Here is a 144,179-nt window from a genome sequence, read left to right as displayed (position 1 = left end):
TGTGACTCCCCATGAAAAGCCTTTTAGTACCCCCCCCCGCCCCGAGCCTGGCTTTTTTACCTGTGAAATGAAAGCAAAGTGGTGCTAAGATTCACAGTGGGATTTGCCAGTTTTTGAAGCAGAAAATCACCAGCCTGACATTTGCTGTTCTGTTTCGCTGGTTCCAATTCCATGACAAAGAAATGAAAGGACTGAAATAATAAAGCTGTGTTCATGGTTCCTCGGCTGTTTTGTTTTCTGATTTTTGCTGGCCTGATGAGGCGGGAGGTGTCTTGAGGGAGAAGAGCCTGTGAGTGGCCAGGGTGGGCAGGAGCAGCGACAGAGGAGGTCAGGGCTCCTGGAAGCCGTGGTTCCTGACTCAGCATAGGTTAGGCTGGTATTCTTTGACGTTAATGAGCTCAGACCGTCAGCCAGAGAAGTCAAAAGGCTACAAGACATGTTATAGCATCCTGGCTTGCAATGTCTGCTTCACTTATAAAATCTTCCAATGACGGTGAATTTTCCATTGAAGTGGTTCTGGGACCATTGCAAACTTGCTTCCTCATGGTTTTTTGCCACGAGGGGCTTGTTCGCACAGCAGACATGGCAGACAGTGCCCTTGACCTAGTTTTACGTGACAGTTTACCTCAACTCTCCTGTTTTCTCCATCTAACCCCAAGAGCAGACTTAGCAGGCCCTGCAGCCATGAATCCAGCCAGGTTGAGTCTGGCTGTGCTGTGCCTGGTGGTCAGGGCCCCTCTGCAGCTGAGCCTTGGTGGGAAGCTTGCTCTGAGCCTTACAAAGTTCAGTATTCAAAAGACCCCGAAGCCAGCAGCATAGGTGGGAGCAGGCTTGTCTAGTAGGTGCTCGTTGGACCTACTTCATATGTGGTTAAATGAGAACAGGATGTTCGTAAGACTCATGAGAGTCCCTTGAACAGCAAGGAGATCAAACCAGTCAATCTAAAGGAGATCAACCCTGAATATTCATTGGAAGGACTGATGCTGAACCTGAAGCTCCAATACTTTGGCCACCTGGTGTAAACTGCTGACTCATGGGAAAAGACCCTGATGCTGGGAAAGACTGAAGGCAGGAGGAGAAGGGGGTGACAGAGGATCAGATGGTTGGATGGCATCATTGACTCAATGGACATGAGTTTGAGCAAACTCTGTGAGATATTGAGGGAGGGGGAGGCCTGGTGTGCTGCAGTCCATGGGGTCACAGAGTTGAACACTACTTAGCAACTGAATAACAACAATGTTCATAAGAAAGTTACTAACAAACTACCCAGAAAAGTCTTAGGCCCAGACATTCACAGGGGAATTCTACCAAGCTTCAAAGACCAGATAGTCCCAGAACACCATGAAGTGTTCAGAAAGTAGAAAAGGAAGCTTCCTAATTCCTCTTACGATGCTATCAGTGCTATGATATCAGGGACTTAAACCAGATAAAGACAATATAAAGGGGAAAACGTGCATACCAGTATCACTCATGACAGTGCAGAAGTCCTAAGTGTCAGCAGTAGCTGGCATCTAGCACAGAAATAATACATCATAATGGGTTTATTTTAAGAATGTAGTTTGTTCATTATTAGGGAATCCATTACTATCGTATATTGCATTAACAACTCTAAGGAAAAAATTCATAGTTTTCTCCATGGATAGGTCTTGTGTAAAATTCAGTATCATGATAGAATTATCTGAAAAAAACTTTCTTTTTAAAACGGTAAAATATACATGGAATAAGCCATTTTAGCACATTTTTAGGTGCACAGTTCAGTGACAGCACATTCACGCTGTTTACAGGCATCTGACATGATGCACCTCAGTCCTGAAGCCAGTCTGTTACTTTATGGAGAGGCTAGACACATTTCCTCCAAGATCAGGAACAAGGCATGAATGCCCACCACCTCGCCTACCATCTGCACATCTCACAAGAGGTATAACAACTGGTAAAGAAAAAGTAAAGCCATCTCTATTTGCAAATGGCATGAGAGTATATCTGGAAAATCCTAGGGGATCCATGATTTAAAGAAAATGCAGTGAGGTAGCTTTACCCCAAGTTAACATTAAAAAGTCAGTAGCCTTCCTAGATAAGAACAATAAATGTGAGACAGTCGAGAAAAATTTCATTTCCAGTTGGAGCAAACTACTCAGGAATAAATTTAGCCAGCAATGTATAAACCTCTACAATGACCATTTTAAAGCAGTCTTGAAAGACGCAGAAGTAGACTTGAACAAATGTAAAGACATCTCTGGATGGAATGACTCAACTTTACAAAGATGTCTCACAACTACAAATTCAAAGCAATTCCAATAAAAATATTAGCTGTTTCATGGAGTCAGGCAAGTTGATCTTGAAATTGATGTGGAAAAACAAAAATAGCCGGAAAACCATGGAAAAACTATGAGGGAGACTGACCCAACCAGTATTAACGCTCACCATCAAGCCTCTATCGAAAAGACTGGGGCAGGCATGTTGCAGAATAGGGAAGAAAATGCAGAATTAGCCCCAAGTATATCTGGAAGCTGTGTGTATGACAAGGGAATGACTCCAATTATGGGGTAAAGGTGAGTCCTTTAGAAAACCTGCTGGGACAATTGGATTGTCCTTTGGAAGAAGATAAGATTATTTCCATACTGCAAGGAGATCAAACCAGCCAGTCCTAAAGGTTATCAACCCTAAATATTCACCAGAAGGATTGATGCTGAAGCTGAAGCTTCAGTACTTTACCACCTGATGCCAAGAGCCATCTCATTGGAAAAGACACTGATGCTGGGAAAGACTGAGGGCATGAGGAGAAGGAGGTGGACAGAGGATAAGATGGTTGGATGGCACCACTGACTCAATGGACATGAATTTGAGCACACTCCGGGAGATAGTAAAGGACAGGAGCCTGACATACTGTAGTCCATGGCGTCGCAAAGAGCCAGGCGTGACTTAGTGACTGGACCACAGCATCACTCTATACACAAGAATAAAATCCAAATAGACTAGGAAGTAAAAAATGAAGCCACACAAGGAATAGAAGTAAAGAGGTAGATTTGTTAACTATGGTGTAGGGAGGGCCTCACTATGACTCAAAATCCAGAGGCAATAAAGGAAAAGTTTTGGTACATTTGACTACATACAAATAAGAAATATTTGCATGACAGAAAATACCATAAACCAGATAAAACCTGAACAGAAAAACTCAGAGAAAATGTTTACAAAATAGACTACAAAGAGTGTCTCTGTCTGTCCCTTTGTAGTACACTTAATGTATCAAGAGCTCTTCAAAAAATTGACAAAAGACTAAAAAACAGAGATGGGGGAAAGACCCAAATAGTTTGCAAAAAGATTAAAAAAGACTCAAACATGAAAAAATATATTCAAACTTACTCATAACTAGAGAAATGCAAATTAAAGCAATAATGAGATACTATTTCTCACTGCCAAAACCCTAAATAATTGCACAGTAGGATGGGGAGGCTCTGGGGAAACGCCCACTTGTAGGTTGCTAGAAGGAATGCAAACCTACCCAATCCTGGAGGGAAATGTGGCAATAACTAGCAAAACCACACATGCACTCATGTCCTTCTCCTCCCACTTCTTGGGATCCACCCTGAGGATACTTGTCAAACAATATGAAAATACATACCCATGAGGTTATTTATTGAGCATGACTTGTCACTGCAAAATGTTGGAACCAGTGCAAATGCCCACACAGGGAGGGTTAAATAAACAGGGTGTATCCACACGGTGCAGCTGTACCCATGAATGAAGACAATTTCTATGAACAAAAGCAGAGTGATTACTAGGAATAGTCATGTGTAAGGACTGCATGCACCAGTGCGTCTGTAGCATGGTCCTTTCATGTAAGAAAGATGGGGATCGAAGAAAAGACACAGGCAACTGCTCACTTGTGCAGAGAAATACAGGATAAATTAGCAACTGCAGAGGGTGTTTGGTTACCTGTGGGGGTGGGTAGGAGTTTGGAGCAAATTTCATCCAAGGGTACTTTGGTTTTGGCCGCACCTTACGGTGGGATCTTAATTCCCCATCCAGGGATAGGTGTATGTCCTTTGTGGTGAAAGTACAGGGTCCTAACCCTGAACCACTTTTTTTTGGGTAAATCTCCCATTCTTAGAACCATAATCAGTTCAGTTACTCAGATGTGTTCAACTCTTTGCCACACTATGGACTGCAGCACGCCAGGCTTCCCTGTCCATCACCAACTCCTGGAGGTTGCCCAAACTCATGTCCATCGAGTCGGTGATGCCACCCAACCATCTCATCCTCTTCTCCTCCTGCCTTCAATCTTTCCCAGCATCAGGGATTTTCCAGTTAGTCAGTTCTTTGCATCAGCTGGCCAAAGTATTGGAGCTTCAGCATCAGTCCTTCCAATGAATATTCAGGACTGATTTCCTTTAGGATTGACTGATATTCTTGCAGGCCGAGGGACTCTCAAGAGTCTTCTCCAACGCCATGGTTCAAAAGTATCAATTCTTCGGTGCTCAACTTTCTTTATGATCCAACTCTCACATCTATACATGACTACTGGAAAAACCAAAGCTTTGACTAGATGGATCTTTGTTGGAACGTCTCTGCTTTTTAATATGCTGTCTAGGTTGGTCATAGCTTTTCTTCCAAGGAGCAAGCATCTTTTAATTTTATGGCTGCAGTCACCATCTGTAGTGATTTTGGAGCTCAAGAAAATAATGTCTCTTGCTGTTTCCATTGTTTCCATGATGGGACCAGATACCATGATCTTAGTTTTTTGAATGTTGAATTTTAAGCCAGTTTTTTCACTCTCCTCTTTCACTAAAGAGTCAATAGACTCTTTAGTTCCTCTTCATTTTCTGCCATAAGGGTGGTGTCATCTGCATATCTGAGGTTATTGATATTTCTACCAGCAATCATGATTCCAGCTTGTGCTTCATCCATTCTGGCATTTCGCATCATATACTCTGCATATAAGTTAAATAAGTAGGATGACAATATACACCCTTGATGTACTCCTTTCCCAATTTGGAACCAGTCCATTGTTCCATGTCCAGTTCTAACTATTGCCCCTTGACCTGCATACAGATTTCTTAGGAGGCAGGTCAGGTGGTCTGGTATTCCCATCTCTTTAAAAATTTTCCACAGTCTGTTGTGATTCCGCACAGTCAAAGGCTTTGGCATAGTCAATGAAGCAGAAGTAGCTGCTTTTCTGGAACTCTTTTGCTTTTTCGATGATCCAACAGATGTTGGCAATTATCTCTGGTTTCTCTGCCTTTTCTAAATCCAGCTTGAATATCTGGACGTTCTCTGTTCACATACTGTTGAAGGCTCACTTGGAGAATTTTGAGCATTATTTTGCTAGTGTGTTAGATGATTTCAATTGTGCGGTAATATGAACATTCTTTGGCATTGCCCTTCTTTGGGATTGGAATGAAAACTGACCTTTTCCAGTCCTGTGGTCACTGCTGAGTTTTCCAAATTAGCTGGCGTATTGAGTGCAGTACTTTCACAGCATCATCTTTTAGGATTTGAAATAGCTCAGCTGGAATTCCATTACCTCCGCTCACTTTGGTTATAGTGATACTTCCTAAGGCCCACTTGACTTCGCACTCCAGAATGTCTGGCTCTAGGTGAGTGATCACACCATCATGGTTATTTGGGTCATGATCTGTTTTGTATAGTTCTTCTGTGTATTCTTGCCACCTCTTCTTAATATCTTCTGCTTCTGTTAGGTCCCTACCGTTTCTGTCCATTATTGTGCCCATCTTTGCCTGAAATGTTCCCTTGGTATCTAATCTCCTTGAAGAGATCTCTAGTCTTTCCCATTCTATTGTTTTCCTCTCTTTCTATTCTTACAAGCCATGCCATGTAGGGCCACCCAAGAACCATGGTAGTACACCCTCAAATAAACAATGAAAAGCAACCATGATATGTGGGGAAATAAAAACAAACAGTAACAAATGAACCTAACTCTTACAATGAGTATTGAACCCCTGTGAAGGAGGTGGGAAGGGAAAGAACCAACAATCAACATCAGTTATTTTGGAGAACAGTGTTTTAACTGGATACTGTTAAGTCTGGCTTCCCTGTAGCTCAGTGGTAAAGAATCTGCCTGCAATGCAGGAGACTCGAGTTTGATCCCTGCGTCCGGAAGATCCCCTGGAGCAGGAAATGGCAACCCACTCCAGAATTCTTGCCTGGAGAATCCCAAGGACAGAGAAGCCTGGAGGGTTATAGTCACAGGGTCCCAAAAGTGTTGGACATGACTTAGTTACTCAATGGCAACAACTGTTAAGTCAAAGACAAAGGAACTGGACAAAATACTGACCTTTAGATAGTAAATTTGTTTCTCGCAGGGACATGGGTTAGTAATACTGAAAATTACTCTGTGTCAATAAAGACCTTGAGACAAAGGAAAATCAAAACACAGACTTACAAATCCAACAGTGATGCTGCAAAAAGTTTTAAGAGGAAAGTTCATAGCAATATAGGCCTTCCTTCAGAAATAAGAAAAATGTCAAATAAGCAACCTAATCTACCACCTAAAAAAAGAAGAACAAACAAAACCAAAAGTCAGCAGAAGGAAAGAAATAATAAAGATCAGAGAGGAAATAATAGAAATAAAAACAATATAAAAATAAAAAATAAAGAGCTGTTTTTTTCTTTAAAACTGACAAACCTCTAGTAAGGTTCACAGAGAAGAAGAGAGAGAGGACCCAAGTAAACAAAACAAGAAATAAGAGAATAGATAGACCCTTGCTCCCGCACCACCAATGACCTTTGTCCTTTTCGGACTCTGACCCAGGTGAAGATGTCACGCTCACCCCGTCGGGAAAAGCATGGGCCTGCCTTATGTCAAGGGGTTGTCTCTTCTGGCCCCAGTCTCTCCTGGCCTCCCACTGAAGGTGGTGTGGAGAGCACATGTGTGGCAACATTGAGAACATTCTGGGAGTAGAGTGACCACAGCTGGGGAGGCCAGTTGGAGACAAGCCTGGAAGATGCCTTGTCCTACATGAAATCCCCAACAGTAAATCCAGTCCAGCCAGCCAATGAGCTGTCATTCTGATTTGCTCTCTGGTCATCATCAACTGAGCATCGAGCCTGCAGATGCCAGTGTTCATGGCAGTGTGATGGGTGCTAGAGCATCCCGAGAGACCAGCATGATGGCCTTAGGGAAGCAGGAAGATCTAGACTGTTTCCAAGGAAACAGGTTCCCAAGAGCCACTGCTCTGTGAGCAGTGAGGGCATTGACACCGTTCACGGGGGCCTCACTTCCTAATACCATCACACCAGGCATTAAGATGTCAACGTGTGGACTCCGGGGAGATTCAGACATTCAGTCCATAACAGGAGGCTTAGATGAGATGACCGGTTGTGATCGTGGGTGTTACATAGCTCTCCTCTGCCACCATGTCATCCGTGCAAGGAGGGCAGTAGGAATGCCATTGGTTAGAGCTGTGATAATTACATGCAGGGGAAACTACATGTATTCATCTGTGTCTTGCTTATGGCAGGGCTTGTCATATTATAAGCCCTTAATAAATATTAGCTCGGACTTTTCTGGTGGTCCAGTAGCTAAGACTCCAAGCTCCCAAAGCAGGACACCCAGGTTCCCTGGTCAGGGAATCAGATACCACATGCCACAGCTAAGAGTTTGCATGCTTAAACTAAAAGATCCTGCCTGCTGCAAGAAAGATCAAAGATCCCATGTACTGCAGCTACCACCCAGCACAGCCAAATATTAAAAAAAGAAGTGACTTCTATCTTTAAAAATATTAGCTCAGATAGAGTAAGGAATGTGTGTTATATGTGTGTGTGTGTGCTCTGTCGTGTCTGCCTCTTTGTGACTCCATGGATTGTAGCCTGCCAGGATCCTCTATCCATGGAATTTTCCAGTCAAGAATACTGGAGTGGGTTGTCATTTCCTTCTCCAGGGCATCTTCTTGACCCAGGGACTGAACTCGTGTCTCCTGCGTTGGCAGGTGGATTCTTTACCACTGCGCCATCTGGGAAGCCTTGTGTTGTATATATTGCTATATTTAAAATTGTAAGCTGGAGAAAACTATATTAAGTCACTGAAAAAGTACTGAGCCCCCACTGTGTGCCAGGCTCTGAGGATACAAAGCGGGTCAGGAATGCAAGCTTATATATCATTGCTGCTATTCCATACCAGCTCTCAGTCTAAATGCATTGAGAGAAAGGAAGCATGGGTCAGAGCAAATCCTGGAGAGGTGCTACAGACTTGTAGCAATGGAACCCCATCTGGACAGACCACCCTCCATCCTCACCTTGACCCTTTCTCTGACCTTCTCTTGCTGCACATCAGAATGGGAACCCAGGTGGGGGATGCCCAGGTAATCAGAGGTAACCTGCAGAGGGGTGGGGATTGTGGTGGTCCAGAGCTCAGATGTCATTTTTCTGAGACTGCAGCAGTCTAGAATGGAGGACGATGCTCACACGAGGGCTGGCTGTCTGGTCTACGTCTGTTGTAAATCTTATCATGTCTGCCTGAGCCCTCGGGACCATCCAGATCCATGTACCGTCTGCCTGTCCCCTCTAATTGCAGAGCCAGCGAGCATCTGTGTCTCTCCTGGACCTCGCCGGGGCTGTGGGCAGTGAGGTTCACCAGCAGGTGTTCACCAGGAGTGCGGTGTGGGATTCAGCCCTTCACACTGGGCTAAATACTCTCGGTTTCTAGTCCAGAACAGCCTGTGCCTGTCAAATCCTGCTCACCAGCTCTTTCTACTCTTAGTTTTTAACCTGAAAGCCAGTCTGTCACAGCACATGGCAAGCTTGACTTCTCACCATCCCGGCCACCCATGTGGTTCACTCTCAAGCCAGGAGACAGCATGCCAGCAGCAGGGGGAGCCCCTTGCCCCCTAGTCTTCTTGCACTCTCCCCTTCCACTCCCCCGATCCACAACCCTGATTTCTAATACGATAGATGGCTTTGCCTTTTTTGAACTTGATGCACATGGAATCCTTTCTCATGTTCTCGATTGTGACTGGCTTTTTCATTTTGCATCACGGCATTCAATTCATCATGTTGTTGGGAGGGGGCCTTGCCTTACCGCTGTGCTGGCTGGAGCGCTGGGCCACTGCATCTGAGTCTCTGTGACTGTCCTTGTGTGTGTCCTGCCTGATACACACCTATGTGTGTCCTTCCCAGTGTGCACGTGTGTCCACTGCAGGCACGGACGATTGAAAGAATGGATGGTTGAATGGATGATTGATTGATGAATGGACAATTGAATGATCAAGTGGATGACTGATTGAATGGGCAAATGGATGACTGAAAGGATGAATGTAGACCTGGGTTTAGAATTTCAGGTTTCAATGTTTTGGGTGTCCCCTTTAGTTCCTAAGTCTTACCTAACCTTGGGCAGGTCTGGCTTGTCCCCTGGCAAGCATAGGGCACACCTCTGCCCGGGATCACAGCAGGCTAGAGCAATCTGTTCTGAGAGGTCACTCTTTTGATTTTGAAAATGGTTTCCCCTCTGAGATTTTCAGCTTTGGGGCAGAGTGAGTCTGAGGACTTTGAGGGCTGTTTCCATGGAGATAGGAGGAAAATGATTTCCTGAGTGCTGACCACCACAGGAGGTGCTCTCATGGGCCATTCTGCTGAATTTTCACAGCAGTTACTATGATCATGCTTTCTGGGTCAGGAGCCTGAGACTCGGGGTTGACAGAGTCTGTGGACTCCAGGGTTACCCAGATGGAGGCACTGGAGCCAGGGGTTACATCAGTTTTTTTGGCTCCAGCGTCCAATCTCTCCCGTGTCAGTGGTTGTCTTCTTGAGACAAGATGCTGTTTCCTTCGTCTTAATGTCCCTGAACTTCATCCATTCCCACATGCAGGAGATGCTCGGAGTTATGAGGGAGGATTCTGGGAAAAGGGCAGAGTAGGAAGCCGCAGAATCCGTCTCCCCACCTGGACCACAGCTGCTGCTGCTGCTGCTAAGTCGCTTCAGTCGTGTCCGACTCTGTGCGACCCCATAGACGGCAGCCCACCAGGCTCCCCCGTCCCTGGGATTCTCCAGGCAAGAACACTGGAGTGGGTTGCCATTTCCTTCTCCAATGCATGAAAGTGAAAAGTGAAAGTGAAGTTGCTCAGTCGTGTCCGACTCTTCGCGACACCATGGACTGCAGCCTACCAGGCTCCTCCATCCATGAGATTTTCCCGGCAAGAGTACTGGATGGGGTGCCACTGCCTTCTCCGTGGACCACAGCACTAGCCCTGAATGATGCGACGGCTTTTGAAATCAAGGCTGTTGAAGACTGACAATTTCAAGGGGGAAGAGCTGGGTGATAAAGAGCGGTTAATTTTGGTAAAATTAAGCTCTTGCACAGTAGCATGTACTGAACCCCTGTCTCTAGCCCAGGGCAGACGGCTGTGCCCATGATCTTGAGCTGCCTGCATAGACCCTGGGAGTTGATATGGGGAGTAGGACCCTGTCCTGCAGATGTGGGGGATTTGTGTTCTGATGGCAGGTTGCGGCTCCAATCACAGAGGTACACTTTCTCCATCACTCCAAGTCCCTCCCCCTCAGGCTGAAGCGACTGCCAGGGGACTTAAAGGACTGGCATCCCCTTTATATCCTCCTTCATTTTTTGCTTTTTCCTTTTCTTAAAGATTAGAGATTAGAACATCCAGAAACAACTGCACATATATGGGGAAAACTAGAAAGTAACTATATATCCAGGGAAATGCTCAGAAATCACCTTAGAAGACTAAGTTTATGCCACAGGTTTAGTACAGAGACAGCCTACAACAATTAAAAAACAAAACAATCAACAGCAAAACCCTGGAAAAGAGGGGAGAATCTGAGGGGAAAGAGCGGGAGAATATGATTTTCAGAGCTAGGACATTAGATTCAAATGTCCAGTTTTCAGCAAAAAATTACAAGGCATTCAAAGAAACAGAGATGTATGGTCCCTTCAAAGGAAACAAAAAATCAATAGAAACTGTCCCTGACAGAAATCAGGGCAGATCTACTAGGCAAAGACTTTAAATCAACTGCCTTAAAGATGGAAAGGGCTAGAGGAGGATGTAGAGAGAGTCAAGAAAATGATGTGAGAACAAAATGGAAATATCAATAAACAGACCTAAATAAAGGCCAATAAAGAAAACCTAAAAAGAAGCCAAAAAGAAATTCTGTAGCTTACAACTGAAATGAAAAGTTTGCTGGATGAATGCAGAGGCAGATTTGAGTGGGCAGAAGAATCAGTGCTATTTTGGATAAGACAGTTGAAGTTACCAAATCTGAGTAACAGAGAAAAAAAGATTGAAGGAAAGTGAGAGAGCCAGAGGGCCCTGTGGGACACAGTGTATAAAGATGTAATTCCGTGAAATTGCCAAGGAGAAGGAGTGGGGGTGGGGCTGTCAGGGAGCAGAGGTCTTGTATGTTACTGAAGTCAAGCTGCTAGAAATTAAAATTAGAGTGCTATAACTTCAGGATGCTCCTTGTAATCCTCATGGTAATTACAAAGAAAAGAGCTACCGGATATATACGCAAAAGGAGATGAGACAGGCATTAAATATTTCTTGATGAGAAATCAATTAAGCACAGAAGACAGTAATGCTGGAAATCAGGGATAAAAAACTGTACAGCATATAGAAAACATAAAAGTGGCAGAAGTCAGTCCCTCCTTACCAGAAATTACTTTAAAAAAGATGTATGAAACTGGAGCCCATTATACAGAGTGAAGTAAGCCAGAAAGATAAAGAACATTACAGCATACTAACACATATATATGGAATTTAGAAAGATGGTAACGACAACCCTATATGCAAAACAGAAAAAGAGACACAGAAGTACAGAACAGACTTTTGAACTCTGTGGGAGAAGGTGAGGGTGGGATGTTTCGAAAGAACAGCATGTATATTATCTATGGTGAAACAGATCACCAGCCAAGGTGGGATGCATGAGACAAGTGCTCGGGCCTGGTGCACTGGGAAGACCCAGAGGAATCGGGTGGAGAGGGAGGTGGGAGGGGGGATCGGGATGGGGAATACATGTAAATCTATGGCTGATTCATATCAATGTATGACAAAACCCACTGAAAAAATAAATAAATAAATAAAGGGAAAAAAATTGTTTTTGGCTGCGCTGGGTCTTTGTTGCTGCTCATGGGCTTTTTCTAGTTGCAGCGAGCAAGGGCTACTCTCTTTGTGGTGTGCGGGCTTCTCATGGCGGCGGCTTCTTTTACTGCAGAACACGGGCTCTAGAGCATGCGGGCTTCAGAAGTTGTGGCTCCGGGCACTAGAGCATAGACTCAGTAGTTGCGGCACATGGGCCTAATTGCCCTGAAGCACATGGAGCAGTCCCAGAACCGGGATCAAACCTGTGTCTCCCACATTGGCAGGTGAACTTTTATGCACTGGACCACCAGGGGAGTTCCATCAATAACTACTTTTAATGTGCATGGATTAAATTCTGCAGTCAAAAGAGAGCATGGCAGAGTAGGTAAAAATAGCTATAGGCTGTCTACAGGAGATGTACTTTAGATTCAAAGATACAAATAGATTGAAAGTAAACTCGTGGAAGAAGATACTCCATACAAACAGTAACCAAAATACAGCAGGCTGTACTAATATATACATATATAAACTTTAAAAAAGACTGCAAGAGGCAAAGAAGGACATTATATATTAGCAAAATGTTCAATACAGCAAGACGCCCTAACAGTTGTAAACATTCGTATACCTAATAACAGACCAGCAAAAGGTATGAAGCAAAAACTGACAGGATTAAAGGGGCAAAATAGACAGTTCTATGGTAATAGACTTCAAACCCCCACTCTCATTAGTGGATAAAACAACTAGATAGAAGATAAGTAAGGAAATAGGGGACTCAAGGCAAAAAACCAGCTAGATGTAACAGACGTATACAGAACACATAACAGAACATACATTCAAGTGCACATGGGGAAGGCGCCAGGACAGTCCATGTGTCAGGCCACAGACTAAGTCTCAATAGGTATGAAAGGATGGATATAATACAACAACACTCACCTCTGACTCCCATGGGATAATGTCAGGAATTAGTAACAGAAGAAAAAACTGGAAAATTCATGAAATTGTGGAAATTAAACAGCTCACTCTTAATCAATGGATCAAAGAAGTAGTCATGAGGGAGATTAGAATATAATTAGAGACAAATGAAAATGAAACCACAACATACTAAAATGTATGGGAGGCAGTGAAAGCCAAGAGGGAAATTAATAGCTATAAAATGCTTACATTAAACAAGAAAGATATCAAGTCAACAACCTTTCTAACTTAAGGAACTAGGAAGAAGAACAAACTAAATCCAAAGCTATCAGAAAGAAGAAAGTAATAAAAAAATTAGAACAGGGATAAACTAAAATAGAGAATAGAAAAACAGAAAATTCATTACACCGAGAGTTAGTTCTTCAAAAAGATCAACAAAAATGGACAAACCTTTAGTTTGATAGACTAAGAAAAGAGGATTCAAATTACTAAAATCAGAAATTAAAGTGTGAACTTGACTACCAATTCTACAGAAATGAAAAAGATTTTAAGAGAATATTGTGAATAGTCGTATGCCAAAAAATTGGCTAACTTAGATGAAGTAGACAATTCCTAGAAACACAAAACCTACCAAGACTACATCACAAAGAAATAGAAAATCTGAGTAGACCTATAACTAGTAAGGAGATTGATAATCAAATTTTTCAATAACCAATAATCAATCAAAAATTTCCCATCAATGGAAAACCCTGGACTTGCTGGCTTAACTCGTAAATTCTACTAAATATTCAAAGAACTAATATCAGTCCTCAAACTTTTCCCAAAAAATCAAAGAGGAGGGACCACTTCCTAACTAATTCTATAAGACCAGCATTATCCTGATGCCAAAGTCAGAAAAAAAGATGTAAGAGAAAACTACAGACCAATATCCCTTTTGAAAATTGATGTAAAAATCCTTCACAAAATACTAGCAGACTGATTCAGCAGTATGTTAAAAGGATTGTACACCATGACCAAGTTGGATTTATTCCTGGAGTGCAAGATGGTTTCATATATGTAAATTGATCAATGTACTACACTACATTAATAGAATGAAGGAACCTCCCCCACCATAATCATCTCAATGTGAAAAAAATTTGATAAAAGTAGATAGCCTTTCATGATAAAACACTAAACAAACTAGAGGGAACCTACCTCAACATAATAAAAGCCATGTATGAAAAACCTATGGTGAAAACCACATTCAACGGTGAGAGAATGAAATCTTTTCCTCTAAGATCAGAAACAGGCAAGGGTGCTTTTGCCACTGTTATTGAACTAGTACTAGAAGTTCTAAACAAAGCAATTAGACAAGAAAAAGGTATTGGAAGTGGAAAGGAAGAAGTAAAATTGTCTCTATTTGCAAATGTATGGTATTACATGCCGAAATCCCTAAGGATTCCACAAAAAACCCCAACCCCCCCAAACAACTGTTGGAATTAATAAATGAATTCAGCAAAGTAGCAGAACAGAAAGTTAGCACACAAAAATCCGTTGCATTTCTATACACTAACAGTTAACAATCTGAAAAGAAAATTACAAAACAATTCCATTCATAACAGCATAAGAATAAAATACTTAGGAATTAACCCAGAAGGTGAGAGCATTATACAGTGAAAACTACAAAACATGTCTGAAAGAAATTAAAGAAGACATAAATAAATGGAAACACAGTCCATGTTCATGGATTAGAATGTTGAATATTGTCAAGATGTCAATATTACCCAAAGTGATAGATGCAATAACTATCAAAATCCCAACAAATCTGGTGCTTCTTGCAGAAATAGAAAAACTCATTGTAAAATTCACATGGAATCTCAGGGAAGCCCAATTAGCTGAAATAATCTCAAAGAACAGAGCCAGAGGACTCACACTCCTTTATTTCAAAGCTACAGAAGTCAAAATATTGTGGTACAGGCATAATGACAGACATATGGATTAATGGAATAGAATAACCCAGGAATAAACACTTGCACATATGGTCAAATGATTCTGATAAGGGTGCCAAGACCATTCAATGAGGGAAGGACAGTTTTTTTAACACGTGGATTCGGATAAACTAGATACCCACATGCAAAAGAATGAAGCTGGATCCTTGCCTAAACCATATACGAAAACTAACTCACCATGAATCAAAGATCTACATTAAAAGACCTAAAACAATAAAACTCTTAGAAGGAAACACAGGGGTAAGATTTCGTGACTTTAGATTTGGCAATGATTTCTTGGATATGATACCAGCAATAAGAGAAAAGACACGGTCAACAAAATAGATAAATTTGACTTCATGAAAATTTTGTGCATAAACAGCCCTTCAAATGAGAGAAATTTGAAGCAGGCTTTGCTGCGGAGGATGGACTATGGGCACACACGGTACCACATGAGGAGATGGTGCCGTGTTGTGTGTGTGGCAAGATGTGAGCTCGGTTTATACCTCGGGCCACATAAAGGTGCACAGCCAGGGCCCCCACCATGTCGGAGAGCTCTGCAACAGAGGCACAGGTGGGGTCTGTCCAATGGCAGCGGCAGCCCCCTTGCCCACAGCTGTGGGCTCCCTCTCGGGGGTGCCTGTGAGCTCTCGGCCACTTCCCTCCCAGCCCTGGTGAGCTCCAGGTTGGTGAGGAGGGGGAGAGGGGAGAATGGTCCCTTGGCACCATCTCCTCTTCACACCAGCTCCTCGTGACTTCCCCCACCAAGCAAGGAGCCTCCAGAAGGAAAGGAGGAAGAAACATTTTCTTAGTGGAATTCGCTAGGTTCTAACAATGCGTTTCTCCTGCCCCTCTCTCCTCCCTATTAGACCTGACCCCCAACATACCTATCCCATACCTGCCCCCTGGACAGTGGGCAGGGGGATCAGAGGACAGCAGTGGCCACTGCCCTCACCCCTCTCCTCCCTGTAACCCCTGCCCTGTCCTTCCAGGAGTTTGAGAGACTCCTCCCTTGATGGTCCTTCTTGCTTACCTCCTTCCAGTGCCCCCCGCTACTATTGGCTGTCCCTCCCTGGAGAGGCAGTGGTTTTTTTTTTTCCCCCAGGGGGAGGGGGAGGGGAAGGAGGGAAATCAGAGATTGTCCCACAGAGGGGATAGGTGGGATCTGAGAAAGGGCAGAAGCAGGGAAGGCCAAGGTTGTGCTGCATCAGGTGGGGTTGTTTGGGGTCAGGCCCTGAAGATCATCCTGCTTGAGCATCTGTCAGGGAAAACAAGTCAAAGGGAGCAAAAGAAGGAGCCACTTGGGCCAGAGGTAGGCCAAGAGGTGGACTCTTAGAGGGTCAGGGTAAGTGAGGGGTGGTTCTGAGGACTAGAGGTGCTTCCTGGGGGTGGGGGAATGCAGCCACAGTGTCTCCCCCTTCTCTCTTCCACCCCCCACCCCAGCTCCAATCCTGGCCTTATCCTCTCTCCTCCTAATAGAAGCTGTGGCCCTGGCCATGGCATCGTGCTCCTGTGTCCCCTGTAAGTTCTCCACCCTTCACCCTCTCCTTTTGCATGGACCCCATTACAGTAAGTTTTAAATAAAAACCTGAAAAAATTCATGCATCAAATAACACTCTCAGAGTAAAAAGGCAATTACAGAATGGAAGAAGATACTTGCAAATCATATCTGGTAAGGGATTAATATAAAACAACGTGATTCAAAAATAGATGAAGGACTCGAGTAGACATTTCTCTAAGGATATGTATGTAATGGCTAACAAGCACATGAAAAGATACTCAACATCGCTGATCATTAAGGAAATGCACATCAAAACTGCAGTAAGATGCCACCTCACACCCATTAGGATGGTCATTATAAACAAAATGAGCAAACAAAACAAGTGTTGGTGAGATGTGGAGAAGTTGAAACTGTGCCTGATTTGGCCAACGAGAGTGCCTTCGACCCACCTCCTATATCTCTTTGGCCGTATTCCATCATTCTTTGTGCTCTCTCTTCCTGATACAAAAAGATTTCAGGCTCATCTTGTTCCTTTTTTCCAAGTCCTAGCATGAGCATTTCTCCAAGGGGTGCTGGTTCCATATACTGGAGAGTGATACTTGGAAACCAAGATCTGGGTGCTGGGTGTGCTCATTGCTATAGAGGCCTCTCAGGACAGAGCAAGGACATAGGTGCCTGAATACACACCATTCTACATGGATGTATTTGTATATAAGTACATGGTGCATATTGGGACTCTGCATCAGGGCCCTACAGGGACCAGACCCCATGGCTGCATCCTCCTTTTGTTGGACTCACAGACCCTTCCTCTCCCCGGCTGGTCCCCTCCTGTGCCCCTCAGTGCCGCCCTTCATGCAGCTCCCCCAACCCCCACACTCTGGGCTCCACCACTGTCTTGCCCAGTCTGATGGCTTTCAGACTTAATTATTAAGTGAGGGAGGGGAAGTTGCTGAGGATCTATCAATTTCATCCATGTATTTTGGCTTTTTATACTTTGAAAACATTTACCCAGCAGCTCACAAAGTTTGTCTTCCCTAAGGAATTGTTCCTTTTACTACCAAACAAGGACCTTCATTATCTCTAGCTAGTAAGTGTCTTTGCTGCAAAGGTACTTGGTATCAACACTGCGGTATCAGCTTTCTTTCTTTCTTGGTCTATTTCCAACTTTTTCCTTAATCCTTTTCTTCATTATATTTTAGGTAAGTCTCTTGTAAATAGCAGATGGCTGTATTTTTTCTGCTCTAAGAAATCTGTCTTATAACTGACAAGCCCACTATATTTATAAGAAGTGTAATTACTGGTACCTCAGCACTAAGGTTGTCCATCTTGTTTGGTGTTTTCTATCTACTGCATCCATTTTCACTGGTGTCTCCTTTCACCCCCCTTTCCTCTAGATTGATTGGCTTTTTACCCATCTCTCCTCTCCCATACATTCACACAATTTCCCTCTTTCCAATATTCTATTTCTCTTCTTTTAGCACCACAGTTTGATAAAATACAGGATATTTGTTACAGAAGGAAAACCTACCTCTTCCTCACAATGAGTCACTCAGTCATGAAGATGAGAAGGACAGGAATGGTCAGGCTCAGCATCGGTCCAGCCTCTCCCACCAGGTGTGCCCCCTCCGCGTGGGCTGGGGGCTGGGGGAGTGTTTCTTCTGCTTACCCTAAAGTCAGTCATGGAAACTGAGCTACAGCAGGTGGGATGGCCTTTTCCAGGGAGCCTGAGGTAGTGGGATGTGAACAAACACACTTGATTGTTTCTCTGGCATAATCTCCTAAGGGGAGAAGGAACAAATGACTCAGGTAGAAAGATCCTGTTAAAATGAAGATGGGGATTTGTCATTAAAGAAAAATGACATTATTTAGTGAGATGAATGCTCAGCAGTGTGTAATAAAAATGAATGTTTCTCCTCAGTGATGGAATCCTGAGTTAGCTGGGCATGTGGCTGCCTAGCCAGAGGACTGCATTTCCCAAAAGTGAGAGGAAATGTTGTGTCCTATCCTCTTTTCTGGCATGCAGTCATGATGGCTGGTGCTCCAGCAGCCATTTTGGCCCACGGGACACTGCACCAAGGATGACAGAGCAGGAAGATCCTTATTTAATAAACATGTAAAAAATTATGTGTCAAGCCTTGCTCTAAATGTTTTACAAATATTAACTCATTTTGTCCTCATAGCAGCCACACAAGGTCTGCTGCTCTTAGGTGCACTTGCCCCAGCCCCAAAGTAACTCAGAAAGCCACAGATAAAAGGAACAGAGCAAGAAAAAGCAATGAACAGTTCATTCCACACTGGCTTTCCATTCATCATACTGCCTTCTCCCATACTACCTCTTTTTTTTCCTTGCTCCAGTCCATCTTCAGATGTGAAATTTAAGTTTATTTTATACTTGGGTTCATCTTAAACTTCTCTTGCCTGATCTCTGCCTCATTCCTCTCTCTGTGGCTTTCCCACCTCGCTCCAGTACTAATTTTAAAGCACACGGAGAGAAAAGCTAAATGACCCTGATGATAATGATGGACTAACAGTTGACATCTCAACAGCAAAGGTTTTTGTGTTAGTCACTCAGTCGTGCCCAACTCTTTGCAACCCCGTGGACAATAGCCTGCCAGGCTCCTCTGTTCACAGAATTCTCCAAGCAAGAATACTGGAATGGGTAGCCATTCCTTTCTCTAGGGATCTTCCTGACCCAGGGATGGAACCTCCGTCTCCTACATTGCAGGCAGATTTTTTTACCATCTGAGCTACCAGGGAAGCCCAAATTATTTCACAAGTTGCAGAAAAAAAAAAAAAAAAAAGACATTTTCAAATGAAAACAAAGGGAGGTAACCATCAAAGGAGCTAGACAGCCAGAGGAAGAATGCTCAGATGCAGAAAGAGAGATGAGAGGAGGGGTGCATATACACAAGTAATGACTGTGAAAAGTAACAATGGTCACAATCTACTTTGGGCTGTTGAAACACCAGAGTAGATTCCAAAACACTGGGCAAAAATAACACACAAATGAAAGGCGACAATCGGAGCGAAAGATCCCGAGGTGTTCACATTTTGCAGGAGGGCAGAGTTAGTAATTTGAGATTTTGTTAATCTGAGTATACAGTTAAAAAAACAATGGCACCACTGAAAAACTAGAGCAAGATTAAGTATGTACCTCTCAAAGAGTGGAGGAAAAAGAAATGGAGCAAAAAAATCTAAATCCAGAGAATAAGGAAAGGCACATACCTGCAAGCAGTCCCTGAGAAGGAGCTGGGTCAGGGTGGGCACCTCGGTGGGCTGTCCTCAGCCAATCTTAGAACCGAAGTGACTGGGGAGGTCGGGCCGAACGGAGGGACGGAGGCTGCAGCTGAGGATGAGCTGGGGTTGGTGTTTCTCTTCATTGCTTCCCGCAGGAACAGACTTTTTCTCCTCAACTAGATTGAGTCTTGAGGGCAGAGACCACGACTCACTGAAAATATACATAGCAATTAACCCCTGGAAAGAATATAGTCACATTTAGTCCATTCAGGGTTGAGCAACTACCACCTCCTCTAGTTTCAAACATCTCACTGCCCAGAAGAGACCCCCGCACCCACCAAGAGTCACTCCCTGTCTCCCAGCCCCAGCCCACCACCAGGCTGCTTCCAGCCTCTACATAAAGAGAAACTTCCATTTTTGACTCCCTACTCTTCATTCTGATGCCAAACATGTGGGTTTTCCCCTATTTCAACCAGTTCTCCAGCTCTGACACCAGCTGTCCCACAATTCAACTCAGGTCTGACAGTTAGCACCCCGTGTTAGCTGAGACCCTGCAGATTAATGGCTCAGCCTCAAGAGATGCGCCCCACTGTGGATGCCAACCCCAAGGATGGGTCCCCAGGTGCCTACACTTTGTCTGACCTGGCTACAAATCGGGGGGTCCTACACCCCCTCCTTGGGTTCGATCATTTCCTAGAACAGCTCACAGAACTCAGGGAAGCACTTTACTTATATCTGCCAGTTTTTCATAAGGGCTACAGATGAACTGCCAGGGGAGGAGGTCCCCAGGGTGAGGTCCAGAGGGGTCCTGAGTGCAGGAGTCTCTTCCCTTGTGGAGGTGAGTTATGTCACCTTCCCGCTGTTTGGTTGGGTTCGACCTGGAAGCTCTCCAACTCCTTCTGTGGGGTTTTTTAGTCTGGCCTCGTCACTGAAGCATGATTGGCTAAACCACTGGCCGTTGGAGATTCACTTGCTCAATTCTGATGACCAGATGGATGCAATTCTGTTCCCTCCATTAAAGCAGGGCAGCTGTGGCCCTGGAGGTTAGCAATTAACTTAGCAGGCTAAGTTGCTTCAGTCATTCCTGACTCTGTGCGACCCTATGGACTGTAGTCCTCTGTCCACGGGATTCTCCAGGCAAGAATACTGGAGTGGGTTGCCATGCCCACTTCCAGGAGATCTTCCCCAGCCAGGGATCGAACTTGTGTCTCTTATATCTCCTGCATTGGCAGGCAGGTTCTTTACCACTAGCGCCACCTGGGAAGCAATAATTGATCCTGACTTTGGACCTGGCTATTTGGTTTCCCAGGCAAAACCCACAATCCCAGCAGAAATCACTGCCCTGTGGCTGGTGCCCTGGGAGCCCATCTTCACTGCCTCCCTCCCCAGCACCTTCCTACCACCCCCTTGAGGCCTCTTTTTCTCCGAGTCAGCGGTTTCCCAAGGACATCACCACAGGTCATGCAAAAGAGAGTGTTTTCTGGCTCTTTCCAGCCTGCACTGGGACTGGATCTCTTCCTCCCAAAGCCCTCTCATGGGTGCTCTGCTGTGTGGTTAGTCCCTTAGTCATGTCCGCCTCTTTGTGACCCCATAGACTCCTCTATCCATGGGATTCTCCAGGCAAGAATAGTGGAGGGGGTTGCCCTGCCCTCCTCCAGGGGATCTTCCCAACCCAGGGATTGAACCCAGGTCTGGTGTGATTAGAAGACTGATTCCCAGTGAACTGTCAATGATGCATCAACTCACCAACTCTTTTTTGTTTCGTTAAAAAGCTTCCAATCCAATACTCTCCTATTCTGCCTTCTTAATATTCTTGCCTCCAACTCTTCCATCAAGTCAGGACCAGGTAAGACTTCCTTTCTGCCTTGAGGTTTTCCATTTTCCCTTCTCCCAGGATCAGAGGCACTTTTGATTTTTTCTTGATTGGAAGTTACCGCTTGCACCCTCCTCCTTCCCATTTTGCATTTTAATGATGGACGCTTCTTTAATGGGAAAAATGTTTCTGGTGCAGGAATGCAAACAATTTTTTTTTTTTTTGCTGTGGGAGACTTGGTGGCAGGAGGACCCTGAATATTCCCTGAGTCAGATGGGAGCTCGCATTCTCACATGGAAGGAGCAGGTTCTGCAGATGGGGCTGCACTGAGGAAAGTACAGAACAAATCACACCAAGCAGAACCAGAGAGCACCTCCTAATCCAGTCCCAGCAGACGAGAAAATGGAAAACCCCAGGGAAGGACCAGTGAGTGGAGCGCAGGTGTGTTTGTGCACGCACGTGAGGCACATGTGTGACTGGGTGGGTGCACATGTGCGTGTGTGTGTGTAGCATCTGGCCCCCACTCAGGGGAGGGAAGTGCACGCAATGGTCGCTCTCACTTCCTAAGACGTTGGTTGCAATGGACAGAAAGCTGCCTGCCCTAGGGGCAGGGGTAGAGGGGCTGCCGAGAAGGCTGTGATGCCTCTGGGTCTGGCCTCTTTCCTCCCGTAAGTGTTTTCCCCAGTGAGGTTCATCCTGCTTTCCTGGCTGCCAAGGGGCCCCATTTAAAAGCACACACAAAAAAAAAAAAAAAAATAAAAGCACACACAGTCTCAAAAGTGCGAAGGACACATTTTCTTGCATTTCTTCAGAATTTGCGCTCTCCCCTGAACTCAGGTTTTTCAGCTTGAATTTCATTTCCTTGTTTTCAGAAGGACGTAAATTGCCCACTTCAAAGAGAGTGATTGCTGTTCAGTGGAGCCAACCTTCCAGCCCTGGGACTCCCCCTGAGTGCGGGCAGGACCCTCTGAGCTGCAGGAAAGCCCCCGGAAGTCTCGGACAGACCCTCCCCTCCTCTGCACCCCACCCCCCCCAACCATCATGATGTTCTCTTCTGCTTGAACTTACTTCTTGCTCTTGGGCAATTGCTAAAAGCCAGTTCTCTGAAGAGCCAATTTGCCAAATGACCAAGTCCCTGAATTTATGGTTTCTTTGAACTATTCCATTTTAGCTGAGCAGTTTTCAATTTGTGTTCATATCAGTATACTCAGACTGTTCTTCTATCTTTGCCCTGGGGATGGAAGGATGTACGAGATGGAGGGCTTTGGAGAAGACCCTGGGGAGTGTTTATAGCCTGTGACCTTGGCCAGGAAGAGTTATGATCAACCAGCTCTTTATTAACATAATTGTCATAAAACAGTTTATACTGAAGAATATATTCAAGACCCTGTTCAGTGATGCATTTTTCATAAATACACTTTTAAAGATAGATTTAGTTTTCCATTTTTTCAGTCTGAAGGTATAAAAGAGGTTGCCAATTGCCTGTGCTGTATCCATTCTCCATTTTATTTCCTTCAACAGAAGGTCTCATTTTGGGGGAGCACTCTTGGGCCCAGTAAACAACCCCATTTCCCTGCCTCCCTGATGGTGGGGAGTACTGGAAAAATCTAAGCAAATGTATTTGGGGGGGACCTCACAATGAAAACTCCTGCAAAGAGGCTCACCTAGGAGACATGCTCTTTGACCTTCAGCTTATTTTCTTTCTGCCTAGAATGCGGTCATAATGGCTGGATCTACTGTCTCCATATTGGGACCATTAGATGACCTTGATGATAAATACTGGGAGACTGAATATATAAATGGACAATGGCCAGATCATAAATAGAAAAGAACTCTGACCACAAACTATAGGAACCAATCCTTTTATCTTACAACCAGCCTGCCATAAGTCAGACAGGTAGTAACTCAGACTGTTATCTCTAGTAACCCATTATAGTCATGTTTCTAGAATGAAGCTGCTCAATTGCTTCTACCTTTGTGACTGCAGGTAGGATTTGTGATGTGGAGCTGGGTGCCAACTGAAGCTTGGGTGTCTCTCCTCCTAGGAAACTGTAAGATGGTGTATTATCCTCCTTGATGATGACTGCATTTCAAAGAGACACCCTTGGGTCCTTGAGGAGTTGTGAGACTGGCAAGAGGCTTATTTCATGTTTGACCCACAACTGCCAATCTCCAGACTTCTTTTTCTTTTAAGAGATATGTTTGCATTTGCCTGCACTGGGTCTTAGTTGTGGCATGCAAGATCTTCACTGAGGCATGTGGGGTTTTAGTTCCCTGATCAGGGATTGAACCTCAGTCCCCTGCATTGAAAGTATAGAGTCTTAGCCATTGGACCACCAGGGAAGTCCCCAGACTTCTTAGCATGACAGAAAATAAGCCTTTATTACCTTTAAACCACTCTTATAACTAGTTTGTAATGCAATATCCAACAAAAGCCCAGTTTTGTACATTTTTTCCAAGTCTAAAAAATCCTCTTATCTTTGAATATTGCCCTTTCCATACCCTCTTAGAAAATGTGTTAGAGCTTCTCATTCTATCTTCCTTGTCTAAAGTTTTCTTTAATAGTTTTCAACCTTTACCTGCCTGTGTTATAGATCTAGCCTCCAGTTCATTAATTCTCTCTTCAACTGTTTCTGGTCTGTTGTATAATCATTGTGTTAATTTTTTATTTCAATGAATCATAGAAATAAATAGATCTAAAATTTTTGTTAGCCTTTAAAAAATTCTGCTTCTTTAAAAAATATTTGGTTTCATGTGTTATGAGTGCTATTCTCTATATGCTATCTAGAAGAAGTCATTTTAAGTATAAGGACAGATTGAAAAAAGAAAGTGTTAGTTGCTCAGTTATGTCTGACTCTTTGCAACCCCATGGACTGTTGCCCACCAGGCTCCTCTGTCCATGGGATTCTCCAGGCAGGAATACTGGAGTGAGTGGCCATTCCCTTCTCCAAGGGATCTTCCCAACCGAGGGATTGAACCTGGGTCTCCTGCATTGCAGGCAGATTTCACCATTTGAGCCACCAGGGAAACCCTAAGGACAGAAAAAGATAAACTGCGTAGATAGAAAAAAAAGCTGGAGTGTTTTTTGTTTGTTTGTTTTTTGACCCTGAGAAAGGTTTATTGCAGGACCAACCAAGGAGAACAGGTAGCTTGTGCTCTGGAAGCCCAGACTCCATGAAGCATTTCAGGGAAGAGTTTTTATGAGCAATTGGAGCAAGGGCTGCAGTGTGTGTGACCTTCCTCTGCCTGCTTGGTGGGGAGGGAGCAGGGTGGTGTTCCATGCACCTCAATCATCAGGCTTCTGGTTCCAACCAATCTGGTGTCTACATACTTGCTTAGTCACTCGGTTGTGCCCAACTCTTTGTTGGGCCTGTTGGACAGGGAGGCCTGGCGTGCTGCGATTCATGGGGTCGCAATGAGTTGGATGTGACTGAGTGACTGAACTGAACTGAACTGATATGATATGATTTTCAGGGAAAAACTAACAGAAAAAAACTTTCAGCATCTGGGGCTAGGCAGAGAGTTCCTAGACCTTATGTCAAAAGCAAGATTGGTGATAGGAAAAATGGATAATTTGGACTTAATCAAAATTAAAAATATTTGGGGACTTCCCTGGTGGTCCAGTGGCTAAGACTATGCTCCCAATGCCGGGGCCTGGGTTCAATCACTGGTTGGGGAACTAGATCCCACATGCCACAACTAAGAGTTTGCATGCTGGAATGATAGATCCCACATGCTGCAACTAAGACCTGTACAGCCAAATAAATAAAAAAAAATGAAAAAATTAAAAATATTTGCTCTGCAAAAGATACTGTTAAGAGGATGAAAAGATTGGCTGCAGATGGGAGAGGATTTGTCAACTGCATATCTGACAGAATCTAGAATATACAGAGAACTTCCAAAACTCAACAATAAAAACAGTAAAGCCACAACAATACCCAAAGAGCTTTGAAAGTGAGCCAAAGACATAACACACATTTTACTAATGAGTGTACACAGAGCACATCTTTTCAGATGTGCTTAGCCATCATGGGCGTGCAGACTAGAGCCGTAATGACCTCTCACCAAAGTGAAATTAAACAGTGACAACACCAGATACTAAAGAAAGTGTGGAGGCCACTTGGCCTTTGCTAGTGGAAAGGTGTAGGTATAACCATTCCGGCAAATGATTTGATCGCTTCTTATAAAAGCAAACATACACTCGGCACATGGTCGAATAAATACACTCCTGGGCATTCATCCTAGAGAGATGAAATAGCATATTCACACACAGTATGTTGGTGAATGTCTGAGGCAGCTTTATTCATAAGAGCCAAAAACTGGAATCAGTCCAGATGCCCTTCAACAGGCGAACGGTTAAACTGTGATGTACTCAGTTTGTGGAGCACGACTCAGCCATAAAAAGGAACAAATTCCTGGGCTTCCCTGGTGGCTCAGTGGTAAAGAATCTGCCTGCTAATGCAGGAGACACGGGTTCGATCCCTGGTCTAATGAGATCCCACATGCCGTGGAGCAACTAAGCCCGTGCACCACATCTATTGAGCCTATGCTCTAGAGCTCGGGAACCACAACTACTGAAGCCCGTGTGTCCTAGAGCCCGTCCTCCACAACAAGAGAAGTCACTGCAATGAGAAGCCCGCACACTGCAACTAGAGAATAGCCCCTGCTCCCTGCCACTAGAGGAAGTCCACACACAGCAAGGAGGACCCAGCACAGACAAAAGTAAATAAACAAAAATCTTTTAAAAAGGAAGAAGTTCCTGACACACACAAGCACCTGGATTAGCCTGCAGGGAATGATGTCCAGTTAACTAAGTCAACCCCCAAAGACCACATGCTGTGTGACTTCATTTATAGAACACTCATGATGCAACTGTAGAGATGGGGAATAGACTAGGGGTTGTCAGGGGGTGGGGTGAGGTGGAAGGAAAGAGGGTGAGGCTATGAAAGGGCAGCAGAAGGCTCCTCATGGGGGTGGAATGCTGTGTGTCTGGACTGTGTTGGTCAACAGGTCAACAACTGGGTGATGATTCGGTACAGATTTCTGTAAGATGTTACCACATCAGGGGGAATCTGGGTAAAGTCTACATGGGAGTGTTCTTTCTTACAGCTGCAGGGGAACTGATGATTGCCTCAAAATAAAAAGTTTAATTTAAAAAATGATCTTTTGGGGACGTCTCACCGCCTAGGGCACAGGTTCAACTCCTGGTCGGGGAACTTAGGTCCCACAAGCTGTGTGATGTGGTAAAAAAAAAAAAAAAATAATAGTAATTTTCTTGGTTGTAACATCAGAGAGAAGTTAATCTCATGGAGCCCACATGGTTCCTGAGCATCCCAGAACTGGGAGAACTCTTGGCGAGGCAGGCCAATTCTGCATCCCTTTGACCTCGCCGGGCACCAGCTGGTCCAGTTGGGTCCTGTCTCTCTGTTCACACTTGGCTGAACCCAGGGAAGAGAAGGCACAAGCGGGGAAGCTGGAAGAAAACTTGAAGAACCTCAGGAACTTGCAGACCTGTTGATTCTCTCCTGGCTGGCGCAGCAGATGTAGCTGTAACTCAGACACACTTTACTCTCTACTGGCTAACACAGCGCTAGACTTGCCTCTCCTTCTAGAGCGTCTCAGATGGTGCTTATATAGGGCCACATCACCGTGCACATGCGCAGTGCTGTAAATGATCTCAGCGGTTACATCACTACAAAACACGGGGCAAGAGAGCCTGGCCACTGCCGTCTTGGCATATTTGCTCTCTCCCTCTAGGCCTTCAGCAATTCAGGCTGGACCAACCTGGGGCATGGACATGTGCGTTCAGCAAGGCTCCCTGCAGAGAAAACCTTTTTTTACTTGTTGGCTGTGAATGATGCTTCTTGAGATTTGGGCATGCTGGGGGCAGCCCGTGGGCTGGGAGGGTGTCCCAAGGGGAGGACAGGCCTCGAGCTGGAAAGTGTCCTGGGGACTTCGGACGTAGCCTGTGTATTGATTGGTCACTGAACCCTTGGCTGTGATGACAAGGGTATCCTGCTCTGGTCAGCACTGACTCTACTGGTGTGGAATTCAAAGGAACCACAGGAGATCCTGGGCTTCCCAGGTGGCTGAGTGGTAAAGAACCTGCCTGCCAATGCAGGAGATATAAGAGACGCAGGTTCTATCCCTGGGTGGGGAAGATCCCTGGAAGAGGGCATGGCAACCCACTCCAATATTCTTGCCTGGAGAATCCCATGGGCAGAAGAGCCTGGTGGGCTACAGTCCATAGGTTTGCGAAGAGTCGGACATGACTGAAGCGACTTAGCACACATACACAGGAGACTCGGCTGGAGGGGCTGGTGGGGGCCAGGCCCACCCCGTGGAGGCCCTAAGAGCTATGGTGCTGTGTCCATAGCCTTCACTGGACCCCAGAAAGACCAGACCCAGGTGCCTCACCGTGAGTGGGGGGCTCCCTTCAGGAAGTGGGGGCTTCCTTCCCCCGGAAGCAGCACTTGGTGGAAGTGACCAACTGCACCGGCAGCAAGGGGTCTTCCCCCATCAGCCTGTGGGCATAGCCAGTGATGGACGATGACTCACAGGCCAGCTGTGGTCAGCAAGGATGATACCCTGATAAAGACAGAAGCTCAGACCTCGTGGGTTTACATCATCTCAACCCTCTCCCCGGGGGCTGCTTGACTCCGTGGCCCCTCGGTTGTCAGCAGGCAGGTTTGGGACATAGGGGCCTGAGCGGAGGCAGAGGAAGGTCCATGTCTGTTGGAACAGCCTGCAGCGGCGAGAGCAGCTTTTGCCGCTGAGAGAGACCTTTATGAACAGGGGGAAACACACTTTTTGGTCTTTCTTCAGTCTTGTGTGTCTTCTGTACACTCCTTCATTTCTGAACAAAAGCAGACATGTTTTTCCTAAAGACAAACGCGTGGAGAATCTGTTCAGCTGGAGCAGCAGATAGCCCATCACCGCAGATCAAGAAAACTCTATGAGTTTTTTCCAGGGGTTTTTGTGCAGTCCTATCAGAAATGAGTGTCTGATCTTCAGGGACATCCATGCATCTCTATTCTCACTTGCCCTTCCAAGCTTTCTTTAAGCCAATTTTAATGCAGTGCTAGTAACACTTTCAGAGGAAAGCTTGACCAGTAGACCCGATGATTCCACTAGCTTAGCTGCATAAACAGCATCTGCCAAGAATCTGCCTCTCAATTGCTCATCATTCACTCTCTCACTCACGTTCATCAAGCATCCTGGCACATCTCACCTGCCCAGGCTGGGTACCATCAAGGAGCAGAGAATTTGCCTCCCTTGCATTTCCTGGTGCCAGTCCTCACCCCTCCCCCACCACTCAGGTGTTTTCTTGAGATACCAGTGACGACAGCTTACTCGTCAGAGATTAGCTTCGGAGAACGAGATTTTTCAAAAAGGTTCCTAATGCATATTGGATTTTTTCTTGCAATTCTAACGAAAGGGCTGACCTGACCTGACCTAGAGTGTCCTGGTGGAATGAGGGGTCTGACCACATGCTCGTGTCAGGCAGGTGCCACATAGGCTCGGAAGGTCATGGGCAAGGTTAGACTTCTAATGTGCCCAAGAGAATGAAAATAAATACAAGGCAGTTATTTAAGAAGCAAACTCAACCCTCATGTTTATTCCCATGAACTCCACACTTACCTCACTCATTTCAAGTTTGCATGATTGATTCTGGGCAGTTAAACATCTAACTATGCCCCAGCAATTCTCAGTAGAATTAAGCCCTTAAAACCTGCTCCATAATCACGCTCTCATTCAGGGAGTCCTGAGGGACCCCCGCTTGTCTGCAGTCCCAGTGGGGAGTTCGGACTCCATGGCCTGCAGGGTCTCCAGGGTGGGGCTCCTGACCCAAGAGTGGGGCCGCTTTTACCTTTATGGGGCTGGGTTTCTCGGACAATGAAGATAAAGAAAACCATTACCATCTACTTAGAGGCTTAGAGATGCTCCTGCTGACAGCTCAGGCTCTGGGTTCCATGTACAGGGGCTGTGGTCTGGTCTTGCCAGCTTCTTACCTACCACCTGCCCAGCCTCTGAGTCTTGGCCAAGTTACCCCATCAACATGATGGGGCATTGTTCATGGCTATCTGCTGATGAAAAAGTGATACACTTTCATTGTAGAAAATGAGGAAAGTGTGCTAGAAAAATATCGCTTGTCATTTCACCCAGAAGTAAGGTATGAAATACCTTTTAACATTTTTCTTCAACAAAATAGAGATTGGAATGTACAAGCTATTTGTATCTGCCTTGCCCAATCTAACACTCTCTAATAAACACTTTCCAGTAAAACTAAATGCCCTGGAGACACACAGTTGTTCAGCTGCAGCATGTCAAAGCCTATAGATGTTTCCCGGTTTACTTGAAGCTTCTCCCTCTCTTAAGATGCTATTATCTGCTTGTCTTACGGCTGCCTGAAAACTCTAAATTTTTGAACTTCCCAGTCACCTGCCCTCCCACCATTTGAAAGGCCAAATATGGCACGTTTTGTGAGCCTTTAGGGGCTCAATGTAAAACCTCATATTCATTTTTAAGAATCCCTTGATTACAGGCTTTTGTTGCAGGATAATGTCTTAAAATCCTCTACACTTTTATTAAGTACCCCTGGTGGCTCAGTGGAATAAACAACCATGTATAAATTCTGGTGAGATAAAATAGTACTAGGCTTCCCTGATGGCTCAGACAATAAAGAAACAGCCTGCAATGCAGGAGACCTGTGTTCAATCCCTGGATCAGGAAGATCTCCTGGAGGAGGCAATAGCAACCCACTCCAAGTACTCTTGCCTGGGAAATCCCATGGACAGAGAGGGGCCTGGCGGGCTAAGGTCCATGGGTCGCAAAGAATCAGACACGAGTGAGCAACTATCACACACACAAAATAGTACCAGGTGTAGCCTGCTCACAGGCGTGGCCAGCTGGGTATAAGGCTTACCTAATTCTCATACTTGGGACAAACAGACCCATCATTACTGGGGGCACAGTGATCGCAGAGCCCATAGTGGGCCTGGGGCAGTCACTCCAAGGACCACGGGGAAGCTTTCAAGAGCTTTATTAGTTGAACCGCATCAATGGGCATTCTAGACGCACAGCCCTGGGATGTGAAGATAACTTCTCAGGTGCTCTCCACAGGATTGGCCCTGTGCCTTCACACCTGAAATCAAGTAACTTGTGGGAGGGTTAGTAAAACTGATGGGGTGGGGGGCTTGGTGGGCGAGGAGGACACAGGTGTCCAGAGGAGCGTGGAGAATAATGCCAGCTGTGTTCTCCACCAGTCATCCCTGCTCTGGTAGACGACAAAAGGCCCTACGTTCTTGGCAGCTCTGTCATGAAGCAAAATCTAGTTTTCCACCCCTTAAACCCAGGCATGGCCAAGTGACTTGCTGTGGCCAAGGGGACAGGCTGACTGTAGGTTTGATCAGACTTGGAAAGTACTTGGGTCCTGGGGTCCACGCTCTCTCGCTGCTGGGACCACATTGCTGCCATATCAACAAACCACACTTTATTAACCTGCAACACCGTGACAGACACGTGTGGCTGCAACTTCAGCTGATCCCAAGCACTGCCAGACGTGTGAGCGAGGCCATGTACACCAGCCAGCTCCAGCTGAGCTGGGGCAGACCAACCATCCTGTCTGGTCAGCCCACGAAGCCCTGAGAAATAGTAATAATAAGTGCTGTTGCTTCTCTCTTTCTTCTTTTATAAACTATTTATTTATGTATTTGGCTGCACCAGGTGCAGCATGCAGGATCTTCCCTGCCGCATGTGAGACCTCAGTTCCCAGATCTGAGCTCCCTGCATTGGGATTGTGGAGTCTTAGCCACTGGACCACCAGGGAAGTCCGAACGTTGTTGTTTCAAGTCATTAAGTTTTAGGGCGTTTGTTACACAGCTAGAGCTAACTGACACACTCTCCATTTGTACCCAGATGGTTGAAGGTGACATTTCAGGTTTGAGTTTGATCTAGCAGAGGGTCATCATTTATTTTCCTGGATTTTTATGTCCCATCCATCCTTTTCATTCTGACCTGTTTCAACCAGGTCTCCTCTTTTGAGTCACGCTTTACTCAGTGCCCAGTCCTCTCAGAGAGACCCCACTGGCCCACCCCTGCCTCTGCCCTGGATCTGCCAGTCTCCTTTCCTTACAGGCACTTGCCTTCTGCCTTCTTTGGATCCTAGCTCTTTTGAGGGAGCCTGATCAAGAGAAGATTCCCCCAAGTAACAGAGCTACCCCCTGCCAGGGGATAAACATCACTGATGGCCTTCTGCAGTGATGCTTTAAGCCATGAGAGATGCAGGCAGGCAGCTCCTGAGCGTATCTGATGCTCAAGGGTACCTGATGCTGAGGGTACCTGGTGCTCAAGGAGAGCTGGGTACCAGACTATGCAGAGAGCTTGGCACAGGCTGTTGAGTTAACTCTTACAACAAGTCAGAGAGGTGGAAATGGACAGATGGGAAAGCTCAGACTGTGAGGGCGTAGGGGGTGGAATTGTGTCTCCCGTCAAAGATCAAAACAGCTTGTACCTGGGAGTGTGACCTGATTTGCAAACATCTTCACAGATGCCGTAAGTGAAGGTGAGGTCAACCTGGGTCGGGATGGGCCCTCATCCAATGGCTGGTGTCCTCAGAAGGAGAAGGAAAGTTGGGCATGGAGACCAGAGGAGAAGGCCATGTGACGGGGGAGACAGATATTAGGGTGTTGCCCCTGAGCCAGGACTAGCGAGGACTGCTGGCAGCTGCCAGGCCTGGGAAGAATTGAGGGAGGGTTCTCCCCTGGAGTCTGCAGAGGGACTGACCACAGTTTGATTTTGGACTTATGGCTGCCTCAACTGTGAGAGGATCAATTCCTGTTTTTTTTTCTTTTCTTTTTTTGGCAGTGCTAGGTGGCATGTTGCATTTTAGTTCCTCGACTAGGGATCAAACTTGCACTCCCTGCATTTGAAGTGTGGGGTCTTAACCACTGGACCTCCAGGGGAGTCCTTCCTGTTGTTTTTAAGTCACCGAACTTGGGGCACTTTGTCACCACAGCTCCAGGACACAAATACAGGAGGTGGGCTGTTAGGCTCCACACAATTAGTGAGAAGAGGAGTCCAGCGGGGTTGAAACCCAATCCTTCCAGGTTCTTTGCAGGAGCAGCTAGCCTCTGTACAGTGGTCCATCCTGATGGTAGAAGCTGGGTCAGCTCAGGAGGGAGGAGCAAGCTGACTCGGAGGAGGCTGGCTGGGTTTCTGGAAACCCCGCCGGGCTTCATTCAGGGCAGATGGGCTTATTGGAGCAGAGCGGACAATCTATAAACATTAACATTTCTGTGCGGTTCCTTGCCAATCGGTAGACCGTGGTCGGCATAGTACATACATCAGCCCAGCAGGCAGCCTTGGCCAGTGCAACCGGCAGGCGTTTCCATGGAGGTGGATGCTGTGAGCCACGCTGCCCACCACTGCCCAGGGTCCATTAGCATCTGTGGGACACACGTCGGCTATTTAAGGGCAGGTGCCTCTGGGCGTCTCAGCAGCAGTGAGGCAGGTTAACATAATTACCTCTTCATCGATCCTACCTCCAAATGCCGACACTTTCTGAGGTGCCAGGGAGTGAGGGCTTCAGATGATAAATTTCATGGGATATAACTCAGCCTATGACAAGGGGACTCACCCCCCCACCCCTGACCAGAACCTGTCTCCTGCCAGAGGCACCCACCTCTGAGCTCCTGAGACTCTGTGGGACCCACTGGCCCTCTGTCTTCCCCGTAGTGGGTTGGAATCCCAGCCTGCCGCTGGGAAAACCTGCCTGAAGACACAGGGGACCCCAAATCCCTAGCACCCTTGCCAGCCCCTTCTCTCCTGAGAGAATGTCCCCTCAAAATCCAGAGCGACGGTTTCACCTGCCCTTTAGACAAATTGCAGTTAAATTCTTTTGATTTGAATTGTTAAAAGCTCCCCTCATGGTAACACTGGAGGAGCAATAGCGTGAAGGTTCACGTCTGGGGCCCTCTCCTGAGTGGGGGTGGGGAACCGGCACCTCCGCTGCCCTGGGGTGAGGACGGATGTGGCAATTCCTGCGGCCACTGACCCACGGGCGGGGCAGCTCGGGGGTGCCCGGCCCCGTAGAGCAGCCGCTCTTCTTGCCAGAGGAAATCTGCGAGCCCACAGTTCCCACTGGTGGCTGTTTATCTTGCTCTAACGGCTGTTTATCCTGGATGAAGTACTGTGTGTGTTCAGCGTTCATTCAGTCCTCGTGCTGAATGGATGTTCCCATGTCATTTAGTTGAAGACATCATTCTGGCTTCAGATACCATGGGTGGAGGAGCTCACGGATGGATGAGCCCACGGATGGAGGAGCCCATGAATGGAGGAGCCCATGAATTGAGGAGCCCACAGGAGATGTCCGTGGTCTGAGAGATGGGGTGGGGGTGTTCAGCCACAGGGACACCATGCAGACAGACACCTCTCCTTTCTTCCTTCTTGGTGGCAAGGTCACAGCTGAACTCACAAGCAGCTGCACGGCCTTTCTGACGGCATGAGCTGGGTTCCCAGGGCAGAGCGCTCTCAGAGCTGAGCCCCAGGATGGTGTTTTCCAGGAGGATTTGCTGGGGATTTATTGGATCCAGTGTTTGATCCATGCTCGGGGAAGTTCTTGGGGAGAGGAACCGGAGAAAATAGCGCGGTGTTGTCCCCTTGTATGAACACAATGTGGTGGAGCTGTGACTGGGGTGTAGGACAGGGCATTTGTCTTGCTGCAACGTCCTGCATGCAGGTCAGGACACTGCTGTGTCCCCCCCATCTGCTCCCCGTGAGGCTTGGCTTTATCCTTCACTTTGACTTTACACTGAGGTCAGATGGAGGTCACCTTCTCCTCTTACCCTGCATATTGTATGTGGTCTCTTGGCCAGCATGTGGGGTGTCCCTGGGCAGGAGGCCTTCCAGGTCCTGGTGTACAGGCTGACCTGGATGGACAGGGCCCCCGTTCATGGGCTCTGGGGCTGGTCTGCGCAGTGGGGGGCTGACTGGCAGCTTTACAACTTAAAGGGAGGGGGACGTCTCCGTGTGAGAGGCGATTCAGGAAGGGGCCTCAGCAATCCCATGGCTCAGCTCATGGGGTAGGATCTACCTGCAGTGTGGAAGCACTTCTGAAGCAGAAGGTTAGGGACAGCATCCAGTGGGCTCCTGATGCGCTAAGGCAGTGGTCCCCAACCTTTTTGGCACCAGGATGGGTTTCATGAAAGACAATTTTTCCACGGACTCGGGGGGGGGCAAGGAGGATAGTTCAATTTCACCCACCACTCACCTTCTGCTGTGCGGCCTGGTCCCCTGGTCTGGGGGTTGCGGCATCCATTAAGGCATCCCATTAAGGAAGCCAGGCTGTTGACACAAACACCTGGACGGTCATAGGCACTACCAGGATAGTCTCTCCTCTTCTTTCTTGATTTCCCTGTTCCAGGACTTGGTGTAACCTACACCCAGTAAGGCAGAGGAAGTGTGTTGGAGTGTGTATATACACACGTGTACATGCTATTATATGTATATAAATGTATATTGTGCATGTGTACACACATGTACATGTATGACTGTATATGTCTGTGGACATCTGTGATTATGTATATGCATGGGTGTGTGTGTGGACACATGCCTATGTATGATCACATGTCTAGGTATGCATGTGTGATGTGTACAGTGCACACCTAAGCATTATGTGTGTGAACACCTGTGTATATGTGTGGCTGTACATGCACATGCATGTGTATGTATGCATGGATCACACATGTGGTTGGATGGATATGTAAGCATGTGTGTGTGTTGCATATATGCTACACATATATATAAGCATGTATGTACGAGGCCTCAGTGTATATGTAAGCATGTGTATGTATGTTGCACGTATATATAAGCATATGTGTATGGGGCCTCAGCGCATATGTAAACATGTGTATGTGTGTTGAATATATGCTCCATGTATATGTAAGCATGTGTGTACGGGGTTCAATGTATATGTAAGCATTGTATGTATGTTGCATGTATATGTAAACGTGTATGGGGCCTCAGTGTCCATATGTGGACATGCATATACATGTATGCAAGTATGTGTATGCTTATGTAGCCATGTGTGTGGACCTGTGTTTGATTGTGTGCATATGTGCATGTGTGTGCACAAGTTTAAATTCAGTAATCACTGTGGGAAGCTTGACTGAAGCAGTTTGGTGAGGCAGGTATTCAGCATGCAGCAGACAGAAGGTGCTGTTCAGAGCACGGCCTCACCGATGGGGAGAGCAGATGATAAAACGCCAGTCCAGGAGGACACGCAGGCTGAAGGCATCTTATTTAAACACCTGCTAAGTTTGGGTTGTAGTTTAGCCTAAGCTGTGGTGTGCACTGGCTTTAGCAACATTAACATGATAAACAAAACTAAGAAGAGATGCGGGACCCAATGTCCCTCTCTGGTACAGAACTGAACTCGAGAAGAGATGGAACATTTCACAGCCCCAAAATGAATTATTCAAAGAAGTAATATTCTGGAGTTTACCAGGGGGAACAGATGCTCCAAGGAAACTGAACCAACACACAAAGGAAATGTCCAGAGAGCTCAGACTATGCCGATGGCCCCAAAAGTCAGTTCTTAGAGCAGATGCTATCAGGAGGACAGAGACGGAACCCACAGCTCTGGGGAGCACTGAGGGGTCTAAACGCACGTGGGGAGGGGGTGTCTGGACTGTGAACTAGATGGGGCTGGGTCTCCCCTTGTGGGCGCTTGTCCACCCAGAACATCCTCAGTGCTTGTCCCTAAAACAGAAGCAGTAGAAGAGGGACTGGAGATGGGGCCCATCATTCCCTGAGACAGGGATCCTGAAACGTGCTGAGTAAACAGGCTCCTTGTCCTATCTGCCCATTGTGATGTGGAATCCCCACCCCTGGAAACAGGCTCAAGCCTGTGGTTGTCTGTGTCCCACATGGATTTCTTGGCTCACACTGCCTGCAGCCTAAACGAGCCACCTCCAGTCCCGTGTCCCCGAGCACAGCCACCAATGTCCCCCTAGCAACTCACAAGGAGGACACGCATGTCCCCATGCTCTGGGCGCTAAGCTGACATCTAATGCTGAATTACATGGAGGCACTCAACAAGTCACTCGGGCCATCGCTCTAAGACACATGGGTGAGGAGAGCACAGCGTCCTTGTCTCACGTGGGCACCCGGGAGATTCCTGAAGCAGCCCAGGATACCCAACTCCACCAAAAAAAAGCTCAGACCCATTTCTTTATAAGAATATATTATTTAAAAGACAGTTTAAAAATAAAAATTCTGTACAGCTTGTGAAGTCCTGTTTTTTTGTATCAGTGAACAAAATGGTTCTTAGAAAATGATCTCGTGGTGGCAGGCACTCAGGACCACTTTTTCCTGCACGGACGATCCTGTGAAGCTTGGCCGGCCGGGTCCAGAGCAGTAGTCTGCAGCTCTCTGCTTTCTTCAGGCACAGTCTGCTTAGAAAAGGGAAAAGATGCTGGTTTGTGTTGGTGGGATCAAAAATGCTCTGGCAACATCACAAATGTCATGGCATCACACACAGTGAGCAATTTTTCTGTATCAGAATTCTCTGGTCGTTGAACAGCTAAAATGAGAAGAATGGGATTATTACCTCTAGTTTAGAGATTGGGGTTCTGCGGCTCAGAGAGGTCGAGACGCCTGTGGGTGTCACTCAGCTTGTAATGAGCAAAGCCTGGACTCACATGGTATGACCAGACCCCATGGAGACTGAATGAACTGGTTTGCCTTCTGCCTGGACTGAATGAATAGCCAGGATCCACAAGTGCAGAGGATGTGCTTGTAGTGACATAAGCAAAGACTTTATTTCTGAGAAGCTTTGAAAAATGTTTTCTCTTATAAGTGGTACCTGTGCTAATCAGGATGAGATAGTTGGATGGCATCACCGACTCGATGGACAAGAGTTTGCGCAAGCTCCAGGAGCTGGTGATGGACAGGGAAGCCTGGCGTGCTGCAGTCCATGGGGTCGCAAAGAGTCAGACACGACTGAGCGACTAAACTGACTGATGCTAATCATCGATCATTTTCTGTTAACCAAGGCATGACCCCTTCTTTCAGAGCCTATTTGTAAAGATTATATGCTAGGAGGAGACGTTCCATTTAAAAACATTTGTACATACAGATTTCTTCCCTTCCTTCCCTTCCTCCGTCCTTCCCAGCTTTTCACACTGTCCCCATTTCAGTCTGAAAACTAGTTAATCCTAAAGGCAATCAACCCTGAATATTCATGGGAAGGACTGATGCTGAAGCTGAAGCTCCAGTACTTTGGCCACCTGATGTGAAGAGCCAACTCACTGATGCTGGGTAAGATTGAAGGCAGGAGGAGAAGGGGATGACAGAGGATGAGATGGTTGGATGGCATCACCAACTCAATGGACGTGAGTTTGAGCAAGCTCCGGGAGACAGTAAAGGACAGGGAAGCCAGGTCTGCTGCAGCCCACGAGGTCGCATAGACCTGGACACAACTGAGTGACTGAACAACAACTGAGACATCATTCAGGGCAGCGTTACCTTCACTCTGTTTCCCGAAGTCTCTGCTTTTCTCTCTTGACGTGGCGCTCCCAGACGTCAGGCTCTCAGCCTTCTGCTATGACCAGGACAGAGCACATAGTGGGTGACAGACAGTGAGTGAGTGACTGCTTGTCTGCTCAAAGGCTTCCTGGGACAGGAGGTGCTAAGACATGTGAGGGGACGTGCTCCCGGGGGCACTTCCCAGACACAGCTCTGCACGGTCTAGCTTCCCGGCCGTTGGAGGCCTCACCACGTGGTCTCCATTCGGTCTTGGACAGTGAGCTCATGCTGGCTGCAGAGGCAGCCCCAGAGCACTGGCCGTGGTGGATGCTGAGTCCATGGTCCTGTCACCTCTTTTGTGGGTCAGCTCTTTCCGGGGGCAGGAGGGGGCCGTGCAGGGTCTTAGTGGCCTTCTGGGCAGGCAGCCTGGGACCTGGAGACTGAGGTCTTTGCAGTGATGGCTCGAGGCTGGACCACGGGGGCCAGGCCCTCCTGTCAGAGGGTGCAGTTGGGGGACGCCACCTCTAACATCTGTTCTCTGCAGCATGTACTCTTAGGCTTTTGGGGTTTTGTGACTTCCTGGGAGGAAAATCTGACTTGAGAAATCAATCGGTTGCTGGCTGGGATTGCCCATCGACCCGAAAGCACCATGGTGCATCTGGCATCATACACAAAGGAGGTTGAGAGGGTCAAGAGCCACCCGGAGGCTCAGCAAGGCATGGTGGGAGTTCCTGGCTGGAAGGCAGGGTGGGGGCCCTGCCTGCAGCAAGTATGAAGAACAAACGGCATGGGAGGGGGCCCTGGGGTGTGGGCGGGGGGTGCCAGGCAAGGCCCAGTGGGAACAAGCCCGCAGCAGCAGGGAGGTGGCTCCCACCACACTGGGCACCCGAGAGAGGGGGGGAGGGAGGGGGGAGGGCGGGGAGGCCACACTTGGGTGACTGGACGTCACGGGGCAGGTCCCGGGGGTCCCAAGTGGCAGGGGGCCCTGAAGCAGGCCTGCACCCTCTGGGGTCCTGCCAGGGTCAGACCGGCTCTTGGGGCTTCTCTGAAAGCCTCCACCCCAGCTCTGAGCCTCCCTGAAACACAGGACCAACCCCAATAGCCAACTAGAGCCAGATCGGGTCTTTTGATCCTCCTCAAGGTGCCACCAGAGTCCCACGGCTGGGTGTGGTGGTGGCTTTTCCAGGGAGTCTCTTCCATGGCCTTGCTTCTGAAAAAAGTCAGCCCTGGGAGGAGGGGAGGGACCTGCATGGGGCCAGAAACCCGCTCTGAGGGGACGTGGGTGGCAGAGGCTGTGATGTCCTCGAACCCCCGTGGGCGACCACGACCGCAGTGGACAAACTCCCCCCAAGGCTCTGTGCCTCCCATCTGTGAGCCCCCTGAGGACAGAACACCTCTGCATTGCGCCTGGCGTCTCTGTGGGATGGACGGATGAGCTCTGTTGGAGGCCCCCTGGGTGGTGTGGCCGGGCGGGGTGGGGGGCCCGTGGACCCCAGCTCCTCACAGAGGTGACTCACCTCCCTAACGGCATCGTCCATCTGCTTCAGCTCCTCGTAGCGATCTCGGGACTCCCATAGCGGCTGCAGCATGAGCTCCTCAACCACGGGGAAGAGCTGTGAGAGAAAAGGAGGCTGTCAACAGGCCGTCATCCTCGCGGGAGTGCATCGCGGAAAACCAGCCGCCCGGGAGGCGCGCTCCCGTCCAGGGTCACGGCTGGGGCAGAACCCACGGTGCTCGAGGGGCTGCTGGCTGCTCAATGGCTCCTGGGAGCCTGCGGGGACAGAGCTGTCAGGGACGGAGCGCCCCACCTGCCTGTTCTGAGTCCCACGCTGTGTCCTGCTCTCATACTTTCCACGAGGACCTGGCAGAAGCCACTCCCTCCTTCTGCCTCCCAGAACCCCGACATCCCACCGCAGACTCTCATCTCCCAAATGCCAACCTCGCCAACCTCACCCAGCAGACTCTGGGCAGCCACGGGTGGGTGGAGTGAAGGCACACCGCACGTGGCCCGGGACCCCCTCTGCCTGCACCACGCTGGGGCCTGGCCCTGCCTGCGGCTCTGCCTCCCGCCTGCAGCACCCCCCGCCCCGGGTCCACCTGGTGAGCATGCTTTGTCTTTGAGACTCAGCTCTGAGGGGGCTGCCTCTCCCTCTGAGGACCCCCACTCCCAGTCCCAGGAGGCACAGTCCCTGATTCCCTGCCCCACGGGGCCCTGTGCACACAGCCCCCAGCCCCAACCTGCTCCTGCAAGAGAGGAGGGCAGGCCCACCATCCCTCTGCTGGCCTTCACCTGCCGCCTGTGGGGTAAGGGTGCTGTGGGACTCGAGGAAGGGTGTGCTGAGGTAGTTCTGGAAGGTTGCTGAGAACAGCATGGGGGGCCCAGGCCAAGGCAGGCTGGGCTCAGAGGTGGAGGCTTGAAGAAGGTGGGACCAGGAGCCACGGGCCTCTCCGGTAAGGCAGAAGTGCCCAAGAGGATGGGCGACTGCCCAATAAGGCGGGTGGTTTGCCCTGTGCTGGGGGCCATGGGAGCCATGGAAGGTTCAGGAGAGAGGCAGAGACTGTCTCCTGACTGAGGATTAATGTGGTGATCGCTGTGGGCTGTGGGGGTGGGGGAGACGGGGGCAGGCAGGTTAGAAGGTTCTTCTGAAGGCAGAGATGCCAGGCGCTGACAAGGCCCTGCTGGTGCCCTGGGAGGGGGCTGGGGTGGCTCCAGAGACATGGTGGAGGAGGGGCAGGCCCAGGAAGGGGCAGTGAGAGGCGCCGTGGTTTTGCGGCTGGGTCACCGCTTGGGCTGGGGGTGGGCACGGAGGCCAGGAGGGGTGGGGGGCGGTCTGTTTGAACATGCGGGTGTTAGGTGTGGTGGGCTTCGGGTGAGCGTCAGGTAGGCAGCTACTGCTCATGTGTGTGTGTTTGAGTGTGTGTCCGTGTGAGTGTGTCTGTGTGTCCATGGAGTGTGTGTCTGTGTGTGTCCATGTGCTTGTGTGTCCATGGGAGTGTGTGTGTGTGTGTTCATGGGAGTGTGTGTCTCTGTGTGTGTCATGTGAGTGTATGCTGTGTGTCTGTGTGTGTCCCTTTGTGTGTGTCCATGTGAGTGTGTGTCTGTGAGTCTGTCCGTGTGTGTGTGTCCATGTGAGTGCACACGTGTACTTCTCCCTGCTGGGTCACCCACTTGCGGATGTGGTCACTCACCTTGGTCACCGTCTCAAACATCGGGATCAGGACGAACTTGATGAAGCCGATTTGGGCTGTGGCTTTGGTCACTTTGTCCCGGTCCATGAATGGGGCCACGGGGAGGCCCTCTGACTTCTCACGGTCACTCTGCAGGGAAGGTACCGAACATGATGTTAAAGAAAGAAACACTCGTGGAATCTGGGCGCTTCAAGGATCACTGCTCTCAGAGGAAGAGAAAAACAGCTAACATGGTAGCAGAATCACCCGCATCACACATGGTAGTGACCACGTGGGAGATGAGGACGCTGTAAGTGCTAACCAGGGGCCCCCTGGGCCTGCACGGTTGTGTCCAGGGGAGGAGAGGACGTCTCCCGGCCCTGCTGGCTGCTCAGCAGCAGAGCAGCTTGTAGACCAGCACCCCCCACCCTGCGACCCCTCATCCCAGCCCCAGACTCTTCAAGCTGCTCTAGTGAGAGGCTTATTGCCCCTTCTGACATTTTCTGTCTTAGGCTGGCTGTGCTTCCTGTCCCAGAGTGTCTCCAGCCATAACTGTTTGGTCTCATGCACCCAGGGGCTCCAGTCCCTGCAGGAGGCCCCCATCGGGTGGGGGGAGTTAATCAGTGATAACAGGGGTGCTAACGTGGTTGACAGTTTGACATTAGCTTTTCCTGTCTGTCCCTGTCTTACGTGTCTCAAATTACAACCCCATGCGTTTCTGGCGTGCCCCTGCTGTGAAGGCTTCTAGAAGCTGTGAAACTGGCCACCTCTGTGCCTCTGTCACATTTCAAACAGGAACCCAGTTAAGGGGCTAAAGAGCCCCAGGAGGTGTGGCCTGTGCGACAGTCTTACCTGCATGAAATATTCCTCCAACAAACAGTCCACCCACGGTTCTGCCACCTCCATGGGGCGGACCTCGTTGGAGATGTCACAGCATTTGATCAGTATCATCTTCAGCTGAAAGAAGAGATCTGGACTCAGCCATGCAGCATGGGATATACCTTGCAGGGCTCTGGGTCTGGGCTTGCCATCACAGGCTGGCAGGGAGGAGGTGGGAGATTCAGGTGGAGAGGAACCCGAATTTGCTGTAGCCCCTCCCCCCAACAAGGGCACACTTCCCACTGCAAGGGGAGGAGAACGGGGCATCACCACACCCCCAAGGATCAGACTCCTTCCTGGAGGGGCTTGTAGCAGGAAAGCGCCTTTAACACGTGGACATTTTGTCTTATGAACCACATATTGCAAAGCTCAGAAGCATCTCTTTGACGTTGACGATACATAAAAAATATAGACAGATAGCGCTGTCAGGAGGCAGAGGTTTAAACGGTAATGAGAAGAAACACAATGGGCCCCCTGAGCACTGAAGAAGTGCGTTAGAAACATAGGGTGAAGTGGACCCTCACATAGCAGCAGGGAGCGTGCCCACCAGCCTCGGTGAGAGGGACAGAGTAAAGGGAAAAGTAGGTGATTAAACAGTTAATTCCCAGGCAGCTCAAGTGCTAAAGAATCCACCTGCCAATGCAGGAGATGTAAGAGGCACGGGTTTGATTACTGGGTTGGGAAGATCTGCTGGAGAAGGAAATGACAACCCACTCCAGCATGCCTGGAGAATCCCATGGACAGGGGAGCCTGGCGGGCTACGGTCCATGGGGTCGCAGAGTCAGGTATGACTGAACACGCACATGCGCGTGCACACACACACACACACACACACACACACACACTCTAACGGATTATACGTAGAGAAAAAAATATGCGAGACCCTTGTAAGTTAATGATCACTCAAGAAAGTGAGTTTTCTTAACCACAAAACCAAGCAGGCTTGCTTAGCAAGAAAACCGTGTGACAGAAGCATAGGGACATACCCTCAAACAATAAAACAACGGTGGCATGCGACCCACATCCTGCCCAGAGAGTTCAGTAAGTTAATGACTCCTAGGACATACTCTGCACACATAAGAGACAATAATTTATGGAAAGGGGACATCTCAAAGTGAAAGACCCTCATTGTACTGTGACCTGAAATCATTTTTCTGTAGTGCCATGACAGTCCTGGCTTAAGCATGCAGGGACAAGAAAACTCCCCCCACCCCATCTGACATGGAGGAGGAGCTCATGATGGAAGCATGATGTCTACTCAAGAACGAGGAAGAAGGTGGTCTTTTCTGCTCTCCCTACTTTTCCTTTGATTATAGAACCAAGCTCACCAAGTTCTCAGGGAGTGGCATGCTCTCACCCACCCACTTGTAAGCCTCACAAGCATCTTGTTCTAATCTCTTATCTATAACTTTGCCTCTCATTGAATTCTTTCTGTGCTGAGACATAAAGGACCAAAGCTACTTGGAGCCCCCAGAAACACCACCTGGGGTTTCATCAGCACCCCATGGTCTGCACACCACAGGGGAGGCAGGGGTGGGAACCATACCTGCTGGTTGAAGCGGGTATGGTGGGTCTGTGGAGAGCACAGTCATACCAACATCAAGGCGGCCCTGGATTCTGCCCTCCGTTCCCAAGCCTGGCACTCCCCTGCGTTGGCCGGGCCTCTGCATTTGGGGCTGCCTTCGCCCACTTATCACATTCAAATCCGAAGGAGATGAAAGGATGGGAAAGGAATTCCTTTAACCAGGAGAGGGGGTCCTACTAGGGGCTGGGGGGCTTTCCCTGCTAAGCGCTGGGACTTTGAAAATTGGTGTTACTGATACCTCACTCCAGGTGAGGGTATGCATTTTCCTTTGGTTTCTTGGTTCCCAGTCTGAGCTGGGGGGTGGGGCTCACCTGCTAGGCCCCCAGAGAAGGAAAAAGAGCCCACTCACAAGGGTCACATGCTCCTTGTTGCTGTAGTCAAAATTCTCCATTTTCTCTTTGAAAGAGTCCATGATTTCCGCATGCCTCGCCATGTCAGTGGCCAAGATTAACGTGATCATTCCCTGAGAAGTGAAGGCAAAGAGTTAACACAGGGCGTGATGCCAATAATTACGCAGTGAGCAACCACGGTATGCGGAGCCCTCTGCTCAAGCCACTTCATTCAGGCCTCATGCCAGTGCCGGGGCGGGTATTGGCCTCGTTTTTATAAAGAAACTGAGACCCGGAGAGGCTAAGGAGCTTGCCCAGGTCACAGCTGGTGAGTGGGAGGCTGGGGTTTGAGCGCAAGGGTGCCTGATGCAGGCTCCGTCCCCAGAGCAGGCTGCAAGTCCAGGCCCACGAGGAGCATTCACCTGCAGAGAAGAGGCTCAGCGTGGCTCCTTGTGAAGTCCACCCGGTTTTAGCCAAGGACAAATGTTTCCTGCCAGTTCACTAATCTAGATATACGGTTTGCTCCTCCTAGATCTTGTTGCTGGGGGTCAATGACCCATTTTCCAAGACCATTTTCTTCTTATCATCTAATCTGTATGTTAGGGCTTCCCTTGTAGCTCAGTCGGTAAAGAATCTGCCTGCAGTGCAGGAGACCGGGGTTTGATCCCTGGGTTGGGAAGATCCCTTGGAGAAGGAAATGGCAACCCATGTCAACATCCTTGCCTGGAAAATCTCATGGCCAGAGGAGCCTGGTGGGCTGCAGTCCATGGGGTCGCAAAGAGTCGGGCATGACTGAGCGACTAACTTAAATCTGTATGTGACTGTATGTGCATATCTTGCTTGGGAACAAAGTCTGATGATAAATAATAGCATTCTTCTATGAACAAATTTGTAAGCAAAAATGAAATGTTTTTAATACAAACATTTTATGATCTTGTTAACCAAATGTTGGTTTAGTAGAAGTAATGTAATTTGAAACCATGACCATCCATCAACCTACTCATCCACCCATTAATTATCTGTCTACCCATCCATCCACTTGTTCACTCATCCATCCAACCATCCACTTGTTCATCCATCCATCCAACCATCCACTTGTTCATTCTTCCAACATCCATTCACTTGTTCACTTATTTATCATCCATCTATCCATCCAAGTGTCCATCTATCCATCCATCCCTCTATCCATCCAACTATCCATCCATCCATCCATCTCTCCATACATCCATCAACCTACTCATCTACCCATTAATTTATCTGTCTACCCATCCATGCACTTGTTCACTCATCCATCCACTCATTCACTTATCCATCCATTCATTCATCCATCTACCCACTCATTCACTCATCCATCCACCCATTCACTTATTCACTTATCTATCTGTCCATCCATTCATCCAACCATTCCACAAATATTTACAGAGCACACCTCTGTGCTGGGTATGATGTTCTACTTCTCCAAGAAAACAACACCAGAAACAGCAAATACAGAACTCAAATCAGTCAGGAGAGATAAAAAATGTACTTGGGGAGGGAGCATCACTGGCCTTCTGAATTGTGCCATTTCTCGGTAAGGATTTAATTGCTATTAGTGAAGGATCTACTCTCGTGATGAGTTATCCCTCAAGATATTCAAGGAAAAAACATTATTAAAAACTGGAACAATGGATTTTACCCCCAGAAAGCGTTAAAGTCAGTAAGATGTCTGGGGCAGGAGCAGCAGTGTGTCCCTGTGTGGGTGGCAGGAGGCAGGGCACGTCCCTGGGGGCGTGTCCCTGGGGCATGTCCCTGGGGCGTGTCTCCTCCTGCTCTGACTGCTCCTCCCACGAGGGGAGGGGGCCAGCTGCCTGGATGCTCTGGGCTGAGTTCCTGGCGGGGCTCCTCACCCAGCAGCCGTCAGGGGCGGCACACAGGAGGGCCCTTTCTTCAGGACTCGCCTCCTTACCTGCTTTACAGAAAGACTTGCTACAGCTAATAGAACAACACATAGCAGGTGCCTGCCATTTCTGTGGGTCCATACACGTGGAAGGGCGGCCAGAAAGCCTATAGATAAAGGGTGATAACTGCACCAGGTGACTCAACAAGGCCTGTGGTTAAGCCCTGGCTGAGCGCCGATTTCCTGGAAGCAGAAGGATGGGAACAGGCCTGCGGCTGTCTGCTAAGGTGAAGCTGTCGGTTCTCCAGGAGGAGGGGAGTGTGTCCTGCCTGGGGTTCTAGTGCGTCTTTATCAGGTGCTGCTGCTGCTAAGTCACTTCAGTGGTGTCCGACTCTGTGCGACCCCATCCCTGGGATTCTCCAGGCAAGAACACTGGAGTGGGTTGCCATTTCCTTCTCCAATGCATAAAAGTGAAAAGTGAAAGTGAAGTCGCTCAGCCATGTCCGATCCCATGGACTGCAGCCTACCAGGCTCCTCCATCCATGGGATTTTCCAGGCATGAGTACTGGAGTGGGGCGCCATTGCCTTCTCCGTTATCAGGTGCAGGCCTCCCTTTGTCAGGGACTCCCAGCTGGGCCACCGAGACACGGGTGGACTTCCACATGGAGGATGTGGCTCCCACCTGTTTGAGTCCTTGGGCTGCCGTGCAAAGTGCCACACGCGGGGGGCAGAGCAGCAGGAAGGCATCTCCTCGTGACTCTGGAGGAACCAAGGTGCCCCCTCTGAAGGCTCCGGGGACGGCCCACTCCCTGCCTCTTGGTTCTGGCAGCCCTGGGGCTCTGCCTCCGCCATCACACAACCTCTCTGTCTCTCCTCTGCGTGTCTCTTATACGGACACTTGTCATTGGATTTAGGGTCCATGTGGATGATCTGAGCTAACCTCTAAAGATCCTAGTTTAATTATAGCTACAAAGATTTATTCTAAATAAGGTCACATTAGCAGCTCCTCGGGGGTCAGGAGGTGGACTTGACTATTTTTTTGGTCGGGGGAAGCTATCACTCAACCCACCTCACCCCTCCAGGATCGCTCTGACATTGTCCCTCGTCTGAACACGCCAGAGGGTGGGGCACAGGGCTTTGTTCGGTGGGACCTGCTCTGTGTGTATGTGTGTATGTGTGTGTGTGCGTGCTAGGGGCCTGTGCTCAGAGGGACCTGCCATGTGTGTGTGTACGTATATGTGTGTGAGGGGTGTATGTATGACTTTGGTGACTTGGAAGCCTCTGTCTCTGGACAAGTGGCCGCCCCCATCCCCTGCCCCATGTGCCCCCAGGAGCAGAAAGGTCTCTTTTCTGAAGTGGGAGGTGAGGCTGGTTGGTCACGGGGTGGTGGGGGACAGGAGTGGGACCTAGGGGCAGTGGTCAGGGTTCTGTCGGGCTGGATGTCACAGATGTATCCGTCCAGGATCTGCTTCCTTGGGCAAGTGACCTTGCCTGTGTCAGCCTCAGTTTCCTGGGCTGCGAGATGAGAAAGGACGTATCTCAAAGGGTTAAATTAAATGGTAGTCGTGACCTGAAGGTCCATGGAACACTGCCCACGCAGGCCAAGTGCATACTTCTTCCTGGGGCGTCACCTGGCCTTGGAGAAGGTGTGGAAGGAGGGTCGGTCCCCCAGGATCCTTATGAGAGACTGGGAGCTCCTGGGAGCCTCAGGCACAGGAAGAGAGGGTGTCTCCTCTCTTGTGGGGCTCACTGTCCCCCAGGGACCCCCACTCCCCAGTGGGCGCGGCATCACCCCACACACCTGCCTGATTTGCTTGAAGCCCTCCGGTGACACGTTGGAGAAGATGTTGCACTCGGGCTGGTTGAGGATCTGGAAGGCCACGGCGCAGTGGTGGTTCTCCAGGGGCGAGATGTCATTGTAGCGGACAGCCAGCTCCGTGCGGGCATTGATCTGGTACCTGGGGTTGGAGAGCAGAGGGACCCTCGGGGACCTGCACTCACATGCGGGTGGGGGCAGTGTCGCAGGGGCGTGCGTGCTGGTGTAGAGGCTGGAGGCGATGGGGCTGCTGGAGGGGACCCCACTCTGCTTGTGCCGGGAACTTACTCCTCCCGGCCCTCCCAGGTCTCAGCTGCCCCTCTGACTAGATACTCCCAAGTCGTTACAGTCCTAACAGTGGACACCACCAATGGGCCTCAGTCCTCCCTGAGGAGGTGCCCTCGAGGTGGTCAGGCCTTCACCAAGGAACCCTGCAGACACTGTAGGACGTGGGAGGAGGGCTAGATGTTGTGGGCATGGCCCGTGGCTTGTGCTCAGCACAGCATCTGAGTGTGAACTGAGGGGGTGGATGCCCATGGGGACACCTCCTCCTCCGGGCATGGATGTCCACACCCTGGAATCCGCTCTGGTCCTGAGTAGCGATAGCATCTTTCCTGGACATGTTGAGCATCATCGCCCATATGGTAAAGTTCAACACACAAATACACAAATTCCACAGAACAACCAGTATATCACTATGAACACAAACCAGCGCCACCTGACCTGGACTCTGGCAAGGACATGGGGTGGAACTCTGCCTTCGCCCCGAGGCAGGAGTGGATCAATGTTCCAGCAAAGCCTGGCCCATCTTCCTGGCCCCACAGCCTGCCCTGGACCCTCCCTGCCTCCTCGCACCCACATCCCTGTTCTTGCTGTCACTGCCCTAGCTTCTCCCTCATTCCTGCTGGAAACAGGCTGGTGAGGCTGCCCTCAGGGGAGTAAGATCCAGAGACTGGGTGGAGATCCGCCCCTCCCGGTTCATGGGTGTGTGAACGTCCTTCCTTGCTGCAGGGGGAGGGGAGTCCTGCTGCTGCCAGGCCCTGCCGTGTAGACGCAGACCTGCAGCCAGGACTGCAAAGGGCTGAGGCAGCCCCATGGGGTCTGGGGACCTTTAGGCATCCTGCCGGGAAGGCCCAGTCCTGGACAAAGTCCTTGGCGGGAAGGCTGCGTCCTACAGAGGTGGGGTGGAGCTGGGGGCTCAGGAGCGCTTTGCTGACAGCTTCCGCTGGGAACTGGCAGGGGGTTGAGCTGAAAAGCTCACCTCTGACACCCAGAGGGCTCTTGACAAGCGAAAAGGACCGTGTACATACGTGTTGTTGTAGCCTGGATGATCCAAGTCATGGCAGATGGCCGCAGTCATTAGGACCAGGATGTCCATTTGCGAAAACTTCTCCTGGATCGGAGAGAGGATTTGGTGGGTGAGGAGCGGGCTGGCAGGGGGTGGGACAGTGACACAGGGGGATGAATCTCCCCCAGCTGTGGCCTGGTGGGGGGAGGACGCACCTCTCCCTGGGGTGGGGGGTGGGCACCCACTTGTTCATTGACAAACTGGAGGGGTGGTGCTTCTCCAGGTGGTGGAGGAGCTGCTGCCCCAAGCTCCCCTCCAGGTGGGATGTTCCCCAGACCCACCCTAAGCTCCCTGCAGGCAGGATGCCCCCCAGACCCGCCCTGAGCTCCCCACCAGGAGGGATGCCCCCAGACCCGCCCTGAGCTCCCCTCCGGGAGGGGCGCCCCCAGCCCACCTGCAGCCCGCAGAACCAGATCATGCTGTACATCATCTGGGCGACGCAGAAGCAGTGCCGGAAGTTGTGGAAAGGGTTGTTCCGGTAGTTGTCGTGCACGCACAGCTGCGGGAGGAGACGGTCCGCTCTGTGCCCACCGCCCACCCTCCCCAAGCTCCCCACACCTTCTTCCTGATGCCAACTCTCGACTCCCACCCAGTCCTCATCCAACTGCATTCCCGCTTCCTGGGGGTGAGGACGAGGGGCCCAGGGGTGTCCGAGGGCTACACAGGGGAAGGTGTCCCCAGGGGACCACAGTGGGGTGTGAAGCTGGGGGCAGGGCAAGGGGGCTGCGTGTGGGGTGCCAGGTCCCCAGCCACCACCAAACCTTCCACAGGTTTTTAAAAACACTATTTATTTGTTTGGCTGTGTTGGTAGGTGTAGCATGCAGGATCTAGTTCCCTGCCCAGATATGGAACCTGGATCTCCTGCACCGGGAGCAGAGTCATAGCCACTGGACCACCAGGGAAATCCCTTTCCAAAGCCTTCTAACATTTGGGCTGTGAGCTGCATTTTATTAAGAAGATCTGTTGATAAACACACACTCAGTCACACATGCACATCCCCCCCCGACATGCACACCTCACAGACACACACACAGATGCACTTACACATGGACCCATGCACAGACTCCCATGATGCAGGCAGCAGCACTCACGCACGAGCATACACACACACACTCCACACACACTGGCACGTGCATTTATACACCTGCATAGCACCCCCTCGCCCCCACACAAATGCTGCTTAGAACACGCTCTTCACCTGACTCTCCCTGGCTCCTACTGTTTTCCTGCTCACAGACAGAAGCTTAGGAGCAGAGAGTGCCTGGTGGGGGACGGGTCCCCACAGGACTCTCCCAGGAGTGTGGCCTTTGTCAGTAGGAAGCCCAGGCCCAAAGGGAGGTACCCACGGTGCATTCCCGGGAAATGCGATGGAACTGCGCTCAGGGGCCAGCAGGGCCTGACACTCACCAGCCACCTCTTGAGCGTGATGGGGTTGATGCTGAAGTCCCTGACCAGGCCCAGGTCATGGTACATGTGCTCCAGGCAGCTCAGCATCTGCGGGTGCAGGAGTATAAGGACTGTAAGCAGCATGGCGGGCCGGGCCCCAGGAGAGTCCTCCCCTCCCGGGGGGCCCCAGGACCAAAGCTTGTTGACTAGGAGGTTTTAGGACCCCCAGGAGGGGTGTGGGGGCTTTGAAAGAGCAGTCGAGGTTAGAAGTCAGTGGCATTGTCTACAGGAGGGACAGTGACCAGATGAAGTAACGCTATCCCCAAATGACCACTTTGGAAGTGACTTGACTTATTTATACACACACCCATCTCAGTGGGTCAGGATCCCGGCCTGAGGTTCTGAGAGACACCTTCAACTCCAGCAGACCCTGCACGAGCCCGAGGCTGGGAGATGGGGAGCGGAGGAGCAGTGTTGACAGATACTCATCCATCCCAAACCTGCCTCTTCGGGCCCCCAGGGACCCCACTGGGATGATGTACTTTCTTATGTATGAACCGAAGTGTCTGGAAGGCAAGCTTCCTTCTGGGGAGTACTCCCTCCCAAACTTAATTTCACTCAGCTGCCTTCTACAGAAATCCCCGTTCATCTTGATGTTGATTTTGCTTCTAGGCCCAGAGAAGATTTACTGTCACTGCTGAGATCTATTTAAATGCCACTCAGAACTTTGAAGCTTAATCAAGCCAAGAAGATTAAATGATCTTTAAAAAGTGAGAGCTTGACAAAGTGGCCTCTGCTTTCTGGGAGAAGAGCCCAGGGAGGTCTCAGAGTGGGGCTGACTTAGCATCACCTTAGCAGGACACCAGCCCCCGCCCCCCAGCTCCCCGCCCTGGGCCCCCCACCTGTGCCCCTTGGCCCCAGTGTCCACCCTGCCCTGGTGTCTGCACAGACTTCCTGTCTGCCCTGTTCACCAGGCAACCTTCTCTTCCCAAAAAGGGTGTGTTAAGGACCGAATCGTGACCCTCCAATCAAGCAGTCGAGGCCATGAGCACCCCCGTGACTACGTGTGGAGAGAGGACCGTTAGGGATTAATTGAGGTTATGCAGGATCACTAGGGCGGGCCCTAATCTGCGAGGACGGGTGTCCTTATGAGAAGAGGTCAGGACACAGACACGCACAGAGGGGCGCCCATATAAGGACATGGGAGAAGACGGCTGTCAACACGCGGAGGAGAAAGGCCTCGGGAGGGACCAGCCCTGCCCACACCTGGATCTCAGAGGTCGAGCTTCCAGACTGTGAGAAAACAGTTTCTGTTTAACCCCCAAATCTGCGGCATTTGCTATGGCAGCCCCAGCAGACCTATTCAGGGAGTGCAGTTGAAAACCCACTTTTTCTTGTTACAAAATATATGAGAAACTGGAAACAACTGCAATTCAGGAGAAATTTTGCAAATCCAACCCTACAATGAAGGGTCAATGAGCTGGCCATGGAAGGAACACCTCTGGGAGCAAAGACTTGCATGGCATCACAAAGAACCCACTTGGGAAACTGGAAAACATCCCAGCCCTGCAGTGGGGGCCCGGGAGGATGTCCAGATGGAAAGTCCTTGAAGGGGCCACAAGCTGGTCTTCCTTGAGGGGACAGCCCAGACGCAGACTGGGTGCCAAGGTTTGGAAACCGGGGCTTTGAAGGAGCCCTTGACAGAGTGTGGGGAGCGCAGGGTCCTGGCATGAGGGTGGGAGAGCTGGTGTCCAGGTCATCCCAGCCTGGCTGGCAGCACTAGCGCCTAGTCAGGGTCTAGCCGTCCAGAGCTGCTGGTGCCCCCACTGTCCTGGACCAGAGGGGCTGTAGCTCTGACACCCCTGCTCCCCGCCACACCAGCCCATTCACGGCTGCAGGCAACCCCGCAGAGCCGAAATGTTTGCTGTGAAATCAGAGTCAGGAGGCGGAGGTGATCGGCAGACGAAACCATCTGGTGCCACTTATGTGGTGGCTTCGGAGCAGGAGGGACGCGTCTGTACATCTGCTCCCATGACGGCAGCTGTGGACGCTGTGGCGGGTCCTGGGCTTGCAGCTGGGTGATGATGAGTGTGGAGGACACGTGAGACGACTGGGAGGTCCCGCAGCCTTCAAGGCGGAGCTGGGCAGATGCAGTGCTGTGGGGAGCACTCAGAAGCTGGCCCTCGAGAGAGGGGAGCAGCGTGAGGTCATCTCCCTGTCTGGTCTGTGATCAGAGGATGCTGGGCTGGGCCCTGGGTGATGCAGGGCGCACCACCCCTGCGTGGAGGGAGGGAGGTAGACCACCACCACCCGGGAGCTCTGATGTTCTCAGAGGGTGCCCAGATGCAGTGCTGGGGGCCACACGGGCTGCTGAAGCTTTCAGGTGTGTCCTTGTACATCTTTGCTGCTCATGCTCCAAAATTCATGGCACCCCCAGAGGCCAGGGCTCCTGTCTGTGAGCACTTCTGGTTTGCCACCTCGGGCAGGGAGACACTTTACAGAAGCACTGGAACCCTGTCCAGGCCCCCTGGGATCGTGGAGGTGTGCTGGTGAAACCCTGGGGCTAGATGACGACCACTCAGGCCAAGGAGACCTGCAGGGGGCTGCCTCCCTCCTCTTAGCCCTGCTCTGCCAGCAACTGCTCATACATCCCACAGGTGGAGTGATGAAGGCAGAGAGGCCGCCTCCCCATGGTGGATGCAGGGATCCTTCCACCTCTGACATGAAGGTGGAACATTCTCTCTCTGGCCACAAGCAGCCTGTGTTCTATTGAGACAGGAATGGCAGGGTTCTGCCATCAGGGACCCAGCTTTGCTCTTTTTCCCTGTGGGTTGAGGTCAAAACGACTACGGGGAGTGTGAGATGTGCTCGAAGCGGCACTTGCCCACCTGCTGGAAACAGGGGTGTGTGTTCCAAGCTCCCATGGGCCCACTTGCTCGTGGACAGGCCAGCAGGATTCCCTGTTCAGCAGGAGCTACTGGGACAAGAGGTCGTCACACTTCTCCTGGAACACCTGACTCCTCTCCTCCTGCCCTGCTCCCCTCCACCACGTCCGTCTTCGGTCAAGCACTGACCTGGCAGTGACACTTACAACAGCCCCTCCTCTCTGACCTCCCAGCTCCAGCCCTGCGTGCTGGTTGGTTGGACATTTTGGAGCACCCGTGCCATCCAGCTGCTCTTCTCAGGGTGGACCGGGTGGGGTGAAGGCAAGATCTGTGCTTTCCCGCCCCTCTTGCTGGGGCTTTTCTTATCCTAGGAGACCACGTGAGTGACAGTGGTTCATACAGGAGAGTTCAGGGTACACGATCCATTTCCCAGACCTGCAGGGAAGTCACTCTGCCACTCTTGTCCAAGAGCGTGAGCCTTTCTGCGCTCCTGCGTGACCGAAAAGCTGGCGAGAATCCGCTGCTTTTGGTGGCCTGAGGTCTATGTGGCTTTGTGATTTCTTGGGGTTCAGAGAGAGGAGGGTGTATCTGACATTATTAGGTAATAGACTAAACAAAAAATAATCTCCATGACTGTGTTTTCTCAGCAAAAGGGAAATTTAAAAGAACTGTCGTGCTGTAAGAAGTTACTCTGAGCCCTTGAAGGCTTCCCTGGTGCCTCACACGGTAAAGAGTCCACCTGCCAATTCGGGAGACCCAGGTTCGATCCCTGGCTTGGGACAATACCCTGGACAGAGGAGCCTGGCAGGCTACAGTCCATCGGGTCACAGAGTCAGAGACGATCGAGCAACAGAGCATGGATCCTCGAGTCCTCACGGCTCCCCAGGCCGACCACTCTCAGCGGGACCTCAAGTGGAAGCCCCCTCCTGAAATAATCCTGAAGCCCGGAGGCTCACTCCCATGGGGGCTCGGCAGCTGCTCCGGGGGATCAGGATGCAGCCCAGTGGGGGGGGGTGTGGGGGCGTTTCTGAGCAGCCAGATCTGGTGTGAGGTCTTGCTGCTCACATGCTCCTTGGTTCTGGCTCAGGGCCTTCCCAAGCCCAGGGGGCAGTCTGGCTGCAAAACTGGGGAAGCAAGTCAAAAGGAAGAGAGGAGAGCGGAGACGAGGGATGGGGATGCCTCCCGTCTGGTCCCTGAGGCTGGACCCCGTTCCGATGGTTCTTGTACTCACCTCATTGGGCTCCCAGAGCCAGACATCGAAGGTGGGCTTCCGCAGGGCGTCTATGGTCTCGGGGGACAGCAGGTACTGGAGGGACGGGGAGCAGTGTGAGCCACGCCTTCTCCACATCCTGCCACCCCCTCTCAGGACACCTGGGTCCATTCTCAAGGCCACACCCACGAGAGTTCCGGAGGGGGCAGCTCCACAGGGATGGACACCCCACCAGTTGGGGCTGGGGCTGGGGGAGTGCCTCAGGACTGAGCGTGCAGGGCCCGAGGGGGCCTTCGGGGGAGACACAGTGTTCACCCCTGATCGTGGTGGAGGGCGTGTGACCGTGTCAGCCTGTCCCATTCGACAGTGCGCCACACCTGCAGAAGGTGAACCGTACTGCGTGCTAATGACATCCCGAGAAACCCGACTTTAAAAAATACAATAAAGTGAAATCAAGGGGAAAAAAAATTGGCATACATTCAAGTACTGGCTAAGAAGCTATTCTGAGGTTTGTTTTTGGAACCTGTCACTAGTTTAGCCGTGGGCTATATAACAGCACAGCTTGTGGGTTCTATGGAACACCGGAGTTTAGGTTAGGTTGTCAGAGGAAACAGAAGACTGTAGACACAAGACAGTCACAGTGTTTTGGAATTAAACCCAGTCATCTCCTAGGTCTTTCTGTTTGTGTTTTTTTTATTTTTTTATTTTTTATTTTTTTTAGCTTTCCAAAATCTTTTTTTCTTTTTTTTATTAGTTGGAGGCTAATTACTTCACAACTGTTTGTGTTTTTAAAAGGAACCTCTGTGGAAGACGGGTGCCTTTTGTTCGGGACCCAGGCTGGGCCGCGTGACTCCCGGGGCAGGGTCCCAAGATGTGGGTCGTGTACTCCTGTGGGAAAGGGCACTTGGGTCCACGTGATGACCTCAGACAATATTCAGTGTATCCTTCACATCCGAGTCAGGGAGACCCCTGGCAGCCCTGGAAGGCTCTTTGCTGCTATGGGAATGGTGGCGGGTTGGGGGGTCAGCCTTGTGCACGGCCAGCAACCCCAGCCCCCCACCCCTATCTGGAGGATCTTGGTCCTGGCAAAGCCCAGATCTTAGTGGGCAAATATGTAAAACTCAGTTGGGCCAGGATCCTGCTCAGTCTCCAGCTGGAGGCATTGTGAGATGGAGGACCACCATCATGGGATCCATCTTTTGTAGCTGTTTGAAGACCCTCCCAATTCCCAGGGCATTGCCTGCTCTAACAACGGCCCCTCTCCTGTAACTGATATATCCTCTGTGACCCCAAAACAAAACTTCTTATAATAACTACATATTGTTCAGGGACAGGAGATGCAATGAAGCAGATTATAAATAATTTAGTTAAAAATGAAAGTTCTTTCAAGTAACATTTGAATGTCAGAACCGTTTGTTCACTGAGTTGGTGATGGGGGTTGGGTGGATACCAGCGAGGAGCTATGATCTCCTGGCAGTAAGCTATGGTCTGGGACCACTTCTGCTAAACAAATGTCAACGAGGAAATATATTCTGCCTAAGAATAATAGAAGCGTGTCACTGCCAGGGCCCTGGTGAGAGCTGGCTTTGCAAACATGCAGACTGCAGTGGGGTTGGGAGGGGGCCCTGGGTGGGGCCAGAGGTGGGGGGGGGTGCCCTGAGGCTGTGGACACAGATGGTTGTTTCTTCACAGGCAGGCTGTCATCTTACCTTGGGGTAAGAGGGGACATCGCGTCGAGGCGTCAACTTCTTGTTATTATCCAAAAAACTGTACTTGCAGGGACAGCTGGTCCTGAAAAGAAAAGCAGAGATTACTTCTGGCACCCCCACCTCGGGCTTGGTGCTGCCTGGGCAGCCAACTGTGGGGACCTCACTGGAGCCCAAACAACAAACCCCAGAGTTGATGGGCATGTACACACTGCTATATTTAAAATGGGTGACCAGGGGTTTCCCAGGTGGTCCAGTGGTTAAGACTCCATGCTTCCACTTCAGGGGGCACGGGTTCAATCCCTGGTCTGGGAACTAAGATCCCACATGCTGCATGGTGTGGCCAAAAAGATAAAAAGTAACAAATAAATAAATAACTTAAAAAAATAAAATAAAATGGGTGACCAGCAAGGTCCTACTGTATAGCATAGGGGACTCTGCTCAACGTTATATGGCAGCTTGGATGGGAGAGGGGTTTGGGGGAGAATGGATACATATGTGTGTGTGTGTGTGTGTGTGTGTGTATGGCTGAGTCCATTTGCTGTTCCCCTGAAACTATCACAACACTGTTAACCAGCTATACCCCAATACAAAATAAAAAGTTTAAAATACTACCATATGACCCAGCAATCCCACTGCTGGGCATACACACCGAGGAAACCAGAATTGAAAGAGACACATGCACCCCAGTGTTCATCGCAGCACTGTTTATAATTGCCAGGTCATGGAAGCAACCTAGATGTCCATCAGCAGACAAATGGATAGGGAAGCTATGGTACATATACACAATGGAATATTACTCAGTCATTAAAAAGAATACATCTGAATCAGTTCTAATGAGGTGGATGGAACTGAAGCCTATCACACAGAGTGAAGTAGATCGCCATACAGAAGATGGCCAGTCCAGGTTCGATGCATGAGACTGTGTGCTCGGGGCTGTGCATTGGGATGACCCAGAGGGATGGGATGGGGAGGGAGGCAGGTCCAGGATGGGGAACACATGTACACCGGTGGCTGATTCATGTCAATGTATGGCAAAACCACTACAATGTTGTAAAGTAATTAGCCTCCAATTAAAATGAATACATTTATTAAAAAAAAAAAGAAAATTTAAAAGTAAAAAAAAAAAAGCTTAAAATAAATAAAAAATGAGTACATAGAAAACCTAGCACAGTGCCCTGCATGGAGTAGATAACTCCATGGAGATACTCCTTGGAGTATAAACAATATTATTGACACCCCAAACTCAATCCAACCTGAACCTCACAAACGCCTTTCGTCTTATTTGTTCCAGAAAAATAAGTCACAGAGCCAGAGACATCTCACTGCTAAACCCCAAGGACCCTGCTGGACCTCCTGAGAAGATATGGAGCTCTCAGAAAACACGTAATCTTCACTTTAGAGAGGCATCTAAAAATCTTTTTCTCATGATGTGGGTAAGACATGTTTACTCTAAAAAGTTAAAAACCATAGAAGTAAAGTTAAAAAACTAGTAAGTCCCATTTTACCCACTTCCTTCCTCTAAGTCTCATGCCTGGAAATGCCTTCTGTTAAGTTCGGGGCATCCTTCCAGAACCTTCTTTGGCATGGACACACACGGGCAGCCCCTGGTCCTTCTCAACAAGGATGGAATTGTACTGAGCTCGCTCTCTGGCAGCTTGCCTTTTCCACTAACGTGTCACAAACGCACTGCCGATGCTTCAGACAGCTCAACCTCCTCCAAAAGCACATCCTCCTTGGGCACCAGGGTGTGGTGGACCGCCATCAACCCCCTCCCGTGACGGACTCTGAGGACATCCCCACCTGTACACCTTACATACATGCTGAATTTGCTGTCTGACTCCTTTTCATCACTTAATTTCGAGGCAACAAGAATGCAACAAACGGAGCCCGCTGGTTTTGGAGGGAAGCCTTCTTCTAACGTTAGGGGCGAATGATCTGGCCTGTGGGGACACATCTGGGGGCTGCAGGTGGGGCCTGCTCCAGGAGATCTGGGCACCTTAACCCCTTTTGAAGCAACTCCCAGTCCCCCCACCAAATAGGGAACACAGTGGGGTATCTAAACTCTGCCCCCCTCCTTCCTTGTGAGATTCCCAGGCAGGGGGTGGGGGCCAACACAGAAGCTCATGCAGGTCTGTAAATAAAGTTTCATCTCCTGGGAGAACAATTCATATCATATTGTAAAAGCCATAAAGAAATTCATATCCTTTAAGCCGCTAGCCTCCTCTGGGGAATTTACCTTAAGAAAAGAATTAGATGCAAGCAAATGGCTCGAAGGTATTCACCACAGCATTATCTATTGCTGCAAAAACACAAAACCAGAGTAGAAGCTACCTGAATGTCCCCCAGTGGGAAATAATTTAAATCATTATGGTACCTCGACAGGGAGGTCTGTTATGTCATCTCTAATGACAAGTATTACGTGAAGCCAGGGAATTTGGAGTGAAAGGGGAAAAAGAAATGTTGTCTACAGTATATCCTGAAAAGTAATAGAGAACAATTTACCAAGAAAAGAACTCATTCATTTGGTGCGTGAGAATGAGTGCTGGACTGCAGCCTTCAGAATGTCTCGGGCTGCATTTTGATCTATAGATTGTTTACAATTCTGTAAGTGAAAAAAAATTACAACGCGGTATTTCATAGTTGTTTTTCAAAACGGGGTATCTGTACACAGAAGAACATCCGGGAAGCTCTTGACTGGATTTCAGCTGGGAGCGCTGTAGTTGCTGCAGTTATTACCGACTCTTCCCCACCACCAGTATTGTCTGCAGGTTTGACAAGGAGGCTACACCATGTGCAAATTCAGAACAACACGCTTGCTCCTTTTTGGAAAAAGAGGCTCAGTATGATCTTCTCACTGTGCCACTACTTCTTCCCTCCACCCGATGCCTGTGAGAAGCATCCAAGGTGCTTAGGACAGCTTTGTAAATGGAGGGAGATTTTAAGACAGACGGAGCAAAAGAGGAGCAAAGTGAACCAGGAAAACGCGCCAACTAGATGATGTCCGCGGTCCCCCTTGTACACGAGAACTTCCATTTACACATGTCTGAGCAGTGAGAACTTGCCCACGCTCTGAAGACCACACGCAGCATTGTCATTATTCTTCTTGTGCTTTCAGCCTGTTCTGAATCAACATCTGCACGCGTGCTGTGCAGGCTGGTTGTGAACCTTTCCCAGGAGGACCGCGTGAGCTTCTGCCATCCAGGATGGTTTGACTGCTGGGATCTCTCTGCTTGCTCGAAAACCCCAGCGTTGGGAGGTCCTGCCAGGGCCTGCCCACATCGGCCAGGTGCCCCTGCCGGCTCCCTCTGTGTCTGTTGCCACGGGAACCAGCATCCTCCAGCTGACAAAGCCTCTGGCATGATGTCTCTCCTTTTCTATTTGGGGCTGGTTTTTGCTTTTGTGTTCTGCACTCCCAGCCCTCCCTCTCCTGGGGCTCAGTCCAGTGGTTGAGGCCAGGTGTTTGGGACAGAAGCAGAGATGGTGGGCTCCAGGGCTGCCCCGAGTGTTCCCGCAGACCCCTGTTGGGATGAACCTGCCAGCTCCACTCTGTGGACACGTGCTCAGTGGGGTAGGACCTTGCCCTACAGCTGGGCAGGCGATTCGCCTTCTTTCCTCTTGGGGAAAAGCCAAGAGAAACCCAAGGCCTGGGTCTCAGGGGACTCTTGCCTGCTCCGAGGTTGTCTGTGGGTCTGAGTCTGATCCAACCCAACCACTATCCTGTTGTTTCCTGGGGGAAGATGGTTTTGGTCCATGCAGAGCCCTGGCTCCAAGGCCACACTGGGGTGTGCTCATGGGTGGCTGATGGTGGTCATCACTTCAGACTCACTGACCACCCGAGCGGGTACAGAGCTGGGCTCGCCCGGGCTGGGACCTTTGTTCCTCTCTCAGCCCCGCCATAGGCAGGACCACTGCCTAGCTGGGCTGACATCGTCAGAAAGAGCTGCTCAGCTGTGTGATCCCAGGTAACAAAGCTGGTCCCAGGTAACAAGCCAGCTCCCAGAATGCTGAATGGCCTGACCCTCTTTGTGATTAGTTAGGATGGAACCCTGCCATCAACAGAGACTGTGGGGGGGCAGTGCAAACGACTTACCCTCGATCTGAGTCAATTTCTCCATATAGAAAAGGGCAGGGCTGTTTGTATGGGGCACAGGGCGCCGCCGGGTTCCTGGGCCAGGGTCTCAGGTGGGTGATGCTGCTGTGGATCAGACCTACGCCCAGGAGGCTAGATTTCCTTTTCCCGATTGTGTCGGGAATGTTTGAGACTTTACGCTACTCTATTTTTGATTGAAGAGTTACAATTACTCGTCTCTCACCTACAAGGCTGCTGTGAAAACTGCTGGCTGAGATGACATCGCTCTAGACTTGGTTACGATACAGGGAGGACACCTCTTCGGATTACCACGGCACTGTGAACTCCAAGAATGCACTTCTGGCGGGGGGCGGCATATGGAAGGGGCTTCAACACTTGGATGAGCCCAGGTCAGCTCTCTCTGCCTCAGAGAGGCACCTTCAGGGGACATCTCGTCTACCCTGTGCTCTGAGATCAGGTGGGTCTTCTCCATGTGGTATGTTATGTCCCTTATGTGTCCTCATACCCTGAGGTCCTAACAGCACCTCTGACTGTGACCTCATTTGGAATAGGGCTGTCACAGATGTAATGAGTTCAGATTGGCCATGCTGGAGGAAGGTGACCCCTCACTCAGTATGACTATTGTTGTTCAGTCGCCAAGTCATACCTGATTCTTTGCCCCCACTCCCAGCCCCAACCTCCCCATGGACTGAGGCATGCCAGGGTTCCCTGTCCTTCACTATCTTCCAGAGTTTGCCCAAGTTCATGTCCACTGAATTGGTGATGTCATCCAACCAACTCATCCTCTGTCGCCCCCTTCTCCTCTTGCCCTCAATCTTTCCCAGCATCAGGGTTCTTTCCAATTAGTCGGCTCTTTGAATCAGGTGGCCAAAGTATTGGAACTTCAGCTTCAGCATCAGTCCTTCCTTCCAGTGAAAATTCAGGGTTGATTTCCTTTAGGATTTACTGGTTTGATCTTGCTGTCCAAGGGACGCTCAAGAATCTTCTCCAGCACCACAGTTCAAAAGCATCCATTCTTCAGGACTCAGCCTTCTTTACTGTCCAGCTCTCACATCCATGTGAGTTGACTGGTCACAGGGGACACTTGGACACAGATAGACCCACAGAGAAAGGCCATGCGGAGACAGAGGCAGACCCTGGAGTGATGCCCTGCAAGCCAAGGAGCCCCAAGAATCACTGACACCCCCAGAAGCTGGAAGAGAGGCCTGGAACAGGTCCCCCGAGAGCCTTCCTGGCGAGTCTGGCCTTCCTGACACCTTTGTTTCAGACTTCTAACCCTCAGAACTGTGGGAAAATAAACTGTTTTCAGTCCTCAGTTAGTGGTACTTTGTTATAGCAGCCCCAAGAAACTAACACAACCTGGATGAAATTCTGATTTTTCTCTTGCGATCCGACCCGAATGGCCAGTGCATGTCAGAGACCATACTGGAAGCGCTGCCTCACCCCTGCCCCCACCAGGCTCTGTACAGAAGAGGGCACCTGCAATCTGGAGGGGGTGAGACTGGCTGGTGGGGGCTCATGGCTCACCCGGGCTGTTCCAGGAAGTGGCAGGAGTCAGTCATTTGAGCAGGGATGACAGGCTGCATTATAAAACCCCTCCTACTATGTGCACCTTCAACTAATGTGTGTGCTCAGTTGCTCCGTCATGTCTGACTCTTTGCAACCTCATGGACTGCAGCCCACCAGGCTCCTCTGTCGAGGGGATTTCCCAGGCAAGGATACTGGAGCCAGTTGTCATTTCCTTTTCCAGGGGATCTAGTTTGGATCTTCCCGACCCAGGGATCAAACCTGCATCTCCTGTGGTGCAGGCAGACTCTTTACCACTGTGCCACCTGGGAACCAACTATATCTCAAAAAAACCAACCTGTCTCCCAAAAGTGCTCTGTGGGCTCCACGGATGCAACATGTTTGTGGGTGAGGCAATTCCAGAGGGAAGGTGGGGGACGGGGCCCAGAGCACACCCCTGCCCCCTCTCGCTGCAGCAGACATGGCACTGGGCCACAGGCAGCCAGTCCCAGGCTGGTCTCAGAGAATCCAAGCTAGATGACAAGTATGACATGAACATGGCGTGGTCCTGGGAAGACATGCCAATGTGGCTCTGAGCCCATCGGGCTAGTCCCGAGCTCACTCCAAGGCTGCCAGCCTCACCACTCTCTGACGGGACCAGAGCTTCCCTGTCTCCTCCTGGCCCAAAGGCCCCACACTCAGCCACCCTCCCCACTAAGCAGGTTGCCCTCAATTTTGAAAATTCTGGGAATGACCTTCAGGGTGTCAGGCGGCCTTGTAAGATGATCCGGTGTGTCTGCACAGGTTTGTGAGTGGGCCCAGGAGTCCTGTTAAGTCTCATTAGGCCCAGCGTAACCTCAGCCACCTTAGTGGCAAGGGGTTCTGGGGGTGACAGGCCACATCATCACCATGCAGGCTCCAGACGGGTGACCGTGGGCATGAAGCAACCCCGGAGGGCAGATAGGCAGAGCTGCTCGCATCAGAGAGCGCCCGGCACAGCCCTGCACACAGTAAGTGCTCCATGCAGGCATCTCGTCCCGCATCATCTCGGCTGACCGGGACATCTCCACCCCCAACCTGAACATCTGCTTTGACCTCAGTTTCGGCCAGGGGCCCAGCTGCACCCGAAACCCCACTCTCCAAGAAGTGCTTGGGGTGTTTTTTCATGGATTTTGGCAGCCTGGGCATTTCACCCTGGCTCCCCAGGGGCAGGCATGGAGGGACCCTCGTTCCGAGGGACAAGTGACTTATGTGTCCAGACTGTGGTATTGCTCCCCTGACTGGCCACTCTGCGCTGCTACTGCTGCTAAGTCACTTCAGTCGTGTCTGACTCTGTGCGACCCCATGGACGGCAGCCCACCAGGCTCCCCCGTCCCTGGGATTCTCCAGGCAAGAACACCGGAGTGGGTTGCCATTTCCTTCTCCAATGCATGAAAGTGAAAAGTGAAAGTGAAGTCGCTCAGCCGTGTCCGACTCCTAGGGACCCCATGGACTGCAGTCCACCAGGCTCCTCCGTCCATGGGATTTTCCAGGCAAGAGTACTGGAGTGGGGTGCCATTGCCTTCTCCGACTCTGTGCTGTGGGGACATCCATACGAAAGCGGGGACTCTGAGGCTCCAGGACATGTGTCCTCTGGAAGCCAAAGGCCCTTCTCCTTTAATTGGTCCCTTTTTCAAAATAATCGATGTTGACTTTGTTCAAGCTGAGGGTGTGAATCTTAACCATTTTCTGTAGGTCGCTTCCTCTCCTCTTCTGTGACGTCATCCTCCCCGCCTCCCACTGCCATAAACTCTCTTTTATGAGAAGAAAGCTGTGTAACTGAAAAGCAGATCCCAGACGGTGCCCACCCAAGCCCAGCTGAACCAGATTCTTCAGCCTCGCTTCTGGGGAAAAAAAAGCCCAGGGCCCCCTCCGGCCCATATGGCTATGCAGTGCTCTCCCCCAGCCGTCTGCCCGTGCCTCCCCCGGCGCAGACCTTACCTGTTGCTTCTGGCTGCCAGCTCCTCCCTCATCTTTTTAATGTCACTCTTGCATTTCTCAATCTCCACCACTTTTAGTCCTTCCACTGGGGACCAAGAGAAACAAGGGGGTTACCATGGATACACGGCGGAGGATGGGAAGGCTGGTAACTGGGGGTTAGCCCACGGCTCCCATGTCCACTGGCGAGTGGGAAGGAGGGGAGGCTGGCTCAGACACTGGATCCCACTCCCACCCACCCTGCTGATTCTCTGGCCTCCCCCTCACTCAGCTGAAACACAGCTGCCCCCAGACACAGGCCTGTTCATCGCATTCAGACCCATGATCCCTCTAGGATGGAAGCCCCTCCCCCTCCCCACTCCATGAATCTCCACTCCGCGCTCATCCACTTCTTGCTTTCTCTCCATACCCCTAAGCACCAGCTGAGGATCCGGGACAGAGTGTCTTTTATCCCTCAAAGAAAAAGGGGGTTATGTGTTCCCAGGGTATTAAAATGCAACAGAAGTTTCAGGGGGCAAAATCACAGCTTCCCAGCAAGAATGGAAATTTCATTAAGATAAGGAGCTTTGCACTTTAAGATCCTGTAGAGCAGTTAACCAGAAGTCCAGACTTGAAACGGTGAGAAATGAACAGGCCAGAAGGACCCCAGGCTTGGTCATACTTCCGGGGTGCTGTGGCGAGGGGGGGGGGTCCCTTAAGTCGGAACACTACTATTTTGTTTTTCATCAAAGGATGAACTGGCGCTTACACCCACAAGCGAGTATTCAACTTCAAGACATACACACTTGGCAGGTGCGTATTTAGCCCAGAAATGCTGCCAGCTTTGGAAAGGCTTTCAGACTAGAGTCAGTTCATAAGAAATAAAAAAGATGAGCTTTGTTACTTTGTAATCACACCTCGATTTTTATGCAAAAAGATACTACCCACGATGCCACTCATCCCCCTTTTCATGGAGCGTGGCTCTGAATACGGCTAAAAATAAAATGCAGATGATTTCTAAAAGAAAACAAAGCAGCTCGGTGACTTCCGCTCGTTTCATTAATCCCCTCCCTGCCGGGAGGAGCTGTCAGCAGCTCTGGAGCTCACAGCGGTGGAAATTTTCCCAGCACCGCCCTGGGCAGACAGGCAGGAACTAGAACCTCCCTGGGCGGGTTTTCTAAACATTTCAGGGTCAGGGGCCAAGCGGGGGCTAGGCTTTGTGAAACCATGGCGTCTTTCCGTCTGTGCGGCAGGAATCTGGAGGATTCGATCTCTGAATCTGGTCCTGGTGACCTGCTTCTGTGCCTTGTGGGATGCCAATCTGTACCAGGAAGCGGGGCAGTGAGGTGGAGGGGGTGGAGGAAATGACATCGGTACTTCGAGCTCCCACCGGGACCCCACATCTTCCTTTGGGGTCGGATGCTCTCAGTCTTTTCTTGCATCACGGACCCTGTTAGGAGGTGGATGGAAGCTTGGGCCCACTCCCAAGAAGAAGTGCAGCAACACACACCGTAAAGGTTTGCATTGGGACCAGGAGTGTGCACCCCCCCAGGCACCCTTCAGCCTCGGTCCCACTGCAAGATGCTCACCCCTCGGAGGGGGGGATGACATCGCAGCCGCGTCGGTCACTGGGTCATACAGTGAAGTCAACATCAGTGGCAGGAAGGGGCCCAGGAAAGGGTTGCTAACACGTGACGGGCAGAAAATTTCAGAAAGGGGAATACAGCTGGAGAAGCGACCTGGCATGTGGCATAGACTTGGATCCAAAAAGGAAATCCAAATGGGGAAGAGACAGACCATGCTGGATAGTCCAAACAGGGCGGCCGTGCCCTGCCAGTCAGGGTCCACGGTTACACTCACTATGTTTCCAGCATCACTTTTCTGAATGCAAAATAACTTATGACTACTACAGAAAATGGAGCAAATACAGGGCCTATCAAAGAAGAGTATTTAAAAATGTATCCGTGAGCCCATTGGGCCAGAAGAGAATTCATTTACGATTATATGGTGTTGGAGAAGACTCTTGAGAGCTCCTTGGACTGCAAGGAGATCAAACCAGTCAATCTTAAAGGAAATTAATCCTGAATATTCATTGGAGGAACTGATGCTGAGGCTGTAGGTCCAATACTGTGGCCACCTGATGCCAAGAGCCAACTCAGTGGAAAAGACCCTGATGCTAGGAAAGATGGAAAGCAGGAGGAGAAGGGGGTGACAGAGGATAAGATGGTTGGACAGTATCACCAACTCGATGGAAATGAGTTTGAGCAAGCTCTGGGAGATAGTGAAGGACAGGGAAGCCTGTCATGCTACAGTCCATGGGGTCACAAAGAGTCAGACGTGACTGAACGACTGAACCACAACAACAATGTTATATATATGTGTGTGTGTGTATATATCCTTCCAGGCATTTCTCTCCCACCCCCATGCATTCTTAATATCTATCTATTTACTCTTATTTTTAAAGAGACAGGAGATTTTCCTGCCAATCCAGTGGTTAAGGCTTCATCTTTCAATGCAGGGGGCCCGGGGTTCAATACCTGGTTGGGGAGCTAAGAGCCAATATGCCTCGAAGCCAAAAGACCAAAACATAAGATAGAAACAATACTGTAACAAATCAGATAAAGACTTTAAAAATGATCCATATCAAAAAAAAATTTTTTTTTTTTAAAAGACAAATTTGGGGATTATGCCGCTCTGTTTTCTCATTTGCTTTTTTCCATCATCAGGGTTAAGGATGCTCCTGTTAGCAGCTGCCCACTAGCTCATGGCTCTTGGTGGCTGCCTGATGTTTGACCGAATGGATATTGGAATTGATGTAGATCAGAGTCCTTGGCCATTTATTGGGGGTGATGTTAAGATTCAGTCTTTTGGGCTACACGGTATGATATCACTTATCTGAATCTCAGAGATCCAGAATTTACAGCAAAGATGTTTATGAAATGGACCCTGGTTGCCAAGGAAATTGACAGTGAGCAACGAGATGGCAAAAAGTGCATTCATCAATGGATGAGAAAACAACATGTCATGGGATTAAAGTGCCAGAGCGCAGGGAGGAAGCTGGGAGATGCTGGGCAGATGCAGGCACGCATGGACGTGGGGCAGCCCCTCCCAGGCCTTGCTGGACACCAGGCTCCCTTTTGGAAGATCCTGGGGGAGTGAGAAGGCCGACTGCGCTGGGCCTCCCCAGGTCCTATGGTGACCCAGTGAGGTCCCATGGTGGGGACGGATGTCAGCTGCCCACATCTCGGCCCGCTCGTCAGTTCCAAACTTTAAACACAGGTGACACAGCCCAGAGCCCCAGACTAGCGGCCTGAGCATCACATGGACTCTGCTGGCCTCTCTTGGTCTTTAGAAGTGACTCTGGGGCCTTTGCAGGTCACAGCTGCCCTGGAGGAGAATGTTCAGGAATGATTCACTAAGAGGGATGCTGGCTTCAGGAAGGGGGCCTCAGTGAGCAGGAGCAAGAGGGTGGTCACGGAGGCAGCTCTGTCCTGTTCTCTCCTCCCCCCAGCCCTGTCGGGCTCTCCTGAGAGGCTACTGTGGGCAGGCCAGGCCCTGGTGGGCCTGCAGAGCTTTGAAAATTGTTTACAGACACGTAGGAATAGAGCTGTGTTTCAGCATTTCTGCCAAGAACTCTGCTAAGGAATTTGCATAAGGCACATTTCCCAAGTGACAAAAAGAAAAGCAAGGTTTGGTTTCAGTCTTCTGGGTTTTTTGCTTGACCTGGCTGTAAACTCAGGCCCCTGCGGCCAGCTCTACGGTCTTTAGGTTTTGGGCCAGGCCTGGGCAGGGACTGTAGACCGCCAGGCTCCTCTGTCCACGGGGTTCTCTGGGCAAGAATACTGGAGTGGGTTGCCATGCCTTTTTCCAGGGGATTTTCCTGATCCAGGGATGGAACTCGCGTCCAGGTGGCGCTAGTGGTAAAGAACCCACCTGCAAATGCAGGAGATGTAAGAGACACAGGTTTGATCCCTGGGTCAGGAAGATCCCCTGGAGAAGGTAACGGTTACCCATACCAGTATTCTTGCTCAGAGAATCCCATGGACAGAGGAACCTGGTGGGCTACAGCCCATGAGGTCGCAAAGAGTCAGACATGACTGAGTGACTTAGCACATAGTACGCATGGGCAAGGACAAAGGCTGGATGGGAGCAGGGCTGCCCTGTGCCTGCAGGGTGCCTGGGCCCGTCCTGCAAACAAGAAGAAAGGGAGAGAGGGAGGGGGGTGCCCTGGACGGTTCACCTCCAGCCGGGAAGCAAGAGGAGGCCCTGGGTGTCCTGTGTTTAAAACATCCTTCCATCTAAGTGAGACCCCAGCCTCCTGAAGAAGGAAAACATTCTGTAGAAAAGGAAGGAAAGTCTTTAAGGTGAATTAAGAGCTACAGCAAAATTTATATTTGACTCCAAAAAATTAAACACTTGAGAAGGTTAAAAAAAAAAAAAGCAGGAAATTCCATTCAAACACAAGTCAGACCAATGTAACGTGGTTTACAGACGGGCAGTTCTAGCGGGTGCCTCTCTGGACCTCAGAAGCAGAGAACAGTCAGTAGCAGCTCAGACACACCAGACCCAGCACATATGCGCGTGAGCATGGTGCGCTGGCCTGTTCATATGTGTGTGTGTAAGGGTTTGTGTACTATTGAGTATATGTGCCTATGTTTCTGTGTGTGTCTACAGGAATGGGTGCGTATGTGCCTCTGTGTCTGTGTGTCTGTGTGTATGTGTGTCCACATCTGGCCGGGCCTAGTGGAGCAGCCTGGCAGCCTTCACAGGCTGGCTTGCTTCTGGCAGCAGTGCAGGGTCAGGACTGACCTTCTGAGAGCCTGGGGTGACCAGTTCCCCAAGTGACTGATGACAGAGGTCTGACTGCCGGACCCCTGTTCAGAGGGCCTCCCCTGTCCACTTCTAGGGTCCCTGTGATGTCTTTGCGGGAGGCACAGATGCTACGTCTGGGCTGCTCTTTGGAACGCATACCCCCCTGTCCTGGGGGCTCAGCTCAGGTGAGGCAACAGTGGTCATTTCCAGGTTAGCAGTGGAGCCTGGGGAGCTGAGGGGCAGTCAGCCACAAGTGCCAGGAGAGGACAGGCCTAAAGCCAAGTGGAGTTCAAGGGGCACAAGAACCACTTCCTGTGGTGTGTGAACCCCCACATTCCTGTGCACAGAGAGCAACCAGGAGGAGATGGGGGTGCTGGGGGCTGACATGGGGAGAGGTACCAAAATGGGGCTGGGGTAACCCGCTGCCCAGAGTGCCCCCAACCCCAACGATCCAGCTGTCCAAAGCTCCTGGAACCCTAACCCTGACCCTCTCGTCTCCCTGAGAAATGCAAGCCCCCTCCACCCCTGCCGTTCAGGGCCCGGGTCTCCGGGGCTAGAATGAACACAACTAGTAAAAACACGGGTAACTGTGATCTCGTGAGCCTGGACCGTGTCTTCCAGGTAACCTATGCGCATGTGTGTGACTTCTGTGATTCACACAAGAGCCCTAGGAGGAGATTCAAGTTAGTTCTGGAGGATTTGGGGCAAGGACAGGCCAGGGGAGATGGTTACCACGGCTCTGTCCTTTAACGGTCCTCAATCCACGAGCCACCTGAAGGCAAAAATACAGACACCTCTCTGCCTGATTGTTGCTCTCACGGCCAGAGACCGGAAGTCTCACAGCTCTCGGCAGGAGTTCTGGAAATTAATTAACGGCCTCTTTAACACGCCTGTGTACAAAGAATGGAAGGCCTGGAGCTGGCTTCTGTGCAGGGAGGGGCCAGTGGAGCTGGAGGAGAGGAGGATGAAGCAGGAGGCACCTGCTGCCCCCCTCCACCCGCCAGGCATCTGCTCTCCAGGTGGTGACTGGAAGACGGTTCTTCTGTGTAAGTGTAGGCAGTGACTCAGCAGTGAACGCTTTTTGTGATCTCTGGCTGAACCACTTCCCACGTGTGGACAGTTCTACCCCATGGGGCTTGGTGGGAAGTGGGGCTTGCCTCCCACTGCAGAAGATGAAACAGCAAACGCTCACAGCAGTGGTTGAATTGTGCCCCCATAAGAGACAGGCAATGACATAGGGAAAAGCTATGATGAATCTAGAGAGCGTAATAAAAAGCAGAGACATCACTTTGCCGACAAAGGTCTGTAGAGTCAAACCTATGGTTTTTCCAGTAGTCATGTACGGATGTGAGAGCTGGACCATAAAGAAGGCTGAGTGCTGAAGAACGGATGCTTTTGAACTGTGGTGCTGGAGGAGACTCTTGAAGGTCCCTTGAACAGCAAGGAGATCAAAGCAGTCAATCTTAAAGGAAATCAACTCAGAATATTCATTGGAAAGACTGATGCTGAAGCTGAAGCTCTAATCCTTTGGCCACCTGATGTGAAGAGCCGACTCACTGGAAAAGATCCTGATGCTGGGAAAGATTGAGGGCAAGAGGAGAAGGGGACGACAGAGGACGTGATGGTTGGATGGCATCACCGACTCAATGGACATGAGTTTGAACAAACTCCAGGAGAGAGTAAAGGGCAGAGGAACCTGGCATTCAGCAGTCCATGGGCTGCAAGGAGTCGGACATGACTGACCAAGTGAACAACGACAAAGGAACAGGCTCACATCCTGACCCCAGAATGCAAGTGTGGATCCTGAGATAAGATCGTCCTGGGTGAGGGTGGGCTCAAAATCCACAGAGAGGTGCCTGATGCGGGAAGGTAGGGGAGACCCGAGTACGAAGGTGCACAGGGGGAGGCTGAGTGCAGGCAGCAGCAGCCTGCAGTGACGGCCACACGCCAAGCTCCAGGGCAGCCTGGAAGGCGCAGCAGGCTCGGGACAGGATCCCTCCAGAAGGAACTGGCCCTGCTGCACCTTCACCTCAGGCATCTGGCCTCCAGACTGTGGGAGAATTCACTGCTGTTGTTCCAAGCCCCCTCGTTTGGGTGCTTTGACATGACAACCCCAGGAAACCAACATACTCAGTTTCTCTGGCCTTCCCTGCAGTGGGCAGGGGTAGGGGGCAGGGTGTGTGTGTGGACACGGGGTCCACTCTGTCCAGACTCTGGACCTGCAGCTGGTGAACAGAGAAGAAGCCTGATGTTTGCCGCGGTGGCCATGAGCTATGGGGCTCCTGGCACTGATCTTGGGGTGCTGGGGATACTGTACATCTGGGGCTCAGATCTGCCAGATCCGAGTCCTCACTGCATCAGCTCTATGTGGTGTATGGGGCATTGATCCTGCTGCACGGCTACTGAGGAGCCTCGTCCTGACACTCTCAGCACACAGGGGACCCCCTCCCAAAATCCCTTGGAGGCAAAGCCTCTTTTCTGCTCAGTGCAGCCATGACCAGTGTCTGTGGCAGTGGCTACAAGGCCAGCTGCCACAGCGCTTTCTAACCTGCTCTTCCCGGAGCCTCCCCCCAAATCCCCAGCTCCTCATGGTGAAAGGTGCTGGTGAGAGCTGCCCCCTAGGACCCCAGGGCTTGTTGTTCGGTCTCTAAGTCTTGTCCAACTCTTTGCAATCCCATGGACTGCACAATGCCAGGCTTCCCTGTCCTTCACTATCTCCCGGAGTTTGCTCAAACTCATGTCCATTGAATTGATGGTGCCATCCAGCCATCTCACCCTCTGTTGACCCCTCCCCCTCTTTCCCTCAATCTTTCCCAGCATTACAGTCTTTTCCAGTGAGTCAGTTCTTCCTATCAGGTGACCAAAGTACTGGAGCTTCAGCTTCAACATCAGTCCTTCCAATGAATATTCAGGACTGATTTCCTTTTAGGACTGACTGGTTGGATCTCCTTGCAGTCCAAGGGACTCTCAAGAGTCTTCTCCAACACCACAGTTCAAAAGCATCCATTCTTCGAAGCTCAGCCTTCTTTATGGTATTTACTTTTCCAATTTGCTGAATGAACTCAAGCAGGTCACCTAATCTCTTTGGCTCCTTCACTGTCAATGGGGAAAACATAACTGTTTTGCAGCTCTAATGACCAAATGGATTTAAAAAACGCTGCTGCACTTTGACGGAGAAGGCAATGGCATCCCACTCCAGTACTCTTGCCTGGAAAATCCCATGGATGGAGGAGCCTGGTAGGCTGCGGTCCATGGGGTCCTAAGAGTCGGACACGACTGAATGACTTCACTTTCACGCATTGGAGAAGGAAATGGCAACCCACTCCAGTGTTCTTGCCTGGAGAATCCCAGGGATGGGGGAGCCTGGTGGGCTGCCGTCTATGGGGTTGCACAGAGTCAGACACGACTGAAGTGACTTAGCAGCAGCAGCAGCCGCACTTTGAAAAGGGTGACTGTAAATCATGATTCAAGTTCTTTAGGTGAATTGGTTTTGGACACAATCATGATTTTTTTTTTTTCTTGGAAAAAATCAAGCAGTTCATACAAGGTATGAAAAGTGACCTTCAATGAGTTAGTCAGGTAGAGGCTGTGATGCCATCCCAACAGCCTTACCTCTGGAGTCTGTTTACTCACTCCACAAGTCAGTAAATGCAGTGCCTAGGAGCCATTAACCTTGACATTAGCCTTGACACTGACAAAAAGCCATCTCTTTGGGCCCTGGGTGGGGAATTGTGGACCACAAGGAATTCAAGCACTGCCCCTTATTTTATGGATGGGACACAAAGGGTGACTGCCTGAAGCCGTTATCTTCCGGAGTTTTAGCTCCTTGGTCACTGAGTCAAGACGCAGTCACTGGTGGTCATTCAGTAGGCACCTTACCCTAAAATTGTGAAACCAGAGAGTATGGGTTGGTGTGTTCTCATTTATGTAAAAAGAGACACACACAAGCTATTCTGCAGAGGTTTGTCTCTGGGGGGGCTCGGTCTAGGAAGCCCCATAGTTTCCTCTGTGCTCTTCTGTGCTACCACGACACATACCATCTGATGACACGTACAGGATTACAAATTACTGTGTACTTCTAACATGTTGCGAGTTACTGGGTTACTTCTCAAACAGAATAAAACGCTTAAGATTCATCACTCTTCTAGCCTTTGTTAACTTCAAAGGTAAGTACTGAGTACTTGACAAAGACAAGACATTCGCTCTGAGCCTCACCTCCCCTGCCATCATCACACACCACGGCTTAAGTGGTTTAATTTACACTGAGGTTAAAAGACACAGCAGTGAAAAGGCATCCACATGCCACTCACATTCGACGCGCTTCTCCAGCACTGCCAAGTGATTTGCAACTTCAGCTTTCAGCTCGTTGATTTTAAAAGCTCTGGGAAGGAAAAAAAACAAAACAACATAACTCCTCAAATTCTCCAAGTTAAAGTGGGTTCAGTCAACATTTTCCCGCTCCTTGCCATGGTGAGGCTCACAGGTGGGCTGGTGAGGGGCCCAAACAGAGGAGTTGCTTTTAAGGAACTCATGGGAGTTGGAGGCGGGCGGGGAGGAGGAAAAGGACACACTGGAATTATCTCGAAGGTGTATTTTCCAAGTCCGGAACACAGAGCGGGCACGATTACTCCCCATACCCAGCCAGTGAGCAGATGCTCTTTGGGGAGGACCTGGGGTCTCTGCTCACCCCTGGCACGGACCAGCACTCCGCCCGCCCCCCTGCCCCGCTCCCCGCACACACCATGTCCTGCTGGGCACAGACCACCCCAGGCAGCTGGTGTGCCCTTCTCTGGGCTCCAACCCAATCAGTTCAACAACTCTTGGGCTTTAAGAAAATACCCTATGGCTTCTCCCCATTTCAAATACCCGGGGGGCAGTAAGATGCCATAGGAGGTAACTGAGAAGACGCAAAGCATTGACTCCAGAACCGGCAGCATAACTCAGAATGAAGAGTGAGTCAGACATCAAACACAGGATCTCTGTGCTGTCAACTCCCATAGGCTGAAGTCCTCGCCCCAAAGAGCCAGCTGAGGACATTCTCAGCAACGCGGGTCCCTACTCTGAAAGCACCAGCAGGCTAGCGTCTCCTGGACCCCATGCACGCTGGCTTAGTTACAGAATCCCCAAAGGACCCCACCAGGCAGGCAGCTTCTCCGGGGAAGTGATGGGTGAGGGCCCATCAGCTGAGATAGCAAGGGGCCCACTCGCCATGGGAAAGAGTACCCAGCCCTGGAAAGGATGTATCCAGAAGATTCTGTACCTTGAGAACTGCTCCGCCACCTGGGTCAGCACGTTCTGGATCAGTTCTTCTTTCTCTGCAGATGAGAAAAGAAAGCCTGATGGAAAAGGGTGTGCTCTGTGGACCATGGGCTGAACCCCAACACTGCACCCAGGAGCTGCCTGGGTACCTGACGGGGGGTGCTCTGGCCACTGGTCAGCAGCAGAGCCTCTCCTGGGCCCCGGGTTTCCCGTCCAGCTTCAGATGCCCTGTCCCCCGGGACAGCTCTCAGCGGTGCCTTGGCAGAGTGGCTGGGGCTGTGATCCTCCCGCAGTCAGCACCAGTCATAAAAGCGGGCAGGACTGGTCTTTAAATATGGGACACTTTCATGCAGTTGCCCTGGTCCATTTTATGGGGGCAATTACTATGACAGAAAGTTCAAAGCATAGTTTGAGTGCAACACACACCGTTCTCACGGTAGGTCCCAGAGACAGGAAGCGGCTGGGGTGAGCGAGTTTGTCCCTCTGTAGCCTGGCACATAAAACTGGGCTGGGCGGCTGGATTTACAAGGTTCAGACCCCAGGCTGTATGTACCTGCCCATTTTCCTGTTTCCTGACCGGGTCCAATGCAGGATGCCTCATAGAAAGGTGTGGAATGCATGGCACCAATCCAGCCGCTCTATGCTCTTGGGAAGGGCAGGCTCTCCCCTTGGTTCCAGGTGGCTGCTTAGATCACACCCTAAAACTCTGGGGACCTAAACAAGGCCTCCTCCTGAACTCGTGTAAGCTTCCATATAGACTCTAAAACCAACACAAATCAAAACCAAGCAAAGTCTGTCCAGACAGACAAAACCCCCAATAATCCAATTTGGCAACAGGACTCTAAAGCTAAAAATGTTCATGTGCTCTGATTTAGTGTCTCCAATTCTAGGAAAAACCATACGTATGGACACAAAAGATGTTCATCACAGCGTTATTTAACACAGTGAAAACTGTAATCGCCTATATGCCCATCAAATGAACATCACTTATACCATATAAATGATGGTGTATCTGCACTGTGGAAATATATTCTGCTACTAGGAATAATATCTTAGAAAAATGTTCATGTTAAACTAAGAAAGTCATAAGACAGTGTGATTCCATTTCTTAAAACTTGGGAGAGTATACTCCAAAATAATAATAGTAGTTACTTTTTGGTTGTAAGATTATATTTTTTTCCTTATTTTTGTTTCTGTATTTCTAATATACTTCTATAACAACTTATGTTAATTTCACAAAATCATTTTAAAAAATAATCTAAAATAACCTCTAGGACCTCATTCCTTCACCTGCCAAATGTAAGGGTAGACCAGATGATCCAAGGTTTCCTCTGGCTTTAGCATCCTATGACTTGATGAGAAGGAAAACGACGTCCCCTTATATCTCTTGGAAATACAAGGGTAAAAATGTCAGCCAGGAAACTTTATTGAGCCACATGTTAAGCTGATCAAAGTCCTATCCTTCAGAGAGGACCAGACCCCCCAGGGAAGAAAAATGGTGGCTCCATTGACAAGAACCACCAGTGAGAAGGCTTCACAGGCCTCCTTGGTGAACTCAGCAGTATTTTAGATCACATACTCTAAAATCTTGGGCAAAAGTGTATCATATAACCTTCAAGAGTTAGTGGTCTGTCTCAGTCTTGACATATATTTAAAAGTCCATCAACAGTTGTAGAATGCACATTCTTTTCAGGTGACTATGAAGTGAAATGAAAGCCGCTCAGGTGTGTCTGACTCTTTGCGAACCCATGGACTATATAGTCCATGAAGTTCTCCAGGCCAGAATACTGGAGTGGGTAGCCTTTCCCTTCTCCAGGGGATCTTCCCAACCCAGGGATCAAACCCAGGTCTCCCATACTGTAGGCAGATTCTTCACCAGCTGAGCCACAAGGGAAGCCCTGTGCCTATGAAGCATATACCAAAATAGACCATATGTTGGTCCACACACACACACAAAACCCACAACAAATTTAAAAGAACCACAACCAAATAGAGTATGGTTTATGACCTTAAAGAGAATCAAACTAGAAATCAGTAACAGAAAGATCTTCACACATTTTGAAACTAAACGACACACTTCTAAGGAATACATGGGTCAAAGAGGAAGTCTTAAGGGATATAAAAATAGACACTGAATGGTAACTGCTTTACAATTTTGCTGTTTTCTGCCAAGTAGAATGAAAATGAAAATACAACACATGAAAATTTAGCTGTGGGACACAGCTAAAGCCGTGCTGAGAGGAATATCTATAGCACTGTATGCTTGCATTCACAACGAGGAAAACTCTTAACTCCATAATCTAAGAACCTAGAAAAAGAAAAGCAAAAACAAACCCACAAGAACAGCAGAAGGAAGGATATAATAAAAAGCAGAAATCAATGAAATAGAAAACAAAAACAGCACAGAAAACCAATGAAACAAAGAACTGGTTATTTAAAGATATCAATAAATTGACAAATCCCTGGCAAGACTGAGAAACACAGAGAGAAGACACAGATCACCAGTACCTGGAATGAAAGGGGAGACAGCATTACAGGCCTTGCAGACATCAAAAGGCTAACAAGGAAACACTAAAACCAACTCTAAACACATAATCTTGACATCCTAGATGAAAATGGACCAGATCCTAGAAAAGTATGAACTATCACACTCATCCAATATGAAGCACGCAATTTGAACAGTCTGTAACTATTAAGGAAATTGTGTTTATTTAAAAAGTCCCTCCAAAGAAATTTCCAGGTGCAAATGGTTTCACTGGGGAATTTTACCAAACATTTAGAGAAGAATTAATCAGTCCTTCAAGAATTAAACAATTTCTTCTAGAAAATAGAAGAGAAGGGTACACTTTTTGATTCACTTTGTGAAGCTAGTATTGACCTGATACCAAATCTAACAAAGACAACAAAAAAAGAAAACTGCAAATCAATATCTGCCATTAACATGAATGCAAAAATTCTTAACAAAATATTAGCAATTAGAATTCAGCAAAATATAAAAATAGAACTAATAAGTGAGTTCAACATGGTCACAGTATACAAGATAAATATATAAACTGACTGTATCTATATACACTAGCAATGACCATGTAGACACTGAAATTAAAATCACAGCACCATTTACAAACACTTAAAAAAACTCAAATAACCTAAGTGTAAATAAAACATATGGAGAAATTGTGTGCTGAGAACTACAAAACCCTGGTGAAAGAAAGATATAAATGGTGAGCCCTACCATTTTCATAAGAGTCTTGTGATGAGGGTGAAAGAGGAGGGTGAAAACGCTGGCTTAAAACTCAACATTCAGACTAAGATCATGGCATCTGGTCCCATCACTTCATGGCAAATAGATGGGGAAAAAGTGGAAGCAGTGAAAGATTTTATTTTCTTGGACCCCAAAATCACTGTGGACAGTGACTGCAGACATTCGTGGAGTTAAAAGACACTTGCTCCTTGGAAGGAAAGCTATGACAAACCTAGACAGCATATTAAAAAACAGAGATATCATTTTGCTGACAAAGGTCTGTAGAGTTAAAGTTATGGTTTGTCTAGTAATTATGTATGGATGTGAGAGTTGAACCATAAAGAACATGACCACTGAAGAACTGATGCTTTTGAACTGTGGTTCTGGAGGAGACGCTTGAGAGTCCCTTGGACTGCAAGGAGATTAAACCAGTCAATCCTAAAGGAAATCAACCCTGAATATTCATTGGAAGGACTGATGCTGAAGCTGAAGTGTCAATACTTCGGCCATCTGATGCAAAGAGTCGACTCACTGGAAATGACCCTGATGCTGGGAAAGATTGAGGCCAGGAAGAGAAGGGGGTGACAGACAATGAGATGGTTGGATAGCATCACCGACTCAATGGATATGAGTTTGAGCAAACTCTGGGAAATAGTGAAGGACAGTGAAGCCTGGCGTGCTGCAGTCCATGGGGTCACAGAGTCTGACATGACTTGGTGACTGAATAACAACAACAAATGCAAAGTGGACTCTGGATGTAAAATGGGAAACTATAAAACTTAGAAAAAAATAGAGGAAAATCTTCAGATTCTTGGGCTAGGCAGAGAGTTCTCAGACTTGACAACAAAAACAATCCATAAAAGGGAAAACTGATAAACTGCACTTTATCAAAAGTAGAACTTTTCCTTTGAGAAAAATCCTGTTAAGAGATAAAAAGGTATATAGTCTGGGGAAAAAAAATATTTGCAAATCACATATCTGAGAAAGACTTTAAAATAGACAATGAAAAGAATAGTAAAAACTCAACAGTAAAAAACAGAACAACTCAATTTGAAAATGGGCAGGGCACAGACATTTATTCATCTACTTGTTTTGGCTTGTGGGATCTTGGTTCCTGATCAGGGACTGAATCCAGGCCCCCGCGGTGAAAGCGCTGAGTCCTAACCACTGGACCCCCAGAGATTGCCACGAGCAGACATTTTACTGAAGAGAATATACAGATGGATGACAAGTACATGAAAAGATGCTGAGCTACATGAGTCATTGGGAAATGCAAATGAAACGACACTGAAATATCACTGCACATTTATCAAAAAAGCTAAAAAAAAAAAAAAGTGACAAACCCAATGCTGGAAAAGATGTAGAGAAACTAGCTTACTCACACACTGCTGGTGGGAATGTAAAACAGAACAGCGCTTCTGCAAAAGGGTTTGACATTTTCTTAACAAAACTAAACATACAACTACTGTATGACCTGCACTTGCCCTCTGGGACAGAGAAGAGACAGGTTATGTTTACACAGAAGTTGGTACACAATGTTCAGAGCAGCTTTTATTTTTAATTGCCCTAAACCAGAAACAACTCAGATGCCCTTCAGCAGGTGAATGAATAAGCAAACTGTGTTCCGGCCACACCATGAAATATTACTCAGTAATAAAAAGGACTGAACTTGTGATACACGTTAATAGCCTGGATGCATTTCTAGAGAATTATGCTGAGCGAAAAAAGGTCAATCCCCAAACTCACTCTCTGGATGAATACATTTATAGAACATTCTTGAAATGGCAAAACTATAGAGATGGAGAACAGATGAATAAGTGTCAAGGGTTAAGGGGCAGTGGATAGAAGGGATCTGGATGACACTATAGAAGAGACACTTGCTCCTTGGAAGGAAGGCTATAACAAACCTAGACAGTCTATTAAAAAGCAGAGACATCACTTTGCTGACAAAAGTCTGCATAGTCAAAGCTATGGTTTTTCCAGTAGTCAAGTATGGCTGTGAGAGTTGGATAAGAAGAAATCTGAGTGCCAAAGAATTGATGCTTTCAAATTGTGGTGCTACAGAAGACTCTTGAGAATCCCTTGGACAGCAAGAAGATCAAATCAGTGAATCCTAAAGGAAATCAGTCCTGAACAATGACTGGAAGGACTGAAGCTCCAATACTTTGGTCACTTGATGCAAAGAGCCGACTCACTGGAAAAGACCCTGATGCTGGGAAAGACTGAAGGCAGGAAGAGAAGAGGGTGACAAGAGGATGAGATGGTTGGATGGCTTCATCGACTCAACAGACATGAATCTGAGCAAACTCCAGGAGATAATCAAGGACAGCAAAGCCTGGCCTGCTGCAGTTCACAGGGTCACAGAGTTGGAGACGACTTAACCACTGAACAACATAGAAGGACGGCACGAGGGCCCCTTGGGGGATGAGATGCTCTGTGCCTGGACTGAAGCAGTGTCGACAGTGCTGGGGTGAGATCTTCCTGCAGTCTGAAGGATGCTACCATACCTGGAAAAAGGGTAAAGGGTGCCTGGGTCTCTGCATTTTTTCTTACAACTGCATGTGATTGCATAATGACTTTAAAAAAGTTTAACAAAAATTTAATAGAGTGAATGGAAAGAAAAAGTTAAGGGGGACTTTTCCCTTGTCTTTTGAGGGGGGGCTCCTTTGAGCATTACGGGATTTTTAAAAAAGATTTTTCTTTTTGATGTGGACTATTTTTTAAGTCTTTATTGAATTTGTTACAGTATTGCTTCTGTGTTACGTTTTGATTCTTTGGCTGAGAGGTGTGTGGGATCTTAGCTCTCTGACCAGGATTCGAAACTGCATCTCCTCCACTGGAAGTCTTAACCACAGGGTTTTCATGCTGAAATTTAATTTCTACCCCAAGCACTTCACCCCATACCTTCCTTTTCCCGAGGCTCGGACATTCATATTTTGGTCCACGTAACAGCTACACCTCAGCCCATGTGCCACCCATGTCAACAAATCTGATGTCTTCAGAAAGTGCACAGGCACAAAGGTGAGCTGGCAGGGATGGAGCCCCAGGGCGCTGGTCATGGGTCATGGCGCTCATTCCGCTGCCATCTCTATAATTTCGCCCTGAGCTGCTTCTTTACATCCTGCACGATCTGCATTCCTATGCAAGGGGAAAGGGCAAAAAAAAAAAAAAAAGCCTCTGTGCAAAAGGCCAACCACACCCACACATCCATAAACACAGCCTGTTCAGGAAGTGGGTGCCTCCCCCGCCCCACCCCAGTGCACTGGAATTCCTGCCGCAGGCCGCTGCTTCCTCCCAGGGGAGTTCTGAGCTTAAAACAAAGTGTGTGTAGAATACTCTGGGCAGAGCCCAGCCGGTGGGGCACACTCCTGCCTTAGCTGTCACGCTACTGTTACATCACAGGTGTTACTATGTCACTACGGGTTGCCAACATCTACAGGGGCTGTCATTCTGCCACTAAGGGTCCCTGACAGCCACAGGTGTTGGTATGTCACTAAGGGTCACCAATAGCCATTGTTCAGCTGCTAAGTTGTGTCTGACTCTTTGCTACCCCATGGACTGTAGCACGCCAGGCTCCTCTATCCTCCACTGTCTCCCAGAGTTTGCTCAGATTCATGTCTATTAAGTCGATGACGCTATCTAACCATCTCATTCTCTGCCACCCCCTTCTCCTTTTTGCCCTCAATCTTTCCCAGCATCAGAGTCTTTTCCAGTGAGTCCGCTCTTTGCATCAGGTGGCCAAAGTACTAGTGCTTCAGCTTTAGCATCAGTCTTTCCAATGAATATTCAGGATTGATTTCCTTTAGGATGGACTAGTTTAATCTTGCAGTTCAAGGGACTCTCAGGAGTCTTCTCCAGCACCACAATTTGACAGCATCAATTATATGGTGCTCAGCCTTCTTTATGGTCCAACTCTCACATCCATACATGACTGCTAGAAAAACCACAGCTTTGACTCTATGGACCTTTTTCGGCAAAGTGATGTCTCTGTTTTGTAATATGCTGTTTAGGTTTGTCACAGCTTTTCTTCCAAGGAACAACCGGCATAAGTGTTGTTATATTACTAAGGGACCCTGGCATCCACAGGTGGTGTTACATCGCTAATGGTCATGGAGCAGCTGTTGTTCTATCACGAAGGGTTGCTGGCAGCTACGGGCTCTCTGATACCTTCTCTTGCTTTGAGTGCCTTCCCTGGTATCTTCAGGGTCCCTGGGGTGACAGGCTGAACTCTGGGTGGGGTGGGGGGAACCATGTCCAGGCTGAGAAGCAGCAGCATCCTTCCTACAGTGTCCTGAGGTGATTTTCATTTCCCCAGGGCCTCTGGAAGCCTCAGGTAGCCCTAAATCCCTGGATTTGGGGGCAACAAGCACTTTTCAATTGCATATATGAGTCATTCCCAATGTTGGTAGCCAAACCACACTGTATCAGGAAAATGTGACAGTATGTATGTGTGTGCTAGGGCACCTCGGTCATGTCTGACTCTTTGCGGCCCCATGGACTGTAGCCTGCCAGGCTCCTCTGTCCGTGGAATTCTCCAGGCAAGAATACTGGAGTGGGTTGCAATTTCCTTCTCCAGGGGCTCTTCTCAACCCAGGGATCGAATCCACATCTCTTACATCTCCTGCATTGGCAGGTGGGTTCTTTACCACTAGCGCCACTTGTAGGAAACCCACTGTTTGCTAGATGCTGTGTGGCATATACAGAATTTTAAAAATTAAAGTATATTCAAGTGCCTCTGCTTTGAGAGTTTTAGATAGCTTTAAGAATAAGCAGCCACTGAATGGAATTGGTATAGCCACTATGGAGAACAGTATGGAGGTTCCTTAAAAAACTAAAAATAGAGCTAATATATGACCCTGCAATCCCACTCCTGGGCATATATCCAGAGAAAAATATGGCCCGAAAAGATGCATGTTCCACAATGTTCACTGAAGCACTGTTTACAATGGCCAAGACATTAAAGCAACCTAAATGTCCATTGATAGAGAAATGGATAAAGAAGATGTGGCATATATACATATACAGTGGAAGACTACTCAGTCATAAAAAGAATGAAATAAGGCCATTTGCAGCAACATCGATGGATCTAGAGAGTGTCATACTGAGTGAAGTGAGCCAGACAGAGAAATATCATATGGCATGCCGTATATGTGGAATCTAAAAAGAAATGATACGAATGAACGTAACTTACAAAAGAGAAAGAGACTCACAGACTTAGAGAACGAACTCATGGTTGCCGGGGTGGGGGGGACAGGATAGTTGAAGACTTTGGGAAGGTCATGTACACACTGCTATATTTAAAAGGGATAACCAACACAGACCTGCCGTATAGCACATGGAACTCTGCTCAGTGGTACGTGCCAGCCTGGATGGGAGGTGCGGGAGAATGGAAACATGTATATGTATGGCGGATCCCTTCACTGTTCCCGAGACTGTCACAACATTGTTAATTGGCTATACCCCAATACAAAATGTTTTTGTTGTCAAAATAATAATAATAATAAAAGAATAACCAGCCACAGCCAGGGATGCTGGCAGTTCAAGATTGGACATGACTGGGGGTCTTTGGGGGGGTCATGCTGGTGTCCTACTGGACTGTTGAAAAACCTTTGGGAGTTTTTGAGATAACTGAGAGAGGAAGTAAGACTGAGAACAGGAGTCAGCAGAACGCCTGCTGGTCACAGAACGGAGGCTGCGGCAGAGGCGGTCCTCGGCCATGGGTGACCCGCGTGTCCTCCAGGGAAAACTCTGCTCCGTGAAAACAGCTGACGTATCATTACAAGTGTCCCCAGGTCTAGGACATGCTACTGAACGTCAAGGATGCTGCTCCAAGCTCACCATGATTTAATGAGTGCCCACGGCTTTAACTAAGGTAAAGATTTAATGAAGGCCAAAAGGTCAGCTCTCAGCACAGAGGTCATGTCACCAGCCTCTGCAGGTCTGGGCTGCTTTCTCCCTGCTCACACCTGGACGGGCCTGGCTTAGATATGCTGGGGGCCTCGTCCGCTGACCTCTTGGGTAACGGGTCCTGCGGGGTAGATGCCGAGGCTGGCAGAGTCTTCCACCTATTAGGGAACAGTTGCATTTAGTTCCAGGACCATCTTGCAGTCTGGCAGCATCTGAGCTGGGTTTTCTGGATATTTCCGGACTGTGGCTCTCCACCAGGGTGGCCCTGGACCTGGCCTGGGCCACAACTGATGGGTCAGGAGCAGCCCCTGGAGACGGGTACAGAGTTGCCCAGTGGGGGTTGTGGGCAGGACTCTGCCTGTGGGCTGGCAGGATGGGCACCCTCCCCCGTGGTATTTCTTCAGCTGCCCCCGCGAGTGGCCAGAACAGCATCCACCCCTGCCTTCCCCTGGTGCCAGAGGCTGTTGCCCGACTCTGCTGCTGTGCACGCTTCAAGGAACCCGCCTCCGCCTCTCCCAGCCCTTCCAGGAATTGTTTATTTGTTTCAGACGAATCCTGCGTCTCCGCAGCAGAGCGACGTAAAAGTCAGGTTTAACCGATCGACAAGACAGCCCAACCCTCCAATTCCTACTTCAGAGGTCAGCTGAAGGCGATGCCCTGGTCAGCTAGGCCAGTCAGTGGACAGGTACTGCTCTTTTCAAGTGGTGCTGGATGGCACAGAACAGCGGACGGAACGCTGGACTGCCCACGGCCACTCCCCCATCCTCCGCACACCCAGGCTGGTTGGCACATGTACCATCCTCCCTGAGGGCAAATGGACACAACCACGGCCCTAGTAACACTCTGGCCCCACACCTGTGCCTGCAGGGAGGAGGCCTGGGAACATCGGCACGGGTTCTGGAACCTCAACCTCCAACAGTGCCATGAGTAACACCTGTGGCCACGTGTGTGCTGCCTGGAGACCACCGTGAGTCCCAATCTCCCCTGATACGTCTGTATAACTGTTGCACAATATTTTTACTGTGTCCTCCATGCTGTCAATACGATGCACGAACTGTCTGACTTTATCCATCTCACCCAAAGCCCTGAGCACCCTTCAAAACAGTGTGGAGATTCCTTAAAGAAACTGGAAATAGAACTGTCATATGACCCAGCAATCCCACTCCTGGGCATACACACCGAGGAAACCAGATCTGAAAAAGACACGTGCACCCCAATGATCATCGCAGCACTGTTTATAATTGCCAGGACATGGAAGCAACCTAGATGCCCATCAGCAGACGAATGGATAAGGAAGCTATGGTACATATACACCATGGAATATTACTCAGCCATTAAAAAGAATTCATTTGAATTAGTTCTAATGAGATGGATGAAACTGGAGCCCATTATACAGAGTGAAGTGAGCCAGAAAGATAAAGACCAATATAGTATACTAATGCATATATATGGAATTTAAAAAGATGGTAATGATAACCCTATATGCAAAACAGAAAAAGAGACACAGATGTACAGAACAGACTTTTGGACTCTGTAGGAGAAGGCGAGGGTGGGATGTTCTGAGAGAGCAGCATTGAAACAAGTATACTATCAAGGGTGAAACAGATCACCAGCCCAGGCTGGACGCATGAGACAAGTGCTCAGGGCTGGTGCACTGGGAAGACCCAGAGGGATGGGGTGGGGAGGGAGGCGGGAGGGGGGATCGGGATGGGGAACACATGTAAATCCATGGCTGATTCATGTCAATGTATGGCAAAAATCACTACAATATTGTAAAGTAATTAGCCTCGAACTAATAAAAATAAAGGAAACAAAACACATACTTAACTGACTCCCTCCCAAAGCTTTTTTTTTTTTAAAAAAAACACAACATGGATATTCCTTCAAAAGGGCATGTCTTGCTTTTTTTTGCATTAGAGAAAATCACCCCCATTTGAGACCCTGAATATTGAGGGTGCATTTATTTTCAGAGCTGTGTGTAGGTAGGGCCGGGAGGAGACTCCCTGTCTATCCCCTCCCACCCCTCCTTCTGGGGGTGGCACTGCCCCTCTCCAGGGAAGAAGGGGGGACTCACCTCTGCTCCACTTTTGCTCTCCTGGCCCCTCCAGCCAGCGAGGCCATTCTAGCCCCGGGCACAGTCATGGCAATTCACTGTTTATGGAGGTCATAAAACAAAGAGCAGAAGGAGGACGCTTCCTTTACAGCCCAGGAGCACAATAAAGTGGGATGATGAACAGTGACCTGGCCTCGCTCCTTAAAGGGACAAGCACCGTTTCCACGGTCTGTCCTGCCAAGAAATCACCCTCGGCTATCGGCGGCCAAAGGGATGTTTCAGGAGATGCTCAGTGTGGCTTTGACTAGATGCTTTCACTTCCTGTTAGCCATTCTGATGAGACAAAGAAAGTGAAGGGGACCCTGGGGCCCTGGCGACCACATCTGATGTGGGGAGAGTGTCTCCTCTGGAGCTGTCTTGGCTGAGCCCTTGCAGGCTCGTTGCAGACCCACCAGCCCTCAGCGGCAGGAACTGGACTGTGTCCCCTTCTGTTTTGGAGCTGGGATTTGAGCTCTTCGTGGCTGAGTCTGACCTTAGATGTCTGGGCACAATTCCTCCCTCTGTTCTCCTCTCCCTTTAGACTCCGGTTTTGAGAAAAATGTCTCAGAGGGAGTAGCTCCTGGGACAGACAGCAATGCAACTTTATTGTTTCACGATTGCAACAACCACGGCAGTCTTTATGGAGCACTTCCTAGATTCCAGGCACTGTTCTGAATGGTTTGTACATGCTGATCATGTAAGGCTCCTAAGAGCCTGAAGCGGCTGCTGATGCAGCGAGAAAGCCACGGTGTGACTCAGCCAGACCCCCTGCTGCACCCCAGGCATGTTCCCACGGGGGCTGCAAAGACAGGCAGTGTCTCCTGTGATTATAGATCTTTTTCTTTTCCCTTATATTTCTTCCGATTTTTGCTTTATGTTTCTTTGTTTCTCTGTTGTTAGGTGTCTAACGGTTTATGATGTCTATCTTCTTTGTGAATTGTACCTTTTAATCATTAAAAATGTTCACCTGTTTCATTTTAAAAAATCCAAAAAGATAAAAACAAATATTGCATATTAATGCATACGTGTGGAATCTATAAAAATGGTACAGATGAACTTATTTGCAATGCATCGAGGGGGGAAGGTGGGGTGGGATGAAATGGGAGACCGAGATTGACAGATACAGACTACTATGCAGAAAACATAACTAACGAGAACCTACTGCAGAGCACAAGGAACTTTACTCAATGCTCTGCGGTGACCTAAACAGGAAGGAAATCCAAAAGAGGGGGATATATGTGTACATGTGACTGATTCACTTTGATATACAGCAGAAACTAACACAACATTGTAAAGCAACTATACTCCAATTAAAACATTAATAATAAAAATTAAAAGGCATCAGTATAAAAAAATAGAAGATGGGCAGTGTCTCGCTGACCTATGAGGGCAAAGACATTCTGCATACTGGCCTCCTCTCTGAGAACAGACCCCTGCCCTCCGCCGCCATGGTATGATGAGGTGGGTGGACTTTTGAGGGAGAAGGACACCCTCAGAGGAATGTGAAGCTGAGAACTAGCGGCTGATTGATGGTACACGCTGGCGGGACTTTGTCCATTATGTGATAACCTCATATGTCTTGGTGATAGGACACTCTGTGGGAAAGTAGAATTACGGAGAAGCCAAAGGGAGTCCATCCTGGTCCACTGTATCTGGGCTTTGACGGTGTGTGAAATGACCCCAGAAGATGGGTGTCAGGAAGAATTCTCTCAGGGTCAACTCTGATCAAAGAAGGTGATGGATGATGGAGGCCTCATCTGACAGGAGGACTCTTGCAAAACTCTATCAGAAACTGAGCAGAACCAAAGATTCTCCTCCATCAGTAGCATAATCGTAGTGGCTGCACAAGATAAATTAAAAATAAAAAACCCCAGATGACACAGAGGTTGAAATGAGCATGTCCTTATAATTGCTTTTCATGTGGCAATTATAAGTATTGGGTTAGTCAAAAAGTTCACTGAAGTTTTTCCATAACATCTTATGGGAAAACCCAGAAGAACTTTTTGGCCAACTAGGGGGCTCAGCGGTAAAGAATTTGCCTGCCAACATGGGAGGCAGGGGTTTGATCCCTGGGTTGGGAAGATCCCCAGGAGAAGAAAATGGAAATGAGCTCCAATATTCTTGCCTGAAAAATTCCATGGACAGAGGACTCTGGTGGGCTACAGTTCATGGGGTCACAAAGAGTCAGACAGGACTGAGTGGCTGAGCACGCAATACATCCAAAAATAAAGAAAATGATGCTAGTAAGTGGTAAACAGACAGGGATCTTAAGAGGAAAATCTACAAACAAGAATATGACATTGTTGAATTTAAAAATGTATGTGAAGTTAAAAAATCATGGGTGGGCTTATAGCAATTTGAAGAAGAATAGTCAGGGAAATTGAGGATCCATCATCAGGAACTCTCCAATCTGAAGAGCAGAAAGAAAAGAATATTAAAAAAATAACAGAGCCAGTCACTTGAGGGATAAGAACAAATGTTCTAACTACATGTAATTAGACTCAGAAGGAAAGGGGAGAGAATTGGAGCATAAAATACACTTAATGAAATAATTGTGAAAATGTTTACAAATTTAATGAAAACAAACTTATACCCCATGGAAGCTCAACAAAAACACCAAGAAGGATAAACAAGAAGAGAATGAGGACAAAGCAGGGTCAAAGTGCTGAAGCCCACAGATAAAGGAAAAACACCTTCAAAGTGTCCAGAGAAACAGGACACCTTTGCAGGGGAACAAGGACAGAGATGAGATAGTTGGATGGCATCACTGATTCAATGGACATGAGTCTGAGCAAACTCAGGGAGATGGTGAAGGACAGGGAAGCTGGCTGTCCTTCACCCCATGGACGCATGCTACAGTCCATGGGATCGCAAAGAGTTGGACACAACTGAGCAACTGAACAACAATGACAAAATGAAACAATAAAAACTGACTTCTCATCAGAAACAGTGGAAGCCAGAAAAAAAAAAAAAAAAGGACATCTTTAGACTCCTTCTAAACACAAAAACAAAACAAAGCCCAGAATGCAGCAACCTATACCCTGAAAAAGATTTCAAAATGAGGGCAAAACAGAGACAAATTCAGAGAGGCAAAAGCTGAGAGGATTAGTCACTAGTAGTTTGCACTTCAGGAAATGTTAAAAGAAAAAAGAAAAATTTCAGGCTGAAGGGCTGTAACACCACTCAGGAGTTGGAATCTACAGGAAAAAAAAAAGCAGCAGAATTGGCAAAAAATTATCTTTAAGTTTCTTTTAATCATTTCTTCAAAAGACAGCTGGCTGTTTGAAAATCTTAATACTGTATTATGGAGTTTATAATGGATGTAAATTGTCTTAGTTGCTCCGTCTGCTGTAACAGACGACCAGAGACTGGGTGGGTTGTAAACAACAGACATTTGCTTCTCACAGTTTTGGGGCTGGAGTCCAAGATCACAGCACCAGCAGAGTCAGTGTCTGGTGAGGGCCCACTGCCAGGCACATAGATGGACACTGTTCCACTGTCTTCACGGGGCAGAAGGGACGAGGGAGCTCTCTGAGGTCTCTGTCATTGTTTAGTCACTAAAAATCATGTCTGACTTTTTGTGGCCCCATGGACTGCAGCCCGCCAGGCTCCTCTGTCCATGGGATTTCCCAGACAAGAATACTAGGTTTCCTTTATAAGGGCGCTAATCCTATTCATAAGGGCCGCACTCTCATGACCTACTCACCATCCAAAGGCCCCACCTCCAAATGCCATTACACTGGCAGTTAGGATCTCAACATGTGAATTTTGGGGGGACACAAGCATTCAGTGTATGGCATAGATGTAAAGTGAACTGTGGCAATAGCTCAAAGGTTGTGGGGAGGAATTCTACTGTTGCAAAGTCCTTACTTTTTATGTGAAGTGGTATGTTAATTTTAAATAGACTAAAAAGTTAAGAATGATTTAAAAATGGGCAAAGATCTGAAAAGACAGTTCAAGAGAAAAAGATATCCACGGGGCAAGTAAACATATGAAAAGATGCTCAATATCATTAGGGAACTGCAAATTAAAACCATAAGGAGACAGAAAGATAAAGAACATTACAGCATACTAACACATATATATGGAATTTAGAAAGATGGTAACGACAACCCTATATGCAAAACAGAAAAAGAGACACAGAAGTACAGAACAGACTTTTGAACTCTGTGGGAGAAGGTGAGGGTGGGATGTTGTGAAAGAACAGCATGTATATTATCTATGGTGAAACAAACAGGTCACCAGCCCAGGTGGGATGCATGAGACAAGTGCTCGGGCCTGGTGCACCGGGAAGACCCAGAGGAATCGGGTGGAGAGGGAGGTGGGAGGGGGGCTCAGGATGGGGAATACGTGTAAATCTAGTGCTGATTCATGTCAATGTATGACAAAACCCACTGGAAAAAAAAAAATTAAAAAGAGAAAGAAAAAAAAAAAACCATAAGGAGATACCACTCACACCTATTAGAATTGAAAAAATAGCAAAAAAACATCAAAAACACCAACACCACCAAATGCTAGTGCGGATGCGGAGCAACAGGAACTCTCATTCATTGCTGGTGGAAATGCAAAATAGTACAGTCACTTTGGACTGGTAGTTTGATGGTTTCTTACAAAATTAAATGCATGATTGAGCAACTGCACTCCGGGGTATTTACCCCAAACAGCTGAAACCCACAAGAAGGCAGAAGAAGAGGAATCCTGGATCCAAGATCAATAAAAAACAAATGACTGGGCTCCCCGGGTGGTCCAGTGATTAAGAATCCACCTGCTAATACAGGGAACACAGGTTCAACCCCTGGGATGATTCCACATGTCTTGATGCAACTAAGCCCATGTACCACAACTACTGAAGCCGGAGCACCCTAAAGCCTGTGGCTCTGCAAGAAGAGAAGTAGCCACAATGAGAAGCCCACACACCATAGCTAGAGTAACCCTCTCTCATTGCAAATAGAGAAAGCCCGCACATAGCAATGAAGACCCAGTGCATCCAAGAAGGAAATAAATACATGAAAAAACAAATGGCAACATTCACCCAAATGTTTACAGCAGCTCTGTTCATAGTTGCCAAAACTTTGACACACTCAAGCCATTCTTCAATAGGTGAAGGCATAAACAAACTACAGTATATTCATGGAACATTAATCCACACTAGGAAGAAATGAGCTATGAAGCTATGACAAGGTATAAAGGAAACTTCCTCAGTGAAGGAAGTCAATCTGAAAAGGCTACAGACTGTATGATACCAACCATAAATATTCTAGAAAAGGCACCACTATGGAGACATTAAGAAGATTAGTAGTTGCCAGGGGTGTAGGGGAAAGGACAGATGAACAGGTGAAGCACAGAGGATTTTTAGGGCAGAGAAACTACCCTGTATGACCCTGCAGTGGTAGATGCGGGTCATTATGCGTCTGAAAACCCAGACTGTATACCACAAAGATTGAACCCTGATAGTAACTTGGACTTTGGCTGACAATGACGTGTCTGCTGCTTACTGATTACAATGAACATGAAGCGCTCAGGCAGGATGCTGACGGTGGGGGGGCTGTGTGAGTGTATAGGGAGGGAACGCAGGGGACGCTCTGTGCTTTTCACTCAACTTTGCTTTTTATTGGGTCTCCAAAAAAAGAAAGCTTGTAATTAAAAAAAAAAAAAAGAAAGGTTAAGGATACATAGTGAAATATAACAACCAACTAAAAGTTATGCTAAAAAGTAGAGGAAAAGAGTCAATAGAAGAAATAAACTAGAATACAAAATTTATCCAATGAATCCAAGAGAAGGAAGAAGAGAAGCAACAGGAAACCAAACCCAAGATAAAAAAAAAAAAAAAAAAAGGTAACATGATAAACCTAACCTTGAGTGTATCAAGAAATACATTACGCACAAATGAATAGGTAGAAATAAAACCCAAAGTACATAAAATCTTGTAGAAAATAGAGAAAAAAGCAAACCTCCCAATATATTTTATAAAAACCTGACAGACATCACAAGAAAAATGGCATAAGCCAACATCCCATAGGAGCATGGATACAAAACTCCTTAACATATTATTAACAATAAAATGTAGCAAAATATAAAAGGAGCATACATCTTAGATCAGAGTAGAGGGTCTGTATACCTTTTGTTAAATTTCTTCCCAAATATTTTCCTAGGAATACTTCCTGGGAATACAAGTGGAATTATCCCAGAAATGCAAAGCTGTTTTAGCACTCAAAAATCAGTCACTATAATTCACTATCTTAACAGAATAAAGGAGAAAAAAATCATGTTATCCCAGTAGGTACAGAAAGAACATGTAACAAAATTTAACACCTGTTTCTATTGAGAAAACAACCTTTAGAAAACTAATAAAAAGAAACTTCATCAACTCATCTCAGTAGGTACACAAAGAACATCTGGCAAAATTTAACAGAGAATTTTGTCAAAGACCATTTGACAAAAAAACTCTTAGAAAACTAGAATAAGACATCCTCAATCTGATAAAGGACACCTACGAAAAGTCTGTATCTCATGTCACACCCAATGGTAAAAAGTGGATGCATATTCCTTAAGGTTGGAATGAGGTAAGGATGTCTGTTCTCTTGTATTGCAGTTTCAATCAATGGAATAAGACAAGTAAAAGAAATAAAACCCCAAAAGACTGGAATGTAGGAAGTAACACTGTCTTTATTATTAGAAGATATGATTGTCTCTATGGAAAAATCCTAAGATTCTATAAAATAACTACCGGAAATAACACATGAACTAATAAGCAATGTCACAAGATCCTATGTCAATACACAAATATCTACCAAGGAGGAAGGAGGGTATGTGGGGGATGAATTGGAAGATTGGGATTGACACATACACAATATTGATCACTGCTGTTCAGTGTCTAATTTGTGTCCAGCTCTTTGCAACCCTATGAATTGCAGCACATCATGCTCCTTTGTCCTCCACTATTTCCTGGAGTTTGTTCAAATTCATGTCCATTGAGTTGATGATGCTATCTAACCATCTCATCGTCTCCTGACCCTTCTCCTTTGGACTTCAATCTTTCCCAGCATCAGGGTCTTTTCCAAAGAGTTGGCTCTTCACATCAGGTGGCTAAATATTGGAGCCTCAGTATCAGTCCTTCCAATGAATATTCAGGGTTTATTTCCTTTAGGATTGACTGGCTTGATATCCATGCAGTCCAAAGAACTTTCAAGAGTCTTCTCTAGCATCACAGTTCAAAAGCATCAATTCTTTGGTACTCAGCCTTCTTTATGGTCCAACTTTCACATCCATAATGACTACTGGAAAAACCATAGCTTTGACTAGATGGACCTTTGTTGGCTAAGTGATGTCTCTGCTTTTCAATATGCTGTCTAGGTTTGTCATAGCTTTCCTTCCAAGGAACAAGCATCTTTTAATTCCATGGCTGCAGTCACCATCCACAGTGATTGTGGAGCTCAAGAAAATAAAGTCTGTAACTGTATCAATTTTTTCCCCATCTATTTGCCATGAAGTGATGGGACAGATGCCATGACCTTCGTTTCTTGAAAGCTGAGTTTAAAGTCAGCCTTTCACTCTCCTCTTTCACCTTCATCAAGAGGGTCTTTAGGTCCTCTCCCTTTCTGCCATTAGAGTGGTATCATCTGCATGCTGAGGTTGTTGATATTTCTCTCAGCAACCTTGATTCCAGCTTGTGATTCATCCAGCTCAGCATTTCACACGATGTACTCTGCAAAAAAGTTAAATAAGCAAGGTGACAATATATATATATATATATATATATATATATATATATATATATATATCCTTTCCTAATTGGGAACCAGTCAGTTGTTCCATGTCTGATTCTAAGTGTTGCTCCTTGACCTGCATACAGGTTTCTCAGAATACAGGTAAGGTGGTCTGGTATTCCCATCTCTTGAAGAATTTTCCAGTTTGTTGTGATCCACACAGTCAAAGACTTTAGTGTACTCAATGAAGCAGAAGTAGATGTTTTTCTGGAACTCCCTTGCTTTCTCCACAAGCCAACAAATGCGGGCAATTTGATCTCTGGTTCCTCTGCCTTTTCTAAATCCAGCTTGTACATCTGGAAGTTCTCAGTTCACGTACTGTTGAAGCCTAACTTGAAGGATTTAGAGGATTACCTTGCTAGAATGTGAAACGGGTACAATTGTGCAGTAGCTTGAACATTCCTTGGCATTGCCCTTCTTTGGGGTTTGAATGAAAACTGACCTTTTCCAGTTCAGTGGCCACTGCTGAGTTTTCCAAATTTCTTGGCATACTGAGAGTAGCACTTTTAACAGCATCATGTTTTAGAACTTTAAATGGCTCCGCTGGAATTCCATCACCTCCACTAGCTTTGTTAGTAGTAATGTTTCCTAAGGCCCACTTGACTTCACATTCCAGGATGTCTGGCTCTAGGTGAGTGACACACTATTGTGGTTATCCAGGTCAAAAGGTCATACCTTTTTTTGTATAGCTCTTCTGGGTATTCTTGCTACCTCTTCTCAATCTCTTCTGCTTCTGTTAGGTCCTTACAGTTTCTGTCCTTTATTGTGCCCATCCTTGCATGAAATGTTCCTTTGACAGCTTCAATTTTCTTGAAGAGATCTCTAGTCTTTCCCATTCTATTGTTTTCCTCTGTCTTTGCAGTGTTCATTTAAGGAGGCCTTCTTATCTCTCCTTGCTATCCTCTGGAACTTAGCATTCAGTTGGGTATATCTTTCCCCTTTTCCCTTTGATACTGTATAAAAAATGGACAACTAGTGAGAACCTACTATGTAGCTCAGGGTACTGTGTAACTCAGTGCTCTGTGGTGTCTTAAATGGGAAAGAATTAAAAAAAGAGGGGATATATGTGTACATAGAGCTGATTCATTTTGTTGTACACTAGTAACTAACACAACATTGTAAAGCAAGTATATGCCAATAAACATTTCAGAAATATACCAATATCTCCTGTAGTTTTTATAAAAGAGGAGCAAACAAATGGGAAATTAAATAAGACCCTATTTACAATAACGCCAGAAAACAAAGGATTTTTCTCAGGAATTTTCTCAGAATTTTTCTCAGAAAGCTGAGAAACAGATTTAAGAAGAAGTATGCAGGACCTTCATCCTGAAAGCTCTAAGTCTTGCTGAGTGGAGGGATGTACCATGCTCATGGTTGGAAGACTTATTGCTTAGATGTTATTGTTCCCAAATTCAATCCAAGTCTAAGTAAGAGAAGACTTTTTGAAAGAAATTGACAAGTTTGATTATTTATTCTAAAATTTGTAGGGAAAAGAAAATGACCCAGAGAACCAAAATAACCCCCAAAGAAGTACAGATGTGGAAGATTACTGGACTCCAAGCTCTAGCAATTGAAGCAGTGTGGTCCTGGTGTCAGGACACACAGATGCATGAAACAGAACAGAGCCCAGAAAGCGACCCACACATGAGTTGATTAATTTTCAACAAACATGCCAAAGGGGTTCAATGGAAAAGGAAAGTCTTTTTTTAACAAAGGGTGCTATGACAACTGGATACATGTATGGAAAAAAAAATACTGTCAACCCCCTACCTCACACCATACACAAGATTAATTTGAAATGGGTCACAAATTAAAATATAACAACTATAACCCTAAATTTCCAGAAAATGTATCTTCATGACTTGGGGTAAGAAAGGATTCTTAAAGAAGACACAGAAAGTACTATACATCAAGAAAACTTGCGCGATTGACTTCATCAACTTAGAAACTTCTGCTCTTCAAATGACCTCTCCAAGAAAATGAAAAAGGTAAGTCACAAATTGGGAAAAGACATTTGCTATGTATACATCTCACAAATGAACTGCATGCAGAATATATGGTTTTCCATAAACCAGTGGTAAACACTGGGGCTTCCCAGGTGGCTCAGTGGTAAAGAAGGCCTGCAATGCAGGAGATCCAAGTTCAACCCCTGGGTTGGGAAAATCCCCTGGAGAAGGAAATGGCAACCCACTCCAGTATTCTTGCCTGGGAAATCCCATGGACAGAGGAGCCTGGTGGGTTACAGTCCACGGGGTCCCAAAAGAGTCAGACACTACTGTGTGACTAGACAAGTGAGAAAAACTAATACAACAGTCTAAAAAATGCACAAAATGCTTGGAATAGACACTTCACAGAGTAAGATACTCAAGCACTCAACAAGCACAGGAAAACATGCTCAGCAATTATTAAGTCATCTGAGAAATGTAAATTTAAACCATAAAGAAGTAAGATTTTACGCCTACTTGAATGTCTAAAATTAAAAACACTCAGAATGCCTGGTGTGAGGTTGGCTATGACAACCAGATCACTCACACATTACTGGTGGGAACATGAAATAGTACTGCCACCTGGGAGAACAGTTTGCCATATGAACTAGCATCACTTCTAGGTATTACCCAAGGTAACTGATGAACATGTGTGTAATAGGACATGTACAATGCTCACCACAGTTAAACCCCAAACTGGAAATGTCCGTCCACAGGAGAATTACTGACCAGCTATGGAGCGCTCATGAAATAGAATACTACTCAGCGATACAAGGAGATCAAACCAGTCCATCCTAAAGGAAATCAACCCTGAATATTCATTAGAAGGACTGATGCTGAAGCTCCAATACTTTGGCCACCTGATTTGAAGAGCCGACTCACTGGAAAAGACCCTGATGCTGGGAAAGATTGAGGGCAGGGGGAGAAGGCTGTGACAGAGGATGAGAGGATTGGCTGTCATCAATGGACATGAGTTTGAGTCAAGTCTGGGAGACAGTGAAGGACAGGGAAGCCTGGCATGCTGCAGTCCATGGGTGGCAAAGAGATGGACATTGACTTAGGGACTGAACAACAACAACAGATACAAAGTAAATAAATGACACGTGTGAATCTTAAAAACACGATCCTGAACGAGAGAATGCAGGCATAAAAGAGCACGCTCTGTGTGATGCCATTCTCATGAAATTTAAGAACAGCAAAGAGCACTCTGCCTGCGGTGAAAGAAGTCACACAGAGGTTTCTTATGGTGTCTGGGAACTGACTTGAAGAGAAGCACAAGGGAATTTTTCTGGGGCAACGGAAACGTTCTTTGTCTTGGCTGGGGTGGTGGCTACGCACGTGCGCACTTTCATCAAAGTTCATCACAGAGTACCCTTCACGTGTGTGCATCTCAGCGCGCAGTTAGGGAGACACAGATGTATGCGTGGGGTGTGTGGCTGTCACAGATGCCTAGAGGCAGAGAGAATGGTTTGCCTCCTGGAGGTACTACACGGTGGTTCCTCAGTATTCGCAGTGGGAGTGGTTCCAAGACCCCGCTCCACAAGGATACCAAAGTCTGCTGATGATTTTGGTATCCTGAGTCGGTCCTCAGCATCTGTGGATGTGGGACCCGTGGACACCACCTGCCGACTGGACTAGATTCTGTTGCCATCATGTGCAGATTCTGTGTTCAGTATCCCTGTTTGCTGCCACACCCCAGACAGTGATGTGCTCCTGAAGCTGGCGAGACCACCTCAGATTGGGTGAATGTGCGATTCCATAAAGCTACAGAAAACAGAAGTGGGTTAAGCTCAGAAATCTCACAGGAGAGTGGTAGCATTTCATTTCATACGCTGAACCCTTTTTGTTTTCAAAAGAATGCAAGTAAAGATGACTAAGGCTAGGATGACCAAGCTGTGGGCCATGAAATTGCACTAAAAATAGAAAATATTATTAAGAACCATTATTATTGCTTCTAAGCAACATGCTTGTGCTCAAATGTCAAGCATTAACTTGACTGGCAAGGGAAAAAAGAGCCAGCCCTCCGTGTGTAGTTCAGGCCTTAGGAAGCACTCCTGCTCTATTAAAATTCAACAATTCCAGAGAGATGCAGTCAGCCATGCAAACATGCCCTTTAGGGCATTTTAAATGATAGCACCATTTAGCGAGTGCTCCCCAAGTGGCAGGCACCGTGCTGAGCAGTTTGCGTGAATTACTTCATTTATCCTCGAAGAACTGTGCATCCTGACATCTGCTTTGCAGGGAAACTGGAGTGCAGTGTGGTCAGCTCGCTTTTCCTGAGGCCACTTCCCCCCACTGACCACTGAACGAGGGCAGCTGGGCAGTCCCTGTTTCTTAGACTGGGATCCTCCAAAGCCGATCTGGAGACAAAGACTTGGGCGCCAGCAGGGCACTTGGAGATGACCCCAGGAAAGCTGGGGGGTGGGAGGAGCAAAGGCAAAGCTGGGAAGTGTGAGTGGGGGAGCAGGTGCAGGACAGCAGCTGAGCTCATCACTTTGCATCCCTCTGGGCAACTGCGTATTCAGTGGGTATCTGTCCCCCCGAGGGGCGGTCCATCGCTCCCTCTCTGACCAGGAGGCACCTTCTTGGGGTGTCAGTCCTCAGAGATTACGGTCTGCCCCCTTTGCAGAGAAAGTCTGCAGTTGGGGGGCTCAACTCGGAGAATGGAGTCCTTAGTTCACACATGCTCTTATCTCAGACCCTTCCTCCAAGGTAGCTAGGCTCTTTTGCTTTTTTAATTGATATGCTTTATCTAACGCAACTTATCTCAAAAATATCTCATTTCAACACGTACCATTCCCTGGAAAATTTGCCTACAAATGTTCACAGTTGCATCATTCACAGTAGCAAAAAGAGGAAGCATCCCAACATCCATGAGTAGATAAACACCCTGTGGCTCTTCCACAAGACGGGATGAACGATGACCTTCACTGTAACACAGAAAAACCCTGCCAGCATCAGGCCAAGTGAAAGAAGCCAGGAGTATAGGACCACACACTTCGTGATACGACACATCCACAACAGGACTGTCCGTGGAGACGGCAGGCAGACGAGCGGTTGCCAGGGTGAGGGGACAGGAGGAGCTGCTGGTGGCTATGGGGCTGCTTATGGGGGCGATGGAAACATTCTGGCATCAGTGAGCAGTGATGCTGGGGCAAGAGTGAAACCGCTACAAACTACTGAATTTGTGCACTTGAAAATGGAGGATTTCACGCTATGTGAATTACCTCCTGATAAGAAAACATGAAACATAAACATTATCCACAACACATTTTATATTCCTTTTCTCCATACTGGGTCTGCAAAATTCTGTGTGTATTTTGCCTTTACAGCACATCCGCCTCTGGATGATGGCTGGCCCTCTGATACATGTGGTCCTCTCCTGGCGGACCTTGCATCCCGGGGGGCAGCACTGGGGCCCCTCCCTGAAACCCTTTCAGCTTCCTGTTCAGTCCTGACTTCAGCAAGGGGCTCCGGCAGCCTTCAGTCAACAAGGGAAAAGGCCCCTCCTCTCCAGGGACCCCTCCTCCCCATGGGAGCTCTGATCACAGGGTTAAGAATGCAGCAGCCTACTCCGATGGTTATCTGCCCTCTTTGCTCCCCACCGGCAGGTGGGGGTGCACAGTGGGTGCAGTGCATGCGTTAGAGGCTAAAGTCATGTATTCCAGAATTAGGAAAAGCCCACTGCTTAATCTGCTCAAATCATATAAAAATGACAAATAATCTGATGGTTTTCAAAAGAAAACAGTGCTGTCATCATAAAAAAGAGGCATGGAAGTTTTGTAGCTGCCATTAACTTTTATTTTACTCATAAAAGGGAAAAACAGTCTCTCTGTGTGATTGTCTCCCAGGATGCGGCAAAGGGAACATTTTTCTGAAACGGAGTTTGGTAAACACAGACCTTCCCAGTGTATGGTGGTGGTGGGGGACGCGGGTCGTGTGTGTCGTCTGTTCTGGAGGACGCGGCTGTTGCACGGCCCTTCCTCGTGGGGCGGGGGCTGTTTCCTGCTCCTAAGACGGGCCCTGCAGCTCCGGTCTCTTTTGTGAAAAGACATGTTTTGCACAATTCTCTTCTCTACACTGTTTCCTAATATCTAAATGGGCTTCCCTGGTGGCTTAGATGGTAAAGAATCTGCCTGCAGTGCAGGAGACCCGGGTTCGATCCCTGGGTCAGAAAGATCCCCTGGAAAAGAAAATGGCTGTGCACCCCAGGATTCTTGCCTGGAGAATTCCATGGATCACAGGGCAGCAAGACTTGGGGGGGCATTTCTGCACTGCCCGCCCCACCAGAACTGTCAGGAGCATTTATGAAAATGTGTGACTCAGCAAAGATGGCAGGGATCTCTGGACAGGGCAGGCCCAGAGGCCCGGCAGCTGCCTGTGAGTCTGGGTACAAGGCTCCCGCGTCTTCTCCTGAGGTTCTTTTTCCCGCCGTTGTGTATGTGGCCTGATGACTAAAGGGCAAGTGAGGCTCCTGACAGGTCCTGACTTAGGGCTATGTGGCCAGGATCGGTCACTGAGCCAGGGTGAAGGCTGGAGGCCGTGGGCAGCCAGTTTGGGTGGTACTGGATGGGAGGTGGAGGCTGTTTGCACAGAGTCAAAACTCCCACAAGCAAGCTCCAAAGGGCAGAGAGTCACACAGAAATCCTTCTGCCTTCTTCCCCTAGAGACAATCCTGCAAATACCTGATCACACTGCCAGGCCCCTGGTCTTCCTTTCCTGAAGCCCATCCCTATCTCATCCACCTTCTCTTGTTTTTTTTGTCCTCTTTTTTCTTAATAAGGCCGCTCTTCTGATGGTGTCAAGTCGCGAGCGTCCTTCCCAGGGAACCCAGTCCCCAGGGTGGGGGCTGAGTGCTCAATGAGCTCAGTGCTCAGTCCTTTCCTCCCAAGGGAGCTCATTAGGTCCATGGCTGCAGAACACCACCCACGCTGAAGGTCCAGTGCCATGCCACCACATGTAGCTCAGATGTGACAGTTCCTCTAGACACATCTACCAGCTACTGATGTCCAAGAGGTTAAACCATGTTCCCCCTACCCAGACTGACCCCCAGCTCACACTCTCACAGGGCTGACGTTCCACCCTCTTCATGCTGTTGAATTGTTCAGTTGCTAAGTCGTATCCAGTTCTTTGTGAACCCCACGGACTGCAGCACGCCAGGCTTCCCTGTCCTTCACTAGCTCCTGGAGTTTGCTCAAACTCATGTTCATTGAGTCAGTGATACTATCCAACCATCTCATCCTCTGCCACCCTCTTCTCCTCTTGCCCTCAATCTTTCCCAGCATCAGGGTCTTTTCCAGTGAGTCGACTCTTCGCATCTGGTGGCCAGAGTAGTTGACCTTCTGCTTCAGCATCAATCTTTCCAATGAATATTCAGGGTTGGTTTCCTTTAGAATTCACTGGTTTGATCTCCTTGCTGTCCAAGGGACTCTCAGGAGTCTTCTGCAGCACCGCAATGCCACCCTCTCCGTGGCTCAGGCCAGAACTCAAGGCTTCTCTGACAATTTGTTCTTTTACATCCCACTTCCACCCATCCAAGAGAGAAGCATGACTCTTCCCTCAGAACATGTCAGAGTCTGGTCACTCCTCACCACCTCTGCTGCCCTCCCCACACAGGAATCAGGGCAGCAACTCCTCACGGGCCTCCAAGGCCCCCATGACCTGCACCCAGTGTCCCCAACCTCATCTCCAAATATCTGAGCTCCAAGGAGCTGGAATGTAGAATGCGTGGTGGTCAGAGGAGGTCAGTGGGGACTCCATAGGGATGGCGCCTCAACCACCAGATGGAACTCTCTCTGGAGTAGGCGTTCTCCAGAACTGACCTAGCAAAGCCAAAAAACAAGTCTCAAAGGCATCAAATCCACTTGTAAGTAACTCAATTATCTGCCATGACAAAGCCCATGCTCTCTAATGGAAGAAAACAAAATCCAGATGACCCACAACAAAACAAAAAAATGCAAACATGGTTATACAAAGACATGAAAGAAAATATAATTGACTATTGAAAGCAAAAAATGATAACCATGTATTATGGGGTTTAGAACATGTGTAGGAGTAAAAACTATGACATAATGCACAAAGAATGAGGCAGGAGAAATGGAAGCTCACTGTTTTGAGAACCTTGTATTCTTGTGGATTGGAGTAATAGAATTAAAGGCAGACTGTGATGAGCTGATGCTACATATTGAACACCAAGAACAGCCACAAAGAGATAAAACAAAGAAGTACAGCTCATAAGTAAAGAGTGGAGGAAAAAAATGGAATTAAGAAATGTTCAGCATCAAAAAGTGTAGAAAGAGAGGAAAATACCAAAAAAGAAAAATGAGACAAATAGAAAATAAATAACAAGAAAGTAGATTTAAACCCAACTATATGGATAATTGGAGAAGGCAATGGCACCCCACTCCAGTACTCTTGCCTGGAAAATCCCATGGACAGAGGAGCCGGGTAGGCTGCAGTCCTTGAGGTCGATAAGAGTCGGACACATCTGAGTGACTTCACTTTCACTTTTCACTTTCATTCGCTGGAGAAGGAAATGGCAACCCACTCCAGTGTTCTTGCCTGGAGAATCCCAGGGACGGTGGAGCCTGGTGGGCTGCCGTCTATGGGGTCGCACACAGTCGGACACGACTGAAGTGACTTAGCAGCAGCATATGGATAATTACATTTAATGTAAATGGCTTAAAAACTTAACCAAAAGGCTGAAATTGCCAGAACTAATAAGAAATCCACTTCAAACATAAACATGTTAAAAGTGAAAAAGAGGGAATGGGATATAACTAGGAGCACTGAGTAAAGGAAAGCTAGAGTGGTTATAGTAACAAGAGGTAAAGAAGACTTCACCGAAAAGCACCAAAGATAAAGGACACATTTTTATAAGAATGAAGGGGTTGATTCATCAAGAAGACACAAAAATCCCAAGGATGAACCCAGTAAGAGAAATAGAAGAAGCATGAAGCAAAACCCAAGAGAACTAAGAAATGAAACAACATATCCACAACAGGGTTGGATACTGCAATTCTTATCCTTCAGTATGGACAGAACAAGTAGACAAAAAATAAGTAAAGATACAACCAACTTGAACTAACTGACATTTATAGAATCTTTCACCCAGTAACAACAGTACACATTCTTTTTTAACTGTATGTGAAACAGCCACCAAGATGCACCGTGGGTGGTGGTGTGAGTTGCTCAGTCGTGTGTGACTCCTTGTGACCCCATGGACTATAGCCCGTCAGGCTTCTCTGTCCTTGGGATTCTCCAGGCAAGAATACTGGATGGGCTGCCATTCCCTTCTCCAGAGGATCTTCCCAACCCAGGGATCAAACCCAGGTCTCCTGCTTTGCAGGCAGAATCTTCACCATCTGAGCTACAGAGAAGTCCCAAGATACACCAGTATCTCAGTAAATCAAAAAAGACTGAAGCTATATGGTCACAAAGGATTGAACAGAAATCAATATCAGGGGCTTTCCTGGTGGTCTAGTGGTTAAGAATCTGTCTGCCAATGCAGGGGCAATGAGTTCCATCACTGGTCCAGGAGGATTCAACATGCCACAGGACAACAAAGTCTGCAAGCTGCAACTACCGAAGACCGTGCACCTAGAGCCTCTGCTCTGCAACAAGAGAAGCCACATGCAATGAGAAGTCCATGCTGCAATTAGAGAACAGCCCTCACACAGCAACGAAGACCCAGCACAGCCAAAGATATATTAAAAAAAAAAAAAAGACAGAAATCAGTACCAGAAAGATGAGTGGAAAATACCCAGATATTTGAAAATTAAATAATATACTTCTAAATAAATAAAATAATGTAAATAAATAAAATACTTCTAAATAAATAAATAAAAAGAACTTCTAAATAACATATGGATCAGAAAAAGAACTAAATTAGAAAATATTTTAAGCTGAATAAAAATGAAAACACAACACATCAAAATTTGTGAGATACAGCTAAAGTATGCTCTGAGGGAAATCTCTAGCTTTATGTTATTATATAAAAAAAGAAAGATCTAAAATCAATGAGCCAAGCTTCTTCCTTCAGTAGCTAGTGGAAGGAGAGCACATTAGATCTGGATCATTAGAAGGAAAGGAACTGCGTGGAAGTATTTTTTTTTTTTATAAAATGAAACATGTACTAAACCATATGACCCAGCAATCCACTCAATCCCACTGAGTCCAAGGGAAATAAAAATGTTATGTCCCTGTTAATGCTTGTTCTTGGATACTCATAGCTGCCTTATTTATAAAAGCTCCCAACCTGAAATAACCCAGATGTCCTTCAACAGGTGAATGGGTAAACAAACTTTGAACCAGCCACACCTGGAATGGTACTCACCAATAAAAAGGAAAGAATGATACAACACACCCAGGAGTCTCAAAAACAACATTGGGTCAAAAAAGGGTACATTTTATGTAATTTCTTCTCTATGAAAGTCTCAAAAAGACACATCTAACCTGTTGCTTCAGAGAGAGGGTGTGGTTGACACAGACCCTTAACAGAGGGACCGGGGTTAAGCAGGAAGAGGCACAAAAGAACATTTTTAGGTGATGAAAACGTTTCTGGTCTTGACAGTTAACAAGGATGGATAAAACTTTCAAAGCCTTATCAAAATACACACTTAAATAGAAGCATATGATTATGCATGTCATGCATAAATAGGAGTGATCCAAGATCCAGAAGGCAATGGGACTTTAGCAAACCAACACCACTGAGCGTATGAGGCATCCTGAGGGCTGGACTTCTCGCGTTACAGTCTGAATAGGCTACACAGGTACTGGGCCCATGGAGACAGGAGTGGGGCGTCACCCAGCATCTGCTAGGTTGTCAGGACAGGGGGCTGGGCACCTGGGGGGTCGTGGAGGACACAGCATGGCTGCCTTAACAGCAGTATGTGACTTTACATTCTGTAACAGCACCGGGCTTCAATTCAATGCTTAACTCATACATATTCAATCCAGGAGCAGTCTACAGCTTCCAACACTTTTTTAATTTAAAAAATGATAGCAAGGCCTTACCAGAGAGTTGCTTGATGGCCACGGGTCTCACTTTGTAGGGAGTTCTGCAAGAGAGAAGGCAGTTCCACTGTAAGACGCCGTCAAAGACGTCCACACACATCTGGCCCAAGAGATAAGCACTTGGGCTGAATTAGAATTCACCAGCGAATTAGGTCTTTTAAAAAAAATGAGCTTCTTTGGTGGTTCTGAGCTTCCTCATTCAGAGAAATTCTCAACACTTAAAATATATTATTTAAATGATGGACCCCCTCTGTCATGTTCATATTTAGTTAATAAAACAAGCATGTTGAATGCAGCTGGGATGGCAGAGTTGCCTTGGTCTGCCTTGACACCTGGCTGATGCAGGATGCTCTCCTACTTTGGCTTGGTTTGAACTCCTGGTGACGGCATCCCCCATGTGCACAAGGGAGGATCGGTGTCAATAACTCAGGCGAAAATGGGTTGGCACCTTGGTGATGTCACCACCAGTGATCAAGAGACCCACGGGGGCGGGGAGCAGATACTGGTGATGTCACCAGATTGAAGGTCACGGTCCCTGACATACAAGGACCTCCAGCTTTGGAGAGATGATTAAGTCAATGGGAAACAGGCAAAGAATAGGAACAGGCAATGGTTGACAACAGTTAGCAAACATAAAGAGAGGCACCTCAACAAAGAGGCTATTTTTTTTACCCAACGGTTTAGCAAAATTCTAGAACCTGATGACAAGAGAGCTATAAAGGCATAGGGAATCAGACTCCGATGGGTACTGCTGGCGGGAGTATGGACTGCCAACACCCTGGGGAGAGCAACCGAGCTGCATGGAGTCAAATTTAAAATCCACTGTCCCATCACGCGAACCTAGGAACGAAAGTATTAACTCTTTTGATTCTCTCTTATGGCAGCGGCCCCCAACCTTTTTGGCACCAGGGACTGGTTTCATGGAAGACAGTTTTCCACGGACTGGGGTGACTTTGGGATGATTCAAGTGCATTATATTTATTGTGCACTTTACTTCTAGTATTATTACATCTGCTCCACCTCAGATCATCACGTATTAGATGCTGGAGTTTGGGCACCCCTACCTTACCGGGGTATCTTCATATGCCACTTGTTCATTCATTCAGCACATTTTTCATGGAGTGCTCAGTGTGGTTGGGTTCTGGTGACATAAGAGTGAACCAGACAAAAAGGCTTTGCCCTCAAGGACCCAATGTTCCATGGTCAAATACACCTTGAAAGGACGTGGCTGCTGCCTTTTGAATGGCTAAGAAATACTCGGGCCCCTCTCCACTGGGGGTGGATGATGCATCCGCTGAACTGTGGAAGGTCACGAGGTTGTTAAAAAGATGGAGACAGTGTGCAAGTACCGATGTGGAGGGATGCCCACGACATTTCATTAGCGAGATGTAGCAAGAGAAAGGGTCATAGACAGCCAGCCAGCTAAGCAATGGAGGAAGAAAGCTCAGAGACTGGGAGGATGCATATCAAACACCGAACCTGTGAGTGAGCTAAGTCACTTCAGTCATGTCTGACTCTGTGTGACCCCACGGACTGCAGCCCACCAGGCTCCTCTGTCCATGAGATTCTCCAGGCAGGAATACTGAAGTGGGTTGCTGTGCCCTCCTCCAGGGGATCTTTGTGACCCAGGGATCGAACCCGCATCTCTTACGTTTAACCTGCACTGGCAGGTGGGTCCTTTGCCACCAGCGTTAATTGGGGTCATACCTGTGGTTTAATGGTTTCCAGGCCACAGAGAAAAATTGTCTGCAATTTAAAATGCCGATAAAGTATAAAAATAACAGCTGTGTGGCATTATGGCTGATGGACAGACAACTCCATGAGGGTCTCAAATCCTGGCCTCCCCATGAGGGCTTCCTCCTGGAAAAGCATGTGGAGGGGCAAGGCCCCCAGACCTCCTCATGGAAGCACCTTGCCTACAGAAAGGGCCTCTTCCTAAGACCCCTGGAAGTTGGTTATTTGGGATGTGGGTCCCTTCACTATAGAGGCTTCACAGTGATGGTATTTGGGTCCTGGCAGATCACAGAGCACCCTCCTCAGAACCCATGCAGTGTGAAGTGTGGTCCCACCTGCTGAGCTCGTGGCGGGGAGGTAGTACCACCAGCAGTCCTGGTCCTCACACCGACAGGCTGGGCAGGGTGACTCCATCTTCCCTGGCTCCCCCCACCCTAGCAGGCGTCAGCCTCCTCAGCTTGCAGGCTCTGGGAGACGGAGCTCCGGGAGGCGGGGCCTCGCTGAAACCCACCCAGTGTGCGTGGAGCTGACTGTGAACCAGCTGTGGCATGCTCCGGGCTGTGTGTTGGCCCGACCCAGGAGAGGAGTGAGGGGCTGGGGTCTGGGTAAGCAAGTGAGGGGGTGGAGAGCCACGACGAGGTGACCGTCACCATCCCCCTCTCCTCCTCCCTCCGCACCCCCTCCCCCATAAGCACTGACGCTGGGGCAGTGAGGAGAGAGCGAGCCTGGCCCTTCCCCTCCCTCCCCCCATCCCCGTTTCTCTTTTCTCCCCCTCCTCTGCCGCCACAAGACTGTCTCTCCTCTTCTCCTCCCCACAGGCCTGATGCGGGTGCCGGAGGTGGTGGTGACCCAGCAGAGTAGGTGAGGGAGGTGGGTGAGGGGGAGAGGCAGAGCCGTGCATCCCAGCACACGCTGACCACGGCTGGGCCCTGCAAAATGACACTTGGCCCCTCCATCCTTAATCCTCTTGATTCTCAATGGCAGGAATGTTCTCAGAACCAGTCATGGTGCTTTCATGACAGAATAAACTCCTGCCTTGGCTCGAAAATGAGTTGCAGCTTCATTATTTCTTCCTCAACAACAGGATCAACATAAACCACTTTCCACTTGCCTTGAACTTGCATTTGTCTTTTTCTGAAATGTAACTATGTCTTTTCAAACATGTTTAGTGGGAGCCAGGATGGAATCCAGGGGGCATTTTCCCAGCTGGCACACGTGGTCACGTATGCCACCCATGCAAGCGCTCAGCCATTTCATGCAGTGGACACTTCACGTTATCACAGCTTGGCTAAGATTGGAACTAAAGGAGCGATTGTGTCACACGTGTGCTGTGCCCTCCTGGCTCTTCCCTCTCTCCACATGCCCTGCCCTGAGCCCCATCTTTCCCTGATCTATTTAAGTGCCCATTTCTCTCCTTTGATGAGGGTCTTGAAGCATTAGTGGCAGAAACAGAAGGTGTTCTCAGGAGTCAACATGCCTGTCAATGGGACACCATGGGATTCACAATGCCCCCGGTCCAGCCAGAACCAGACGCTCAGTTCCTTTGAGAAAGATCTGAGCAAAGTTGGGACGTGTCTACTTGCGTTTGCTGGTTTTCAGGAATCGGGAGGTTAGCAATCAGCTTTCTTATCATTTCCAAAAGAAAGAGGAAGCCACTCAGCCCACTATTTGATAAGAGCCCCTCTGACTTAGGTGAATATGTGCCAGGTTATTTAAATTGCTGGTCTGAAACATTGGCTGATCATTAAGGCAAGAAGTATTATGACGAGAGAGTCAGAAGGTCATGCAATTTGGCTTGAAACGAGCTGAAAAGATCAGTATAAGAGACGGGGCAACTGGGACCCTGGTTTCTGATTGGTATCCAGCTGATCACCATCAAGAGTCCTTGGAATTTGGAGAAAAGGCTGTGAAAACGCCCCATGAGAGCACGAACTGGGCAGAAGGCAGGTGAGGTGGACCCTCTGGTGCCCCCAGGGAGCCCCTCTTGCCAGGTGGTTCCCGAGTCTGAGGCTGGGGGGTGGGGGCGGGGGGGTGGACAGGCGCTGACCAGGCTGGCAAGGCCGAGGGGCTGCAGGGACACAGCCTGATGGGACTGTTTTGGGAACAGGCAAAACTCACCCAGCACTTTCCAAAAAGGGAAACCCTGTGTCTGGGGGACATGACCTTCTGGTCACTGTTTGGGCTAGGCCCCCTCCTGGGGTCAAGAGTAGTTTCTTAGGTTTTCCACACTTTCCTTCTCCAGAACGTCTTCCCGACCCAGGGATCGAACCTGGGCCTCCTGCACTGTAGGTGGGTTCTTGACCACTGGGCCACTGGGGAAGCCCTGGAATCACCTGGTGAGCTTTAAAAATAAATCCCTCACAAACCTGAATTTACTAGGTCCTAGTGGGGGACTGGTGATCAGTGCCTTTTTGAAGATCCCTGGTGGTTTAAACCTTTAGGCAGGGATGACGGTCACTGTTCTGTTGGGCTAGATCACACTATGCATATATAAAATGGGCAGGACAGCCCAGTGGCAGCCGGAACCGTGGGACTGGAGAGCAGGAGGCAAAGGAGCAAATGGGAGGCCTGGATGGGGGCTCGGGTGTGGAACCTTGGGAATACAGCCTCTTCAGGGCTGACAGCAAGAAAACAAACACAGACTGGGGGAAGCTGGAGGGGGAAACTCCAACAATGGAAAAGGTCTACAACCCCAAATGCAGGGAGTGGGTGAAGGTAGTAGACAGAGATGCTCAGTGGTCAGAACAGTGATCAAGGGGGTCCCAGCCAATATCACCACCACCTGGGAACCTGCGGAAATGCCAGTTCTGGAGCCCCACCCCAGACCTAGGGAACCAGATAGAAGGGTTAGGGAGCAGGAGGGAAGGGGCTCTGCTTCAACCAGCTCCTGGGGATGCACATGAGGCTGGTGGCCTGGGGGCAACATGTAGGTCTGCAAAGAGAAAGCTGTGGGGACCAAAAATACCAGTTCCCAGCCTCTGCGCTATTGACCTTCGGGCAGGTGAGTCTGGGGTGGGGGGTGGGGCTGGCCCTGGACTTGGGGACACGGAGCAGCAGCCCTGGTCTCTGCCTTCTGGGCGCTAGACACCTGTCCCCGCTGTGGCAGCCAAAACATTAGACTTCCCCCAGCATTTTCTGGGGAACAAAACTGTACCCTATTGACAAGGGCTGGCACAAAATAAAGTGCCAAACGAGATATGATGAAGTGACAAAACAGAATAGACAACCTACAAACTGCTTTAACTAATTCAGGAAACGTGCAGCTTTGCTCCATCAGAGAGCAGATCGCACGGACAGGACACTTCCCCTCTGATGACATCATTTTATCTTGTGGACGTCGGGGGTGACAGGTCACTCGTGCCTTTCCTCATGAATACAGATCTGGGTCAGGCTGGAGCTGGTGCTGCAATTTACAACAATGTTCTTGGAGTCTTTGGGGATTCAATTAGCATTCTTCCTTCCGGGGAGCCCGGAGCCGATAATCAGAGCGTAATCAGTGCCAGAGCACGTGGGAGCAGAAACTCCTGATGATGAAATTAAAAATTCAGGAGACTGATGGACACAGAGGAGGGGGAGGGGAGGCCTGGCAGAAGCACCCAGTGTTCGGGGCAGGACAGTACCGGCCGCCCACCACTGAGCTCAAAGGACAGGTGAGGTTGTTCGAACGTTCCAGAACTTTGTACCTCCTGGGGTTTGTTACTGCCTTGGCTTTCTGCACCAAAGCCTGGCAGTTCTCACTGGCAGTCCTTGCCGGCAACTGGGCCCCCTGCACCCAGGCCAGAGTGATATATGACGAGTGGTGTCCAGGCACAGAGGAAGAGCAAGTGCCCATCCCCGTTTGCTCAGCTCGGATGTGCACGCACCCTGGGTCGGGGGAAACTTCAGGGCGCTCACATCGGAGGTCCTAGGGACCACATCCCCGGAACCTAAGTATTTCCAGACTGCCATCAGGCAGCCAGGGGCCCTCCGGTGGCTGGGACATGAGAGGGTCTGCCTGGGCACACCCCCTCCTGCAGGCTAGAGCAGCTGTGTCAGTCCATTCGGATGGCTGGGTTGACCCGTATCGCTCAGAGGGGGATGCAGTGGGCAGCAGGAGCAACAGGCAGGGGTCCCCAGGGGTACCCCATGCCCGTTCTCGCTCCTGCTCACAGCTTCACATGGAACATGGTTTGGATTCTGCCTGGCCTTACTGCAAATATAAAGTGGGGACCGCCGGGGACTCCGGCCGCTGGGCAGAGGGCTAGGCGCAAGTGGGAGGCTCTGCTCAATCCTCGTCTTCCCTCTGGCCACAGAGGCCGGGCTGTTCTACTGATGTTCACAGATGTGTTTCCTGCCTGAGCCTCTCCCTCTCTGGCCTCTCCTGGTTCCGTTCCTCCAGGCCCCAGGCTTCCTCCCCGCACTGGGCAGAGTAGCCGGTGGGCAGCACTTGACAACTCCGGGGTCAACGCCCAATGTCCCCAGGGGCTCTGGTCAGGGACTCTCCTGCTCTGATGGACAGGGGCCGGCTCTTAGTCACTTAGTCCTCGGCTTCCCCATCTGTAACTACCCCCTCAGAGGGCTCCTGCGGACCCTCGGCAAGGTCTCTGGCCACGCTTAGAGCTGCCACTTTCCTGGAAAGTGACAAGGTATGCACAGTAACAGGCAGCCTCCTACCCAGACTCTCCCATCTTTGGTTTAAAAGCGGATTTCCCTGCATCCATACATTAAGAACACAAGCCTGGAGACCCAGCCGTGCCTGCAGAGAGCTGTCAGACATGGCGAGAAAGAGCTGATGAAGCCTGCCAGCCACTTACCGTTCTGAATTGGCGGGCATGGTGGGGTCGATGGAGACCATGGCGTCATCCGTGGTCAGGAGGGAAATGGTGGTGTTCCTGGAAGACAGGAGAAGTCGTGTCTTCACCCCGATGTTGTCTCCTGGGTGCACACTTGAATCTGGGCTTCCCTTGAGGCAGGAACCTGAGCACCCGGAGGTCCTGCCCAAGGGGCTCTGAGTGGTCGGCCCCAAGACTCTGGCCCTCAGCTTGGTAACAAAGCTAAGGGTTGTGCGTGCAGTTCTAAGTGCTTGGCAGATGTGTAAGTCATTTGAAATGGGAATTGGAGACAGTCTAATTTGTTGAGTTGGGAGGCTCAATAAAACTGTGATAAAGTAGAAATGAACATTTATATCAGCCGGTGATGAATTCAGGGTTTGCTTTTCCCTTTCATTTCCTGGGGGAGTCCATCTAAACAGGCAAAAAGCTCTCCTACTAAACAGTTTTAAGAGGATAAGTTGAATCTTCCTCTAACCTCCATCTTGGGGTGGGGGGGGGCTCTCACCCAAGGTGTTGCCTTAATCACAAGACTTAACTGGTTTTAAAATCTGTGCCGTGGCAGTGACACCTGAATCCCAGGGTTGTTTTAAAAAGGAATAAAGATTTATTTCTTAGCACACTGTTTATCAAAAGATGCCCCAAACTGTGGGCCATTTCTTGCTGCTCCAAGCTGCCACTTACTGTTAATTTCAGGCATGTAACCTATTGCCTGACTCTCCTTTTCCCACCTGACTCTGAAAGGTCCTGACTGTCCTTCCTTCTCACCCTCCTTGACCTGGGTCATAACTTTAAAGTTAACTGCAGGCCAAAGTTATTCCTGATTACTCTCTATAGTCAGGAAGTTAGGACAGAAAATTCACTTGCTAGAACAAACTGCTGATTGTGGTTCTCGAGGGTAGGTTTCTGGTCTTTTCAACTTACTTCTGACATCACTTTTTTCTTAAACATTGAACTGGATCCCTGGGTCATTTGGTGCTGGGGGACTACAGCCTAAACACTACCACCCTTCTTTATCCTTTCTCCCAAAACAAAGGAATAAATGAAAGAAAGAAAAAAAAGAAACTTTTAAAACAGCAGTTTCTGCCTAACCTCGCCCAATAGTTCACTCCACTAACACAGCTATGGTTGTTGCTGGGCAGCCGACAGCGCTGGCTGAAACCTCCAGGGACTCATCCATTGATTTGAAAGGTCCCATGCGCAGGGTGCAAGATGAGTCCATCAACCCTTCCAGGCCTCCCATCCCCTAGACTCGGCCACTCAGCCTCCCAGGTACCTGCCCCTCCAGGTGAATTTAAAGGCAACCCACTGGTGGGGTGACTCTGAGTCACTCACCGAGGCAGGCCGGTAGCGATGCAGAACAGGTCCATAATATCACTGGAGTTGCAATACTTGCTAAAGACCACCTGCAAAACAGAAGCACACGGCTGTGAGGGGCGGGCAGGAGTGGGGCAGCTGGTTTCCACGGTGATGTCAGATTCCAGGGGCTTCTCTCTGCTCCCGACCTGCAGGTTAATTTTACAAAGAAAAAACCAAAATCACCGTGGGCTCTGGAATGCTACCTGCACATCTCATTGAGTTGACTTATACAAGCCGAGAAAAACATGACTCTCTTGTTCGCTGCAGAGTTGTGAGAAACAATTCTGTCACCCAGGTAAACACACTTGCATGTGACATGCTGCCCTGTTCCCCGCTGGTGATGTTTGATGTACCGCCCACAACCTCGGCTTAATGATACCCCATCTTGCAGGGTGGGTGCGGGAAGCTCCAACGACCTCTGGGGCCATTATGTGAAAAAACAATTTTAAGGACATTAGCTTAAAAATAAAAGATTGCCTTTTAGGATTTGGGGACTGGGGCTGCAGGACTAAATCAGACAGGGGATCACAGTGAGAAAGGATGTGGTTAGAACCATGGGTCCACACAGGGAACAAATTTCATGCAATGCAATTCAGCACCCAGCCTGGGTGTCCCCGCTGGACAGAAGAGAAACACATTCACACCGGCACCTTTTGTCTGAGGGGTCTCAACTGTGAGTGTGGGCTCCAGAATCGCTTCCTGGGAGAGGGGGCTTCAAGTACAGTCCGCGGTTGTTCTCCAAGGCTGGACGGTGCACGGACAGTCCCCGCCAAGGCTCCTGTTTTCATCACAATAGCTGTTTTCCTTCAAGTTCTCCCTGGTAAGGCCCCTCTGCTCACCAGCAGGAGTCTGAACATGGGCAGGCCACGCTGAACAGAGTGGGGATTTCTCAGTGCCCAGAGCACCGTTTTTTTTTTTTTCCAGCCAGATCAGTCTGCATCATTTTTAAATTGGAAACAGTGAAATAGAGCAAGTAGATATTTTCCCCACAAATGTGGCCGTTCCCTGACTACCACAGCTCCTGTGTGCCACTGGCCTGGCAACGCTGAGACAAAGCCAGCACCCCAGTCCAGGCTGCCCACTCCAGCCCCACCCCAGGCGGTGTCTGCACTCCCCAGTGACGGGGCCAGTGATGGGCACGTCCACCCGGTGCCCACCGTCCTGGCTCAGTGCAGCTCCACCAGGACCCCCGCAGCCCTCTTGCATTGGCCCTGCAGGCTCCCGCCCCAGCACCCTGCCTCCATTTCTAGCATTCAGGCCTGCTGGTCTGTGCAGAAGCCTTTGCTGCCCTGCGTGTCCATGGTAGAAGGAAGGTCCACCACCCCACTGGGCTCCTGAGGTTCTGGAGTATGTCCCTGGAGCCTGTGTCCTTGCCAAGCTCTCAGCCCGCCTTCGCTCTAGTCCACGGGCACCCCTCCCTGCCCTCCTTGCTTCCAGGGCCCTGCTTCCCAGGGAGGGGCTCTCTTCCCCTCTCTTCCTCCCAGCCATCAGGACTGGGCGCAGCTCCTCCACAGGGCCTCCCAGCTCCACTGACGGCAGGGTCTTGCCTTCATCCACCGCGTTCTCATGACCGCACACCTCCAGGGGCCCCGCACAGGCCCCTGGTTCACGCCTCGGCTTCCAGGGCTGCGCCCGTGCGGGGTGAGGGGTGGAGTCCGGCCATCCCACCACTGACGAGGGGCCATTTCTGACTTTCCCGTTTGAACCTTTCTGGTACAGACTGACTTTGTAGGTTTTCTCCAGACACCAGTAAAGGGCAGTGGTGGGCGGGGGCGGACGGTAAGTCAGCTTTGTCTGTGAACATTCAATTTGCCCGAAGACTCCAGAGAGGGGCGAGGTGGCTTGCAGGTCATGACCAGATGCTGGTCAGGAGTGGAGCGTGGCTCCAGGAAGTCACTGCTGAGCAGGCCCTCCCCAGGGAGGGAGGTGGGAAGACAGACCCAGAGCCTGAAATATCCGGGGGGCCTCGATAAGAAGTGAGTTTGCCCAACTTTATAAGCATCGCTGATGAAATCTAGAGGAGAGTCTTTTGTGATGGTTTCCTAGCCTCGGGATAGCAAATAATAGAAGCTGTAAAAAGTCCAATTATGAAGCCTTCCAGCAAAACAAGTCCAGGAGGGCCCACAGGGCACATTGCCATTCTCGCTGCCCCTTGTGACTGATTCAGCTCAACCCAGGGAGGGAGGCCAGCCTTCTCCTGTGTCCAGAACAGGCTTAGAGATTATTTTTGACACCAGGCTGGGGGGTGGGGGGCTAGAAGGAAATCAGGAATAAGCAGAAAAGACTGCATTGAGTGTCTTCCATTGCAATGGAAAACCATGCTGTGTCCATCTGTAAATCCATTTCAGCACGCCTCTACTGTACAGAAATGCCTGGTTCTTTGATTTCTCTTTTGAACCAGTTGTGACATCTTACCAGTTTCCTCCTTCAGCTAAGACGTTTGGGTAAAATTCTTTGATGTGTGGCCACTTTACATGTGTGTCTGATCAGGCTTTCACCTTATTATTAATAGTTGAGAAGCCTTTAGTGGGGACAACACATGTGAGAAGCTAGGGGTGGAACATCACATGAACCTTAACATCAGCATCATGTGAATCTAACGTGGGATGTGCCCAGGCAGCCCTGCTCTTTGCCAGGTGCCAGGAGAAGCTTCTGGCCTAGATGGGTTGTTCCTGGCGTGGGAAAGCAGCCCGTGCCCCACAAATGCGTGGTTGGCGTGGGAAGATCCCCCAGGCAGCCTGGTCAGGAGGGCACAAGGCTCTCTGTTCCCACGCTGAATCATTCTGCAAATCCTTTATCCTCGATCCAGAAATAAACAGCAGTTAAAAAAAAGAAAAGTGTTGGTGAAATGAAACTTATAAGTGAGATGCGGAGACAGCAAGATTAACAGAGGAATAAAGATTTTATATTGCCATCCAACTAGAGGCAGAACTGGCTGCCGTTCATCAGTAAGCACGACGGATCACCCCAACCCTTTCCCGGGGTTTGACTGGCAGCTCCGCAGTGTGAACACAAGACAAGAGAAAAAAACGAGAACTCCAAGGCCTCTCGTCTGCAGAACGCTGATCGTTCCTTGTATTCAGGTGGGACCTGTGAAGGTCACGGGGAACTCTGGTGCTGGAACCCACTAGTTGCCTGCAGAGTCAGGAAACGGACACTCAGGGAGCGCCAACCACCTGCCAAGCCCCGTTCCAAAGGGCCCCCACGGGAAGCAGCGCAGAGCTGGACAAGGCTCCCTCGGGCCCAGCCGGCACGTGGTCAGGGAGCCAGGACCACGGCCCAGGCCTCCGTCTGTCCAGTGCACACGTGTGACCCAAACACACGCTCTTTGTGTGTGTGTGTGTGTGTGTGTGTGTGTGTAATCACTCAGTCGTGTGGGACTCTTTGCGACCCCAGACTGTAGCCTGCCAGGCTCCTCTGTCCATGGGATTCTCCAGGCAAGAATACTGGAGTGGGTTGCCAATTCCTCCTCCAGGGGATCTTTCTGACTTTACTAAGCAATTCGGAGCTGGTGGCCATTGGGGTGAGCCCCAGGGTCACGGGACCCAGGACGACCACACCTGCCACCCACGAGATCACTGCGGGAATGGCCCTGGAGAACAGAAGGGAGGGAGGCCAGATCACAGGGGGCGGGGGGAGGGGCAGGAGAGCCCAGAGTCTTGACTTGGCACCAGCACGGTTCTGATCTTGGTACCAACAGCACCTCCACCAACACATTTAGAAACCGGGGCTGGAAACTGTGTGACAGATGGTCAGAGCGCTGCCAATCCGCGTCTAGGTGGCCTCGGGGTTAAAGAGGCAGGACGGCAGTTTCTAAAGGCTTGGGGGTGACTTCCTGTTCATTCTGAGTCTGGAGATCTCCTCCAGGGATGGGATCCTATTGTGCTTTCCTCTCTCTACCCTGGGAGACCCTCTTCAGAGGTTCATGGAGGGGAGGATGCAGAAAGTGGCCCCCGAGTTCCCGTGTTTCAGCCAGACACTGCTGTCCATGTGTCAAAAAGCAGGTGGACGGATGGTGTCCAAGCCCCCAGGCAGCTTAGATAATCGAGTTTCTGGTTTCAAGGTTAGGAGGATGGAGATTTGATCATTGCCCAGCAGGGCTCCTGGCGGGCATTCTGTGGTCTTCCTGCAAACAAGCCAGAAGGGAGAGGTTTCACGTTCCTCGGGAGAGGTTCCAACCAGGACTTCTTGCCGGGAGACACGGCTCTGTGTTTCAGCACTAGAACACTGTACAGGAGCGGGGACCCGTGTGAATACAGAGTGGCTGAGATGATCCGGAGTGGAAACAGATTCTGATGGGGTGGCCGGGAACCAGGACTCAGGTTGCCCAGCAGTGGGGAGCGGTGGGACTCTAGGCTTCAGAGGGAGCTGCACAGGCCCTGAGGTTCACCCGCAGACGGGGGCAGCCCCACCCGTGCGTGCTGGACCCGTTCCAACAGGGAGGGTCTTCCACCTCCTGAGAGGGCCCTGCATCCACTTCCCCACCTTGGCTCATGGACGCTTCCAGGGCTCCCCTGAGTCTGCCTCTCCATTCAGGCTGTGATCTGGCTCACCTGCTGTGTTTGCATGTGTGTGTGTGTGCGTGTGTGTGAATCTGAAGGGTGCAGAATGAAGCCCAAAGTGTCCTATTTTTTGGGCTTCCCTGGTGGCTCAGCGGTAAAGAATCTGCCTGTCAATGCAGGAGACACAGGAGACGTGGGTTCGATCCCTGGATCAGGAAGATCTCCCAGAGAAGGGAATGGCAACCCACTCCAGTATTCTTGCCTGGAGAATCCCATGAACACAAGAGCCTGGTGGGCTACAGTCCATGGGGCCACAAAGAGCCAGACGTGACTGAGTGACTCAACAGCAGCAGCAGCAGTCCTATTTTCCAGTTTGGAGTGGCTGGTGCGGTGAGATACCTCTGGTGACCAGCCCATCAGTTCAGCAATGGACTCTGTTGTGGGGAAACTGCCTGGACTGTGACACGCAGGGTTTTACAAAGCTCAGGCTCTGTCCCCTGGGGCTCTGATTCCACTCCCTGCCCCCGTCTGTGCATCCGTGATCGTGGTACATGGCTGGCCAGCCCCATGACAGTCGTGGCTGCTACGAAAAGATGCTGTGTTCCGTCTTTGCCAGTGTCGGCTCTGATTTTTGCAGTATGCACTTGAGGGTTATGGCCCCGACACACACAACTTGAAATCCCCATGTGAATTCACACAGGTGAACTTCTTAAAAGAAAGTTTCCCCAAATGCTGGTATTAATGTCCATGACCTGCTCTCCTCTGTCTTTTTGCTTCCCCCTCTTTAAGGTGGTGGATGGAGGAGTCCAGGGCTGGCTCCCGGCAGTGCAGGCACAGAACGAGCCTGGCGGCAGTGGCTGGGGCGTTCAAACACATCAAAGATCGGGTGTAGCATCCTTCCATTTGGGCTCCACAGGTGAAAATGACTTGTCATGGTCCCTGCCCCATTTACTCTGGCCATTTCAGCATCGACTCAGCCCAAATGTGGCTGCCAAGGACACTATTTCCCTTCTGAGTAACTGGGAGCAGTAACATGGGAGGGGCAGTGGTTAAGAGAGCAGAGCAACCTAGAAAGCAGAGAGGCAGCCAAGACAACCTCTAAGCACCCTCAGGGGCTGCGATGCTCGCCCTTCCACATCTTGGTGCCCTGAGAGTGGTTTCCTAACTCTATCCGAGGCACTTCCTTGCAGCTGCTGAGAACATTTTTTGCTGGGTTTGTCAAACTCTAGTTTGGGTTGGCTTAAAGTCAGTGACCACTGGAAGCTGTGGGTTTCTCACTCGACATTTGTGGCTCCATGCTGTGAAATGCTCCCAGTCCTGGACAAATAAGATAACCAAGTGGCAATTTAGGTTTAGGCTGAGTTTTGCAGTCTGGGAAAGCCAAAACCCACCGCGATCACAAAAGAAAAGTTCAGTGTGTGGATGTTGGGCAGGCAGGATGAGGGCTGGTTGGAGGCCTCCCGAGAGAGTAGTGCGTCCCTGGGAATTCTCTCTGCAAGGCCGGCTAAAGTTTTTTTCTTGAGAGAGACATCTCACAGGGCTCATAAACCAGGATGGCATTACTTCCCTTTCAAAGTCATTAAACATTATCTGTGTCAGGTAAGTTGTGCTTTTGGGGTTGGTTGTAAAACATGTCATTACGTTCATTGTCTTGCTGTGACGCTCACGCTGAATGTGAAATTTTTTATCGACTGCCTTAGCAACAAATTTCACAGAGCGTCTTTGAACTTGGAGTAACGAATCTTGAGCAAAATCTTCCTAATTATAATTCTTGTGCAGTTTTCCCCCCCCCTGAAGTGATTTTAAATGGCTGCAGCTGAAGAAGAGAGTGGTTGGGGTGGGGAGGTCTGCAGACACCAGGATGTGAGGTCCTGAAGGAGGCAGGGGAGAAAGGCAGGTTGTCCTTCACGAGGGCACATGGTGAGCTCTGCTGCTCCAGGTGGTTCCTAGCTCTGCTTCCTCCTCTGCTGATCGGACCTGGAGGTTCTTCCAGCGGCGTTCACTCTGGCCCCCTCCTTGCTCCATCCACGTGGACTATGGATCTCAGCCCCCAGCATCTTAAATCTAACACTTCACCACAGCTGTATTTACTCTTGTAACTTGATGATGATGAATTATGCATGTCCCATTGACATCAGAAATCTCCACCCAACCAAACGAGGGTACTGACTTCTAAAAATAGCCACACTGGCCTCCAAGAAATGGAAGGAAAATCATCACACTGGCAAGAACGACAAAGGAATAGAGAGCCCAAACGTGGAAGCAACCCAGATGCCCTTCAACGGGTGAATGTTAAATAAACTCTGGTCCATCCGCACTGTGGATGAATTACTGATTTAGACAGCTGAGATGGATCCCAAGGGATGTATGCTATGTGAATGAAAGTTAACCCCCAAAGCTTACATACTGGATGGCTCCACTCATATGACATTTCTGCTATGACAAAGTTACAGAGAACAGACAGCGCTGGGGTGGGGTAGGGGTGGGGGTGGAGGAAGGAGGTGGGTGTGGTCATGAAAGGGCTGGACTGTCTTCTGCCGTGACTGCTGGAGGATACCAGACCCTACGCATGTGATTAAATTGTACAACTCCATACACGCCCTCAAATGAGCACAAGAAAATGAGGAAGTCTGAATAAGGCGGGGGACTGTCCCACTGTAACATCCTGGCCATGACCCCAGACTGTAACTTTGCAGGACGTCACACTGGGGGGAACAGGGCGAAGGGCACGCAGATCCCACCGTGGCATCGCTTACAACTACACGCTAATCTTCACGTTTCCCCAAGGGCTTATCGGAATAAAGTGAGGACACCAGCTCTGGCTGGGGGTGGAGAGAGGGACACCCTTTGAGGAATGTGTGCCCAGGTAGCCCTGCTGGGAAGAACTATGGCCACATGTGTGCCCTCTGACCCAGAATCCTGTTTCCAGAAACCGATTTTAATCTAAGTTTTAATTGTAATCTAAAACTAACAGCAAACTTTAATAATAATAAAAGCATTTATGTGGACATCCCTGGTGGTCTGGTAATTAAGACTCCACACTTCCAATGCTGGGGCCATGGGTTTGATCCCTAGTCCGGGAACTAAGATCCCACATGCTGTGCTGTGTGGCAAAAAAAAAAAAAAAAAAAAATTTATGAAATGCTAGACAGTGTTCTAGTCACTTCCCAGGCTTGGGTCCAAACCACTGCCCTGCACGGGCCCTTCACAAGCAAAGAGCTAGTGGAGGTGTTCCTTTTGTGTTTATTACTGCTGAGAAATGGAATGAAGCTAAACGTCTCAAAACAACAAAAAGACTGCATCTTAACTAAGTCTCTAGGATGGAACATTATATAGCCATTAAGATCATGATTTTGAACACTGCTGCTTCTGTCATGCTGAGTGACAATGATCAAAAGAAAAAATTATGTTAAAGAAGATGATCCTGTCTCTCTCCATCTTGCTGAAAACACCAGCAGGAGAGGTCCTGAAATGTTCGCAGCAGTTTCTCCTGTCTGGTTCTTTTCTTTTCTTTTTGATACTGCTCTGTAGTTTTCAAATATTCTACAATGAATACATGGGGCTTTTGTAACCAAAAGTGATCTAGATCCAGAAGCTTGATGTTAATAATCAATAACAGAACTGGCTTATGAATATTCTCTCCTAACAGCAGGCTGCGCTGCATTTACATAAGAATCTTGGGAGAGGGGTAAAAAAGGTCTTTACCATTTTTATTTGGAAAGAATACTCTTTGGCTTTAAGCCAAGAGGATGAGAAAATTAAATGACAGTTAGCCAGAGGACAAAATTCAGAATTTAAATAGCATTTGGCAAGGAATGGGGTGGGGGGGGGGGCTGCTGTGTGAGCCGGGAGCACTGGAGAGAACCAGAAGGTGGGGAGAGGCAGGGACCCTGTGGGTGAGGGGACAGGGTGGGGAGGATGAGGCCGGGCGCCTCCCGGGATAGATAAGAAAGCAGGTCCCAGGGTTCTGTGTCAGCTGCAGGGACACAGGCTGAGATGGAGCTGGAGGGACTGGCCACAGCCCCTGGGGGACCCGAGGCTATGCAGACAGAAGGGGCTGCAGAGAAGGTGGTCCTCACCACCCCCACCATCACTCCCCACTAGTTCCAGTTGAGACTCACCGCCCACACAGCAGGACTTCCTGGTGAAGAATTTCTACAGTGTCAGAACCTAATCTAATGCCCGTCACACCCATGTGTCTTCCAGACCCCACTCAAGTGGTTTTCGGTGACCAGGATGGGTGTAGGAGGAGTTCTCCTAGGGGGCTGCAGGGAGCCTGGGCGGGTCCCCCAGGGGTCCAGACCAGCAGGTGGGGCAAGACCATCTCTGGGGAAGCTATGCCCCAAATTTGGGAAGGGGGTCTGATTGACCAGCACTGCATCCAGGTTTCCTTCCTTTAAGTAGGTCTATGTAAACTCCTTTAGACACTAATTATAAAGCAACTGCGAGTGTGTGGGAACCGTGAACTTCCAGATGTTCAGGTTGGATTTAGAAAAGGCAGAGGAACCAGAGATCAAATTGCCAACATCCGCTGGATCATGGAAAAAGCAAGCAACTTACAGAAAAACATCTACTTTTGCTTTATTGACTATGCCAAAGCCTTTGACTGTGTGGATCACAACAAACTGGAAAATTCTGAGATGGGAATACCAGACCATGACCTGTCTCCTGAGAAATCTGGATGCAGGTCAAGAAGCAACAGTTAGAACTGGACATGGAACAACAGATTGGTTCCAAATACTGAAAGGAGTACGTCAAGGCTGTATACTGTCACCCTGCTTATTTAACTTATACGTAGAGTGAGCGAAAGTGAAAGTCACGCAGTCGTTTCTGACTCTTTGCGACCCCATGGACTATACAGTCCATGGAATTCTCCAGGCCAGAATACTGGAGTGGGTAGCCTTTCCCTTCTCCAGGGAATCTTCCCAACATAGGGATCAAACCCAGGTCTCCAGCATTGCAGGCAGATTCTTTACCAGCTGAGCCACAAGGGAAGCCCTATATGCAGAGTATATCAAGCAAAATGCCAGGCTGGATGAAGCACAAGCTGGAATCAAGATTGCTAGGAGAAATATCAATAACCTCAGATATGCAGATGACACCACCCTGAAGACAGAAAGTGAAGAAGAACTAAAGAGCCTTTTGATGAAAGTGAAAGAGGAGAGTGAAAAAGTTGCCTTAAAACTCAACATTCAGAAAACTAAGATCATGGCATCCGGTCCCATCACTTCATGGCAAATAGATGGGGAAACAATGGAAACAGTGACAGACTATTTTTTTGGGCTCCAAAATCACGGCAGATGGTGACTGCAGCCACGAAATTAAAAGACACTTGCTCCTTGGAAGAAAAGCTATGACCAACCTAGACAGCATATTGAAAAGCAGAGAGATTACTTTATCAACAAAGGTCCATCTAGTCAAAACTATGGTTTTTCCAGTAGTCACGTATGGATGTGAGAGTTGGACGATAAAGAAAGCTGAGCACTGAAGAATTGATGCTTTTGAAATTGTGTTGTTGGAGAAGACTCTTGAGAGATCCCTGGACTGCAAAGAGACCCAACCAGTCAATCCTAAAGGAAATAATCAGTCCTGAATACTCATTGGAAGGATTGATGCTGAAGCTGAAACTCCAATACTTTGGCCACCTGATGTGAAGAACCAACTCATTGAAAAAGACCCTGATGCTGGGATGGATTGAAGGTGGGAGGAAAAGGGGACGACAGAGGATGAGATGGTTGGATGGCATCACTGATGCGATGGACATGAGTTTGAGCAAGCTCCTAGTTGGTGAGGGACAGGGAACCCTGGTGTGCTGCAGTCCTTGGGGTTGTAAAGAGTCAGACATGACTAATTGACTGAACTGAATTGTGTGTGCGTGTGCGTGTGTGTGTGTGAGATTAGTGGCTCAGTTGTGTTCAGCTCTTTGCAATCCCATGGATGTAGCCCACATCCTCCTCTGTCCATGGGATTTTGCAGGCAAGAATACTGGAATGGGTTGCCATTCCCTTCTCCAGCAGATCTTCCTGACCCAGGGACTGAACTCTGGTCTCCTGCATTGTGATGGATTTTTTACCATTTGAGCCATTAGGGAAGCCCCTCTAAAGCAAGTTACTCAGCTGTAATAACTTAAATACCAACACATCTGGGGAGGGAGATGTCATTCTGGGTGTCAGGTTCACATAGTCAGCACCCGTGAGGCTGCCCATGACTGCTGTCCTGAGACCCTAGTGGCTCGGATCTACATGCCTCCTGGCTGGTGAGCTGTAGGGTCTTCCTGCTGGGGTTTTCAGGCCTGTCCATGGCCGCAGGATGGCTCCTCATGCAGCCTTCTGGGGGTCAGTGAAATGAGCTGAAGCTCACTGGTGCTGCCGCCAATGTAAGCCTACGGCTGCCAGCCTGAACCCCAATTCCAAACTCAGTGCTCACACAAGGAACCTTTCTATTCCCAGTAATTCTCCAGTGGGGGCTGTACATTTGAATTATCAGAATAAATGAGTACTAATACAGTCATTTAACTGTTTGTGTAAGCTTTATATTGTAGGACTGTATGTAAAATTTTTGAGAGAAAAACAGTTCTGTTGCTAAAGTTATACAAATCACTGACTGTTGGCCCTCAGGGCAGAGGGGGCACCTGAGAGCAAGGACAGTGAGTGACTGCCCTTAGCTGGCTCCCTCTGACGGAGTGGGCCCTGGATCGGCTGCAGCCCCTGAGGTTCCCACAGTCTCACATCCCAGGATCGCCCTGAGCTGGTGCCAGGGTCGCGCACTGCTCCAGTCACATGCAGAGCAGAGGGGTGGATGGGGAGGAGTCAGAGAAGTGAGTTCAGGCCCAGCTTCTCCTTTTCCAGCTTGAGCCAGGGCAGGATTCCTAACCTTGAGGCTCTGACTCTTCCCCTGCAGAGTGAGCATTGTCATACCAGCGCGAAGCCTTCATCATGACATACAGAGGGCCCAGTACATAGTAAGTGCTCCACTAAGTGGCAGCTATGATTACAGGAGGGCCCCCTGAAATTCATGGATATCTTCCCTGGAGATGGAGAGGCATCCCCCTGACCATACCAAGGCCACGTTCACAAGCAAGAGGCACTGAGGACTCACAGCCTTGACATCAACACGTCAGCATCTCTGGGTGGTTTCATATGTTGGGACATTGGTGCCCAAGCAGCCTCCTGCCTCAACACGCTGAGGCCAAACTCTGCATCTGCTGGTTTTAGGTTAACAGCACTAAGGATACCAATCCCACCAGCAGCTCCACCATCACCACGATCACCTCTGGCATCACCACCATGACTGCCAGAACCATCACCACTGCCATCACCTCCACCATCACCAACCCCCATCCCCACCGTGACCACCACCATCCCTTACTCAATCATCACCATCACCACCACCACCTCCTCCTCCTTTACGTCCACTGTCACCACCACCATCCCCATCATGACTACCACCATCCCTTACTCCATCATTACCACCACCAGCCCCACCATGACTACACCATCCCTTACTCCATCATCACCATCACCACCACCATCCCCACTGTGACTACACCATCCCTTACTCCATCATCACCATCACCACCACCAGCCCCACCATGACTACCACCATCCCTTACTCCATCATCACCATCAATACCACCACCATGACTACCACCATCCCTTACTCATTCGTCACCACCACCAGCCCCACCATGACTACCACCATCCCCTACTCCATCATCACCATCACCACCACCATCCCCACTGTGACTACACCATCCCTTACTCCATCATCACCATCACCACCACCAGCCCCACTGTGACTACACCATCCCTTACTCCATCATCACCATCACCACCACCAGCCCCACCATGACTACACCATCCCTTACTCCATCATCACCATCAACACCAGCAGCCCCACCATGACTACACCATCCCTTATTCCATCATCACCATCACCACCACCATCCCCACTGTGACTACCACCATCCCTTAGTCCACTGTCATCATCACCATCACCACCACCTCCTCCTCTATCTCCACTGTCACCACCACCATCCCCACCGTGACTACACCATCCCTTAGTCCATCGTCATCATCACCATCACCACCACCATCCCCACTGTGACTACACCATCCCTTAGTCCATCGTCATCATCACCATCACCACCACCATCCCCACCGTGACTACCACCATCCCTTAGTCCATAGTCATCATCACCATCACCACCACCATCCCCACCGTGACTACCACCATCCCTTAGTCCATTGTCATCATCACCATCACCACCACCTCCTCCTCTATCTCCACTGTCACCACCACCATCCCCACCGTGACTACACCATCCCTTACTCCACCATCATCACTACCACCACCACCACCACCATCTAACGTGGTTGAGTCCACGCTCCGGCCAAAACCTGAGTCAAGAGTCTTACACCCTGTGACCCTGGGTCCTCAGAGGAACCTCCTAAGCTTGGAGTATCATCATTCCCTCAGCTCTCAGATGAGAGCTCTGACACAGAGAGAGAACCTGGCCTGACCAGGTCTGTGTGGTCCTGGATACAAATGTGGGCCACCTGGCTCCAAGCCCAGAGACGCGTGCAGTGCTGAAATCAGACTTTAATGGTGGTCCTAACGGGAAGCAGATGTGGTCACTTGGCCTCTTTTCTGCTGTCACTCCCCCTTACGGTGTCTACATTCTATCTGCCTTGTTCTTAAATTACTGATATTTCTGATCACCTACCTGGAGTGAATATTGATTTGCTCCCCACGCTTGGAAGAAAATAAACCAATCCAAATTCCTTTCCTTTGTCTATCAGACCATGACTCATTTTTATATTTTTTATAAATTATTAAGCTTTTATAGGGCTCTGCCTTCCCTCAAAACAAACCAGAGTATTTCAGTCTGGCCCCAGTGCCCATGCTCCAGCTCCACGAGTTAGAACTCACCAGGCCAGCTGTCAGGACAGCTGAACGCCAACTCAGTGGTGGTTTTGCTATCTTTGGGGGAATTAAAAGCTGAATTTCTATTGCTTTTTCAGCACCTGGGAATTATGAGTGTTTAATATATAAAACAAACAAGCTACAAAGAGACCAAGACCCATATCCCACATTTAACTTTTTTTTTTACCATCCCTCAAGGAATACACATTTTCACCAAAGGAAAGATTGTAGGCTATGTCCCCATCCATCCATGTATATCTGCAATTCCTCTGCAGTCTACCTCAAATTATAAATTGCATACATAAAGGTGAATATAATGTTCATTCCATCCTCCCCCTTGTTTCAAGAACATGTCACAATAATGTCACATTCAGAATGGATCACTGCTAACCACCAGGCAGGCAATCACAGCTTCTTTGTCTAAGATAAAATCTGAATTAGACCTCATTTCTCTTTCCAATTTAAGAGGTATTTTTCTGGCCCTGTCATTTGAAAACATAAGATAAAAACAAAAACTACCATTTATTACTATGAACCAGAAACATTACGTACATTCCCTGAAAAAAAAAAAAAAGAGAACTTTTATACATAATGGAAATGGTCTGTTACTACAAAAGCTGAAGGCCTGGCATAATGGAACCTCAGTCCCCATCTCCCAGCTTCCACAATTAGCAACACAAGATCCATCCTGCCTTCTCTGTCTCCCAACTTCTCCCTCCATCAGGGTTATCTGAAAGCTCATTTTAGACATCATACTATTTCATGCATGTATTTAAGCGTGGACCTCTAAAATATAAGATCTCTTTCTTAGGGTTTAAGATAAGCCACAGTGCTTCTGTCACATGCAAAGAAAGCTGACAACAATTTCCCTTATTATTTCTCAGATGTCATATATCTATCTTTAGGGCATGTTTTGGGGACCATAAGTAATATGTCTTCTCTGACAAATAAACGACAAGGAACGCAAAGGGGATTAAAAAAAATGGGATAGAAAGAGGCCAAGGGTGACAGCAAGTAAATGCACCCTGTGGATCCTGACTTGAAAACAAGTGTGCGTATATATGTGTGTGTGTGTGTGTAAGAAAGAGAGAATGGCCCCCTTTTCTTGCCACTTATTTGTCTTCAATTCTTCAAGCAAGCTTTAATGGTGGGGACTGTTATTCCTATCTTGCAGATACTAAGGTTCAGAGAGGGGAGGAACCCTTCTTCCAAGGTGACATAGCAAGTGAGCAGGGATGAAAAGGAAGGGCGGCTGCCAGTCCAGCAGCAGGCGATGGTCAGAGCGAAGGAGCGGGGAGGAGCTGGCGGCTCAGTGTGATAAACCGTCTCAGATGATGGGGACCAGCGGTGGGTGAGGCCAAGAATCATGGATGCGCTCGGGAGGAAGCACACGCGGTGCAAAGCCTCCTGGAGCTGTGACAGGGTGAGCCTGGGGCGAATGCAGAGAGAGGCCCCAAACTGCAACCTCGTTGCAGAGCCTGCAAGGCTGGAGGAACCCGCCGAGGAAAAGCCTTCAGCCTGGGCATCAGGACCTGACTCTGTTCCTTCTCTAATAAACTGGGCACCCCAGGCAAGTCTCCCAACGTCTCTAGTCTCTGACATCTCATCCTCAGAGTGGACAACACCAACTCCACCTGCTTCACAGTGTTGGGGGGCTCCCTGGAGCAGCCTCTGCCCCAAGCCCCACACGTTGGGATGACCAGCTCATCCCACAGGTGAGATTCCTTCTCCCTGAGAGGCACATTCACCACACGGACCTGAAGCCAACCCTCCTGGTTTACCAGCTCATGGACTCTGGGATCATGGGCAAATGCCTTACCCTCTTCAGTGCACACCTTCCTCTTCTGCTACGTAGGGAAGATACACAGCCTCTATAGAACACTTCCCAAGACTTCTGGGATGTGTTAAGTGTGATCCAAATGTGTGCCAGGCAGGTACCAGCCCCATTTACAGATGCGAAAACGGAGGCCCAAGATCATACAAGCAGCATGGGACACTGGTGGAGGCAAACCCCATTCTGCTGAAACCCAGGCCATGGGAAAAGTAACCCAGAGGGGTGGGAGGGTGATTGAGGCTGATGTTCTGAAGCACATCACCTCCCTAGCATCACCTTCTCTGGGGTCCAACACACAGGAGGCCTTCAATAAACATCTGTTAGGTGAGAGCATTTGAGAGGCACATTGGTCTCGCATGGCATGAGTTAATACAATCAAACGCAGAGCAAGATCTGCTGGGGGAGCAGAGAGACATCTAAGGCCCTCCTGTCGCCTGTTGCCGGTGGCAGGGGACGTGGTGATGTTCACTATACACATGAAACTAAAGGCATACGGGACATGTCGGTGAAAGAGGGCTGGCCGGGAAGGTCAGGTGGACCACAGGAGCAGGGGCACGGGCTGGGGCTGCCGGGGAGGTGCGACCCCCTCGCTCAGCCCCACGCACACTCCAGACCAGCGATCCCGTGGGGTTTAGGGCACAGTGACCACATGCAGAGAGCCTGCAGAGCCCAGGAAACGCGGGGCCAGCAGAAGCTGGAATGTGTTTACAACCATGCGGCTGACATCCCTGCAGTCCCTGAATAATGGCCCACTCCCTCCAGTATTCCTGCCTGGAGAATCCCATGGACAGAGGAGTCTGGCGGGCTACAGTCCATAGTGTTGCAAAGAATCGGACATGACTGAGCAACTGAACACACCCCACAGACTGTTGTTGTTTAGTCGCTAAGTCGAGTCTTTATCATCCCATGGACTGTAGCCTGCCAGGCTCCTCTGTCCAGGGGATTCTCCACGCAAGAACACTGCAGTAGGTAGCCACTTCCTTCTCCAGGGCATCTTCCTGACCCAGGGACCAAACCCAAATCTACGACATTGGCGGGTGGATTCTCTATCGCTGAGCCACCTGGGAAGCCCATGCCCCTGAGAGATACCCTCCCCCTAACCCCAGGAACCTGTGAGTACTGCCCTACAGTCTCTGCAGGTGTGCTTAGATCCTGAGACAATCCTGGATGATGTAGGTGGGCCTAAATGAAATCACACAGTCACCAGGTAGGCGGGGTGAGAGCTAACAACACACAGAGGAGAAAGTGATGTGAAGAGTGTGGGGCAGATACGGACTGGAGGATACTGGCCTTGAAGACTGGAGGGCTGTGGCCATAAGCAGAGATCCGCCAGCAGCCTCGGATGTGGGAAGGGGCAGGGAATGGATGCTCCCCCAGGACCTCTGCCAACACCTTGACTCTGACCCCAGTGAAGCTCATTTAGGACTTTCAGCTTCCAGGACTGTGCAAAAATACATTTCTGTTCTTTTTGGTTATTCTTCTTGTGGCAATCTGCTACAGAAGCCCCAGGGATTGGGCACAACTTGACCTTCATTTTGAGATGGTTGGAATCTCTTTTGCAGGTGATAGGAGTCCTTTAGAGAGTTGGACCATAAAGAAGGCTGAGCGCCGAACTGATGCCTCGGAACTGTGGTGTTGGAGAGTCCCTTGGACTGCAAGGAGATCAAACCAGTCAATCCTAAAGGTAGTCAACCCTGAATATTCATCGCAAGGACTGATGCTGAAGCTGAAGCTCCAATACTTTGGCCACCTGATGCGAAGAGCAGACTCCATGGAAAAGATCCTGATGCCGGGAAAGATTGAAGGCAGGAGGAGATGGGGTCGACAGAGGATGAGGTGGTTGGATGGAATCACCGACTCGATGGATATGAGTCCGAGCAAACTCCAGGAGACGGTGAAGGACAGGGAACTCTGGTGTGCTGTAGTCCATGGGGTTGCAGAGAGTAGGACACGACTGAGTGATTGAATAACAATGAGGAGTCCTTGATGCTATGTGGAGTGCGTAGAGGACTGGGATAAAGCTTCAGGATGGGACTAGGGAAGGACAGGCTGAAGAGAGGAGACATTGATGGCTTGGAGGGTCAAAGGCTGCGATTCCCCCACCTCCCGTAAGAGCTGCTGTGGGTGTGGGGCAGGGAGGTAGAGAGGTTGGAGGGAACAGTCCGCAGTTGGAGGAATCCTGTCCTGGTTAGGGATGTTCAACAGCAGGACTCGGCCACCCAGACGCTGTAAACCCCCGCCTCCTCGGGCTCAGCGGGATCTCAGGGCCCATTTCCCACCCAGTCGGCAGCCGCCTTCTCCCCACGAAACCCATTTGTCACGGCTGAGCCACTCAGCACTCTTGTCATCTCTCTGGGCTACTCTGTGTTTTTTTTTCACTGTTGGTGTCTTTACTTCTGATCCACTGTTATAAATAATGGATCACAGGCGACTGAAAATGCAGAAAGCGACGAACTAAAAGAATAAGAAATGTGCTGAAACGGGGCTGGAGGTGAGGACGTTTCCCAAGGTTTCCCAGTGAGAGGCAGCTCATGACCCAGAGCCCAGTGCTCCCCTCGCAGCCTCTGCTGCAGCAGAACTCTGAGTGTGGTCCCAGCAGATCCACCCTGGGGTCAGGGCTCCTGGGTGTCCCGGGGCAGGGAAGGTGCAAAAGGGAAGGTGCTGGGGAGGACCTGGGGCCCTGGGGACCATCCACGGGGAGCCTGGTCCCAACACGCAGCCTCTCCCACCCTGTTTCAAAGCAGATGAAGAAGGTGGGGGTTGGACAAGGGCAAAAGACAAGAAGAAACCACGTGACAGTGAGACCCAGGACCAGAAGGCGGGAAGGACCCCTGCCTCCAGCTCAGGTCAGACCGCAGCAGACATGGGAAGCAAGCATCCGGTTCCATCATCACTTCTCGGGCAGGAATGAATTGGGGATCCGGGAATCTGAGGGGCTAGGGAAGCTGTGCCTTTCAGCCTTTTCCAGAGAAGGGTCCAGGCTTTCTGGGCTGTATTTGGAGAAAGTCTTTAAGGAGGGAATTAGGTTAAAATGAGGCAACTGTATGAGTTTCCTGGGGCTATTGTATTAATTGGCCCAGAAGATCATTTGGGTTTTTCTGTACAATGATGTGAAAAACCCGAAGGAAATTTTTGGTCAACCCAATAACAAGATATCACAAAAGGGCAGCTTAAACCCACAGAAGTTCATCCTCCGTTCTGGAGGTTGGAGTCTGCAGTGGAGGTGGCGGTGGGTTTGGGTCCTCCTGAAAACCCTCAGGGAGGGTCCATCCTGTCTCTCTGCAGTTTGGAGAGTGGCCAGCACCCCTGGGGCTCCTTGCTTTGTGGATGCATCGACCAGGCTTTGCCTCTGCCATCTGTTCTCTGAACGGGCACACCTCCCTCTTCTTCAAGGACAGTCACGTCCAGCCCTGCCTCACCTCATCTTGGTTACACCAGCAAAGAACCTATTTCCAAACGTAGTCCATTCACAGGCTGTTGGGGGGGGGTGCAGTCAGAACATGGGCATATATTTTGGGGGGACACAATTCACCAGAAACAGTGGGAACCCCCAGGAACAAGGCAAGACGAGGTGACAATGTGGGCAGACAGGAATCAGCCAGAGGAACATGGGCCATCACACAGACACCCTGGTGAGCAACGGTGATCACATCGAGATGGGAGGCGGGGAAGGAAGGCTGCTGAAGGCAGCTGGCCGTGGGGCATGGGGGAGCCAACAAGCTTCCCTGTGCAGTGGAAAGAGGCCTTCCTTCTTCCCTCCATCACCCCCTGCATTTCCTTTTCTTCTTATTGTTTGAAATTTCATTAGCAAAATTGAGCATACAACATTATGTGCCACCTGGACAGGAGGGGATTGGGGAGGCGAATGGATACATGGATGTGTATGGCTGAGCCACTTGGCTGTTCATCTGAAACTATCACAACATGGTTAATCAGCTATCCTCCAATACAAAATAAAAAGTTAGAAAAAGAAAAACGGTTTTCCTGCGAGAATACAAACATCTTTGGGCATGGGCAATGGTAGCCTCAGGGGGGCTCCAGTCCCACTGTCCAGCTTCTTATCCAGACAGAGGCCAGTGTCCACCACCCGGAGAAAACCCCCAAGGGCATACCCTACACTGAGGCTGCTACAAGTGCCTCCAAAGATCGGGGTTTCTGCTCAGTGCCGCTGGACTTTAAGGGGTGCTTGTCCCCGAGGTAACATCGGCCGGGCGGTGCCTCCCGGGCCACACTGAAACCCTCATTGCCCCAGGTCACACAGCATCCACGTCACCCAGCGTGTGGAGGCCGTGTGGCCTGAGTAGCCTCCACACCGAACCAAACAATTCCTCTTGGGCATGCTGTTCTTAGAGTCTGACGCCCGGGGGCTATGCCCGGGGCTCACGGCACTTGGTTGAAAGCCGATACCCACAAGGCTCCTTCTTCCAGAAGCCAAGCCTGGTGTTGCAGAGCAGGGTGGGAGCTGGAGGGGTCATCACAGGGCTGGAGACGGAGTCAGAGACCCCAGACTCAGAGAGGGCCCTAGCTACAGCACCTCCATCTCAAGAGAGGCCCTGGGCTTCCGGGAAGGGACTGGGAGGAGAGCGACTGTGCAAAAGATGAGTTGGGAAAACCAGGGTGTGGGGTTCCTCACCCTGTCATGTTCCAGGGGGGAACGTGGGGGCACAGGGAGCAGGGGTCAGGTGGAAGGAGGTCTCGACATGTCCGTAGTTCAGAACATCAGCTGCGTCCGGCAGTGCATGAAGCCCACACCCTCCAGACTTATTTACCGAAGCCCACAGACTCGGACCCTGATGATCAGAGCTTAACACCCAAGGCGCCTGAGACTTGGCCTCCACCCGCCCACAGGGCTGCTGCTCCTCCGTCACCCAGGCATCACCTGCACAGGTGTGTCCTCTCCACTCCCCGAGGCTGTGACCCGTCTCATCCACCTTTTCTGTCAGTGCCAGCCAGCACTGCTTCAAGAAACATTCCTGGAGGAAATTCACTGCTTCTACACGTTTCCCCATTAAAACTTGGCCACCAGAAGTGCCCTCCACACCCTTGTTCCTTGGAACATTCTGTTTGTCTCTGCCCAGAGGGCACAGATGCCATCTCTCATCTCTGCTCTTTGTGGCTCAGCCTTCAAAACACCACATGCAGAATCGGTCTCCCATATATGCTGGACCACAGCTGCACATCCTGGCGGCTCCAGGGGGCATCCTGGGCCATCCCTGGAGTCACCTGTTTCAGTGATTTCTTGTATTTGCTCCCAGCTTTTGATTTTTCTGTTATTAACAGCGACGGTAAGACATTTGAGGCTTACATAAGAAGCTTCATTGAGAGATTTTTTTTAGAGTATGTACGACCATTAATTTTGAGTCTTTTTTTTTTTTTTTTTAATTTTGAGTCTTTAAGTACTGCCCATGTCTCAACTTTTCCCCATGTGAAGCTTACATAACGCAACTCTGAGTGAAAACATCTTGGGGGCTGCTCCCCAAAGCACCCTGGAACTGGGGCGTGCAGCAGACAGGCTCTAGACAAGCCACCAGCCACACCCGGCTGCTGCTGCTGCGGCTGACAGTCAGCCTTTACGTAACAAGGAACGACGCTCTGCGTGAGCTGCTTTTGCAAATGTAAACTGCAGGTGGAGAGATTATTGAAGATCTCTAGATGATCATGTCAAATGCACGGCCTCTTTTTCTGTGATTTGTAACGCTATGAAAGTAAAAACAACAACAAAAAAATCCCCAAGGCAGAAGCTGTGAGGATAAAGGCAGCCTGAGTCACTGGGCTCCGCTAACTGTTCTGCTTACAGAATGAATCAATGTTACGTGCAGCCGGCCTCGGGGATGCCTGAGTCCCCTGGACAGCGCCTGGGTGCCCCGAGCCTGCGGGGCTGGGCGTGGTGATGGGAGGGCGGTGGCCGCTTTGCCTTGTGGCTGTGTTCTATCTGGGCTAAACTGAGGAGGATCTGCCTGTGACAAACGGTCCTAACTCCCACCATCCACGGGCGGGCTCTGACTTTGTCTCCCTGAAGCTCCCCTACCCCGCACCCCCACAGGGCCAGGCAGCTCCCCCAGGCTGCACACGAGGGTTGGAGGGACAGACAGACAGCGAGTCCCCCCAGGCTACAGGGGCCAGCGACTGGCCAAGCACGCTCCACACACGGCTCGCTTCCACAGAAAGGCTTCTTCCGCCTGTAAAATTACTGTTAAGTGCTTGTGAGTATCTCTACAGCCCTTTCCAGCAGAATAAATGAACCAGAGGCCTAGAAACCCTAACGCAGCTGGAGCACGTGCAGACACGCAGGCCGCCCCACGTCACTACCCGGGCTGGTGGTCCTGGGGCATCCAAGCCGAGAGCCTGCACTGGGCGGGGTCACGTCCCCCCTTCCCACCCTCCCTCCTCACTGCAGTCCCCACAGAACGCTGCCTCAGAAATAGTCGGAGGAGAAATGAAAGGCATTCCCGGTCTTGTCTTTCCTGGGAAGAATGGGGGAAGGAGTGTGAACTGGGGGCCAACCTGGGGAACACAGTCACCAGTGTCATTGAGCGGGACGCACCCGTGGGGCTGGCCCGGCCCTTCGTTCCACAGACCATGCATGGACACGGCCCTGGGCCTGGAACGATGTGGAGATGGACAAGGCCAGGGGTCTCGGGAAGGCTCCCCCAACAAGCCACAGAGATTTGGTAACTCAAATCCGTGACACAGATAAATAAAAATAAAAACAAGACCTTACAGAGCACACACCACGCACCACCCCATTTCGGCACAGGGCACACACAGTTGAATATCATCGCAGCCACCCTGTGAGGTAGACGCTGGCTTCCCCCCACCACACAGATGAAGACACTGAGGCACGTAACCTGAGTGCACACTCATGGGTGCAAATTCACACAAACTGCACCCCTCCCTGGACTGATGCTCTTGACGCTGATGTCATGCTGCCGGTAAGCGGACTGAGTGTAATTGCATCGGAAAAGCATCTGTCTTCCCTTGAACAGTTTACTCTCATCCCCGCCTGCTATACATCACACTTCATGGACCACGCTGCAAACACCCGCCCGAGATGAACACAACCAGGTCTGGAAAACGGGAGGACTATGGGAACACAACGTTTTCCAGAAGACACAATAATGCATCATTGCAACAGACCTACTCTTTGCAAACTGAGGAGAGAAGAGTGGAAATGATTCAGGTTTACAAGATAGCAGACAGATTCATTGATGAATAAATGGATCGGCAAGATGTGGTCCATCCACACAGGGCAATCTGACTCAGCCTTAAAGAGGAAGGGCATTCTGACAGCTGCCACAACTTGGATTAGCCTTAAGGATGTGATGTGCAGGGAAGAAGCCAGCCATAAAAGGACAAATACTCTATGACACCCCCCTCTACAGGAGGTGCCCAGAGAAGTCAGATTCACAGAGACAGAAGACAGTGGTTGGTGCCAGGGTCTCCGGAAGGGGACAGAAACGCAGTGTTTAGTGGGGACAGAGTTTCATTTGGCGAAATGAGAAAGTTCTAGAGATGGATGGTGGGGATGGTTGCACAACAGTGTGAATGAATTATTGCCTCTGAACTGTACATGTAAAATGGTGAAGATGGTAATGTAGCATGTGAATTTTATTACAATTTTTAAAAATTAAAAAAAATATTAGGCAGGGAATCTGAATCCAAATGAAGAACATTCTGGGTCTTCTTTAATCATGTCTAGATTGAGTTAAAAAGCAGAGACATCACTCTTCTGACAAAGGTCTATACAGTCAAAGCTATGGTTTTTCCAGTAGTCATGTATGGATGTGAGAGTTGGACCATAAAGAAGGTTGAGCGCTGAAGAATTGATGCTTTCAAACTCTGGTGTTGGAGAAGACTCTTGAGAGTCCCTTGGGTGGCAAGGAGATCAAACCAGTTAATCCTAAAGGAAATCGGTCCTGAATATTCATTGGAAGGTCGGATGCTGAAGGTGAAGCTCCACTACTTTGGCCACCTGATGCTAAGAGCTGACTCACTGGAAGAGACCCTGATGCTGGGAAAGATTGAGGGCAGGAGGAGAAGAGGGTGACAGAGAATGAGATGGTTGGATGGCATCACCAACTCAATGGACATGAGTTTGAGCAAGCTCTGGGAGTTGGTGATGGACAGGGAAGCCTGGCGTGCTGCAGTCCGTGGGGTCACAAAGAGTCAGGCAGGACTTGGCAACTGAGCAACAACAGAATCAAGGTGCTGAAAGTTTCTGTTTAGGCAAAAGTTCCCACTGGGTGAACAGCTCTGGGAATTGAGAAGGAGATGTGGTACCTGGTGGAGGTGATGGAGCCGATGCAGGGGACAAGCAGGCAGGAGTAGGGTCAAGGCTTTGTGGATATGACTTTTTTGAGGCTGAAAACGCTTGGTGCCATCTCCAAGGCAGCTGAGTGCGCGGTGCAGTGACCCACAGCACAGCTGTAAACTGGGGCCCAGGGAGACGCGCGTGCACTTTTTAGACTCCTGCAGCTGTATCTTCAGGTGTGCACAGTCTTAGAATACATTTTTCTCAGAAAGATTCACAACCCTGGAAATGCAAATAGCCACAAAAGCATGAGGAAACAGCCCGCTAAGTCGAGCAAGAGGCTCCATGTCAACGCCTTTCGAGCTGGGCCACGGACGTGCCCCTTCCATTGGCCACGAGCCATCCCCGTCTGGAGCCCAGGCCTCTGCCCCACCCAGGCAAGGGCTGTGGGGGCCCTCTTCCATCTCATGGCCTGTCTGTCTCGAGTGGGGAGGGGTGGAGATGGAACATGGAGAAACCCTTCAGTGGGGTGGGACTGGGCTACCTTGTCACAAGGACACCTGAGGTCCCTCTGAGTCCTCTGGGGACCCTCTTAGACCTTCTTGCCAAAGTCCGCCCCTCCGCCTCCCAGGCCCCAGGAGTGCAGCCTGCCAATCGCAGACAGCAAACCCAGGACAGGGGTGCAGGGTCCCAGCCTGTAGTAACTCTAGGCTACCTGTCCACCCAGCTCCCGCTGCCCACAGCCAGGCTGGTGTCCGGGCGCCCATAACTGGCACAGGGCTCAGCATCCTGGAGGCATCCCTTTCATCCCTCATCTGCACGTCGGTTCTGACGGGGCGCTCTGCCTGTGCTCTTCTTCCCTGATGCCCAGGGCTGCATTCTGCATGTTTCTGAGGCCAAGCAGCCCCTCAGCCCACAAGGGCTCTGGCGAGACCACTGGTGCCCTCGCTCAGGGCATGAGGTAGCCCTGCTGCCAGCAGGCATTGCCTCTGCCAGGCTGGAGAAGGAGGTGTCTGGGCAGTGGGCCCCGGGGCCTCAGGGCCTTGGCACTGCCCCCTCTTTGTGATTATTTGTCACGGTGGGCTCACAGACACAAAACTGAGGATGCCGAGGCACTGCCAGGCTCCTTCCAGAGTCTCTGAGGGGATAGGGAGGGGGGCCAGGGGACAAGATGCACTCACTGTGCCTCTGCAGGGAGCCAGCTCTGCCCTGGGCTCCATATGGGTGCTGTTCAGAGCCATCCGCATCACCCCATGGGGGGCGGGGTGCCAGCATCGCACCCACCTCATCGGGGAGAAGGTGACCTCCCTGGGGTCTTCCGCTGGCAGAGCCGGGCACTGAGATGCTGTGTCCAGCACCATGGCCTCCGCCCACCACATAGGTGACTTCGGAGAGCGGCCCTGTCCCCTGCACTCGGCCCACAAGGTCTCCACATCATTATCCTCAACCCCGATGGCATTAGCGGGGTTCAGGCCCCCAGCCAACCCCCTCCCAGGGCCTCAGGGTGTCAGAAAGTGTCTGGCTTAAGAGGCCTCCGACCATAGCCCGTGGGAAAGAGGAGGGAGATCTGCAGCCTCCTGGGCCCCCCGCAACTTTGGGCTAGAACGCGTGAGACCGTGCGCCCGAGACGTCGTGTTCCGGAGCACCCGGCGCGGCCCCTCAGGAGTCAGGCGGCTGCACTCTAGCGGCTGATCTATTTGGTAAAGAGACTGAAAATGGAGACGCGTTGATGTTCACAGCCCAGCTGGAGACACAGTGTCATCACGGGAGAGGGGCAGGGTCTCTGCCCCATGATGACAGAGCCGCCTCCATTTACACTGAAACCCGGAGAGGGTGTGGAATGACCCCCTTTCTCCAGCTTCCTTGGCTGCAATTAGCTTATGTTACCATTTCAATATCCTTTTAAAGCTTTTACATTAGGAACATTTAAAGGAAGATAAATGACTTTGCTGGGACTTCGGAGGCCGACGAAGGGGAGCCGCCGTCCACCTGGTGGTGATGTGAGGAGCCAGACAACAGCAAAGCCAGAGAACTGTGGAGGGTCTTTCGGACGTTCCCCCTACAGAAGAGCCAAGACCCTGCAGGTGGGCAGGGAAGGGAGGCTCTGAGTGAGGGGCGAGCCAAGCACACGTCTGAGGGTGAAAGGGACTCTCCACTGGGCTTGGCCAGGTGGCCAGACAGACATCCCAGGAGGGGAGACATTTCATGAGCCAGGGAAGGACTCCAGGCCTCGCCACGCTGACCACACTGGACAAGACTGCGGCAGGGGCACCCTTCAACAGAGGACAGGACTGCCCTGATGATGAGCAGCCAGCCTGAAAGGCCAAAGCCTGTGTTTGTGCCGAAGGCAGGGAAGGCTGCATCCTTGGAGGGAGCAGGGTTGGAGCAGGACAGGGGGACATGGGGAGCCTGTGGCAGGGCAGGCAGAGCCAGGGCCCCCAGAGCAGGGAGGAGGGCCTGAGCCCCAGGGAAACCGCTGGGGAGGGGATGGCGGGCCTGGCCCTGAAGGTCCACGGAGGCTAACTGCTGGCTCCCGAGGAATCCATGGCAGGGCCCGGGGCCCCAAGTGGCAACAGAGCCAGGTTGAGAGGAAGGCAGCACATGGAGAGGAGCCCCAGCAGAGGAGGGCTTAGCTCTGGGGCGGGGGCGGGGGGGGAAGGAGGGGGGGCAGTCCCAGCGGCGGGTGGGGGGACCCAACCACAACCAACCGTCAGGAACTGGGAACAGCCTTCTGCTGACATTTCAACAACTTCCCAGGGCTCTCTCTGCTCTTCCTTCCGGGATTTTCTCATTTGTTCCATTGTTTCAGATCAGAAACGACCGAGTAGAACTCAAGCGGCTGGTGCCTGTTAAGACCTGGATTCCAGCTACAGAGCAAGGCGGGGACGCAGCTCAGAGCGGCTGGGGGCGGTCCTGGCCCAGAGTGCCTGGTGAGGGGCTGTCCCACGGCGGGGGTGGGGTGGGGGGGCGCTGCTAGACAGGCAACGCACCCATTGGTCCCTTTCAGTGCCACTTACGATGGTCCCCAGAATGACTGGTCTTGCCCAGACAAGGCTTCTCACTAAGCCCAAGCCCGGGGCCAGGGATCCCACAAAGGCCTCACTCTGCCTCCTTCAGAAGGTGGGCAAACCCACGCCCAGACGTGCCACCAGCTAGGAGTCCCTCAAGCTCCCTGATGCCAGGGGCATCATCTGTCATGTCCCAGGCAACCCAGCCAAACCCAGCCCTCCTCCGGAGGCGCATGGGAGAAAGGAGCAGGTTCTGAGGTGGGGGAAGCCTCAGAGAGAAACAGCAAGCCCTGTGGGTGGGGATAAGATGCACCAGCTCTAGAGGGGAATCCTGACGGCAGGGTTCCCGGCTCCCACTCCCTCCTCCTTCACCTGGTGCCAAGAGGTGCCAGGTCCCACCTGTGCCCCCGACAAGTGGCAGAGCAGATGTGGACGGGTGTGCGGAGATGCAGCTGGCTGCGTGAGGCTGCCGCCCTGGCCATTTGGCAGTCACAGGCTGGGTCTTCCTGAGACTGCCCGGCCTAGGAGAAGGGCCCGTTCCCCACCAGGCTGGTCTTCCCTAAGGAAGGAAGCCTCTTCATGGAAACCCACATGTAGCCGGCATCAGCCCTGTCCACAGCTGGGTCCCGCTGTGTCCCGTCCCTCACTGGGCCCCCTGCAACAGCAGCAGTTCAGTCTGTCCCTCCGGGGGAAGCAGGGTGGGGGAGGGTGTGCAAAGGGGCCATGGCTGGGTGGGTCTCACCGAGCGCCATGAATGCCCCATTCACCCTGGACCCCAGACCTCAGCAAGGAGTAGCTGCTCAGTGAACACTTGGGATAACTAAGTGATTTGCACTGTCCACTCTGATTCCTGTAACAAGCAGGCCAACGAGAATCCCCATGCGGCAGTGGAGAAATCGTGACTGAGGGAGGTTAGGGAACTAATCCGGATCTGAGGGGCTGGAAGTGGAGGCCCTGAGGAAGGACTGGCTCCCTGCACGCCTCTCAGCCCTCTTGGAGGCCGCTTCCGGGTACACCCAGGAAGGACCCAGACCCGGGAAGATTAGCCCCGTCTGCCCCCCACCCCCAAGCCACCTATGCACAACCTCTGCAGGAAAAGCCCGCAGATGGAACACGGATCCTTCAAGGGGACCCCAGATCCCTGTGGCGGCCCCGCACTGGGTACCTGGACGGGCGATGTGACATGTGTGCTCGAGTCTCCTTCATACCGAGGAAGCAGTGAGCCAGTCACCGGGGCGCCACCAGTTTCTCTGAGAACCTGGAACACCTAGAGCATTATCCCTACGGTACATGCTGAGGGACCGAGTGCAGAAACAATGTGGGAGCTGCCGAGGGACCACAGGGCAGACAGAACAACACAAGCGCCAGAAGCAGCTCCTGCCTCCCCACTGCCTACCCAGGCTCTCCCCTCAAGAGTGGCTTCCCCAGAAAGGAGAAGGGATGGATAAAAGGGAGACAGAGCATGACGGCATGCCGGGACCTTTCAGAATTAATCCAGCGCCTGGGACTTTAAGAAACCACAGCCACTGAAAACATTGCTGCAGGAGCTCTCAGCCCAGGATTTAAAGTCCCAACTGAGCTGCTGGGTGTCAGAGTGAGGTAGGACTTCCAGCACACGCTCGGAACCCCAGATGGTCCAGCTCTCCCCCAGGGCTAAAGGTGCAGCCAGGAGCCTTCCCCGCCAGCCCCCCAGCGCCAGCAGCAAAGACAGAGGACACAGAGCAAGGTCAGGAAGCAGGGACAGTGATGGCCGAGGTCTGAGGACCACGTCTGCCTCCTCTCGTTTGTATCAAAAGGCATGGACCAACCACAGAGAACATCACACCTGCTGTGTTCCAGAGGGTTCCAGGCACTCAGTCTACATGGCCTCCTTCACTGTTCACAACAGTCTACAAAGACGATGCTCTTGTCCCACCTTACTGGCCTAGAGGCCAGCTCAGAAGAGCGCAGAGTTAGGTGCCCAGGATGACAGAAAGCGGTGGAGCTAGCACTCCACATCAGATCCGGCCGCTCCCGAACACAGGTGCTCACTGTCTCCCAGAATTGCCTGCCTGGCTGCTTTTGTGGAGATTCCCAGAACCTCGAGTATCTCAGCAGCAAAATGTCCCCAAGGACAGCCGAGTCAAGCCCACCACTCAGCGCTCCCCTCCCTCAGGAGCCTGTCTTCCACTTGGCACCCATATCCCATTGGACTTCTCCAGGAAACCTTCAGGACATTCTTGGGAGGGAACTGTCACTTCTGATGTTGACAGCATCTCATCTCACCTCTTTCAAAAGATAAAAGGGGTCAAGCTTTGATAATTCTCCTCTGTTGGGATAGAAAAAGTGTGTGTGCTTGTGTGTATGTGAGTGTCTTTGCCTGTGTGTGTACATGAGTGTGTTTGTGTGTATGTGTGCATCTTTGCCTGCGTGTGCATTTGTGTGTGCGCTTGTGTGTATGTCTGCCTGTGTGTGTATGTATGTGTGTCTATGTGTGGTGCATGCATGTGTGTGCTTGTGTGTATGTGTGCATGTGTGCCTGTGTGTTTGCGCTTGTGTGTCTATGTGTGGTGCATGCACGTGTGTGTTTGTGTGTCTATGTGTGGTGTGTGCATGTGTGTGTGCCTGTGTGTATGTGTGTGCACACATTTTACACGCACACTGTGTGTGGATGCATGTGCACATGTGTGTGTCTGTGTGTGCATGTCTGTGCACACGTGTCCATGCTGGAGCATGGGCGTATTCAGCGGAGGGCCCTTTCTCCCTCTGGGGAGGCTGTTAAATTCCTGTGCAGTCACAGATGCCCAGTCTTGGAAGCCAGGGGACCTAGGGGAGTCCTGTGCCTGGTGACCACTTGCCCTTGCTTCAGAGCCCCTGCTCCTCGTTATCTGGCTCCAATGAATTGGGCTACAGGGGGTGAAGGGGAGCCCACACTTCTCCTTTCTTGGGATCAAGCAGGGGATGGGGCGAGAGTGAGGCTGCTGGCAGAGGGTGTCTGAGAACCCCAGACACCCAAGCCCTGGCGCCTACTCTGTATCGGGCTGGGGCATCTCCGCCTGCTTCCCTGCTCTGGGTGCGCCTTGAGAAGAGCAAAGTGAGCCGCGGCGGATGCACGGCTTCCCTGAAGTGTCCAGCTGGGGTCAGGGAGCATTTCCCTTACTGTGGCCTTCCTCTCCCCCCCCCCCCCCCCCACCCACCACAGGACCTCAGAGGGAGCTTAGAGAAGCGTCCTCCAAGCCAGCTCTCTTTTTGTCCCTCTCTGCCAATCAGAAGCAGGAGATGCTCTGAATGCAGAGCTCGTCCGGAGGGTCATCGGGTCTCTCCGCAGTCCCCAGGAGGTGAAGCAGCCCCGGGTCACCCCCTCCAGGCTCAGGGCTGCCCACCTGCTGGGCTGGGGAACCGAAGGGGGGATGACAGCCCCTGCCGTGCCAGCCTCCACCGACACCCGCCCCAACCTGCTCCCCGCTCGGCAGGAAGCGGTGCCCGGCCCCCGCAGGGGCTTCGAGCTCCAGGTACCACCCGCTCCCCTTGTTCGGGGTGTCCGTCCCGCGGGTCTGCCCACCGGCTCCTGGGGCGACTGTTCCAGGGTCCTTCCACCGGAAATGAAAGGCTTAATGGACCAGCCTCGGAACGTCGGAACTCAGCCTAATCAGATTTGTTACAAAGAAAGCTCTGCCCAAGGAAAGGAAAAAATACTCCCCTCGCGGTCGCCCCTTTCCACCGGGCCGCGCGTGGGGACACCTGCCCCGCGGAGCCCCACCGCCCCCGGCCCAAGTTGTCGAAGGCCACAGCCGCCTCCGCGGATGCGCGGGCGCTGGACCGCGGACCCCTCCCCCGCCAGCGCCCCCTGGCCGGCCCTCACCCGCCTCCGCGACCCCGCGCGGTCACCGGGAAGGAGCTGCCGGCTGGCGGGCACCGCGAGGGGCGCGCGGGGAGGGCGCCCACAGCCCGGCGAGGGAGGCTGGGGGAGGGGGCTACCTTCTGAATGCGTCCATCGATGTCCAAGTAGATGGCCTTGGGCCGGTAGCTGGAGGAGCCGGTTCCCATCTTGCCGAGCGCTGCACTTGGACTTTTTACTGTACTTTCTCGACGCCAGCCGCCGCGGGGAGGGCGGGGCGTGGGAGGAGGGGGCGGGCGGCGGGCGGACGCGGGGGCCAGCCAACCAGCTCGCCGCCGGGCGGGGCCGCGGGCTCGGCTCCTCCTCCTCCGCCTCCCCTCCTTTTCCTTCCCGCCCCCTCTCTCCTCTCTCCCCGGTTTACACTCCGTTCTCCTCCCCTCCCACTTTAAGGCACGCCCCCTCATCTTCCCTTTGACTCCAGCCGCCTTGGGAATCAGGGCCAAGTGGGCAGCCGGTCTCCGACTGCCCTCTGGACAGGTGCTCATAGTGAGTGACTCCCTCTGACTGCAAAGCTAGTCGCTTGCCCACGTGACCAGATTCCCATAGCGACCCCCTCTGGCTGCAGGGCTGGTCACCTCTCAGGTGACTAGATTCCCATAGCGACCCCCTCTGGCTGCAGGGCTGGTCACCTCCCTACAAAGACAGTGCTCCATTAGGACTCTTTTGCTGCAGGTGGATGCTCCATCATCCATCAGCAGGCACCTGGCTGGCACGGGGCCCTAAGCTATTTGTGACCCAAGCACCACTTAAGCCTGGGGGAAATCCCCTGGGTCCATCTCTCCCTGCTGTGAGAGCCATCCTTATTTAATTTCAGTAGGAGATGGAAAAAGTTCCTTCTCCTTCAGGTACCTCCTTCCCCTAAATTTGTGTACACCCTCGAGAGTGAGCGCCTCTTCCAGCTGCACCCAGAGCTGAAATGGCAATTTTATTTCTGTCCTCGTGTAGCCACCCGCTATTTGCTGGCTTCAGCACTGTTCTGGTCGCCACCCCCCGTGTTAATTGCTACAGGGAATGTGGGGGTGAGGGGGAAAGGGAGGGATTACAGGCAGCTCTGGACCTGCAGATCCCAGTGGGGACTGCCTCTGCGGCTCCCCAGTTCTCTTGGGGCTGGGAACAAGTTTGGGGGAGGGTGGTGATGCTGAAGGGCTTTCAGTGCCTGTTGCTTTTGGAAGCCAGTGTAAAAACCAGACAGAGAATGCAATTATTGTTTCATTTTAAGAGAATTCCAAGCCACTGCTTTCCATCTGTTGAATGTCTGGGGTTTGCTTACTGGAGAGTGTCTGGGGCACATGGTCTCCCTCCCCCCTGCCTATCTGCCTGGGCTAAGCTGACCATGGCCACGACTAGTGGTCTTTGCTTTTCCTTTCCTGGCCATTTGGCCTTCACCTAGTGCATGGTCACTGGCTTTCCAGACTCCTCCTGGCAGTCTGGGGAGTTGGCCAGGCTGCAGCCCTGTGCAGCGTGGGGTCATCATCTCCAGATTTGGATGGTCCAGCATATGTCACTTCTTGTCCCCTGCCTGCTCTGGGGTGAGGTGGAAGGGCCGATTGGCTCTCAAGGAATGAGGATGGTTTTGCTTTTGTCTCCAGTGCAGTGACGGAGCTATGTCAGAGCCTGGGCACCACAAAGTTTGCTTTATACGTGGCTGAGGACAAGAGGAGGAACTAGGAGGACTTTGGGTTGGAGGGTCAACCCTGCTGGGTGGTCACAGCCGGCCACCTGACTCACAATTGTGAAATGTATCAGATCCCCTGGAGGAGGGTACGGTAACCCACTCCAGTATTCTTGCCTTGAGAATCCCATGGACAGAGGAGCCTGGTGGGCTACAGTCCATGGGGTCACACAGAGTCAGACACAACTGAGTGACTTAGCATGCATGGATGCATCCCCAAAGATTGGAGCGAGTTATGTTATTACAGCTCAGTTTTGTTGTCAAACGTTCTGATGTTCTCTGGGTTTATCTGGAGACTGATCTGCGGAGTTATCGTGCTGCCTGGCGTGGAAACCTCACCGCCCGGCAGATGGCTCATTAGCCCGGTACTTATCTATCCTCCATGTCT

General features: G+C 49.6%; 1 protein-coding gene across 4 annotated transcripts; it reads right to left on the bottom strand.

Moving 5' to 3' along the window:
- Positions 1-36,701: 36,701 nt before the first annotated feature.
- PDE9A (phosphodiesterase 9A) lies at positions 36,702-142,322 on the bottom strand. Of its 4 annotated transcripts, none has more exons than XM_043474492.1 (19): positions 142,200-142,322; positions 111,699-111,769; positions 110,349-110,426; positions 103,822-103,865; positions 73,817-73,871; positions 72,867-72,937; positions 63,769-63,853; positions 56,193-56,274; positions 54,505-54,579; positions 50,410-50,496; positions 49,397-49,501; positions 48,965-49,047; positions 47,640-47,796; positions 43,983-44,096; positions 42,022-42,126; positions 41,191-41,319; positions 39,519-39,614; positions 38,002-38,077; positions 36,702-36,926 (listed from the first exon to the last, which is right to left on the bottom strand). In XM_043474492.1, exons 1-19 carry the CDS (start codon positions 142,266-142,268, stop codon positions 36,916-36,918), a joined length of 1,593 nt encoding a protein of 530 aa, XP_043330427.1. In that variant the 5' UTR covers positions 142,269-142,322; the 3' UTR covers positions 36,702-36,915. The 4 variants fall into 4 exon arrangements, with proteins under 4 accessions (XP_043330427.1, XP_043330428.1, XP_043330430.1 ...); XM_043474493.1 differs by having other exon boundaries at positions 38,002-38,074; positions 142,200-142,309; XM_043474495.1 differs by lacking the exons at positions 103,822-103,865; positions 110,349-110,426; positions 111,699-111,769; positions 142,200-142,322 and adding an exon at positions 85,038-85,154.
- Between the last annotated feature and the right edge of the window lie 1,857 nt (positions 142,323-144,179).

This window comes from Cervus canadensis, chromosome 7, assembly GCF_019320065.1.
Source record: "Cervus canadensis isolate Bull #8, Minnesota chromosome 7, ASM1932006v1, whole genome shotgun sequence".
Taxonomy (NCBI): Eukaryota; Metazoa; Chordata; class Mammalia; order Artiodactyla; family Cervidae; genus Cervus; species Cervus canadensis.
This window is presented reverse-complemented; position numbering and strand designations above follow the sequence as displayed.

Coding starts and splice junctions, on each gene's coding strand:
- PDE9A (XM_043474492.1), bottom strand. CDS start 142,268: ATGGGAACCGGCTCCTCCAGCTACCGGCCCAAGGCCATCTACTTGGAC. Junction 56,275..63,768: donor CTGGCAGCCAGAAGCAACAG/GTAAGGTCTGCG, acceptor TTTTCTTTTCAG/GACCAGCTGTCCCTGCAAGT. Junction 39,615..41,190: donor TGTTTGAGACGGTGACCAAG/GTGAGTGACCAC, acceptor TTTCTCTCACAG/CTCTTCCCCGTGGTTGAGGA.